The sequence below is a fragment of the Talpa europaea genome, assembly GCF_964194135.1.
Source record: "Talpa europaea genome assembly, chromosome: 13".
Classification (NCBI taxonomy): domain Eukaryota; kingdom Metazoa; phylum Chordata; class Mammalia; order Eulipotyphla; family Talpidae; genus Talpa; species Talpa europaea.
In genome coordinates, this window is record NC_140080.1 from 99587118 (window position 1) to 99699546 (window position 112429).

Below are 112429 nucleotides of genomic sequence, written 5' to 3' on the forward strand. Positions count from 1 at the left end.
CCCATTCCCGTCGGGGGGCGCCCTGTCTGCAGTCCTTGTGGAAGTTCTGCCCGAGTCTCAGGTCAGCTTGGACAGCGAGCCCACAGCCCCCCGCGGCCAGGTCACGACCCGAGGCCCTTCCAGAGCGCGGGGTGAGTGACCGCAGCTGCCTGAGGCCGGGGGCCAGGGCCACAAGGTGGAGTGGCCGCCCCTGCGCACCCGGCGTGGACATGGGCGACCAGGGCGCCTGGTCCATCCTGGCGCGGGCCCAGACTCCCCGAGGGCGTCCAGCGCCGCTCGCTCGAGCCTGCCCCCGGGCGTCCGGGGCTCCTCCCCGTGTTCATTCCAGAAGCCTGGAGCCCAGGGGGGCAGCGGCGGGCAAGCGGACGGACCCGGCCAGGCCCCGCGCCGAGGGCAGCCTCTGCGCAGTGTCAGACACGGAGCACTTCTGCTTAGTTTTTCTCCTGGCAGCCTCGGCGGCCGCAGGAACAGCTCTCATCACGATCTAAATTTACCCCAAGGACTACGCGCGTCCTCCCACAGCCGCAGCTGATGGCGCACAGGAGCAGCGACGCCCGCCCGCGGGCGGGATTCGGGGCTGCTGGGCTGGGGGCGTCTCGGGGGGCACCTCGGGCTTGCCTCGGGCCAGGCGGGACTCAGTGCCCCTCCCCGGCAGGTCCTTGGGGGGGCGGTCAGGGCTGTGCGCGGGGCAGGGACACGGCCCGTCATGTCCCTTTGGTCCTTCCTCCTCTTCTCTTGCGGTTTGCGGGTTCAGGAGCGGGGCTGAGCTGCTGTCGGTGCAGCCGGAGGTGTGGGGGCCGTGGGGGGCATGGGGGTTGGAGGAAGAGCACGACCCTCTGGTCCCTGGGCCTCCGGCGCCCCTGGCCACGGCAGGCCTGGCAGGGCGACTTCCCAGGGCTGGACATGAGTCTGCAGGCGCTTGTGCTGACCAGGGGGCCAGCCAGGTTTCACCCCAAAACGGCACGGCCGCCTCCCGCGTGCTGACAAAGCATGGCCCGCGGTGCGGGGCCGGCTGGGGGTGGGGGCCTGCCCAGGCCTCCCCGGGGACCTGCCGCTGCGCAGTCGCCCGCTGGGAGCTGGAGGCGGTTGGGGAATGAGCGCCCCTGAGCGTGTGTGTGGGGCTGGATCCCCGAGGACATGCAAGGCCCACTCCTCACACGCCCGTGATTTCACAGGGTTTGGGGCCTGGCGCCCCCTCTCGTCTGCCCTGAGCCCGCCCAGTCAGACTTCTCCGGAGCACGTCTTGCTTTGAGCCCCCACCCGGCCCCCACCCTGCGTTCACGGAGGGTCCCTGGCTCAGCCTGAAGGAGATTCCCGGCTGTAGAAAGGCCTGCGGGGATCCTCAGGGAAGCGCGAGTCAAGACTGGGCTGGAGAGGAGTCAGGCCCCAGAGTCCTGCAGGGGGGCCCGGAGGGGCCCACCCTGCCTGCGCCCACGCCGGCCTGCGCCTGTCTCCCGTGCCCCTGTCTCCTGTGCAGCCTGGTGCACAGAGCCGGCTCGGGTGTGTGTACGCGTGTGCGTGTGCGTGTGCGTGTGCAAGACAGCGGGACCGTCTGGCAACGCCGGGAGCTGCAGGCCCTCCTCCCCTCCCTGCCGCGTGGCTGGACCCCCAGGCCCTGCCGCCGCTGGTGGAATCAGACTCTTGCTCTGGGGCGCGAAGTCAGTGGCTGCGGGCTGTGTGCAAACTCTCGGGGCGTGAGGCGGCGTTGTCACCAGGGGAGCCAGCCCCTTCGCCAGAAACCAAGTCCTGGGGGTGAGCCGCACACGCCCTCCAGCGCGGCCGCCTGCTCGGAGCTCACCCGTCGGGCCGCACACCCGTCTCCACCTGGCGGTCCGCAGCAGCAGCGCATCCTGCCCTGCTGAGCCGTGAGCGCCACCCCCAGGCTGCGCCAGCACCCCCAAGCGCCCGTCCCCCAAGCACCCACTCGCCCCGCGCGGACACGGGGGACGGCGCTCGCAAGCCCCTGGCTCGTGGCTAGGAAGCCCTCACTGCTGCGCTGGCGTCAGAAACCGCACACCGGCCTCATCTGAGTTTCGCCTGCCTAGGGGAGCCCGGGCGGGGCACCCCCAGGACACAGCACGGGCCAAGCGTTCCCAGCCGGGCGGAGCCGCCACTCTGGGGCTGCGCGGATGCCCTCGCCCCGCGGAGAGAAGCGGCCCTGCCGTGAAGACGGGGCTTGAACAACACCGCTGTGCTGCAAAGAGTGGGCTTGGAGATGGACTTGGACTCTCACTGCTTAGAAAGCGAGAGGTAGGATCACGGCCGCACGGCCCGGCGCCCCCGCCCAGCCCCAGCCCAGCCCGCCCAGCCCCGGCCCAGCCCTGCCCCGGCACAGCCCTGCCCCGGCACAGCCCAGCCCCAGCCCAGCCCCAGCCCAGCCCCAGCCCAGCCCGCCCAGCCCCGGCCCAGCCCTGCCCCGGCACAGCCCAGCCCCAGCCCAGCCCCAGCCCAGCCCCAGCCCAGCCCCAGCCCAGCCCCAGCCCGGCCCAGCCCGGCCCAGCCCCAGCCCAGCCCCAGCCCGGCCCCAGCCCAGCCCCAGCCCGGCCCAGCCCGGCCCCAGCCCAGCCCCAGCCCCAGCCCCAGCCCCAGCCCGGCCCCAGCCCAGCCCCAGCCCAGCCCAGCCCCAGCCCAGCCCTGCCCCGGCCCAGCCCTGCCCCGGCACAGCCCAGCCCCAGCCCAGCCCCAGCCCAGCCCCAGCCCAGCCCCAGCCCAGCCCCAGCCCGGCCCAGCCCGGCCCAGCCCCAGCCCAGCCCCAGCCCGGCCCCAGCCCGGCCCCAGCCCAGCCCCAGCCCAGCCCAGCCCCAGCCCAGCCCTGCCCCGGCCCAGCCCAGCCCCAGCCCAGCCCCAGCCCAGCCCCAGCCCAGCCCCAGCCCGGCCCAGCCCCAGCCCAGCCCCAGCCCGGCCCCAGCCCAGCCCCAGCCCCAGCCCAGCCCCAGCCCAGCCCAGCCCCAGCCCAGCCCCAGCCCCAGCCCCAGCCCCAGCCCCAGCCCGGCCCCAGCCCAGCCCCAGCCCAGCCCAGCCCCAGCCCCAGCCCAGCCCCAGCCCAGCCCAGCCCCCGCCCGCGAGGCTTCCTGTCATTTTCTCCCTTTGATTTTCTGTCCTGAAACATGCCACAGAGAATGAAAGACAACAAAGAGCGCGGTCGCCCTGACACCTGTCTAGATTGGCTAAAACCAGCCTCACGGCGCCCCGGGCGACCCCGACATCGCTGCTGACCCACCCTGCGGCGCTGGGGAGACTCCTGTGGGGGTGGCGCGGGCAGTCTACCGTCTGGAAGGGGCCGCTCCGGCCGCGGGACGCGCTCATCCCTGCTGTTAAGAAAAACCTCTGCCCAGAGCCCCCCGCGTGAGTGTGGAGACAACGCACCCCAGGGAAGCGCTGGCGGGGGCGTCGCGCCTGGGCCCTCGGGCGAGGCCGGTGGACTGTGGGCGCCTTGGCCAGGGCCCGAGGCCCCCCCACGCCGCTCCTGGCTTCAGAACGGGCTCCTGCATCACCGCCTCGCGCTCGCGTCCTGTTCTCCCGGCTGTGAAGCTGTGAACCAGGACAAGGGCGGTTCCCGCAGCGAGAGCTCGTGTTTCAAAGTTGGCCGCCGCCCTGGCGCTGTTTCGCTCCCCTGGGCACGGCGCTGTGGCCGTGTGTGCGGCCGGGTCGCCTCGGCTGCTGGCTCCGGCCTGGCTTGCGGGGTGAGCTGCCCCCCTCCGTCGCCCAGCCAGGGACAGCGCTGTCCAGCTCCCCGAGAGGCGACTCAGCTCAGGGTCCACCCGCTGGGGAGGCCAGCGGGCCCGCCGGAAAGTAACGCGATAAAGGAGCCCAGCGGTCTGCTGCGGTCAGTGGGGTCGCGCGGGGCTGCTGTCCCCGGCCGGGGCACACCTGTCTGCAGGGGGTACCCCCGCTGCCCACGTGCTCTCACAGGCGCCTGGGAGAGGAGCCCTGCACAACAAGAGCACAGCCCCCAGCGCCTCCCAGCACATGCCCCCCCGGCCCCCGGCCCCCAGAGCCTGGACCCCCCAGCGGCGGGCCTCCGCTTGCTCATCTCCATCTTTTCATGCTGTCAGTCTCTCCTCCCGGGAGCCAGCTGCGAACATGTGAGGCAGGTCTCCGAGGGACGCTGGCACGCAGTCCCGGAGCCGTTCTGCGCCCCCCGCCCGGGCTGGCTGGAGCGGGGACAGGGGCGGGGCGGGGCGGGGCGGGGGTGGGGGTGCCAGAGCTGGCCGGGCCTGGAGGCCGGGCTGCCCCCGCCCCCGGGGCTCATTCCCACGGTTCAGCGGGCAGCATCAAAGGGGATCTGCGTTTATTCCAGGCGATTTCTCCTTTTGTTTTCCTTAATTCAGGAGTATTAATATTCTTTAATGAGGAATTTTTATTTTAAGATGTTGGGGGGAGGGAGCATCACCCTATGTACACGGAGCACCTGTGAATGGCCCTGCAGAGTGTTCGCAAAGCCAGTGGCCGCCGTGGTGGCAGCGGAGAGGCCGCAGGCCCTGGGCAGGTGCCAGGCGGCACCTCGGGCTCCCTGCCCCACATGGCTGGTACCCCAGTGCGGGCGTCTGAGCTGCCCGGAGAGGGTTGGGGAGAAGCCGGGCTGGGGGTGCGGTGCTGTGATGGGGGTGGGGTGGCTGCACTGGGGTGCCCTCTGGGCCCAGCCTGCCGCCTGACTGCCCCACTTAGACCCCTGAGGAGGTGCCATCACCACACCCCTTTTTCCCATGAAGAACAGAGCAGAAGCCTAAAACTGGCTCAGCTGAGAGGCAGCCAGGAAGGGGGATGAACCCCACAAGGGCTGGCCCCGGGGCCCTGTCAGCATCAGCAATCGTCCCGCCGCTGGTGCACGTCTGAAAATCCAGCGTAGCTCGGTGGTGGGTGTCCTGGCTGCGGCTCAACGTTGTTGCCCAAAACTTGCAGGAGAAGAGCCGGTGTCAGAGCCAGGGGCGGGCCTGGCGCAAGGGCCACGTGGCCGACGCCCAGTGCGCCCACAGCAGCACCGGCCTCTCCCCGGAACACGTGTTGCCTCGAGCATGAAGGACAGAGTCCACCCGGGAGCGGCCTCTCCTGTCACAGAGAGCACCGGGCATGGTGGGCGAGGCCTCGGGCCCGGACCCTGGACTCTGGACCGCGAGCTCCTGGGGCTGCAGCCACGCAGCCCGTGCGGCAGGGAGGCGCCTGCAGTCAGCCGGGAGGAGGCACCAGCAGCCGCCAGCTCGGGGCCACCCGACGCCTTCCCGGTTCGCGTCCACGGAGGGGTGAGACATCTGGAGCCCGTGGACTTCGCGTTTCTGGCCCGAGAAGTCTGAAAGGACACGCCAAAGCGTCCAGGCTCGGGAACGCAGGCCAGGAGGGACGCTCCCGCCTCTGACATCAGGACAGCCGGGCGCGGCTCTGCGTCCTCCACACGGTCCGCGCGTGGCCGGCCTTGCCCGAGCGCCTGCCCCGGCCTCGCCCGCCCCCTGCGCCAGCCCTCAGCCTGCGGCTGCCCAGTCAACGCTGACCTCGGAGCCCGCACCCCGCGGCAGCGGGACTCGCTCTTCCCGGTGTGTGTAGACCAGGCGCCAAGGCGCTCGGCCGGGCACCCGCAGGCTCCCCCGTGGGGGCCGCGCCCCGCGAGCTAGTGCTGGAGATTTTCCTCACCCTCAGGGAAGCCCGGCGGTGGCGGTCCCGGCCCCGGGCCCCGCAGATGAGCTGGCTCTGGGCTCCCGGGAGCCCGGGCCGGCCCCGGGCCGAGAGAGACACCCCGCGGCCTGCCCCAGAGGCCCGGCCCCGCAGCTGAGCTGGCCCGGGTGAGGGGGCGCCCCGGAGCCGCACCCCGACAGGACCGGCCGCGGCCCCACCCGGAGCCGCCACCAGGGCCCCGCGGCCGGCGCGCTGGGCTCGTCCCGCACCGGCTCGCCCCACGGGCCCGGCCCGGCCCGGCCTCCTCGAGGACACCCCGCGCCCCGCGCGGAGACGCCCCGCTTTTGAAAGAAAAGTCACGAGAAGCGCCATCTGCGCCGGAGGCCGGCGCGACGGGTGCCCGCGGGCGAGCGCCCCGCGCGCCCGCGAACCCGCCTCCCCGTACCCCAAAGCTGCGCCCCCACCCCAAGCCCCTCCACGGCCCCGCCCCCGCGGCCCCGCCCCCGCGGCCACGCCCCTCCGAGGCCACGCCCTGCGACCACGCCCCTCTGACCCACCCCTTCGCAGCCCCGCCCCTCCGAGGCCACGCCCTGCGGTCACGCCCCTGGCCCGCCCCCTTCGCAGCCCCGCCCTTCTGAAGCCCCGCCCATGGCCCGCCCCCTTTGCGGCCCCGCCCCCTCCCTGCTGGGCACCCGCCGCTGACCGCGCCTGCTCCGGCCTGGCGGGCTCCGGAGCCCCCGCCGCCCCCCACCCGCCTGCGGCCCCCGGGCGCGGGGGGGGGGTCCTCCTTTCTTCCAGGAGACCGGGCGGCCGCGGGTCTTCCTCGGGCGCGTCCCCGCGAGGGGCCGGCCGGGCCGGGCCTGCCCTCCGAGACTGCGGGGCCTGCCCCTGCGCCCTGACCGCGGCCCCGGGGCCCGGCCCGGCACTAGCCCTGCGGCCGGGGGACGCAGGAGGGGCACCCGTGCCCGAGCAGGCGGCAGGGGCGGCCTCCGTCCAGCGGGCAGCCCTGCAGGCGCCACCGTGCAGGGCCTCGTGCTGGGGCCGGTCTGGGCCCGGAGACCTGTGCAGCTGGTCTGCCTGGCAGGTGCTGAAGTGACCTGGTCACTTCCCCCACGCTCCTGGCCACCACCCACATGTGGGTGTCCCCACCGTGCCCCAGGGGACTCCGCCACCTTGGCCAGATGGCAGATCCCGAGACAGCCCTGTGACTGTGCCACCCTGGGCACCTACAGGATCGCCACGTCCCTGCATGTCCCGCGGGGCTGCTGACCCACACACTGCCTGTGCCCCCAGGGCCGCCCGTGGGCCTCCCGGCTGTGGGACCCGCAGCGGGCTCAGCCTCAGCCCCAGCCCTCCTCCGTCGTCTGGAGCTGGTCCTGCCACGCGGGGCCTGATGATATCCGCATCCAGCCACAGACCGACTGCTGCCCCGGGCAGCCGGCAGGCGGCTCAGGCTGTTGGTGAGCACAGATGTGGACAGGCGCAGGTTGGTGGCAGAGAACACGGACACGCGAGGAGGAGCCGTGGTGCTTAAGGGGGCCACAGCATAGTGGAGGTGCCTGGGGACGGGGCGTGGAGACAAAAGCTCACACTCAGGGGCCTCCCTGGTGGCGCAGCAGTTGAGCACTGGGCTGCGAAGCTGCCTGCAGCCTCTGCAGCACCGGTTCGATCCCCGGCCGCCGGGCGAGGGTCCCACATGGCGCGCAGACCTCTCCTGCAGCCCGCTGCTCCCCTCAGCAGTGTACTTCGTCAGTCTGCCTGTTCTGTTCCCCGCTCTGGCTCTGGTGAATCCTCTCACCTCCTGCGCATCTGGCCTGTACCCCGGTTCTTGTATAAATAAATAAAATAAATCTTTAAAAAAAAAAAAAGCCCACACTCAGTAAACCGGACCCCTTCCCATCAGTGGGGAGTGCGCGATTCTGGGGAACACCAGGGCAGCTCGCGGGCGGGTGGCTCCAGGGCAAACACTGCAGGCAGCGTCACCTTGTGCAAGCTGAGGCTGGGGGGGGGGGCGGTAAACAGCCCACTTTAGAAATGGGAGGGGTGGACTCCACCCCCACCCCCAGGTGGTGCAGACAAAGGAGACTTCAGGGGGCTGCTTCTCTTCCCACAGTCAAGCTTCTGGCATCAGGGCCCATAGCGCTGTCTGGAGGCCCTGGGGCCTGGTCCATAGGCCGGGGACACAGCCTAGGGGTTCCAGAGCCAAGCCTGGGGAGGTGCAGCAAGGATGGGGAACTCGGCTCACCCTTCCCTCAGCCGCCCTTGAACTCGGCACCAGAGTGGCTGCCGGTCTCTCGCCCGCGGCTCCCACAGGGCAGTGGGGAGGGCCTGGAACCGAGCCCGCGGCAGGAGCGCACCAGCTGCAGCCGCACCAGGGAGCTGTTTTTCAAGCTCTTGAGCTTTCTGGGGGTATTTCCACATGCCCACAACAGGCACACCCCACACTTTTGCGACGTATGTTCTTGGTTTATAATTATGAAACATCATTATTTAATGTGAGACCATCGCGGGACATATTGATTAAAAACCTGGTTACGTTTTTCTGCTTTTCCGGTCACTTGGCCTGGAGAGCCTGCGCCTCCGCTGTCGGCGTGTCTGTCTGGGGAGTGAGATGTGACGCCCTCGCCCGTCTTTTGGTCCAGAGCAGGCACTCAGATTCCAGAAGCCTGCCATCTGGGGGAGGCACTTGCTGTCTAACAGCCTCCCAGCACCCCCAGCATCCTCTCAAGGACAGTTCCAGGACAGCGAGCTGCGCAGGCGGCGGCAAGAGGGAAGGAACACGAAGGCCACTCAGAGACCGTCTTCCCAGACTCACCCTTTGTGGCAGCTTTTACAGAAACTCGCAAATCCGTATTACAATAGCAGTCAGCAAAAGTTTTGCTCATGGGCCCCCTAAAGGAAGTCTGGAGTGGGTGTGGGCCCTCTCTCGCGTGCGCATCGCAGCCAAACTCTGCCCCTCAGGTGGATGCAGCTGAAACGAGGGAGGCCGCTAGCAGGGCCCGGCGCATGCACTTAGTGACAGGGCCACGGCACCCTCCCCCGTGGGGCCAGGGCTCTGCTCCGCTGTCCGCTGCACATTTAAAATACGTGAAGCAGCTCTTCTTTACTGCTGGGAAGCTTTAAAAAACTTTCTTTTTTAAAGAATGTTTCTGAAACTCGTGCAGATCTGCAGTGAATCCATGTCCACATTTTTATTCACATTATTGAGAAGATAACGAGGCGCCGTCATGAACAAGCCGCTAAGATTGCACCAAAGAGAACTCAGGGCTCAGGTGTTTACAGGTGCTTGATGGGGCTGGCAGGGTAAGAGAGCTGCATGGTCCTGCCCTTTGTCCGCATGAAGGAGATGCAGCGGAACCCTGGGTGCCGTGGGGCCGCTTTCTGAGACAGGTCCCATCCACAAACCAGGCCCCGTAAGAGAGCGACAATGGCCAGTGCTGACAGATCAATCGTAGCAGCGCGCTGAAGAGCAGTCTTGCCAGTGTGGTTTTTCTCTCCGAGTATGATTGTACAGGATACTTTTGACCTTGGTTGACCCACAGTCACTGAAACCATGGAAACCAAACCACGACGAGGGAGGGCCGCTGGGTAACAGGACCAGTGAGCATCCTCGTGGACAATAAACCCAGCCCTCGGTGCCACATTTCCTGACTGGGGAGCATCCGCATCCCGGCCTGCACGGTCCTAAAGCCAACGGGTGGCAACGCTGACCAGACACTTTTAACGGACAGCAGCAAACCCTCCTGCAGCCCCTCTGCGCCAGGTGATGACGGCACAGCTTATCCCAGGCTGGACACCTTCCGTCTCTGGCGTTCTCAGGCCTCCCCACACCTCGGCCAACAGCCCCTCACTTAGATTCCTCTCAGCTCCGTGGCTCGAGCACGCCACTTTGCTCTGTGGAGTCCTGAGAGAACGCAGACTCCACCCAGACACGTTCCAAGTCACAGTCGGCAGATGGCAGGGGGCTCCCTACCCAGCTAGACTACCCGCGGGGCAGGCACCATGGCTCAGTTCTAGTCGTGCCCCTATCACACCTGCCACGCACCGGGGCACAGGTGTGGCATGAAGCATCTTGAGAGGCGGTGGCAGGCCTGGGTTCAGGGCTGAAGGTGGCCGAGGAGCAACCTTGCTAGACAGGGCAGGGCAAGGAGAAGAGGCAGGGCTGGGGCACAGGGTGGGGGGAAGCCTCTCCCCTTCCCACATAAAGTATCTCCGCAAATGCAAGTTCCAAGAGTTGTGAAGCAGCCCAGTGCTGAGAGTTAAAATCAACAATGAAATTTTTTTTCACTTACACAATCAGAAGTGTGAAAGAAAGCAGGCAGAAATGAAATGAGACCAATGGGTTGGTGGGGGGGAAGAGACAAGAACTCTTTGAAATAAAAAGCACACTGGTTGAAGCCCATAAACCATCCGCAACAACACACAGTCCGAGAGCAGACCCAGTAGGGGTCTGCAGGGAGCTGGCACGTAGTCTCGTGCCAGGAAGGCCAGGGTGTGGCGAAGGAGTCAGCTCTCCAGAGGAAGAAGACGCGCCTCTAGGGCTTTGGAGCTGGGGGTGGCCCCACTGATATTCAGGCACAGGTGACAGTGTGTGTCGGGGGACAGCTAGCCATTGGGGGCCATCCCGAAAGGATGGCTGGGGGGCAGGGGACCAGCCTGGAGCAAGCGCAGGGCACCCTAGGAGTCCAGACTGGGCCTCCCACAAGCCCCTGGGGACGCCAGGAAGATGCCCACCTTCTGGGGTGCCCTGCAAGGCAGACGCTGTGGATGCTGCCGGGCCCTCCTTATTGTGGACCTTGGAATCTAAAACCCAGTCACTTAACATGACTAGTTTGGAAAGCTGACCATGTGGGCATGAAGAAAACCTCACATCCACTAAGTGGAAACAGTCCATACCACATTCCTCAGTGGTAACATAAGCTGACAACACAACAGCCGATTTCAGTGCTCTGGACACTTAACTGTTAGTCTACTCTTCGCAGGCAACTCACAGGAGTCGTGGAATCTGGGGGGCTGGGGGGTGCCGTTAGGGTAGGGCCTGCCGAGCCGTCTGCAGTGGGAGTAGGCGATGGGATTTACAACTCCAGAACTTTGAGGCAGGTGAGGAGGGAGAACGGCTGGGCCTAGAGCTCCTCACCCGGGCTGAGGGGGGTGGCCAGGGCAGGTGTCTGCACCCCGCACAGGTGCCTGCACCCCACACAGGTGTCTCCCGCCCCGCACAGGTGCCCGTGCCCCACACAGGTGTCTCCCGCCGTGCACAGGCGCTTGCAACCCGCACAGGTGCCCCAGCCCCTGACAGGTGTCTCCCGCCCCGCACAGGGGTCCCCGCCCCGCACAGGGGCCCACGCCCGGAGAGGCGTCCGGCCCGGGGCCGGCGCAGCGGAAGCGCGGGGCGGGGCGCACCCGGCGGCCTCGCTCCCCGCCGGCACGCGCGGGCCGGACTCGCCCACCTCGCGGACACGCCCCGCCAGGAGGCCGCGGAGGCGGGACTGCGCACGCGCGTCGCGGGAAGCGGGGGTGGCAGCCAGCGGCCGCGGAGCCGCCGGGTGCGCACTGCGCCTGCGCCGGGCCGGCCGGCCGCCCCGCCTCCCACGGCCCGGCGCAGGCGCACGCGCGCCCCGCTCCGCGTCGGCCTCCTGACCTCGCCGGCCGCCCCGCCTCCCTCGCGTGATGCCGCGGGCCCCGCCCCCTCGCGCCGTGACGCCATCGGGCCCCGACGCGGGGGCGGGACGGGCGCGGCGGCGCCTCGGCGGCTGGGGTGCGCGGCGCGGCCGGCCGGACCATGGCGGACCAGATCCCTCTGTGCCCGGTGCGCGGCGCGGCCGACCGGAGACGCGCGGCCTACTACAGCGCGGCGGGGCCGGGGGCCCAGCGGCCCGGCAGGTAACGACGGGCGCCCTTGCCGCGCCCGGCCAGGTGCGGGCGGCCAGGTGCGGGCGGCCAGGTGCGGGCGGCCAGGTACGGGAGGCCAGGTGCGGGCGGCCAGGCGCGGGCGGCCAGGTACGGGAGGCCAGGTGCGGGCGGCCAGGTGCGGGCGGCCAGGTGCGGGCGGCCAGGTGCGGGCGGCCAGGTGAGGGCGGCCAGGCGAGGGCGGCCAGGTGCGGGCGGCCAGGTGCGGGCGGCCAGGTGAGGGCGGCCAGGCGAGGGCGGCCAGGTACGGGCGGCCAGGTGCTGGCGGCCAGGCGAGGGCGGCCAGGCGAGGGCGGCCAGGTACGGGAGGCCAGGTGCGGGCGGCCAGGTGCGGGCGGCCAGGTACGGGAGGCCAGGTGCGGGCGGCCAGGCGAGGGCGGCCAGGCGAGGGCGGCCAGGTACGGGCGGCCAGGTACGGGAGGCCAGGTGCGGGCGGCCAGGCGAGGGCGGCCAGGCGAGGGCGGCCAGGTACGGGAGGCCAGGTGCGGGCGGCCAGGTGCGGGCGGCCAGGCGCGGGCGGCCAGGCGCGGGAGGCCAGGTGCGGGCGGCCAGGCGAGGGCGGCCAGGCGAGGGCGGCCAGGCGAGGGCGGCCAGGCGAGGGCGGCCAGACGCGGGCGGCCAGGTACGGGCGGCCAGGTGCGGGCGGCCAGGTGCGGGCGGCCAGGCGAGGGCGGCCAGGCGAGGGCGGCCAGGTACGGGAGGCCAGGTGCGGGCGGCCAGGCGAGGGCGGCCAGACGCGGGCGGCCAGGTGCGGGCGGCCAGGTGCGGGCGGCCAGGTGCGGGCGGCCAGGTGCGCGAGGCCGGGCGTGTGGGGGGTCGGCAGCAGCCTGGGTGGAGGGGCGCCCTTGCCGGCCAGGCGCGGAGCGGGGAGCGAGCGCCCACGGGCGCTGCCTGGGCCGGGAGTGCCCGCTGCTGGCGGGGCGGGGCGGGGCGGGGCCCCTGGCGCGGGTGAGCGGCCCTCGCCTGCCGGGACGCCCCGCCTGCCCCACCTGGAGGCCGCTGCAGGTCTTCGGAGACAGGGCGGCCAGAGAAGCTCACGGAGGCCGAGCCCTGGAGGTTCTTATCCGAGGGGGCCAGAGCCAGCCCGGAGTGCAGAGGGGACCCCGACTGCAGCGCCCGCCGCAGCACCCCAGCCCCTGGACTTTGGAAAGTCTGGCCGGGCTGCGGGAGGGCCCCGAGGCCCGTCCGCCTGGAAGCCTCGGCTCCCAAATCAGGGGCGATGTTTTTCCTCACGAGACTCGAGGCCCACAGAGCGCCCTGACCCTGTTCCAGGGTGTGATGGACGCCCCGAGTGCGCCTCCCAGCAACCGCTCCGTCAGCCTCTGAGGGGTGACTCCAGCAGCTCGCGGTCGGGGGCAGCCACCTGCCGCCGCCGGTTGTGGCCACACTTTGCGTTCACAGCCCTTGCTGCGTGCACCTGGGGGCCGGGTCGTTTGCTGTGACGCTTGGGGTCCTTGTTCCTGGCTGGATTCTCTGACTGCTCCACGTTCCTCTGTCTCTGGTACTTTCCTCTGAGCTTTATTAGATACCAGCGTGGCTGCTCCTGCTTTTTGTGGACTTCTCTGGCATGGTGTCCTTTTCACCCGTGGGGCGAGTGCCCTCTGGGGTCAGGTTTCCGCTCGACACTGCGCCGGCCTGTCTCGTGTGTGTGCACTGGCTTGGAGGTGCTTATGGACACGAGGGAGTGGGAGTGTGCCCTTTGTTACTCGTTTTCTCTTTCAGTTCCCATTACTGTTTCTCTTGCCTTCCTTTGGATCATGTAAAAGCTTTTTTGGTATCTCTGCGGTGCTTTGGAACGCAGCGCTTCGTGTGGTCTTGCAGCGTTAGCTCTGAGAATTACACGGTACGCGGCGTGGTGTGTTGGGCTAGTACTTTAGCACCGGGGAGTGAAGCGGCGCCCTTACCCACGCCCCAACCCCCACTCCAGCCACCACGCTCCTGACTGTCATCCTTGAGTATCAGATGGTACTGTACTCGTTAAGTCATCAACTGTGACTTATAAAGCTCGTACTTATGAGGATAGCATTTGTATGTGCCTCATAATTTCACTCTTCTGTGTTATCTCCTTCCTGATGATACAGGTGTCTCTACCCCCAGCCCACTTCTGATTTCCATTCTTCTTTTTTTTTTTTTAAGATTTTTATTTATTTATGCAAGAACCTGGGTACAGGCCAGATGTGCAGGAGAGTGAGAGGACTCACCAGAGACAGAGCGGGGAACAGAACAGGCAGACTGATTGAAATCCACTGCTGAGGGAGCAGCGGGGAGACAGGAGAGGTCTGCCTCGCCATAGGGGATTCTCCCTGGCCGGCTGGGAATCGAACCAGCGCTGCAGAGGCTGCAGACAGCTCCACAGGGCAGCGCTCAACCCGCTGCGCCCCCAGGGAAGGCCCTGGTTTCCTTCTTTAGAAGAACTTCCTAAAGCTAATCTTTACGTTTCTTTCATCTCAGAACGTCTTTATTTCTCCTGCATTCCTGCTTTGTTGGGTATAGGATTCCTGGTTGACAATTCATCTGTTAGCATTTGAAGACACAGTTCCACTTCCTTCCAGCTTTTATGGTGTGTAATTAGGGGTCTGCTGTCATTCAGGGCCGTTCTTTATCTTTCAGATGTTTAGTTATGAGTTATGATGTCGCTTTTGGTTCAGGGTCTTTAGTATTCACTAAGCTTCTTGAATCCGTTGGCTTTGTTTCTCAAAATTTGGGAAATTTTTAACCATTACTTTTTCTCATTCTGGGGCTGTGTTGATGAAAATTTTGGCACTTTTCATCGTTTCCTTTGACTCTTTTCCTGTATTAGTTTGTGTTCAGATTGTGGCAATTTTATTGACTTGTTCTCAAATTCCCTAATTCTGTCCTCTTCATTCTACTGTTGATCCCACCCAGTGGTTTTATTTCTATTATATTTTTCAACTTTTTGATCTCTGTTGGTTTCACGGGAGTTTGTAGTTGATTTTTGAAGCATTTGTATCCTGTCTGTCTGCTTAAAACGGTCGTCATATTCCCAGGGAGTTAGTCTTACTTAGTCTTAGTTTTGGTGTCAATTAATTGCCCTTCTTAAACTTTTTTTTTTTTTCTTTTTTAATACAAGCACCGGGCACAGTCAGAAGCGCGGGAGGGTGAGAGAATCCACCAGAGCGGGGAGCAGAGCAGGCAGACTGACGAAGTACACTGCTGAGGGGAGCAGCGGGCGGCAGGAGAGGTCTGTCGCGCCATGAGGGACCCTCACCGGCGGCCGGGGATTGAACCGGCGCTGCAGAGGCTGCGGGCAGCTTCGCAGCCCAGCGCTCCACTGCTGCGCCACCAGGGGAGGCCCAATTAATTATCTTTCCTAACTCACGTTGTTTGTGTTCTGGTTCTTGGTAAGGGGGATGGTTTTTAATTGTATCCTGGTCATTCGTCTGTTATGTCAGAAGAATGTGGGTCCTATGTGTACCTTTTATTTTAGCAGGTGTTTTCTTGTTTGGATTTAGCACATGGATCCTGGCCTGCATCAGTGAGCGGTGGTTCCAATGGCAGTTTGATTTTTGGGGTCTTCATGCTGTGATATTTGGTCTGCTCGGTTTATGTGGTGCTGCTGGGGTTCTTACTTGCCTCTGTGCTGCTGAGGGGAGGAAAGGGTTTCCTTAGCCTGGTTCTCTTGGTAAGACATGGAAGTGTCAGCCTGTGCGAAGGAAGTGGCTTCTCCGACTGCAGTGGCCGAGGTATCACTCCTTGTGTGTGCCCTGGCCACCCGGGGCTGAAGAGGCGCCTCAGGGACCTGGGCCAAGAGGCTTTCGGAGGCTGCCTCCCTTTGCTGTCATCCGGTCGCTGTGGCCGCCGGGGCGGTGGGGGGAGCCGGCCTTGCAGGGGAGGAAAGCCCCGCTTCCTGAGCCCCTTGGCTGGCTCCTGCTGTGTCTTCAAGGCTGGCTGTGGGGGTTGGGGGGAGGAGCCAGGAGAAATGGAACTTGGCTGGGTGTTGTGCTTCTGAATTGTTTTTTGAAGCTTGGCTATGTTTTTATCACGTCAGCGAATACATAGAGCTTCAGGTAGCAGCAGAGGCTCGCGGTGAGCTGCTTCGGTGCCCGTGCACCCACTCACGCTTCCTCACCCGCCTCGCGTCCCGGAGGCGTTTCCGTGGGCTCTGCTCGCTGTCCCTCCCGCCGTTTGCGACTCTCCACGGTGCAGCTTCTCTCGGCTCCCCCAGCTGCTCTGCTTTCGACGTCTTCCCTCAGCTCAGCCGCAGCCTGGGGAGGGCGGGATTGGATGCCCTTGACATCTGTCCTCGGCGCTTCCTTCTCTTCAGGCGTCGGAGCCCACGGGTAGAGCAGCGGGCACCGGGCACGGGCAGGTTTCCCCCCGACCCCTGGCCTCCCGAGGTGAACTGGAAATGTTGCCTTTTCCTTGCCATGACGCGCCGTAGGCTGGTGTTGCTGCTCCGCCTCTGCTTTGGTGGGATTTTCCAGTGAGGCCGTCCGGGTGTGGAGATTTCTTTTTTGGGTGTTTTAATTTACACAGTCAGTGTCTTCAGTGTTGCTGCGCTACCCCGGTGCTCTGCTCACCTGGGCGAGCTGTGATGGCTTCTGCTCTTGGAGGACTTGGCCCGGTGAAGACAAGTTGGCGCGTGCGCCGTCGCCTGCGCGGCCCGGTGCTGAGGTCTGGGCCTTCGCTCCTGGCCGGGCGGTCGGGTGAGCTCTGGTCTTGTCCAAGACCCCCCTGTGCTTAATCCTCGGAGCTTTCTGTTTCGGGTGCACTCATCTCTGCTCTTTATTTTTTCCTTTCTTCCGTTTGCTTTGGTGTATTTCTCTCTTGTTCTTGTTTCCTAGGTGGTAACGTAGGTTGGAGATGGGACATTTTCCCTCTTTTTTAAAGAAGGGTTTCGTGCTGTGCGTCTCTCTCTCGGCATTGATTTATCTGGGACCCGTCTGCTTTGGTAGTTTGTTTCTTTTGAGACTTCTTTGACTCACGGATTGTTTAGAATTGTGTTTGGAAGATTTACTCTTCGTTACTGATTTGTGCTGTGATTCTTTTGTGATTGCTGTGACTTCAGTTATTTTAAATTTGGTGCGGTTTGTTTTAGGGCCAAGGATCCAGCCTTTGTCGGTGAGATTCTCTGGGCCCTGAAAGGAAAGTGCATCTGTTGCCGCTGTTGCGCGGTGTCCTGAAATGGCGATTGAACCCCGTTCACGTCTTCTGTCCGTGTGGACTTGCCGTCTGATGTTCTGTCGCTTGTTTAGATCACGTGTGGAAGCCTCTGACTGTAATTGTGGTTTTGTCTATTTCTTTTAGTTTTATCATTTTTTTGCTGCATGTTTCACAAGTCTGTTGCTGGGCGCACATCTGCTTGGGACGGCTCCGTGTTCTTGAGGGCTAACACCTTTACCACTGCGTGACTGAATTTCCCTGTCTGTCTCTCGTCATTTTTTGCTTTGAGGTTTCTCTGACATCACTGCAGCCTCTCCTTTCCATCAGTGTTTGCCTGGCATGTCATTTTCCCTCCCTTTTATTCTGAACCTGCTTTCATTTGAAGTGAGTTTCTTGTAGTCACATATGGTTGGTTTGGTTTTTTTGTTTTTTGTTTTTTTTTTTTTGGTGGGACCCTCGCCGGCGGCCGGGGATCGAACCGGCGCTGCAGAGGCTGCGGGCAGCCTCTCAGCCCAGCGCTCAACCGCTGCGCCACCAGGGGAGGCCCAGGTTGGTTTGTATTTTTTATCCACTCTGCCAGTCATTGTCTTATGATGGATGCATTTAGAACATTCACGTTCAATATAATGATTTAAAAGTTAGGGTAGGGGTTCCATTTGCCATTTTACTTTTTGTTTTCTGTTTTTGGTTTTTTTTTTTATTTCTCTAGGGTTTTTTTCCTGCCTTGTGGGTTACTTGGACATTTTTTAGAATTCAGCTTGCTTTGGGCGTTTTTCAGTGTATCTTGTGTAGATTTTATTAGCGGTAGTGCCAGTTGTTACACTACAGATGCGCAGCTCCTCACAGTATACTGCTAGTGCTCCTTTTTTTTTTTTTTTAAGATTTGTTTATTTATTTATACAAGTAAATACAGGCCAGAGGCGCGGGAGGGTGAGAGGATTCGCCAGAGACAAAGTGGGGAACAGAACAAGCAGAATGACTGAAATCCACTGCTGAGGGGAGCAGCGGGCGAGACAGGAGAGGTCTGCCGCGCCGTGTGGGTAGCTCCCTGGCGGGGCTTGAACTCGTGCTGCAGAGGCTGCGGACAGCTCCACCGCGCTGAGGCCTAGCCCCGCGCCCCAGAGAGGCCCTACTGGTTTTGCTCTCTTGTCACTTTGAGTGACGTGTGGAGTCCTCGCCTCTTTAGACCTCTTCTCCTTCGATAACTGTCCCGTGGACCTGCTCCCGCGCAGTCAGGGCCAGTGTGGCCATGGGCAGCCCTGAAAGCTTCGCTGTCTCGGGGGCGAGTTGTGGTGCACCCGGCGGTGGTGGGGGGCGGGTGAGCCTGTTGTGCTGCTGGTGTTTTTGCTCCTTCTGTTGGTCCAGTTTCCTGACATGCCCTAGTTCCTTTTTCTAATTCTGTGCTAAGAATTCCTGCCTCTTGGTTTCGAGCAGATCCGCCGGAGCAAGTCGCCTCTTGCCGCCCCGGCTTCTGTCAGGAAACAGGTCGTCGCCCCGGGACACCTGTCTGTCTGGTCTTCTGTGGGCCGCTTGTTTGGGGCCTTGGCCCAGATTTCTTGGAGTTTATACGGTGGGGGGACCCGCTTGGTCTCCGGGATGTATGGGTTATGCCCCTTGACAAGGCAGAACGTTTCAGCCGCCGTTGGGCACCTTTGAGTGGTTTCATCTCGGTGCGCAGCAGCGACTGGGAGGCTCCCCCGTGGCCCGCGGGCCTGGCCGCCCCCCCCCCCACCCCACCCCCGCCGCTGCCGGCTCAGCGTTTCCGGCTCTGCTGCTCCCGTTTTCGGTCTTGAAGTTTCCAGTTGTTCTCGTCATTTCAGTTATTTTTCATTTGCTCAGGCGTGTGCGTGCTTGTCTGTGGAAACGCGTCCGTGATGGCTGTCGCAGAGCCCAGGTCGGAGGAGCCCCCGTCCGTGCCGTCCTGGCCCAGGCGTCCGCTCGCTCCTTCGGCTCTTTCCCTCGGAGAGTCCCCGGGTCTTGGGCTCATGAGTGTCTTTCCCTGTGCTCTGGACACTTGGGGATGTTCCGAACAAGCGCGGAACCTTGAAGTCTTCCGCTGTGCGGGCCGCCTGGTACCACCTCGGGGGACGCCGCGCTGCTGTTGGAGGCGGCGCGCTGTTCCTGCCGGGAGAGGCTCCCGCTGGGCTCTGCCGACTTGGCCTTGGCTGGGACAGGGAGGGGTGGCCTCTCCCCACCTGGCATGTAGTGCTGTCACCCGGGGAGGGGGCTTAGGGTTCCTGTTTCTCGCACGTCCTCCTGCGACACTGGTGGGGTGGGCTCCTTGTGGGCCCTGCAGTGACTCCTGGGATGAAGGTCTCCCCTGCTCCCCGACACCAGGGGAAGGCACCCCTCAGCTGGGAGTGTGGCAGTCTGGGCTCCCATCATAATTGCTCTGGTGTGGGGTGGGGGTGCTGTGCATTTTTTAAGATTGGGTGGACTAGCGGGTGGTGTCTAAAGTTTTTAGTCCTGTGCTTGGCTGAAGAGACCTGGATGTTTCTGGCCTGCCCCCATGGACGTTCCTGGTTGCTGACTGGCGCTCAGTATGGGGTCCAGGAGGCGTCTGGGACTCAGCGCTGCACGGCTGAGGGGCCTGAGGCCTCCTGCTCTGCCCTCCGCTCTCTGTTCTCCAGCAGAATCTCCGGGGTTTCAGCTGTGCTTCAGGGGTACGGGGCACCTCTGACTTGGTCTGCGGCTGGGAGGGCTGATTTATCTTTGCTCTTTTTTTCTCTTTACTCTTTATTTTAAATTCCCCTTTATTTTTCATCCATTTACAGCATTTTTTGGATATGTAGTTCATACCACACAAATCTTTTTTTGATCTGCCATACAAGTCTGCTGTTGAAAGTGTAAGATCCAGGGCTCCCCTGGTGGCGCAGGGGTTAAAGACAGCACTGTGAGGCAGTCCACAGCCTCTGCAGCATGAGTTCCATCCCCAGCCGGCCAGGGAGCTACCCACATGGCGTGGCAGACCTCTCCTGCCTTCCCGCTGCTCCCCTCAGCAGTGGATTTCAGTGGATTCGCCTGTTCTGCTCCCCACTCTCTCTCTGGTGAATCCTCTCACCCCCCCACACACCTCTGGCCTGTTCCCCAGTTCTTGTATTAATTTTTTTAGAAAAAGAAAAGAAAAGAAAGTGTAAGATTCAGTACCTGAGTGTGTTCCCAGAACAGCACCCAGGGACCGAGTGAGAACACACTCGTCACCCCAGCCCCCTCCCGCGCCCGCTTCTGTGGGCCTTCAAAGACGTGACCGCGGACCGGCCGGTCGGCCTGTGGCCCTGCAGGACTCCGGGCTGCTGTGAGTTGGTCTCGCAGCCGCTGCTGAGGGTCTTGCGGGGACAGCGCGTGTCTTGAGTGCTGGCTTTTGCCTTGCTCATACACACTTTTCTCCAAATCTTAAAAATTTTGCGATTATAGTGATGAGCTAATAAATGCTGGTTAGAGGGTGAAACTTTCCTTCGCTATGACAGCTACGATTTTCAAGCTCTTCGAAAGTGCAGATGGTTCAGCGCTGGCCAGGCTGCCCAGGACTGCTTGGACTAGTCTTAAGGTCTGTAAGAATTCCCTGGAGGAGGGCCTGGCTCTCGCGAGTCTGTGACGTTCCTACGCCTGCCGGATCGGGAATGTTTCACGTCATTCTGTACAGCGGCAGGGGCAGCTGCAAGAGGCCGCGGGTCTGGCTGCCGGGCCGCGGGTCTTCATTCCGTGGCTGGCGTCTGCGCACGATTCAGCCTCTGCGGCTCAGCCTCCGGAGCTCGCCTCAGGCCGCGCGGCGCAGGGCGGCGTCTGTCCCGGGGTCTCCCCGCGCACTGGGGGGGGGGGCTCTGGCCACCGCCTGGTCCACCGGGGACCCCCTGAGCGCCGGGGCTGCCGACTGGCTCTTGCCCCTGTGTGGCTACCGCTGGCTCCCCACTCTGCGCCTCCCGGTGGGGGGCCCTGGCTCCCCTGCGTTGACTCTTCCCTCGAGCGCGTGGCGCCTCTCTCTCCTCCGCGGTGCCCGCAGGCCGGAGGCGACCTTTCATTTTCCCAAAGTAGGTTTAAGCCTGAGGCCTGTTTTCACGTGATTCTCCTCTAAGGTCAGTTCACTTCAAGAATGTTTCTCGTGGAAAGGGAAGCAGTGGAGCCGTTAGAGCCTTCAGGTCCGGACGGAGCCGGAGCTGGTTACTGGACCAACCTGCTGCCGCCTCGCGCCGGCCTCTCGGGTGTGCGGCCGGCCCCGTCCCCGGGCGGCGGGCTGAGGCTTCCGCAGCCTCCTTTCTGTCGTCTTTGTTCGCGTTGTTGTTACTCGTTTTAAAAATATGTTTCCAGAATTATACTTAATTGCTGGAAACGTTGATTTTTCTTGAGTGACAAACCAATTAAGTGTGTATGACACCAGGCAACAAAGACACTTAAGATTCTCTGCTTGTCCTGTCTCTGGAAAAATCCATTATTCATCATCTTATTGTTTTTAAATAGTGAGGTAAAATTTTCAATACAATAGGAAAATTGCTTTGGAATGGAATGAATTGCTTGCCAGTTCAGAGGCCCTTTCTGAAGTCGCGGCCGGGGAGCGGGCTGCTCACCGTCATTATCCTGCAGACTCTGCTCCCCCAGCACCGCGCTTGACGGGCTTGTGACTTGCTAAGATGCAGCACAATCGCCGAGAGAACGTAATGAAAGAGAGTAAAAATCCCGCTTTCTGCTATATTATATTTCAGCGGTTTTTGAATTTCAATCACATTCTGTATAAATATTCATTTTCTGGTTGGCTGTCTTAAGAGGCGTAATCTTACACAGAGAAGTAAGGAAAAAGGAATTTTTATCAGGAAAAATACTCTGCTTTAGGTTGGTTATTTTATAGATCGTGTCATTTTTTTTTTGTCTAGACCAACGGTCATGACAAGTGCTGATTGCTGGGCTGTTCTGTGTGATGGCGATAGTGATGGCAACTATTTGTAGAAGGTTCTACAAAGAGGCTAAAATGAGTGTCCTTTGATCTGGTGGAGCAGGTGGCTCGAAATAGAGGTGGGTTCAGCACCACCGCCCCCCCCCCGCCCCCTCACCTGTATTTTCTTTTAATATTTATTTTCCTTTATGCACACAAGAGCTGGGGTGCAGGCCAGAGGTGCGGGCTTGAGAGGACTCCCCAGAGACAGAGTGGGGAACAGGTGAGCCACTGAAATCCACTGCTGAGGGGGCAGCAGGGAGACAGGAGAGGTCTGCTGCGCCCTGTAGGTAGCTCCCTGGCTGGGGATCGAACTCAGGCCTTGGTGGCTGCCAGTAGCCTCATAGTGCTGAGACCCAACCCCTGTGCTGCCAGGGAGGCCCCTTGTCACGTGTCTTTTCTCCTGTCAGTTGCTGAGAGGAGTCAAGGCCTCCCGGTGCCCTTGTGCTTCCGTCTGCGGCTGGATCCGGGCAGCCGTTGGCGCTGGTCGGGTGGGACTCGCGGCGTGGCCCTCTCCTCCTGCCTCGGAGGAGGAGGCAGCGGCTTGTTTGCCTGCGGGCTGTGCTCTCCCTGCTCTCCCTGCCTCGAGGCACGGCCTTGCTTCCTCTGCACACTCAGCTTCCCAGCTCTGCCTCCGGGCTTTGCATGTCATATGCCCATGACATTACATTTAATTAGTTGTCATTATTTTTATTTCTTCTAGAGGGGTTTTTTGCCCTCTAGGTGACAAGTGCTGATGTCTGGAGCCCTCTTGGCTGGCCCGGCTGGGGTGTTGGGGCCCCACTGGCACCTGGGGCTGGGGCCCCACCCCGCCTGCCCAGAGAATCCCCGAGGCCCCGCTCTGTGGGCTGCCCAGCCCTGTCCACCGGGTACCCCTGCCATGCGCCTGGGCCCTGCCGCACGCGCTGTGCAGGCCCTGGCACTGCTCTCTCCTCACCCCCGAGCTCTGGCTTCCGGCTGGTGACCTTTTCACACCCTGGGACTGGGCATGTGTAGCGTCTTCTGAGCAGACCGGCGGTGCCAACCGGGTTCCCATCTGCGCATCCAGAGGACCCTTTTGCCACCCTGGAGCCCTGGGCCGACGGCCCTTCGCTGTCAGGGCTCCCCACGCGGCCTCCCCCGCCTCGTCCCTCCCCACAGCCCGGCCGCAGGGTCAGCCCGGCGCTACCGCGCTGTCACCGGCTCTGCTCCCGGCTGACGGCCGCGCGCTGGGCGTCTCCTGCGGCCTCCTGTCCCGGGTCGGAGCCGCCTCTGTCAGTGACTTAGTCTCTCAGCAGCTCTGGGACGGTCTTACCCACTGTTGCTTGAAATATTTTTCTGTCCTAATCCGCTTTTCTAGGATCCCAGGGTTGTGAACGTCAGACCTTTGCTTCGAGTCTCTTCTGTTCCTTTCTGTAATATTCACCCGTGTCTCACGGGGTGTGGTCCTGCTGGCTGCTCTCAGCCACCCGCTGTCTGTTTCATGACGCGATTATCACTTGTCGAGGGTCTTCCTTGCTCTCGAGCCCGGCTCTATCCCCGTCTGCGCGTGGACGAGCTTGGGGCACACCCATGAGGCCTCGGGGATTATCTCGTGGCCTCTGGGTCTCACCAGCCTCCTGCAGATGCTGCGTGTGCTTGGTCATGGCACCCCTGAACTGGCAGGTTGGGGCCGCAGGCTCCCTCAGCCCCGTGCGGGCGGCGCATCCAGGCCCAGCCTGCTCCCGGCTTTGTTCTCTGCACCCGCGTCCCCGGCTCAGAGCCCCGTCTGAGCTGCAGCTGCCGGGTGCTCGCGGCCTGCGCAGCACGTTGGGAACGAGGCGCAGCCACACCAGGGCAGGGGGAGGGGAGCTGGGCGGTTCTGCCCACCCTGCAGCAGACCCTGCGTGCCCATCTCCACTGCGTGTGATTCTGACTGGTGGGTGGGAAGCTGGTGGAACGTCTCCCCCTTCCGCCAGCGTGTCACACGCGGTGTCGGGGTGACCGGGAAGCCCACTGCTCTGCTCCTGCTGCGGGTCGTGATGTTCTCGAGGGGGCGGCGGGCGGGCGGACCGTGGTGCTGACCTTCCCGTCAGGAAGGAGCTGCGGGGAGGCCCCGCAGAGCATCGCCGGTTCCGCCTGCGGAGCAGCTGCCGGCGGGGCGGGTCGCGGGATGGCTAGCTCGAGGCCGTGAGGAGGGCGCCCCACGGCCGTGTGACAGCGCCTACTTGGCGCCGGGCCCTCGCAGTGCCGCGCACGGCTTCCTGCCTCAGCCTCCTCTTCTTGCCGCCACAGGTTCCGGCTCGAAGAGGAGTCAGCCCACTTGGATGAAATGCCGCTCATGATGTCTGAAGAAGGCTTCGAGAACGACGAGAGTGACTATCACACGCTGCCACGGGCGAGGGTCGCCCACAGGAGACGCGGCCTGGAGTGGCTCGTCTGTGGGGGCTGGAGGTCCCTCTGTGCCAGGTTCGTCACCGCCCCCGAGTGCGCCATGTGTGATCCGGGAGCTCAGCTTCGGGGGGGGGGGGGTGACTCTGATGGCGTGGAGCAGGCCGAACCGCAAGATGCGGCTGGCAGACGCCACCCGAGACGCTACGCGGCCATTTGATGTTTGGAAGCGGAGAAAATATGCGATTTGCCATCAGTGCGTGAGAGAGCTTGTTCTGGCCGCTCCGAGCTCCCGTGCCCGGCGCCGCGGCAGCCCCGGGCGGCGGCCGTGTCAGGTCTGATGGCAGCACCGGCCCTGGGAAGAGGCACCGCCAAGTGAGTGGGGCCCCGAGCGGGAGGAGGCCCCTGCGAGTGGTAGGCGTGAGCTGACGGCCTACAGGTGGGTCTCCTCACCTTGATGGGGCGCCCGGGGGGTCCCTCGTGTCGGGGGCGCTGCACTTCTGCCAGCCGCCGGCCCAGGACCCAGGATGCGGCCGCAGCACCGACCCTGCCTTGAGGGAGCGCATCAGATTCTCGCGCTCCTGGGGCAGCCCCTTGTCTTGTTGCCCGGGGCCACATGCTCCTGCCCGCCAGGAAGGGGGTGACCGTGGAGTGCAGGTGTCTGGTGTCCTGCGCGCTCCCTTTGGGAGTTTGCAGCGAGGCTTTCTTTTAAGAATTATTCCCTTAGTGTAAGATTTTAATTTTTATTTCTTTATGCACACAAGGACCGGGGCGCAGGCCAGAGGTGGGGGTGAGAGGACTCCCCAGAGACAGAGTGGGGCGCAGAGAGTCATTGCTGTGGGGTGCAGCGGGGATACTGGAGAGGCCTGCGGCGCCCTGTGGGCTGCTCCCTGGCCGGTGTCACACTAAGGCCGCTTTGCTGTGGAGGCCCTCGAGGAGGTGCTGAGACTCAGCCCCTAGGCTGCCAGCGAGGCTGCCCCAGAGAGATGTTTTTATAACTGATTTGATTTCTGGGTCAGCTTGTGAGGGGGTCCAGCAGCATGGGGTGGGCTTGGGCTCCCGAGAAGTCCCTCAGGGGTGGACATCAGAGGCTGGGAGCCGAGGCGGAGAAGCTTCCTGCCTCCAGCCCCTGTCGGCCTGAGCTAAGGCGCTCTCGTCTCTCGTGTACAGAGCCTTTCATAGGAAGAGGGGACTCGTGGTCAGCGACTCGGCAGTTGGAGAATTGTGATACAGATTTAATAACTGTTTTGAAAGTATTTTCTAGTTTATTTCTTTTTTTTAAATTTATTTATTTTTATACAAGAGCTGGGGTACAGGCCAGAGGTGGGAGAGGGTGAGCGGATTCCCCGGAGACAGAGCGGGGAGCAGGACAGGCAGATCCACTGAAACCCACTGCTGAGGGGAGCAGCGGGCGAGACAGGAGGGGTCTGCTGCGCCGTGTGAGTCAGCTCCCTGGCCAGGGATCGAACTTGTACTGCAGAGGCTGCGGACAGCTTCACAGCGCTGCACTCAACCGGCTGCGCCACCAGGGAGGCCCAGTATTTTCTAGTTTAAATAGCTTTTCTGGAGTGTTCTTTGGGGCACGTAGTCAATGCTAGAATTAGTTTTTTAGCAGATTGTTTTTGCTTTTGTGTCCGTTGCGTTTCGTGCTTTTCAAGGAATTTATCTTTTCAGTTTTTAATTACAATTTTATTGATTTACGGTGACTTCCCATAGTTTTTGCTGTTAGAGGACGGTAGGTTTGGTTCGCTGTGGGAAGTGTGGACGGACTCCAGGAGCAGCTCGCCGCCCGGCCGAGTCCCGGTGCCAGCGTGGTCGCCCCATCCTTAGCCCCACCCTGCTCTCTGCCTGCCTCTTGGCAACTGTTGTTTTTTTTTTTTTGCAGTCTAAGAATTATTTTTGTTGTGATTTGTTAGTTCGTTTGCTTCCGTTTTCTCGCGTTTTCGGCATAACTGCCGCAGGCGGCGTGTTCTTGCACCAGGTGCGACTCACCTCTGCCCCAGCCTGTCCTGTTGCCGGGCACCGCCTGCCAGGCATCCGGGTGGCTGCTGGGGGGCACCTGGCCGGCTGCTGTGAACAGGGTCTGGGAAGTAAAGATGCTCTGTCCAGGTTCACGGACTGTGGCCCCCACACATCCTTGAAAAGCTGCTGGTCTTCAGCTTCCCCAGGAGCAGGCCTGTCTGCACTGCCGGGGCGGGGCTCGGTGGCCGGGGCGGGGCGGGGGATCTGTTTGTGGGCGGGGGCGGGGCGCTGAGGCAGAGGTGTTCAGCGTGCGCAGAGGCGCTACCTGGGAAAGCTCTTGGTTATTTTCTTCCACAGACGTCACTTTGGTTCTCCTCACTCGTCATTATTTGCAGCATATTTTACTCGCATTACTTTGCCCTCAAAAGTTGCCCATAATTTTTTACCCGTCTGCTCTGCGCCTCCCTGAGGCCGCCGCATGCTCGCCCATGGTAAGCGTTCTCGTTCCTTCGGGCGCTCATGCCCGTGACTCCCTTTCTGCCTGCACGTCCGTCGGCGGTTCCAGTGGCGCCCCGGCCCGTCTCTGAGCCTCACGCCTGCGCTTCCTGGCGTGGTGGCCGGTCTGTGGTGGGTGGAAGCCCCCGGGCTGCCACCCTCCGTTTCCCTGGGCGCGCAGCAGCGGAAAGTCTGGTCGAGGTCTACACAGGCTTAGAGAGAAAATATTAATAAACTGTTGGACATTTGTGCTTTCGGCCTCGGTGTAAGTTTAGGGTTCACTGAGTGTGAGGCGGGGCCCACGTGGGGCGTGGTGCTGCTGGTGGGAGCCTCGCCCACGGAGGAGGTATGGACTTGGCGTGGACGCTGGCCCTGGCATGACCCTGGCCCTCATGTCCCCGACGGCGGCCGGGCAGCAGCGCGCACAGTGCAGGCGGTCACAGGGCGCGCCCCGGCCTTCCCTACCGGAGAGGTCCTGAGCGCAGCCCAGGCTGGGCAGGCATTCCCAGGGGCACCGACACCCACGCTCGGCCTGGGGCCTGACAGGGCCTGGGTACAGGGCTTGCCCAGGGAGGTCAGAGGCAGCGTGAAGGTGGTGCCCACAGGAGCCACGTCTGGATCTCCATGTCGGCTCCTTCTCAGACAGCCATCACCGCAGGCTCACGCTCACTCCTGAGCTTGCTTTGCCCCGTGAAGTCCGGGTTCCTGCCTTCCGCCCCGACTTGCTGTCCTGGCCGCGACTACGGTAAGAAGGAGAAATTGAACAGCTTCCCTTAATAAGCCGTCCTGCGTCTTTCTACTTTGGAAATTTGAATTGACCGAATTTTTCACCCTGAGGTTTATAAATTCATGATAACGTTATCTCTAATAGACCTAAACTGTATGCCTTTTAATCATTTTCTTTCTTTTTTTTTTTTTTAAAGATTTATTTATTTATTTATTTATTTATACAAGCACTGGGCACAGTCAGAAGCGCGGGAGGGTGAGAGAATTCACCAGAGCCAGAGCGGGGAGCAGAGCAGGCAGAGGGACCGAAGGACACTGCTGAGGGGAGCAGCGGGCGGCAGGAGAGGTCTGCGCGCCATGTGGGACCCTCCTCCGGTGGCCGGGGAGCAGCCGGGGATTGAACCGGCGCCGCAGAGGCCGCGGGCAGCTTCGCAACCCAGCGCTCAACCGCTGCACCACCGGGGAGGCCCGCCTTTTAATCATTTTCTGAAGTATTTTAAGTAAAGCTGTCCCTCTGGAAACTATCCAGAAATGATGGTTTGGATGTCAAGGAAGGGGACGTGCTAGAGCTGGCGATGTTGGCACCAAGCTAGACTCAGGATTCAGAGCCTCACTGCGTGGACGGGGCAGCTGCGTGGAGTGTGGTCGGGCCTTTCCTGCCTCCGCTGTGGCCCTTGCCGGTGTCCTTTCAGCGTAGTGAGCTGAGCCATAGTCTTAATTCTGGTTTTGCTGTGACTGGAAATGTCACCTTTTGGAGAGAAAAGGTAGGGCCTGGACTCCCTGGAGTCTCCGAGCCTCCACCGCTGGCCAAATCGGGTGCCAGAGAGCCTCGGGGCCTCACTGAGCGGCGTGGAAAGTCGCCGCTAGTGGGGGCGGCTAGTGGGGGCCCAGCTGAGGTGTGTGGGTTTCACTTGCCAGGAAGAGCCCCTCCGCGGGGCTGTGATTCCCGATGTCCTGGGCCTCACTGCACGCACACGTCTCATTCAAATCTAGCTGACGGACCTGTTTTAAGAAAACCCCAACAAATTAGCATTGGGTGTGTTACTGGGTGTCTGACAAATGTGGATGTGAACAGCTTTTTCTCTGAATTCTAGAACTATTTAAAAGCCTTTTTAGAAAGCGCGTGCAATGTGTACATTTTGTTTCATGCAGTTGCTGTGATTGGCTGATGCATATTTGTCAAAGGAAAAGGGAACTGAAGGCTCGCACGGTGTGGCTGGGATGTCCCGAGAAGTGTGAAGAAAAGCATCCCGGGAATTCTATAAAAAACCAAAAGTACAACGTATTCACCTTCATCCCCGGGGTAAGACTCCGTTCCTGGGGCCGGGCTGGCCGGGAGGGTGTTGGCTTCGTTCCTGTTTTTGTGTTTCTGAATTTTCACCCATGTTGACCGTGTCGCATCCTTTTGCTTTCGGGCCATCGTGTTCCAGGCTGTTGTCAGCAGTCCACGTGCACATCCGCGTCCGCATAGCTCGGTCGAGGACGACGACCGTGTCACTGCTGCCTGCAGCGCTCGATAAACATATTCATGTCCACATTATAGAAAGAAATAAAGCTAACTAAGATGATCAGAAGCCAAGCCGTAAGTCACGACCCGCTAGAAAGGTGGCGGGGAAGTTGAAGGTCGTGTCTGCAGCAGTCAGGGAATGTCATGATGGAAGGGCGAGAACTGTTTGCACAGGCGTGGCATCTGGAAGCGTTTCCAGAGCTCTCCTCTCCTCCCGTACACGTTTCAGGCCTTGACACGTCGTCACGTAATCTTTAATTAGGTGTTAAGCTAAATTTAGCACTGAAATTAAATATGACTTTTGTTGCTAGCGATCGTCCTGGCTTAGATGAGATGACAAAGCCAAGCCTGCGTGTATTTAGAATAGTTGAGCCATTTTTGGGCTCTGTGGCTTGTTCCCTCTTCTTCTAGACAGATCTGTCTCTAAAGGCAAAAGCAAGAAGGTACACATTATGTTTCTGCATGAAGATTTTGACCTGCTGCCGGGATTAGCGCACGCATGCTTTTTTACAAGAAAACCCTGACGTGTGAAACAAGGGCCGCTCTGCTCCAGTGTTTTGAGTGACATCAGCGCGATGCCACCCTGGCGCTGCTTCTGCCGCCGTCCCCCGCGGGGCGGCGAGCACCGGCTCTCGCGCAGGCACCATCCCTGAAACCCCAAACCCCGGGCTCTGCGATTCAAGCACAGATCTTGTGTCAGGACAATAAAACGTAAGCCGTCCTTAGGCAGATAAATATTCTCATCTTTATTGAATGAAGCTCCTGTTTTCCTCTCAGGTTTGAATTATTAAACGCGCTCAGATTGGCTCAGCACTGTGCATTTTCCTGAAGGTCGCCGGTGCATTAGGCAGACGGGAAAGTATTGATTCAGTGTCTGAGGCCGGCAGTGCTGCTCAGCTCTGCCCCAAGCAGCCCGCACCGCCTGCCCACACCGCGGAGCCCTCAACATACCTGTTGGTGTGTCTCTGCAACTATCACCCCCTGGATGAATTTTTTCTTAGATTGTCTCTTAAATTAGTCTTTTCATCTAAAACGTAGTATTTTAGAAACATTTGGTAATTGCACAGTAGGAATTCTATGCCATTTTTAGCACGAATGGCAATTTCTGAATTGCTAATAGATATAATTTATGCTAACTGAGATTTTAAAGAAATCACTGAGGAAAAAGAGAGCTTTCTCTCCTGCTGAGATTAATTTATGAAATGATTCAAAACATTTTTAGACAGCAATTGAACATGATTATGAATATAAACGTGTTATCAATGTAACCGATTTTTCAGTCACACACATAATGTATGATGATGCAGATAACTTTATTATCCACTCTCTAAGTCAACAATAAGTACTTAACCCATTGCTCTGCTCTTGTTAAAATTTCCATACCTTCAGTTGCATAAAAAAAAAGCATCAAGGAGATTTTCATTTGCAAGTTTGTAAGTTCCCCTCTCGTTGTAGCGTGCTGCAGACTTACTCTCGTCTACAAACATGAGTATTGTTCCGTTTTGGTTTTCAGTTTAAAAATCTAATCATTTGTTTGTAAATTGAAGTCTATAATATGCTAGATCTTGGGCTTTCTTCTATAAAAGTGATTTTATTTGAATTAAAAATCAAAAACAAAGCCTGCAGGATTTACATTCCTGTAATTTTAATGATTGATGGTATTTATATTTAAAAATATCGTTGAAGATCAGTTATCCAGAGATTAGTAATACATAGCTGTCTGTCTTCCTGAAAATTGGTCTAACATGTACAAATTTGTATAATGTGTCCCTTTTTTTCCTACTCTGAGGGGATGAAATAATTTCAGGAGGTTAGGAAAGCGTGACTGGCTTACTCTATGCCATTTCAAAAATACATGGTTGCGACCCCTTTTCCATCGTCAGGCTCCCTGGGGTGTCGTCAGACGCGCCTTGGGCGTGTGTGCCTGCCCCATGCTGACGTGGGCAGCTTTTGCTGCCTCATTTTTTTGACTTACAGAGGATGTGTGTGGCGAATCCAGGAAATCGCACTCAAATCAAAAGCTTTTAGAGGATACTTTTAACATAATTGAAAGTTCTAATTCCCTTTTTAAAAAAATTCTTTCAAATATAATTTGGGGGTGCCTTGGCCGGTCCCTGTGCGGTTCAGTGTTTGGAGAGCCGGTGTCAGAACCATTACGTTTTGTGTGACTCAGAGGACGGCCTCATCACTGGTGGAAGTGTAGTTTCCGTGCTGATTTTGATGACCTAATTGAAGTATTAAAGATTTTCCTTGGAGAAATGTGTTAATTTTTTCTTTTCCTTTGTAGGTTTTGTATGAACAGTTCAAGTTTTTCTTGAACCTCTATTTTCTGGTAGTCTCCTGCTCACAGTTTGTGCCAGCATTGAAAATAGGCTATCTCTACACCTACTGGGCTCCTCTGGTAAAAGAAAAGATTTTTAAAATTAAGTTAAATTAATTATTAAGTATTTATATTATAGTTTTAAGAGTTGAGATAAACTGGTAGAATTTTAAAAACAAGATACTGTCACTGTGTATCATGGAATGTACAAGATTTACAGAGTGCCAGGAGGTCTTTGCTGCTGCAGAGACCAGCCTGTACCTCATGGGTGCCGCGGCCTCCAAAGCCTTCACTGCTGGACCTGCTCTGGGCTCTCCGGACGGCCCGTGGTCCCAGCAGGCCCTCCCCGTGGCCAGTGGTCAGGCCCCACAGCCCCTCAGGGCCGTCCAGGCCATCTGGACTTAGCGTGTGAACATTTGGAAAAGCAAATGGTGCTCGAATGTTTCTCCTCTGAGCCTAGGCCGTGCGGGTGGTTTGGGGCTGCTTGTGGGCGGCTCCGGCGGCTTTCTCCCTTCGCCTGGAGAAGCGCACCACGTCCCTCTTGGCCTGCAGGCTCTGGGCAGCCTTGCCGGTGTGGGCCCCCAGAAGCCCGCAGCAGGGCGTCCCTCTGCAAGAGCGGGCCTGGGCGTGCGCACGAGGTGGGCTTGTCTCCACGTGGGGTGGCCTTGAGCAAACGCAAGTGATCCTGAATGTGACACGGTGCCAGGCGAGCCCCGGGGGCAGGGGGTGGACAGCTATGCTGGGCGGGGCGCTGACCTGGCCTCCACCAGCAGGAGAGCTGGCGATGGGGTTCGGGGAGCTTAAAGCAGACTCAGCATCTTTATTGGAAGAATTTACCCTCAGGAAATGGTGACTGGGCTCAGACACCCGTGTCTGTCCCTGATGACCAGTCATTTGTGCTTTAGCAGGGGCCCGGGTGACAGGCAGTGTGCAGCGAAGCCCGAAGGGCTCGTGTTCCGTGCACGCAGATAGGGTTCGGATACGTGGAGAATGATGCACTGTGTCACCAGTCTTCATTCGCATCCGCCGCCTCTGTGCCGCACTGGCTCCTGGCGGGACAGCCCTCCCCGAAAGGGTTTCTGTCCTGGCGGAGAGAGTGTGGCAGTGGAGCCATGAGGCCAGGTGCCGGCCATAAAGCCCTGAAGACTGAAGACAGGATGAGGGGTAGAGAAGGAGGGGTGGTTTCCAGAGGAAGCCTTTCTGAGGGGCTGGTGTGAGCCTCACCTGAGTGACCGGGGAGGCGGGTGGGCAGGTGCTGCCCAGGGCCAAGAGTGGCAGGTTGGGGAGCCACGGGAGCAGAGGGCCTGGGCTGCAGCGGCTTGGCCTTGGTGGAGCGCAGGGGGTTGGAGGTGCCTGCGTGTTGCAGGTGGACTGCGCTGGAAGGGCTGGGGCCCCGGGGTGCGGGAGAAGGCCACACGGGGGCCTGGGGCTTGGTCGAAATGTAAACCTTTCACTTGTGCATTTATTATGTTTTGTAGTGTTTCATCATTACATTTTGTCTTTTTCCTTTGTTTCCATTAATTTTATGTTTTAAAGCTAATATAAATTGAGGGTGGAAGTAATACGAAATAATAAAAGAATTTTCCCATTTTTGTTAAAGTCTGGTTTTCTCAAGTGCCTTCTTTTATTTTTGTAACAGGGATTTGTCTTGGCTGTTACTATCACCAGGGAAGCGATTGATGAATTCCGGCGCTTTCGGCGAGATAAAGAAGTGAACTCACAGCTCTACAGCAAGCTCACAGTGAGAGGTCAGCAGCCCCCCAGGCTCATAGTGAGAGGTCAGCAGCCCCCCAGGCTCATAGTGAGAGGTCAGCGCCCCCCCCAGGCGCACAGCGAGAGGTCAGCGGCCCCCCAGGCTCACAGCAAGAGGTCAGCGCCCCCCCAGGCTCACAGCGAGAGGTCAGCGGGCCCCCCAGGCACACAGCGAGAGGTCAGCGGCCCCCAGACTCACAGCAAGAGGTCAGCGCCCCCCCCAGGCTCACAGCGAGAGGTCAGCGGGCCCCCCAGGCACACAGCGAGAGGTCAGCGGCCCCCAGACTCACAGCGAGAGGTCAGCGCCCCCCCAGGCTCACAGCGAGAGGTCAGCGCCCCCCCAGGCTCACAGCGAGAGGTCAGCGGGCCCCCCAGGCACACAGCGAGAGGTCAGCGGCCCCCAGACTCACAGCAAGAGGTCAGCGCCCCCCCAGGCTCACAGCGAGAGGTCAGCGGGCCCCCCAGACTCACAGCGAGAGGTCAGCGCCCCCCCAGACTCACAGCGAGAGGTCAGCGCCCCCCCAGGCTCACAGCGAGAGGTCAGCGCCCCCACAGGCTCACAGCAAGAGGTCAGCGCCCCCCCAGGCTCACAGCGAGAGGTCAGCGGCCCCCAGACTCACAGCAAGAGGTCAGCGGCCCCCAGACTCACAGCAAGAGGTCAGCGCCCCCCCCCAGGCTCACAGCGAGAGGTCAGCGGGCCCCCCAGGATCACAGCGAGAGGTCAGCGGCCCCCAGACTCACAGCAAGAGGTCAGCGGCCCCCAGGCTCACAACGAGAGGTCAGCGGGCCCCCCAGGCTCACAGCGAGAGGTCAGCGGCCCCCAGGCTCACAGCGAGAGGTCAGCGGGCCCCCCAGGATCACAGCGAGAGGTCAGCGGCCCCCAGGCTCACAGCGAGAGGTCAGCGGGCCCCCCAGGCACACAGCGAGAGGTCAGCGGCCCCCAGACTCACAGCGAGAGGTCAGCGCCCCCCCAGGCTCACAGCGAGAGGTCAGCGCCCCCCCAGACTCACAGCGAGAGGTCAGCGGCCCCCAGGCTCACAGCGAGAGGTCAGCGGGCCCCCCAGGCTCACAGCGAGAGGTCAGCGGCCCCCAGGCTCACAGCGAGAGGTCAGCGGGCCCCCCAGGATCACAGCGAGAGGTCAGCGGCCCCCCAGGATCACAGCGAGAGGTCAGCGGCCCCCCAGGCTCACAGCGAGAGGTCAGTGGCCCCCAGGCTCACAGCGAGAGGTCAGCGGGCCCCCCAGGCTCACAACGAGAGGTCAGCGGGCCCCCCAGGCTCACAGCGAGAGGTCAGCGGCCCCCAGGCTCACAGCGAGAGGTCAGCGGCCCCCAGGCTCACAGCGAGAGGTCAGCGGGCCCCCCAGGCTCACAGCGAGAGGTCAGCGGCCCCCAGGCTCACAGCGAGAGGTCAGCGGGCCCCCCAGGATCACAGCGAGAGGTCAGCGGCCCCCCAGGATCACAGCGAGAGGTCAGCGGCCCCCCAGGCTCACAGCGAGAGGTCAGTGGCCCCCAGGCTCACAGCGAGAGGTCAGCGGGCCCCCCAGGCTCACAACGAGAGGTCAGCGGGCCCCCCAGGCTCACAGCGAGAGGTCAGCGGCCCCCAGGCTCACAACGAGAGGTCAGCGGGCCCCCCAGGATCACAGCGAGAGGTCAGCGGCCCCCCAGGATCACAGCGAGAGGTCAGCGGCCCCCCAGGCTCACAGCGAGAGGTCAGCGGCCCTCCAGGCTCACAGCGAGAGGTCAGCGGGCGTCGCCTGCGTGCATGGCTGTGACCGCCGGCTGAGGGCTGTGAGAGCCTTAGGTTTATGTTACTGGCAACTGAGAATTTGTCTTTTTAAAAAAATCGTCCATCGCTGGTACCGTGAGAAATGGCCTCTCCCCGTGGGGGCAGCTTCTGTGTGCTGAGTGCCCGTGGGTCTCCCCCCAGAAGAGGCACTGAGGCACCCGCTGGCCCTGCACCCAGCGCCTGGCCTCTGTGGCTCGCCAGTTCACCCTGACGTGGAGTGCGCCGGCCAGGCTGCAGTGACTGTGGAGTGCGAGATGCGGGTCTGCCAGTGTCTGCCACCTGCGCCCCTCCTCGCCCCAACGCGGCGTGGGCTCCCGTGGGCGGACACGCTGGAAACGCTGTCTCGAGTGTTCTTTTGAGGAAAAGCCACTTCCAGATCACTGCGCTGATCTCTGGACGAGGCTTTGCTCGGGACCAACCGCTGTCCTGATGAGCACTGTAGCCAGCACCGGCCTGGTGTCCTGCTCGCTCTTTCCTTCGGAGCCGCTGTTCTAGCAGAATCCTCCACACTTGCTGCTGCTCCTCCCCCTTCCCGTAGGAGCTTCCTGCTGCTATTTGCCTGACTCTCGAGTGGGTGGCAGGGACAGGGGACAGAGATTGGCCTGCTTGTTGGCAGCTTTTGCAAAAACTCCTGATTCGACGGGGCGCTGAGTCACTGCTCCACCTTGGGCCCCACGTCGGTGTCACGCACCTACGCTGCTGCCGAGAGGCGTGCAACCCCAGTGCTGGGTGGCGATCATCCCTTGGCCATGTGACACCCAGTGCCTCAGGTGTCCACAGTGCCCTCTGTAGTCAGGGCATTCTGTGGTCTCGTGAGATTCCAGCCCAGGCCAGTCCTGGATTATGTTGTATTTTTTTGAATTTTTATTTATTTATGTACAGAAGACCTGGGGTGCAGGCCAGAGAACTCCCCAGAGATAGAGTGGGAAGCAGAGCAGAGCAGGCGAATCCACTGAGACACACTGCTGAGGGGGGAGCAGGGAGACAGGAGAGGTCTAGGGCACCATGTGGGTCACTCCCTGGCTGGGGATGGAACTCAGGCTGCATTGGTAATAGCCTGAGACTGACCCCAGGCCAGCAGGGAGGCCCTCGACTGTGCTTTTAAAGATTCTGCTTGTTCAATGCCAGGGCCTTGCAGACAGGGCCGGGTCAGGCAAGAACACGCACCCCATTGGCCCTCTGTGGCCACACCGAGGTGGGTAGGCGTGCTCAGGGTGTATCCAGGAGGGCTACAGTGTGTGCTCAGCCCCCGCTGCTGCCACCCCCATCACCAGTATTTCTCTTGGGTCGTCCTCGGGTGCCCTGTGAGCGCAGCCTCTGCGCCGGTCGGGGACTTGCCCTTCTTGCCGCGTCGGCGGAGCAAGGGCTGGACACGCTTATTTCTGGTCAGTGGGACGGCATTTCCCCTGCGCCGCGTGGCCGTGCCTTGGGGTGCAAGACCTCAGAGCCTGACTGTTCTATGCTCGGCGCGGAGGGATGATGGAGAAAATGCCGGTTTACCACACTGAGGAGTCATGTTGCGTTGCTACACTTGGAACCTCAGTGTGGGCTTAGTCCTGACCTGTCTCCCTGGAGCTCCGGGCGAGAGTGGCTCTGCCTGCGGCTTACATCCTCTGGGCAGGTGTGTGCCGTCAGTGCCGCACGCAGCGATGTGAGGTTCTGGCAGCTCCGTCTTCCTTGGCCACGGAGGGGCACGGGCTCAGTTGGGTGGCGCAGGTCCCCCAGGGTGCGCTGGCACGTCCCCGGTGCCTCCTTTGCTGGGGTGTTTGACGGCCTCCTTGGGAGCTGGCTGGGAGGTGATTCCTTCTAGTGACTGTCTCTTGAAGGAAATTTATTTTAAACGTCTAAGCCTAGCTTGTTTTTGAAGTTACCAGACTCGGTCAGGTAGAGTGTAACGAGCGCGTCTCCCCGAGCTGATTGTGCATCTTTTGTCTTTAAGGTAAAGTGCGAGTTCAGAGCTCAGACATCCAGGTCGGAGACCTCATCATAGTGGAAAAGGTTCGTACGTTTCCATCTACTTTCGACCTGCACGCGCCCGTGCGCACGCTGGCCCGATGCGGGGAACTGCTGATCTGACGGAATTTGAGATGTTTTGTTTTAAGTCCCTTTCGTAAGGTTTGATGTCGTGGAAGAAAAATTTGGATTTTTGTATATTCTATTTTGCTAACGTACAGTGCATGTAGGTGACGTCGCCTCTGTCTGATGCAAGGTCTGTAACTGCTTCATGCTGCATCATCAGACTCGTCTCATCGGCCAGAGGGCGTGGGAGTGGGCGCCTGCAGGCCGCTGAGCGCTCCGTCCAGAGCTGCCTTCACAGGCCGTCGAGCACGGTCAGCAGGTGTTCCTGGGGCTCAGACATGCAAGAAGGGGAGAGACAGGAGTGAAGGGGCAGTGGAAAGAAATCGTGTGGGCCCTGCAGGAGAGGCTGCTGCGGGCTGGAGCCTGCCACAGCTGCCTCCTGGGGGCCCTGCCTGAAGGTGGCTCAGCGGGTCGCCGCTCCTCGATGGGTGTGAGAAGAACCCAACCGTGGGGGAGGCTGGGGCAACGAGCCCGAGGCCTCCTGGGTGTTGCCCGCTGGGCCTCTCAGTACCTGAGACGGTGGCCCTCGGGGGCCCTGCCCGGCGGAGTCTCTGCGCGGGGTTGGCACGGGAGCGACTGCACCCATCTCAGCTTTGTGTCCAGTCGTCTGGCTGCAGAGCTGCCAATTGGACCCAATTGCTCTTGGGGTGGTCTCTGTCTCTGCCCTGCGGGGTGCACCTGCACCCCTCTGTGCACGTCTGCGCGTGTCAGTGGGGACACTGACCAGGGAGGGGCACGTGGTGCACGTGCATGTCTGCCGTGTGCTGTGAGCACGCGCCAGTTCTCCTCCCTGCCCGGGAGCCTGGAAGCTTGGCGAGGCCTCCTGGCTCAGCCCTCGGGGCCTTCATGCCCTGCCTCCGCTGCAGTGGGGCTGACGCCAGGCTCACAGCTGGGCTGTTGTGGGCGTAAGGCCTCCCTCCCCCACACACGGGCTCCCCGCAGGCCGTCCTAACACACAGCCTCGCGCCCCACACCAACCCTCTTGGTTCCTGCTTCAGAAACCAACACATTTGTTCTTTTTTATAGCTGGGTTGAAAGATCATTTATAATAAGCACTTTAAGCAATGTAACGGGTGAGTCTACCACGTTGGAGGATAAGTGATTATCAGGCTTTTCTGCCCTCCCGCCATCAGGATTGATGATGATTATCAGGCTTTTCTGCGGTCCTGCTTGCATGCCTGATGGCGGGCCCCTAGCGTGGGGAGTGGGCATGCCTAAGTGAGCGCACCTGCGCTGAGACTGGGCTCTTTAGGCGCCTTATAAGTCCTGGCGAACCAGAATCAGAGAAACCACCAGACGAGAGCAGCACCAGCAGAGCAGCAGAGGCCACGAGAGATGCCGGAGAGCCCAGAAAGAGTGAAGACTCGCCAGGGGCAGGCCTCCCGGCCCCCCGACACCCGTGCCTGCCACATACCTGGTAAAAGCTGAATAAAAGCTACCAAGGGCTCCAGGACTCTCCTTTACAGGTCTGCTTGGGTTGTAGAAATCTGCCCTGTACCCTTCCCGCCACTACACATGTGTTTCTTGACCCGGACGAGCACTGCCGGGCTGTGAGGGGTCGGGGCCGCAGGCCAGGGCAGGCACTAGGAGCAGGAGAAAGATACTTGAGGGACCCAGCAGGGACAGTCACAAAATGTGGGCTCACGGCTCCCGGGTGTCGGCGATCCCCTCAGACGGAGACAGCAAGCGGATGAGGAAGGAGCCGGGCAGGGGAGGGTGGACCCAGCTGCAAGCTGTTCTAGGCAGGCCACGTGGAAGGAGCCGGGGGCTGGAGACGATTCGCCACGTAACCATAGTCGGGAAGGGGGTCTTGATCGACACCCCTGAAGTGCCATTCAGAGCGAAGTCGCCACCGGAAACTGAGGGGGGTTACATCACGGCAGCAGGCTCCTTCGCCAGGCCTGGTGCCCCAGAGTCTGACCCGCACATGGCCACGACGACCCAACATCGGAGTCCAGGGTGCAAGCCGAGCAGCACAGAGAGGCCTCGTTACAGCAGCAAAGGCTTCACGTCAGCAGTCAGATTCCTCCTGCAGGGGACTGGACAGGAGGAGCAGCGTGAAGCAAGGCACGCAGGGACAGCAAAGAGCGAAGCCACTGCCCTGGGGATAGGGACTCAGACACACAATAATCAGTAAATTGATGCGCCCCAGCATGAGTGCTGGAAAGGCCGGCGTGGTCCCCAAGCTCAGCGTGGACGGCGGCTCCACTGGTGACCCCAGGGCTGCTGCCACGGAGGACGCGGGGCTCAGCAGCATGGACCACGGCTGACAGTGCGCCATCAGCTCAGGCGTCCAAGAGCCAGTTACGGAGCTGAGCTCGTCATCAGAGCCCCCCGAGGTCCAGGTGTTTCCACCGAAGAATTCCCAGAAACCTTTAAAGAGAACAGCGTCATTTCACATGGAAGCTCCTGGGAACTAGTTGAGGATGGACCCCTCCCCAGCGCGGGTGGGGAGCCCAGGGTTATCCTTACACGGACCCCAGAAAGACACTGCAGCAAAGGAAAGCTGAAACCTCGAGAAGGCGTTCCAGGTGGCGTCAGTGATACAGCGAGCGGCCCGCGGCACAACCAAAGGAGGTCTTGGCGTGGCTGCTGCCCAGCGCTGTCGTGGCGCCCCGCACACGCCGTGACGCGTGTTCCGGCAGCCCTGCGTCTGGTGGGGCCCATGCGCCAAGCTGCAGCAGCCGCTGCAGCGTGTCTGTGACGTGCATGGGGGTGTGACCTGGTTTGCAGGCACCCCAGCAGCGCGCACTGTGTCTAGACCGCAGGCCGGGTGGATGTGGCTGTGCAAGCTGAAAAACGGTGGCTCAGGATTCTGAAATTAACCAACGTCAGTGAGCTAAAGAAAAACCACTTGACGGGCCTCCCTGGTGGTGCAAGGGATTAAGTCTTAGCACTATGATGCTGTCCCAGCCTCTGCATCAGGAGTTCGATCTCTAGCCAGGGAGTGACCCACAGGGTGCAGCAGACCTCTCCTGTCTCCCGGCTGCTCCCCTCAGCAGTGGATTTCAGTCAACCCGCCTGTTCTGTTCCCCACTCAGTCTCTGGTGAATCCTCTCACCCCCCCCCCCCCGCACCTCTGGTCTGTACCCCAGCTCTTGTATGCATAAATAAATATTTTTTAAAAATAAAGAAAAAGCGGGCCTCCCCGGTGGCGCAGCGGTTGAGCGCTGGGTTGGGAAGCTGCCCGCGGCCTCTGCGGCGCCGGTTCGATCCCCGGCTGCTCCCCGGACACCGGAGGAGGGTCCCGCATGGCGCGCAGACCTCTCCTGCCGCCCGCTGCTCCCCTCAGCAGTGTCCTTCGGTCCTTCTGCCTGCTCTGCTCCCCGCGCTGGCTCTGGTGAATTCTCTCACCCTCCCGCGCTTCTGACTGTACCCAGTGCTTGTATAAACAAAACAAACAAACCAGCAAACAAATAAATAAAGCATGCCTCTATAAAAAAAAAAAAAATTAAAAAAAAAAATAATAAAGAAAAAGCACGTGATCATAGATGAATCGGGGAGCATGGTCCTGAGTCAGCACCCACTCGTGATGAAGACGCAGCAGGCCGTCCCAGCGCCGGGCCCTGACGTGACGTTGATCAGGGAGCATCTGTAAAAAGGCGCCAGCTTGGATAATGCCTGGTGCAGAGCCTGACCACTGTCCTTCCCGCCAGCCAGGGGCCGGCTAGGGCGCTGCGCAGCCAGCCCTTCGTCCCCCTGGCACTGCTAGTCTCAGGAAAGCAGAGAAAGAAGAGAAGGGACCGGGAAGGAAGAAACACAGATGTGTCTGCTGGACGTAGTAGAGACACGGGGAGGGATCACAAGGCAGCGAGTTCCAGCTCAGACACCAGACCACCCCCGGATGTTGGGCCCATGGCCAGCCGGCGTGCAGGCCCCGCCATGGGGTTGCCCAGGAAAACAGCCTCAGGTGTGTCGAAAGTAGCAGTGTGTTCTTGAAGGTGATGAGATACCTCGGTAGAAACACACCATCTTGGATTGGAGCAAACCACAGTTTATCCAAAACTGAGCTCTAGGTTTGATATAATTACTATCAAAATCTCAGCACGGTTCATTTTTTGTTGTTGTTGTTAAAGACAAAAATCAGCTCATTTTAAAACTGATTTGGAAAGGCACAGGCCCTAAAATGGCTAAAACAATCCTGACAGGAGGACTAAAGTGAGAAGAATCGCCCCTCCTGCTGCTGTGGGGCTGCGTGGCCGTGTCGCAGGCCGCTGGCGGGAGGGAGGCGCGGGCGGGCCCAGGTGCGCAAGGTTCTGGACGGTGGCGCAGCGCAGGTGCAGCGGAGGGAGGACAGCAGAGTCCAGCCTCGGGGAAGATAGAACCGTAGTGCGAATGTCTCTCTTTATGTAAACACTAAATCAACATGCATCATGCGTGTGAATATAAAACTGAGCCTTTCAGGGGGAAAAAGGAGAAATATTCAGAATATAGGGTAGGGAAATAGTTGTTAGAACTCACACCAAAAGCACAATGCATAAGAAAAAGAAGGAATTGCATCTCATCAGAATGGAACAGTTGTTCTTTGTGGGGGAAAAAATGTGATGTGATGAATAGAAGCTGTAGACCGGGGGCTGTGCGTGCGCCCGCGGCTGGTGCCTGGAGAGTGGCAAGTCAGCCAGCAGGCCAGAGGCGTGGGGAGGCGTCCCTGAGGGGCCCCTGGGAACAGGCTCCTGGAGGCGGAGCCCTTGCGCTCCGCCCGCAGGAGATGCAGCCGACACAGATGTTGCCACGCGTGGCCGAGGGCCGTGGTGAAAAATGGTGTGAAGCCAAGTCAGCGACGTGGGGAAAGATGCTTGCACGCTCATCTGGGCAGGAGACATGACCGTGGACGGCACTGATCATCCAAGCCCTGTGGCAGTTCCGTGGCCTTAGGTGCCCGCGCCAGGCAGACTGTGCACAGGCAACCCTCTCTTGTTTCTGATAGTTCCAAATCCGAACAGTTGAATCCCAGGGGCGATGGCCAGAGACCGTGCAGCCCCCAGGCGGGAGCCGGTCAGGAGCCTCACCCTCGAGTTGCTCAGTGTCAGAGAGGACAAGCTGGTGCTTGCCTGGAAGGATCAAGGTCATCTGAGCACCCTAAAAAAAAAAAAAAAAAGATAAGGAATGAAATGTAGTGGTCTGGAAATAAAATTAAGAAAATAATTCCATTTGTAATAGATTCAAAAATAGTAAAATACATGAATTGCCATGAATAAAGTTAAAAGAAGCACAAGACATGCACTTTCAAAGTGACGAAGCACCTTGGAGACGTGGCGGGAGACGTGGCCAGGGCAGGACGTCGCTCCTCGGGGATTAGAAGTGCCAGGTGAAGTGGGTTCGTCTCTTCCCTGGCGCGGACCTGGAGCTGCGGGTCCCTCCACGCGCTGGCTTCGCGCCGCCGCCACCCAGCAGCCCCTGGCGTTCGTGCGGACACTCGAGGGCCACGGGGGCCACAGAAGGTTTTAAGCAGATGCGCGTTGCACCCCTCCATTTCCAGGCCTCCCGCACAACTGCTGTCATCAAGAGCGTGGAATCAGTCGAGTGTGAGTGTGGAAACGGCCTTGTGTAAACGTTGGTTGACTTTCTACAAGAAGGGCTGGGGTGTCTCAGCAGGTGCTTATTTGGGCCCCGATGCTCTGTAGGAGGCCCTTCCCCCTTTGTGTGCAGTGTTCGGCCTTCCTTCTGCTGGCCCAAAGTAGGCCTCTGTTCACCCACAGCCGGCAGCTTTGTGGGCGGCTCTATTTGCCCCCCCGGATGACGCCTGTCCTTCGGGCCGTCCTGCACACGTGTGTGTGTGTGTGTGTGTGTGTGTGTGTGTGTGTGTGTGTGTGGACACGACGCAGTCTGGCGTGCGCCTGCTGCGCTGGAGCACGTGCCGCCACGGGCCTGCAGAGATGCCCTGAGCTGCCGCTGGTCAGCGGGGCAGGGGGCCAGCGCAGCCCATCCTCGCACGGGGCCGCTGCGGGTCAGCACGAGTCCAGCCTGGCCGGGCCTCCCCTCCCCGCACGCGAGCTTGCTCTTGGGGCGGGAGGGAGGAGCCGGCTGAGATCTCTGCTGCGGTTGTCCGGCGTCTCCTCGTCCTCGCTGGTCTCCGGCCTCTGTTCTGGGAGAGTCCTGCTTCCTCCGCAGACGTCTTTTTCTTCCTGGTGTCCTTGGTTGAATAGAAATTCTTGGTTTTAATGAAATCAACTTCATTCACCTTTCCTTTTTAGTTCTTGTTGGTTTTTCCCCCTTTTTGGTGGCGGGAAGGGTCTGATTTGAGAAATCCTTCTCTCAACGTTGTGAAAATACTGTATGGTTTGTGTTTTAGGGATTTTATTGTTTTGACTTTGACATTTGGGAGTGTCACTCATTTGGGGTGAATTTTTGCATTTTGACCCAAGTGGAGGTCAGGTGTTCTGCCCCTCGCCCCCGGGGAGATCAGGCTCAGCGCACAGCCCGCCCCTCCACACCGCTGGCCCGGCCTCTGGGGCCCCCTGGGCCCGCCCGAGCTTCCGTGTCCGCGGCGCCGCCTCGGCTCAGTCGGTCTCAGTATTTGCTTTTGTAATGTGGGTGACGTGGCGTCCCCGTTCTTCCTGGCCGGGGCGTCGCCCTGTGACTGTGAGGGGCGCCTGGTCAGCACCCCCGAGCAGGTGTGACGGTCTGGAGCGGGCCTGCGCGGGTATCACGGTCAGTGCGTGGGCACACGCGTCCTCGCAGGCCTGTGCGCTCCCTGAGTGTGAGCTGTCTCTCTGCGTAGGCTTCGTTTCATTTTCTCGGTAACAGTTTCGCTTCTTGTCCAGAGGTCTCACTAATCTCATGTTAGTATAAATATATGTATTTAAATTTTTTATTTGTAATTATAAGATATTTATATTCTATATTACATATAAAATATGAACTGTAACTAAATTAATAAACAAAGTGTATTTATAATTACAGCTGTAAAATACATTTTATTTTATATTATAAATATACACATAAATATTAAAATTATATTAATTTTTTCATATTGTTGAAATGGGTATATCTTGAAAGAGATCTGCTTTCCTGCTGTTGATATGTCTGTTTTCTGTGTCATTAATTTTTTTTAAAGATGTATTTATGCATACAAGAACTGGGGTGTGAGCCGGGGCGGGGTAAGGGTGGGGGGCAGTTGTGTGTGAGAGGACTCCCCAGAGACAGAGCGGGGAGCAGAACAGGTGGATCCACTGAAACGCACTGCTGAGGGGAGCAGCGGGGAGACAGGAGAGGTCCGCGGCGCCCTGTGGGGAGCTCCAGAGGCTGCGGACAGCTTCATAGTGCTGAGACTTAACCCCTGTGCCCCCTGGGAGGCCCCTTCTGTGTCATTAATTTTTGCTTTTATATTTGCTTTCGTTTTCCCGCTTGCTTGGGGTTCCTCGATGTTTCTTTTCCCTGCTTTCAAATGGATGGCTGTTTAGTTCTTCGTCTATCTTGAGCATTCTTCTTCTGTTGTATTTATTTCATTGTGTTTCCCCCTTCACCCTCCTGCCTGTGGCTGTGCTCCACACTTCGGTGAGTCAGGTCTTTCTCGCCATCCACTGGGGCAGTCCCGAGTGCCCGTGGCGCTGGCCCGGGCCCCGTGCAGCCTGGCCCTGCTCCTCTCCGCCCGGCGGGCCCATGCGGCCGCAGCTTCCGTGTGTCCCGCTGCGGCTGGCCGGCCGCCGGCCCGGGTCTCCGCCCCCGTAGCCAGCTCTTCGCTGAGATTGCAAAAAACAGGAAGAGCTCATGAAAGTACGTGTCGTTATTCCTACTAGAACTAGACACGTTTTCCTCTCGCTAGGGGCAGCTTTCCCAGTGGCCAGAAATATTGATAATAACATTTAAATAATGGTGTGAAAAGTGACTTGCGAGAGTTTTTCTGTGCCAGCCACTGCCTTTGAGTTTATGCCTTTTCTGCTTTATAAACATTACTTCCTTCAATTACGGGGCTTTGTTTGCTCATTCATTCGTTTTACTCGCCAATTCTTGAGAGTTTTGTTTATCTTCTGTTCTGTGCTCGGCGGCAGGGAACAGCTCGCAGGCTAAGGTCTTTAGTCTCGTCTGGAGAACGTGCTGTTTGACAAGGTACAATGAGGCCACAGAAATGTTAGTATTGAGCCGTTTTCAGGAACGGGCAGTTATCAAGTCAGCACTAAAAGCCATTTACATGGTTCATTAATAGGGTAAACATTAATTTTCCGCATAAATTTTAAAGATTAATTTGGCATATCATTTTATTTTGGTTGGTTGTTTCTTCTATCTGTTTCTGCTTTGGAATGCAATTGTGTTCATTTATAGATCTGCATACAGATCGTTAATGTTTAATATTCTTTGCAGAATCAAAGAATTCCATCGGACATGGTGTTCCTTAGGACTTCAGAAAAAGCAGGTATTTGTATTTTTATTTACATTCTGAGGTGCTTTGGCCATTTAATTTTCATTTTGGAAGGTAAAAATTAAATTTGTTCATATAAAAATTTCTCTTTGAATGATAATATATCTAGTTCATTAATTTCTAAATCACATTTAACTGTTAATATTTAAAATGATTTTATTGCATATGCTTGGTTAAAGTGCCGGTGTGTCAGTAGCTGGATGATGCGCTGTGGCTTGGCTGCTGTGGGGCCTCACGTCAGCCCGGCAGACGCGCTTACGCGCAGTCGGACCCGCGCTGGGTGCCGCTCAGACCCAGGCCTGCGCAGGGCATGGGGCCGGAGCGGTTTGCTGGGCCGGTAGAACGGGCCTCACTGGAAGCCGGGGCGCCCCCGCGGAACTGAGTGGGAAGCGGGGGAAGGTGGCGAGGCTGCGGCGTCTGCACGCGGGCAAAGGTCTGCGGGTCAGGAAACCTCACGGCCTGGCTGCCCAGTTGGATTACGCGACCGCAAGGCCTCCCAGCGGCGGGGTGTCCGGCGACGTCCTCGGCGCATCCTGCCTCACGTTCCTGACCGTCCACCAGACAAGCTGTTCTGTGGGAAACTCGGCGTATCCCTCTTTCGTAGGAAGCGCAGCATATTTTTATTGCTTTTGAAGAGCTGCACAATACATCTGTTATTTACAGAAGTATGAAAACTAAAAAGACTGAATTTCAGAGCTGTTGAGCTGATTTTCCCCATTTATAAACGGCATTTTTTCAAAGGGACGTTCTGAGTCATGAGGAAGAAGAAGAACGTTCTTTCACCAGCTTGATTACGGTCACCACCCCCCGCAGCGAGGCTGCCGTTCCCGGCTCCCCTCGCCTCGCGGTCAGCGGCGTCTTGCTCCGTTCCAGGTTGTTTGGTGGGGCACCCTGTCTTCACAGCTGGCCGGGAAGGGAGCGCGACTTTTCCAGCCTGTTCTCTGTCTCCTAGGAGACGTGACTGCCCGTTTCCTCTCCGGGGAGAGGGCCAGACTCTCCCCTCAGTGCGGGCAGCACGCGGCTCAATGTCCTCCTCCCTGGAAGGGGCGGTAGGGATGGCTCGGGGCTCTCCTGTCCACCACCAGGCGGCCAGCGCGCCCGCCATGTCACAGGGCTTGGCCTCCGCAACCGCCCGCGGTCGCCCTGTGGCGGCCCCGCGGCCTCCGGTCTGCTCGCCGCCGCCAGCACCTTCTGAGCCCACGGCCGGTCTTTCCTCCTCAGGAGGACGAGGCGGGGAGTAGCCCTCCTCCAGGATTTCTGAGCAGGCTGAAGAGCTGTTACTGATTGTTGAAATCTGGGGAAGAAGCCGCTCCGCAGCCAGCTGCGCCTGGACTTCTCTTGGAGCTGTTTGTTACCCGCTTAGTTGCTGGTTCGCCCTCACGGTTTCATTCGGATGGTCCGTTTCTCCGTTCAGGTTTGGTTGTCTTCGTGTCTTTTTAGCCATTTGTCTGGGTTATCTGATTTGTTGGTACATAATTTTCTGTACTTCTTATTTCCTTCTATTTCTACGATGTTGGTGGGATGTCCCCTTGCTGCTGATTTCAGTAATTGGACTGTTACCGCCTCTTTTCTGCTTTGGATTCAATTTTTTAAATTTTTTTGTAGTTTCTTGTGCTGGGGGTCGGTTACTAATTTGAGATCTCTCCTGGCATAGCTGCGTGTAGCTGAGCATGTCCCTGTAAGTCCTGCTTCTGCTGTGTCGCAGAAGTTTTGATAATTGTTTTTTGGTTTTGCCTCTCAGAAGTATTTCCTGTGTTCCCTTCGGTGGCTTCTGTGACCCGCTGTGTGTCGGTAACAGCGTGCGACTGCCAGTATTTTTGCATTTCCCAGATTTCTTTATTTCTGGTTTCTAATTTCATTCCATTATGTTTGGAGAACATATTTTGTATGATGTCAGGCCTTTCATGTTTATCCAGATTTGTCTTGTGTGGCATAGTCTGCAGAACGATCCATGAGAAAGATCTCTGTCCTGCTGCTGTTGGGTGGGGTGTTCTGGTCACCTGCTGGCGCTGGTTGGCCTGTGACAAGGTTCAGGTCGTCCACCGGTGTCTCCTCTCTGCCGGGCCTGCTGCCCCGTCCCACCAGCGTGGCAGCTCCCGCCCTGCCGCCACTTAGAGGACCGTGGGTCTCACACACGTCACTTTAATACTGTAGTTTGGAGGTCGTTGCTATCTTTGAGAATTTTAAGAATTAGGACCTTGTTCCCCAGAAAAACGTGCGCACTGTATGGACTGTTTCTCGTGTTCCTGGAAGGTGCCTCGGGAGTCTGAATTTAATTAGCACCTGACTGTAGTTTGTCTGACCTGTTAGATTCTGCAGTTTTACTTTTCCGTCAAATGTAGATGGTGCAAAAACTCACCAATCACGGGTGTGCGGACAGCACACAGCACGCAGCTCCCTGCTGCTTTTCTTCCTCACACCCTGCAGCTTCCCTGTGCTGACAGCCGCGTCCTGGCTGTTTTCCATCAGGTTTTTGTAGCTTTGGAAATTCCATGTTTGACCTAAGAAGTTAAGTTTTTTCAGTACCTCTTTTTCAAGCATCCGTGTGTGTAGATTTTTGTGTGTATATGCTAACATTCTTAATATTGCTGTATCACCTTTCCGTTTTCTTGTTTATTATCGAGAAAACGCGTAATACGTTGTCATAACAACACCTCGAGACCTCAGCAGCGCGGCCCTGCGCGGCGCGTATTGACTGGGTATTAATACAGGGCACCCGGCCGGCTGTCAGCTGATTGTTTAGAATGTAAATGAAGCTCTTGATGGATCTGGTGACTGATGGCTTAAATTCCAATTAATCAATTGCTTCATCAGTTTCTTAATTCAGATCAAATATCTCCTGAATGCACACAATTCTTTTAGTGGTATTAAGAGAAATTAATGCTTTAGAACTAATTTTCATCAATCTCTTATACATGCCAATATCTTTTTCACTTGTCTCCTAAGTGATGACATTGTTGTTTAAGTGTTTGGGACACGTGACAATAGCTCAGCTGTCGCTTGGGAGCAGGGCGAGGGCTAGGTAATGGCACTGTACTCACCCACACTCTCTCCCGGCGCTGTTCATCTTGCCACCTGCTTAAAAGTTTCATGCAGTGTCATTAAGTCATATAAATGATTTAGAAATCAAGTTTAATGGCAGACGACCTGGCATCACACATGCAGAGTCAGTGTCTGTCTTCCTCCTGTTGGCAGGTGCTGGGGCCCGTCTCCCGTGGCCCCGGGCCTGGGGCAGCCACGGGCCTGCTAGTGTCCGCGGGCCGCTCGCCGCGCTTGCCGTGTGCTGCGGCTCTTGATCTGGTTGTCACTAGACCTGTCCTTTCCTGTCAACTCTTGTCAATTATACGAAGTAAAATCAAGTGTTCGTAAGGCGGCTGTAATGGGATATGAGCAGAGCAATCTAATGATTCATTGTTGCTGCCCCGAATCACGCCCGCTGGGGCTCCTTGCTCCCCACATCACTCCCGCCGGGGCTCGCTGTGGGTTACTGGGCAGGCCGCGCCTTTCTTCTGCCCTGCGCTCCGTTCTCCCAGTGCCGTCAGGCGCTGCCCGCTCTGAGGCAAGCAGCGTGGCGTGTGCTTGGCCCTCAGAGGCCGCAGCAGAGGAGCCCACAGCCAGCACATCGAGTTGCTTGGCTCCGTGTTGGAACACGTGGCCACAGCCGTGTCGAAGGGCTGGGCTGTAAAGCGGTGCGCGGCGCGGGTTTCCTCGCGTGCCTTCCTAGTCGGGGCCAGTTTGTCCGAAGTGTCCTTCTTAGAGATCCCTTGACAGTGCCTGGCACAGCCTGTCGACGTGACTGGGCGTGCTTCTCAAAGCGCGTGGCGTCAGGGGACGGGATCGTGGTCTGTCTGGGTAGCAGGTGGTGGAAAGTCTTTCCGGCGCTGTCAGCCTCCTTGTGTCCTGGAAGAGACCTGGCGGCTGGCGCTGCTCCACCCCAGGGCACAGCCAGGCAGTGGCCCGGCCGGGCCAGAGGGTGCGTGCCACTCGGGTAGGTGCCGGGCAGACAGCGTGTGGCTGGGAGAGGGGAGCTGGGGACGCGTGTCAGCTGAAGGGCGGTGGCGCTGACACGGCCGCTCTCCTTAAGGAAGGGCGCAAAGGCGTGCTGCGGCGCGTCAGCTCTGTGCGCACCCATCCTTACGTGCCCCGGGCCCTCATCCTGATTGAGGAATACCTGGCTGCACGGGGGTGCTGGAGAATGTCCTTCGCAGGCAGGCTCGAGCAGATTTTCCCCCAGCCGCACACAATTCCCCGCTCTGCACCTGAACACCCGTGACAAGGTGCCGCCCCGTGACGAGGCACTTCAGGGAGTGAGTCCCGAGGAGGCCCCAACCCCTTCCGCCCGCCCAGCTCACACCAGCCTTCACCAGGCCCCGGCCCCGGCCCCTTCCTGGCGGTGGTGCTCCCTGCTCCGGGGGCGTTGCGGTGTCTGCCTCCGCTCAGGGGTGCCCGTATGCTGCAGCCCCACCCGCCCCCACCGTGAGACCACATCTCCAGATTACCAGGTATCCCCGGGGGCAGCATCATGGCTCTGATGTTCTCAGAGCCCTTCTATCTCCAGAGCCATCCTGCAGCTCCTGGCCGTGGGGCTGAGCTGCATGTGCAGGCAGCCTGCCTGGGCCGGCAGCTGGGGGTCAGGCCCATCCCTGCAGCTGGGGTGGGGGGGTGGGGGGCTCTGTTGCCCGAGGCTGGTGGGTTTGGCTGGCGCCCAGGACCTCCATCCTAGGCCAGATAAGAGCCTGCCTGTTTCCTTGTCAGGGGGGCAGAAGTCCCTGGCCCACCTTGCCCCGTCCAGCCAGCTGCAGGGCAGGGTGACACTCGAAGGACCTGCCCATCCTGTCCCAGCACGGCCCAGGGCTCTGTCTGGGAGCCGGACGAAGGGCTTTGCCTCTTCCTCTGTGGACGTGCCGGAAGCTCCTGTCCGAACGTGGAAGTGGGTGGCCTGCATTTGGGGGGGGCACAACTGCCCTGCTTTGCACATCAGTCAGAACCAGAACCAGGAGCACCTCTGCCCAGCGGGGCCCATGAGCTCACACCCACATGTGCGTGCGCCAGGCCTCTGCTCGCGGGGCCGCACAGACCCGCTGGCAGGGCCCACTGGCCCACCCAGGGCCTCAGTGTCAGTCCTGGACTCACTGTTCCTCCCGGGGCATTTCTGTGACATGGAGTTTAAAAACAATACCCTGCCCGCCCCTCTGGTCTGGAAAGGCCGCACTTAACGCCCAAGGCCGTGGCCCCGGAAGCGGGCAGAGAACCTCCCAGCTGCCCAGGCCTGGCCAGGCCTTCCGAACTGAGAGCAGCCTCGGCTGCATGCTCCGTGCCGGGCGCTGGCGGTCCGGGGGCAGCGCTCGAGGGCCCAGGCCTGTGTCTGGCTCCAGGGGCCTGTAGGGCAGGGTCTCCAGGATCCCAGCAAGCCTCAGCAGGCCGTGGTGCTGGCCAGCAGGGCAGCAGGCGGGTGAGTCCTGTTGCCCCGCTGTGGCTGCCCGGAATCGCTCCCTGAGGACTCTCTGAGACGCCCCTGCCCTGGGGCTGGTAGCGCCTGGATCGCAGTGTCCTCAGTGGCTGCGCGTCCTCATCTCTGTCTGTCACTGGCTTCGTGAGGATTGTAAGACGCAAATGGGTCTCAAGGACTCTGAGCACTGGCCCCTGCTTCGTGGGGGCGGCGAGGCCCGCCCAGCACACCCGGGGCCTAAGCTGGCTGCCAGGCTGCTCGGACGTGTGGTGTGAGTGCGCGCCTCCGCCCCCACACACACGTGCACATGCAGGTGCCCCTGCGCCCGCCGCCCTGGGTCTCTGCGTTGCTCCCTGCGTGCCAGACCAGCGCCAGGCACAGGGGCCTGAGCGTCCCCGCCTCGCTGCTCCTCCTGGGGCCGGCGCTGAGGCTCCGTCGTGGCGGCCAAGGCCGATGTACTGTGACTGCAGATTCTCGGGCGTCAGGCTTGGGGTGTGAGCAAGGCGGGCCCCCGCTTCTTGCTGGGCCTGTACCCCACGGTGGCTTGCCTGGCCTTTTTCTAGAAGGTTGTTGGTTACGTGCGGACAAGCTCACTTTGTCACCTTCAAAATGAGAATGGGGGTGGAAGCGGCCATGGAGCTTCGGCGTGACGCGCTGTCCAGCGGTGGCCTGGGCGCAGGGACACCGCAGACGCCCGTGAGGCCGACGCTGTCTGCAGGCGTGCTGGGGCCTGCTCTGGGGCCTCTTGGTGTGTATGTCCGTCCCCTCGGGATGGTGGTGTGGGGACTCTGGGTGCCTGGGCTCGGGATCAACAGTGATGGGTTTTCTGCTCCCCTCCCAGGTTCCTGCTTTATTCGGACGGATCAGCTCGACGGCGAGACAGACTGGAAGCTGAAGGTGGCGGTGAGCTGCACGCAGAGACTGCCGGCCCTGGGGGTGAGCGCCCGCCTGGTGGGGGGCTCCTGGGCCAGTTGTCCTCGAGTCACAGGTGGCTGCCGGGCGGGGGTGACTTCTGTGTGTCTTGCCCCGCTCCCGTGGTTCTGCGTATTCCTCTCGGTGCACCGCGTGGCTTTTCTTCTTTTCACTCCTTTTTCCAGTCTTTCTACGTTACTTTTATTTTTAAACGTGCTCGGCTATCTTTAAAATGCAAGATTTTTGCTAAGGATTTCCTCCCCTCTGGGTGCTCAGACGCTGCTGCGGGAACGGTCTAGCCTGGCCTGGGGCTGACCCGCCACCCCGCTCCCCCGTCGGCGGTGGCCTGTCTGAGAAAGGCTGGCCCGCGAGACTCTAAGCCGAGAGGAGAGAGCTGCCCTCAGGCCTTGCGCTCTGCTCTGGCACCCGCCTCCACAACGGCGTCCACACCCCTGCAGGCCCCCGGCAGCCCCGCCCCCCTCTCGCCCGGCGTGGGTTGGCGCCAGAGCTGGGCCAGCGCTGGCCGGGTCCCCAGAGGGCGGGGCCCTAGCCTTGGGGGGTGGCCATCGGGTATTTGTTTCTTAAATAGTTTACAAACTCACCCTGAAGCCCTCTGGCCCGGGAGTTTATTTTGTGGGAAAGGAATTTTGGATTGTGATTCTTAAATAGAGTTAATCAATTTTCTGTTCCCCGGAAATAATGCGTTTTTCAAGGAGTCTCTGCACTTTGTGTCAGTGCCAGGACCACGGTGTCAGATGCGTGACTTCCCTTCTTCTTTCTCTTTTCCCCTCGCGAGTCTCCCTCGGGCCATGCTGGAGACCTGGCTTTGGTGTCACTGGTCATCCGATTGTCTGTGCTCTGTGCTCCGATTCTCTTCTGGGCAGTTTCCTCCATCCAGCTTAATTCGCTTGTTCTTAATCTTTTCTTTCCCGTCTCAGAGGGCTCGGCTGGCCTGGGCAGTCTGTCCCCTGCTGCAGGCCTCTGGAGCCACGCCCTGCCTGCGCCCGCGGCGTCCACGTGGGGCTCGCGTGGCGCTGGTGCTGCTGCTCGGCCCTGGTTGGGTGGAGACACCTCGCTTCTGTGTCAGACAGTGGGGACTTTCCTGAAACTTTGAGTCATGGATCCTGTTAGTTCCCTCCCCGGGCGCAGCCGGTGCCTGGCGCAGCCCCTCTGGGCGGCCGCAGTGCTCGGGGGTCCAGCGGTGAGAGCTGTCACCTCCCTGGCGGCTTGTCCCTTTCTGCCGTCGGTTGTCAGATGTCTGCCCCAGACCTGCGTCCCCGCCAGGCGGCCCGTGGGTGTGTGTTGAGTCTGTGCCCGGCCCACACAGCCTGCCCGGCCGGCTCTGCTGTGCCCTGGCACGTGCGGACCCCACATGCTGACTGCCTGGGCCCGCAGACACTCTGGGGCTGAGCACCCTGACATCGTGTGGGTCCGGCCGTGGCGCCAGCGCCTCTCTCGGCGTCTCTGGCGTGGCCGTGGGGGCGCCGCCTTGTCAGTCAGTGTAAGGATGCTTTGTCCTCCCGATTAGGTAGAGACGCGAGTTCCAAAACGCTCAGTTACGCAACTCATGTTGATTTTCAGACTTGATGGTCGACACGCTTTCGCAGTGTCTGTCCCAGCGTTGGGCTGACGCACTTCCTGGTAAACAGCATCTGTATTTTGCATGACCATCAAGCCAGAAGGCAGCGTGTCCTGAGGGAGGGACGGCCACTCCTCACGCGACACCAGTTTAAGCATGTGGCTTCGCATCCCCGGCGCGTCACAGGCAGAACCTTTCTTCCCGGAAGCAGCAGCTGTGGCCCCTTGTGGCCCTGTCCGCCGCCCGCACGCCCGGCCCCCGTGGGCCGTCAGGCGAGTGTGTGCCCCTCGTGCCCACGGTCAGTGACCCTGAGAGCGTTCCCTAGGCTTGGGGACACCCCCCCCCAAGAGAACAGCCCCCACTTTGTGGCCTCACTCCCGGGGCTCTCTGCGGCCGCCACCCCCACCCCCGCCCCCCCAGCCTGGCTACCGGGCGCCCTCGGCTCGAGTTTCTGGCTGTGCGACCAGGCAAGTGTATTAACAACAATGAGGTCACAGTAATTTTCAATAAATCATGACTCGCTGATTTATTTCAAAAGATCCATATAGCAGTAAACAATACCATTTACATTTAATTAGTTTTATTGAACAAAAGGCAATTTTATTTGTAATGAACCACATGTTATGATTAAGGATGTATTTTAATGACCTTTAAGTAATGCGAACAAATGTTGCCCTTGACCTAGTAGCAGAGGCTTTCCTGCATTATTGGAGACTTGAGAATGATTTTTAAATTATCATGAAGAGCTTCGAATGACATTCTCATTATTGTGCCATTATTCAGCCGTTTGATGTCTCACAGACGAGATGGAGCGCTGCCCCGCGCGGGTGCCGGCTGCTGCGGCCTCTCCTCCCCCGGCAGGCAGCCTGGCCCGTCTCCACGCCCAGAAATCGCCACGGGCCTTGGGACACCGGAGCTGGGTGCTCCCCAGGCCATGGCGCTCGGCCAGGGGCTGCCATTCCGGCGTCTCTGCCCCTGGGGACGGGGTCTGCAGCTGAAAGCCGACATCCACCCCCACGTGGGGTTCGTGCCCTCGGGTGGCTCCCACCCCCCGCTGTGCCCTGGCGTGTTTGCAGATGCCCCTGGAGGGCGTGAGTGGGCCTGGACCGCCCCGTCTGAGGCCCGCTGGCCCCTGCATGCTCTGCTCAGCCCGGGGCCGACGCGCCTGCGCCCCAGATCGCCACGCTGCTCTCCACAGGGCCATTTTGGTGACCCTCTGACAGTCCGGTCATGCCCCTCCCGGGACGTCCGAGGCCCCTTCCTGCTGGAGTGGGCTCTGTGCTCGCGCTGGTGCCCCGCGGGAGAGGCGCAGCTCTTCTCTCTGGGCAACAGGGACAGGGTCCTGGGCCTCACAGGGCAGCTGGCGCCCTCGAGCGCCGCCTCTGGGTGATGCCCCGGCCTGCCCCCGAGAAGGCGCTGCAGGCCCCTACGACCGGCCCCACCCTGGGCTCCATGCAGGAGCCCAGCGCCCAGGCTGGCCAGAGCCGGGTGGGGCGTGTCTTGGGGGCCAGCCCCCTGCGACGCTTGGGTCTTGCCATGCAAGGAGTTGGGCAGAGTGGACCCCGTTTCCGCAGGGCCTCCCGGTGCAAGTGCTGGGGTGATGGTGCCGAGCGGAGACATCTCCGTTTTTGGAGAGATCCCTTATTTCACACTGTTCTTCAGAAAATTGCAAACAACTGTAAAATCCGTTCCTCGCAGATTCTAGAGCATCTGTGAAGTGTGATGCTGGAGACCCGCGACGCGGAGGAGCCGCACAGCGGGCGCGGGCCTGGGGATGGGCTCCCGCCCGGACTGCGCGCTGCCCGCAGAGGGTGTTTCTTGACGGGGCGGGCGGGCCATCCGCACCTGCGGCCCTGCAGGAGGCCTGTGCCCGGCTTTCCCGGGAGGGGGGTCCTGGGACGCGGAGGAGACGCGACAGGAGGGCACAGACATAAACCGAAGACCCGCGTCCAGACAAACAAGGTGTCTGAGGAGCAGAAGAGAGTCACTCACATCTCTAGTGTTTGGAGACACCTGAGAGGGAGTCACGGCCACATGCACGCAGCAGCTGCTGGGGAGGCCGGGAAAGTAGGGGTCAGGGACGCAGAGGGCAGGGACGGCGCTCTGCTGGGAACCAGGCCAGAGCTGGAGACGGTCCCCCGACCCAGGGCCATCCCCGCCCAGCCTCCCCCCATCCCCGCCTGTTCTCCCCATCTCGGCCCTCTCCAGTCATCAGGCGTCGCTCAGGTCCAGCCTCACTTTCAGGGTACCTGGATGTACGCAGAGGTCAGCTGCCTCTCCGCGGGCTTCTCAGCTCCGCATCTCTGCCATGTTGCAGCGGCTGCCGGCAGCGACAGCGAGTACTGCCAGGGACCTCCTGGTGTCACGTGGGGCCTGAGACCGGGTCGGGCACGCCGCCCCCCACCCCCCTACGTGCGCCTGCGCTTCTCAGCATGCGGTGTAGCCACCATGTTGGAGACGGTTTTAACGCTTTGTATTTTAAAGAAATAAAATGAGAAAACAGGATTTTTGTTTCTTTGGTATTTACTGTGACGCTTGCTGTCCTTCCTGAAGACTGGAGTTCCCACCAGGGATCATTTCCCTTCACCTAAAGAATGTCCTTAGCATTTGTTCTCTGCTGGCAGGGAGTTGCTTTCCTTTATCTGAAAATATATTCCACCTGTTTTCTTAAAGGATATTTTTACTGAATATTGAATTCCAGGTTGACAGTTTGCACAGCACGTGAAGTGTTTTGTTCCACTGTCTTCTGCTTCCATTATTTATCATGAGGGGTCAGCATTATTTTGACAGTTTTTTCTTTATGTCATATCTGTTTTCTGGGTATTTTAGAGATTTTTTTCTCCATCTTTGATTTTTTTTTTCTTCTACTCATCTGACTTTGATATTTACAGTTTTTTTTCACCTGTCTTGGGGTTTTCTGGACTTCTGAATCTGTACATGAATGGCCGTCAACAAATCTGCCATATTTCTAGTCATTTTTTTAAATAGTGTTTCTTTCCCATCTCTCTGCTGACCTCCGAGGAATCCGATTACAAGTGTTGGACCTCTTGATTGTATCCCCGTGACACTGCCTCCAAGTTCACTTTCAAAATCTGTTTTCTCTGTGTGCCCCAGATTTCCTTCTCCCTTGACAGTCTTCTGTTTTATGGCCTCTTCTGTCATCTCCAGTCTCCTGTTAATCAGCCCATCTGTTGAATTTATTTCAGATGTTGGGGGGTTTTTTAATTCTAAAATTTCTGTTTGGTTTTCTTAAATATAGTTTCTCTTTCTGTGCTGTGATTTCCTATTTGCTTATTCTTCATTGGAGTGTTTTTCTTTAAGTCTTTGAGACTTGCAATAACTGCCCTGAAATTCTCTCAGTTCTGATGTCTGTTCCTCTCAATATTAGTCTTTATTGATGGAATTCTCTCTTGATTGCAGATTTTGTATTCCTGTTTCTTCCTATGTCCATAAATGTGAGTGAGTGGTGTGTTCATTATTAACGATACATGCATGGTAGCGACTCTGGATTTAGAGATGTTCTTCTGAAGGGTAGTGTTGTGTCGTTGCATCGTTTTAACTGGTGCTTAGCTTGACTGAAGTCAGAGTTACACTGTCGCTCCTGCGGTGGGAGAAACTAAGCTCTTGATTCCATCCTGTTGAGCTGCACTGCTTAAAATCTGCCCAGTGCGCATAAGGGTCAGCATGAGTTCAGGACCCACCAGAAACTGCCTTTTCTCTCGCTCTCCAGCTGTCTCCTCTGGCTCTCAAGGGATTCCGCGCCCAGCTCACTCAAGACCTTTGGTTTCTTTCTGTCTGTACATCTATGATTTGCTATCTGAGTTTTAGCAGTCCTGATAAAACATTTTTTATATAAACACCATATGGCAAACTGTTTGGCGGCATCCTCGAGGTTTGAGGGTTTCCTGGACACTTGAGATGCAGGGGGCCTTCCACGCGTGGTCACGACGGTGCACTCTCAGCGTGAGGGCTTGCCTGTGAGTGGGCAGAGGCAGGCGGCGTGTCCCAGCCCCTGGGAGCACCGGGAGGAGGCCTAGCCGCCCTGACACGGGCCAGAGACTCGCCCTCCTCGGGCCGGAGGCCTCCCTGCTGTTTCCTGGGCCCAGGCAGCTTTTCCCCCTGCTCTAGGCGGGAGTCTGGCGTGTCCTCTTCTGGGAGCAGTTGCATGTCTCTTCATTCCGCTGTCAGGCACAGCGTGTCAAACGCCGTTCGCACTCTGCTTGGAGGCAGAGTCTGTCTTGAGTCTGGACCCAGCCTTCCCACGCACCCACTGCCTCCGCGGTGCCTGCTCCGCGCCGTGCCGGTGAGCAGGTGTGGAGGCCTGCGGGAGGGCAGGGCCGGCGCACGTCCTGGACTCAGGACCAGGGCACTGCGCCCCTGACTCTCCACGGCAGGCTCCGGCGTCCTCTCAGCTCGTGACATGTCTCCCCTCTAGTAAAGACATGGTTAAACTTATTTGTTACATCTGTTCGGCTTTCTGGAAGCTGGTTGAAAATTCTTTAATTTTTTTTTTTTTCTTTTATAGAGGCATGTTTTGTTTTTTGTTTTTTTTTAATTTATTTACTTGTTTGTTCGTTTTTCGTTTATACAAGCACTGGGTACAGTCAGAAGCGCGGGAGGGTGAGGGAATTCACCAGAGCCAGAGCGGGGAGCAGAGCAGGCAGAAGGACCGAAGGACACTGCTGAGGGGAGCAGCGGGCGGCAGGAGAGGTCTGCGCGCCATGCGGGACCCTCCTCCGGTGGCCGGGGAGCAGCCGGGGATCGAACCGGCGCTGCAGAGGCTGCGGGCAGCTTCGCAACCCAGCGCTCAACCGCTGCGCCACCGGGGAGGCCCTGGTTGAAAATTCTTAAAAATCAACTGCAATATCAGGAAGTAACACTTTTAAAACGTCACCTTACAGAGCTCCCGTCCGTGGCTACAACTCACCCAGTGCCCCCAGGTCCACGTGAATCAAATTGAAGGATGCCGGGCTCGTTCCGCGCAGCCCAGATGTGGCCACTCCCTGACCTTCCCTGGGAGGCTTGCGCCCTGCGTCATGCCCGGCGCTTCCTGTCCACGCGCTGAGTGTTGTTTCCACGTTAGACAAGCGCTGGTGGCCGCGGGGTCAGGCTGCCACGTGGGCCGCCAGCCAGAGCCTCGCGCAGGCAGCGCCTTGCACATCTGGACAGACTCAGGGCTTTTTGTCGCTGTGGGTTCTTTGTGATCTCCTGGCAGAACAGGGGTGCTCCATTGAAAAAGCGGGATTTGTCATAAACGCATTTACGTAACGCAGCTGCTGTTATTTTAATAAAGTTACGTCGCGTTTTAGGGCGGAGGAAGACCTCTGCCCTCACCCGCCCCGCACAGCGCTCTCGCCGGGCTTCCTGGCCCCATGCCGCCTCGTGAGCGTGGGCGCTGGGAGCTGCGTGCTCGCGGTGTGGGGAGGCGGTCGGCACAGCCACAGCGCCTGGGCAGCTGCTGGGGCGCACCGCATCCCAAGTCGTCTTCGCCATGTAGGGGGCTGGCACATCACATAAGTCCCACGAAGGCTTGTTGCTCCTAGCCCCTGGGCCTGCTCTCGCGCGTCCTCAGATGGCCTGGACAGCCTGCCGGTGGCCTGGCCTGGGCACACCCATGGGCAGCAGCCTGCAGGCCCCCGCTGACAGCCACCCTCCACTGCGGGCAGGTCTCCTCCGGGGTCGGGTCCGAGTTGGCGCACGGTGGGGAGTTGGCGGCACTTCGGAGGATGACCTTTCTTTCACTGGAGTTTGTTATTTGCCAGTTGACATTGACTAGTAATCGAAAATTCTCTTGGTTTGAACATGGCTCACTCCAGTGTTCTGTGTTCCAGGACCTCTTTTCTATCAGCGCCTATGTTTATGCCCAGAAGCCACAACTGGATATCCATAGCTTCGAAGGCACGTTTACCAGGGTAAGCTCAATCTTTTGTTAAATACAAATATATTCATTGTGTATATGTTAAAAATAGCAAACTTTATTTTGAAAGAGTAATTAAGGCATCATTTGAGTAATTAAGGCATCATTTGGAAGCGCGTCTGCGGGAGCACAGCAGGTGCGGAGCCCGCCACTACGGCGTGACACCCAGGACGTCAGCGAGCTGGCCCAGGCCGGGGGCGGCCCCGCCTCGTCTGTCTGTCTCCCGAGGGTGCGTGGGCTTGCATAGGGCACTCCCAGCCTCACCGCGGAGGCCAGGCCCAGCCCCGGGCCCTCATCAGAGATCTGGAGGAGCAAGCGTCTCCTCTGTTCCCACGCATGGTCCTCATGAGGCGCCCCCTGCGTGCACCACCCTGGCCACCTCACCCTGTGACCCTGGAGGGCGCTCGGCCGAGCCGAGCCCTTGGAGTCTGTGCTGGCTCTTTGTGTCAGGGTTGCCTTGCTTCTCCTGCTGAGCGCGGGGGCGTGCGGGCGAGGCCAGTGAGCAGCGCGGCCTGGGGTGGCCGGTGCGTGTGGCCTGTCACATTGGCGTGGGAGGGCACCGGGCTGGTCCTGATGGTCTTGTCAGAAGAAGGAGAAGCCGTTGTGGGCTCAGCTAGCGAGGACATCGTGATGGTGATCGCAGGAGTCTGCCGCTTCCTGGTCCCTGCAGGCCACGACAGCCACCTCAGTGGTCTGTGCTGCGCAGCCTCACACCTGGAGGCCAGCGGGGCGAGCACCGGGCCCAGCTCCCCAACCGGGGGCAGCCAGGAGGGCGGTGGCGGTGGTCCTCACAGCTGGACCCTCGTTCTTGGCTCTCCCGGGGTGAAAGTTGATGAGGCGCACCTGGTGGGGAGCCGCGCTCCCGGGGCTGGCGCTGCAGCGTTCTGGAAGGAAGCCTAGTAGTGACTTGGCCCTGCTGGTGCAGGCGCCGCGGCCCTGGCTGACCAGGAGGAAGGATCAGTGTGGCCTCCTCCTCGGCCTGTGGAGGGCCTCCCACCGATGGCCCCCGGGGGCAGGCGGCTTGGCCATGGTGTCTCCACGGAGGGCGGCTCCTCTGCCCATCCTTGGGCCGGGACCTACGACCTGTCGGGGCAGCGGCTGCAGAGATGAAGTGAGAAGTGGGCTCAGGGCTGCAGAGCCTGAGGTCCGCGTGCGGCCTTCAGAGCCCCGGATTCCACCACTCCTGCCTCTGCTGCCGGCGGCCGGGCCCTCGGGTGTCTTTCCGCACTGCGGAACGCGTGTGTTTTCATTGTCTTTGATAAGGTGGAAATTGTCTACACTTGTCACAGCTCCTTCCCGTAGCGAGTGCTTGGTGAACATTCGATGTTTCTCGTTCCTTGTTTTGGTCTGACGTGTGTCGTCTGGCACCAGCGTTTCCACGGCTGCGCTCCCTGACTGCGGGGGCATCTGCTCCCGTCCTGCCCCTCCCGTCTGCTGCGTCTTTAAATCTAAGCCGAACCTCGGTATCGTGTGTCTCGAGCAACTTTGCCAGTCTTTGTCTTTAGCTGGCGATTTTAAGCCGTTCACAGTAACCGTCAGCTCTGATCAGGAGGTGCTTCCTTCTGTCGTTCTGCTCCGCTCCACGTGCCTGTGCAGCCTGTGAGCCGCCGTCTCCGGCGTCCCTGGCTTCTGCTGTGCCTACTTGCGCTTTGCTAGTGAATGTTTAAATTCTTTCCTCATTTCTTGGTGTGTATGTTTCATAGCTATTTGTGCGTGTGTGGTTGACGTGGGGCTTACTTGCCACATCCTGAAGTTATAACGCTCTAGTCTGAATTTCCTCCAGTTTCAGTCCAGTAACGTGGACCAGCGGCTCTTCTCCAGCCCCGCGCCCGCCCTTGTAGTCGTAGACAGCCGGGAGCTGCGTTTCTGCATCCTCTGTGCCTTAAGACGCAAACTGGTGGTTCTTTTAAGTGCATGAACCACTTAAATGTACGCAGAAAACAGGGTTTGGAGCTGCAAACCAAATTTAAAACGATACCACATTTTAGAGCAACGACATGAATTTCTGTCACGACGTGTCCTCGTCTTCGGTCACGCGGGCGCCCCTGGGCTCTGAGCCTCGCGGCTGGCCTGCGGCTCCTGTTTCTCTCGGCGACGTCTTGACTTCTCTTTTTTTTGAGGGATACTTCTGCCGGATGCAGGTTTGGAGGGGCCGGTCTTCTCCCCGCTGCCCGCCGCCGCCCTCGGGTGTGGCGAGGCTGAGGGCCCTTCCCCGGGGTGAATGCTTCTCTCTCCTGGGAGACTCCTGAGACGCGCCTCTGCCGGGTCTGCGCCGCGGCCTGCCTGTCGTCGCGTCTGGGGCCGCCGCCCGCCTGCTCGCCGCCGCCCAGCTCCGCGTCTGGGGCGTTCACCCCTCGTTCCCACGGCCTCGGGCCTCGCTCCTGCTCCTCGGCTTTGCTCTCTCGGACGCGGTTGTTTCTGTCACTTCGACTCCGGTCCTCTGGGCTTCCTGCCTGCGCGAGGCCCCTCTGCGGGCGCCAGCGGGCTGGTCCCCCCCCCCTCCCCCCCCCCCCCCCCCCCCGCTCTGGGGTCCTCTGCCCCTGCGCCGGGCTCCTGCTCTGCAGCGGAGTCTGCCTTGTCCACAGGCCTCTTGTTCGGGGCCTTCCCCGCATCCTCCGAGCACCTGTGAGGTTTTGCCGTCAAGTCTTTGGCCACCCCGCTGCCGGGCTTTCTTCCTGACTGCGGGAGTGGGTCGTGTTCTTCTGGCTCCTCGTCGCCCTCTGACTTGTCGTCGAGCACCAGACGTTTAAGTAAAATAATTTGCTAAGTCTCCTCTTCCCTTGGGGTCTGCTAGGTTTGGTCCTTTGATGCGCTCTTTGCTCTTCTGCCTCCTGCAGCCTGTGTCTGTGCTGAAGCCCCGCTGCGGGCTGAGCCGGGTCTTCTCGGTCTCTCCTGGGCCCCGGCCCACGTGATCACGACGCCCTCGTCTCTGATGCTAGAGGTGGCAGTGCAGCCCCCCCGCCCCCTGGATCTGGGGGACAGGCTCCCTCTTGCCTGCAGCCCAGGAGCTCCCCCAGGATCCGGTGCGCCGCTGCTGCCCTGCACGGGGTGGGCCAGGCCGCTCCTGAGGGGGAGCAGAGCTGGCCCCCAGGGCAGGGTTCCCCGGGGAAGCAGGGCCCTGGGGTGCAGACTAGCCCGGCGGGCAGGCAGGTGGGCGGGGTCCGGGGAGGGCCCTGGCGACCCCGCTGCCGCATCCCCAGGCTCCTGCTCGCTGTCTGCAGCGTCCCTTCCCGCCCTCTGCCTCTCACTGCCCCCAGCTGGCCCCCTGCCAGGCGCGTTCCTGCCACTGTGGGCACCTTCAGTACACGTGATCAGAGCTGCTCATTTGCCCGGTTTTTCTCTGTCTCCCTGAACAGGAGGACAGCGACCCGCCCGTGCACGAGTCTCTCGGCGTCGAGAACACACTCTGGGCAAGCACCGTGGTCGCCTCAGGTGAGGACTGGGCCCTGCTCCGGGCGGGCTCCCTCGGGGACGCTCTGTGTGCCCACAGCCTCGGGTCCAGCCACACAGGCCCCTGCCATGTCAGCATGACCCCTGGCGCCCAGTGGCTTCTGGGAGAGGACAAGCAGGCGCCGCGGGGAGGCAGACGTATGGCCCAGGTCTCCTTTCCTCATGCTGGGTGACATGACCGACGTCGTCCCCGGCACACGGCTACGCGCCTTCTTCATGGGGGAGCAGAATCCATCCAGAGGTTCCTCTTCCTCGTGGGCTGCTCTCCCAGAGACGGCGCCAGGGCGGACTCCCGCGCGTCCCGCGCCTGCCCTGTCCCTCCTGGACTACAGGGCCTTGATGGCCGCGCCAGCCGCCTGCCCCTTCCTGCCGGGAGAGCTCAGAGCCAGCAGGACGGCAGGAGCGGTGGGTGGCTCTGCGGGCCCCGCCCCGAGGCGGTCGTTTCTGTGACATCCTGCATCGCTGGCTCTTGTCATTCGTGTCAACACTGGTGACTGGCCTTTATTTCAAAGCCTCCCCGAGGCCGCAGCCCTGCCGTCTGAGGCCCCGAAGCGCTGCGCTGTGGAGCGTGAGTGGCCGCGGGTTTCCAGGACTGGCCGAGGAGTCTTGTCTCTCTCCAGACGGATGCCGAGTCAGTCTGCCCACGCCCGTGGCCGGAGCCCGGTCTCCAGCAGCTGTGGGCGGGCGCCCCGCGCGTTGTCCCTCGCCGGCGGCCCTCATCGGCCGCGCAGGGCAGGGCAGGGGCCGGGCTGACGGGTCTCGCCGTTCCGTCTCCCCCACGACCTTTGACCTTGGCCCCACCTACCCGGGGCCGGGCTCCTCGTCGAACCCGCGCACTGGTTAGTGCCGCCCTCTGTCCGGGAGGGCAAGTTGTCCGCGTGCCTCTCCGACCGACTCTGGTCACTCAGGCGGTCCAGGGCGCGGCGGACTCCAGAGGCACCTCTCCCGTGGCGAGCCCGGTGGCGCGGGGGCCTGGCCTGTGGCCCGCGAGGGGGCACTCCTGCTCGCCCCCCGGAAGTGTCGCGGGGACGTCCGCGGGGTCAGATCCGAGCAGGACGTCCGCAGGGTCTCTGGATCCTAGGACGGTGGAGCTTTCTAGCCAGATTAATTTTTGAGCCTTCTCTGAGACGCTGTTGTTCTGCTAATATTAAAAGTAAATTATTGTTTCAGTTTCTCTTGCTCTGTTTCTGCTCGTGTAACAGTAGTGTCTGATCTGCTTTCATCAGACTTAATTGGCAAAATTGGAAAAAATTACCGCTCAGGTCAGACGTAGCATTTGCTGCGCCGACAGGATGTGCGGCTGTGGGAAGCGCCACCATGCTGTCAGCGGCACGTGTCTTCCTGTGTCCCCGGGGCAGGCGTGACGTCGGGAAGGCGGCAGCGCAGAGCAGAGGGGCTGGAGCTCGAGCAGCCTCTCCCTGAGCACCCTGGGGGGCGGCTGTCCCCACCCCGGCCCCCACGGGTCCTGACGGGCCCAGTTGCGCCCAGTTGCCCCCAGTTTGCCGCAGGGTGGCCTAGGCCACGTCCAGCTCTGCAGGGCCTGAGTTTCGGGCACGTGCGGGAAGCTTCGTCTTCCTTCCTGTGCCCCTGCCGCCCCAGACACCGGCCAGCGGGATTGAAGTGGGCGTGGCTGCAGCTCTGGAAAGGCCCGCCTGGCCTTGGGCCCACTCTGGAGAGGGACGACCAGGAGCCTTGCGGCCTGGGGTGCCCCTGATGCTTCATTATATTTTTACGTCAAGTTGGACAGACCAAGAAATGATCGTTTCTTCCTGGCTGCGCTGTCAGGAGTCTAAAGAGATGAGTCGCGTCCAAATTTAAAATCTCGTGGGTCTCGACGGTGCCCGTCTCAGTGTGGCCTGTCAGCAGGCCCCGTGCCCCGGCTCCGGGTGAGGAGCCCCGCGCGGCCCAGCGGGCGTGCAAGACGCCTCCAGACAGCCGCGGGCTGGGCCATGGCGCCGTCGCGTCTCCATGAGACGCACGTGGACGTGTGGCTGCGTCTTCTCGTGCGGCGTGGTCCTGAGGAAGCCGTGCGACGGTCTCCACGGGTGTCTCAGAAGTGGAGGTTAAACTTTGTTGGACTGACCAACGAAGTGTGATGTCAGATGAATTTATGTGACACTAACTTGTATAATACGCTGTCATCAAAGTAATGCAAAGTGTTATCTGCTTGCCTTTGAAGTATCTCTTTAAGGACCACTTTCGTGTTTTGCAGGTACTGTAATAGGTGTTGTCATTTATACTGGAAAAGAGACTCGAAGTGTAATGAACACATCCAATCCCAAAAACAAGGTAGGCTAGACGGGGGGCTGGCTGCCTTGACTCCTCCCCCCCGCAGGACGGTGTGGCCTGAGCGGCCGGGCGCGGCCCCGTGCGTCACAGCAGCAAATCCTCGGGGCGTGGGGTACGGCGCCCAGTGCTGGACGACAGCAGCCTGAAGTTCTTTTTTTTTTTTTTTTTTTAAGGATCTATTTATTTATGCACACAAGAGCTGGGGTGCAGGCCAGTGGTGTGGGGGCGGGGGGTGAGAGGATTCAGCAGAGACAGAGCAGGGAGCAGAACAGGTGGATCCACTGAGACACCTGCTGAGGGGAGCAGTGGGGGACAGGCGAGGTCTGCTGCGCCCTGTGGTCACCTCCCTGGCCGGGGATGGACTCGTGCTGCAGAGGCTGCGGACAGCTTCATGGTGCTGTGCTAAACCCCTCGCACCACCAGGGAGGCCCCAGCCTGGAAATTCTTTTCCCGATTAACCCGGGGTTCGTACGTCTCTTACATTTTCGTTGTTGCACATGTAACTTGTCCCTAATATGACGGTCGATTGTGGGTCTGTTCAATATATTTATCTTGCAATCTGCCCTCTTCATCTTGCTGGTTCAGTTTTAAAATAAAGGTGTCGGCGCTAACCGTTTACAGTATTTGATTTGATAGCGTTGTGCTGCCAAACGCCTTTCACATAGGAGGTTTGTTTTAGGTAAAGCGTATTGAAAAGCCGACTCGAGCTGTAAGGACCGCTTGCTTGCGTTCCCGAGTGCAGCGTGTTCCTGTTCTGTTTCTGCGGTTGGTCTCTATGCACTCGACGTGCGCGGCAGGTCACAGCGGGGGCAGTGTGCCCGTGGAAGCTGCCTCTGGCGAATCGTCCCCGCTGCGCTGAGGGCCGGCCGGGGCTCCTGGGCGCGGACTCGCCTCACCACTCTGGGTGCTGCTGCGACGGAGGGTGGGCCGGCCGGGCACGCGGGCCTGCCTGGGGGGAGCTTCTGGGAAACTTGGTCTTTTGCAGGGAATTTCACCATAAAACAATGGGAGTGAAATAGTTCTGTGAGGTTTTTTTTAGGATGAGTTTTTTTTTTTTTAGCTGAGTGCCGTCACAAAAGCTAGCGGGGAGACGTAGCTGTCGGGACTTGGGCGACTGCGGCCACGCGTGCCAAGCAGCGTCCTGTCCCCACGCCCTGTCCCCGCGGCCCCCGCATCAGGGCGGCCTCCACTCGAGCCGCGGGGCTCCCAGGGGACACGTGCGCTGGCAGTGGGTGGACAGAGCCGCACGCGTGTCCGTGTGTTCTGGGAAGCATGTGGCGCCGGCGGCAGGCCAGGCTTAGTGCGCAGGCGGTCGCAGGGCCTTGTCCCGACTCGCTGCGCTTCACGCGTCTGCTGGCGTCTGAGGAGCGTCCGCGGTGGTGCACACCCGCCCATCACGACTCCTCCCAGGGCTCCCTGCCACTGTCCTTGCGGCTCCCTCGCGTGCGTCCCCCGGGCGCCATCCCGGGCCCACAGCTATGCGCGCTGCCCCAGGCTGGCTGCAGTTGGGCCGGCGCGTCCCAAGCAGAGGCCCTGTCTGCTGCCATCGTGCCAAGTGCATGCGGTGTGAAGGGGCGCTCGCTCCCAGCCCCCCGTTGCAGGCGCCCCCCCACCGCTGGCGTTGCCCACTCAGTGTGCCCCCCTTTCCCCTCCCCTCCCCCTCAAGTGTCCCAGGACGGCTACCCCAGAGTCTGCCCTCACTCCTGGGCGGCCCCGGGGCCCATCGCTCTGGCCACGCCTTCCTGGGGTTCCTGCCACGTCCAGAGGCGCTGCCTTCCCACCAGGGCACAGCAGGGGCAGCTCCACAAGGCCACGTGGGAGGGCAACCCCTCGAGACCGGCTTGGTGTGCAGCTCCCACCTCGCTGGCGGCATCGAATCTGAGTGTTAAATGCCAGTTTATGGGATAAGGCCGGGGGTGCCCCAGCCACGACGGTGGAAACCCACGGGATTCACCACGGGAAGTGCCGGAGCCTGCTGACTGGAAAGACTCTGAACTTGCCCCATGGAGGGGGCGACGGGTCACTGCTCCCCGCTGTGGACACCGCTGTCCGCGGCTGCCTCGCGCTCCTGTCCCGCGCGAACAGACGCTTCGGGTTTCAGGGCGGCGAGTGGGAACAAAAGTGACCTTCGATCAAAAAAAGTCAGAGCTCCTTCTCGCACGTCTGCGTGCCCAGCGAGGCCAGCCTGTCCCATCGCCTCTGAGCTGCCCAGTGCGTGGGGACGCACCCTGGGCTCAGGCCACATGGGCACGCCTGTCCCCGCCCCCCGGGGGCCTTCCCGAAAGGCGCTTCCGCGGCTCCTGTGGGCGCTGCCTGCCCGAGGCCGCGACCAGCGCGGCCCGCAGCCCTGCCACGCCCAAGGGAGCAGAGGTGCCGTGGCCCTGCCTGAGCTGGGCAGAGCTGAGGTCGACACCAGGCAGCAGGGCACTGGCACCGCCAAGGACCGGCCACCGCCCGAGCTCTCACCCGCGCTTGGCTCTAGGGCGCTTGGCTCGGAGAGCAGCAGTGCGTTTATCTAACACGCCAGGGAGACAGGGTCAGTGAGGCCGGTTCCCTCACCCCAGGCAGTGTCCAGTGTTGTGAAGTAAGCAAAAGGCTCCGAGACAGCGTCTCCCACCACGGAGGGCCCGGGGCACGCAGCAGCCAGACCTCCGGGGGAGCCGCCAAGACGCCCCGCGCAGCACCGACGAGGGCCCAGGGCAGCCGCCCCGCGCAGCCCAGCGAGGCCCGCCGGCCTCCCCCCACGGGGACGGCAGCAGAACCGCTCGGTTCCGGCCCTCGGCCATCCGCACAGCCTCCGACTTGATTCTCCTCTGCGGTGGCTACCGGAGGCCTCTCCGCGTCCTGTGGATCCCACAGCCTCTGGGAGGACACACGGTGGGGCGGGAGTGGCCACCGCCACCATCGCTGGATCCCCGAGAACGCTGGGCCCAGGGCTGCCCCTGCCGCAGCCTCCCTGCCCGCCCGTGCTGTGTCCGCACCTCCTGGGGCTCCCTCGTCCCTGACCCTCCAGGGGCGCCCCTGTGGCAGCTGCTGGCCTCGGCCCAGGCGCAAAGCGCTTCTGCCTAGTGAGTGCCGCTCCTTCCAGCCTGCGGACGGGCGACAGGCTGTTTGTGAAATGGCCGAAAGCTCCTGGGCCAGAAGCAGCGCCGCTGGAGGAAAGGATGGAGGAGAGTTGCTGAGGTCGCGGACTAGACGCAGGAAGCTGCCGTTTGAGACGGTCCCGGGGCGGGTTGACTGGGGTCCGGCCTAGCGGCATCTGGGCGCACGAGCACCCCGCACCCTTGTCCCCCACTCATGAGCCCCCCACGGGGCTGCAGGGGAGCCGAGCCGCCCCTCCCCACGCCGGCCGCTGTCCTGCGCCTCAGCAGACGGTTCGGAGAACGCAGCTGCTCGCTCCGCTCCGCCCCCTTCCTCTCTTTAGATTGGCCAGTTCTGCTTCTCCTCTTCGTTTTGACCATTTTGTTCTTCTCTAAGTGCCTTTCAAAGGAATCTTCGGACAGAACAGTGAGGAGAAAAGCAGGGCCGCCCCACCCGAAGCCACTGCTTCTCCGTGGCCTTGCCCACACCGCCCGCAGGCCCTTGTGGAGCCGTGGCCCAGACCCGCCCAGCTGCGCCCGAGCACTGCCCGCTGCACCACGCCAGAGGGGACCCTCGGGGCCAGGCTCCTGTGGGGTGCTCCTTGTGACCCCGCAGCCCAGCTCTGCACCAGCAAGTCGGGGCTGGAGCTGCAGCCAGCGGGGCAGAAGCCCCGTCGGCTCTTCCACCGTGGCCTTGAGGGGGGTCCTGAAGTCTCACCTGATAACCTTCCCGGTGAGAACACGCAGCCAGCGGCCACGCAGGGGCCCTCGGGCCTTGTCCCTGCACGCGGGCTGAGGACGGGCCGTCTGCTCCGTCAGAAGAACAATCATAGGCAAGAGCACACCTTGGAGCCCGCGGCAGGGCTGGCGTGCCCGCGGGGCGAGGCCCATAGTGTGAGGTTTTTGTGTTAAAACTTTGAACAAACCAAAAGTTCTGTTACTAAGCAATCACTTTATAATAATATTTGGTGAAAGTTTAAATTATACGGAGTGCAACTTGCATAATGGACTGCTTTATAAAACCTAGCTTGAGACATATTTAATAAGATGATACTTGATTACATTTAAGAGGGAAAAAATTCCCGCAGAAGGTTAAGAAAAATCGATTGTGACAGGTTGCCATTTTCACGCCATTCATAATAATAAGTTGCTCAGAGCAGGAGCATCAAGGCTGAGATGATAATACAAATTGCCTCAGGCAGTTATTGTCCCCGGGGCATATTGATTTGTGTTTCTAATAAAAAGATGCTTTCAGACGTCTCGCTGACAGACAGACGGGGGAGGCGCCATTATGTGCATTAGCGCGGCAGAGCCGCGGCCGCGCAGACAATGGGGCCGGGCCCGGCGGTGGCCGCGCAGGTGGGAGCGCCAGGGCCGTGTGGGGCTCGCCTCCGTGTCTGCACACAGGACATGCGTCTCGCTCACGCGAAGGCGCCGCGGCAGAGCAGCCGTTCTCGTCCTGCCGCGGCCCCTCCGTCTTTTCAGTGGCTGCTGCGTGGGCACCGAAGAGTTTCAGGTTTCAAGACTTGTTTAAAACTGTGCGGTGCTCCTCACGGGAGAGCCGGCCCTGGGCGCCGGCGCCACAGCCCCCGCGGGTGGAGGCTCGCTCTGCGTGGCCCGCTAATTTCATCATGTTTTTTTTCTAAATTTGTTTTCTAACATTGTCATTCATTTTTGTCCAGTCAAGGGATTCTCCCTCAGGCGAGGCCCTGGCGCTCCCCCCCACCCGCCCACAGACCACCGTGTTTCAGAGCCCACAGGAGACGGCTGAGGAGAGGGGCGAGGCCCCTCGGCCGCCCCAGCACCCCCAGTAGAAGCCGTGTGAGCCCAGACACACCTGCAGCTCCGGGACGCGGGAAGGCCAGACGCTCAGTGGGACGAGGCGGTCCTGGTGATGGCGCCCCTTGGAGCCGGGGCTGGCCTGGGCCGGGTCAGCGCCCTGACAGGGCAGGGCTCCTGTGTCTGCGCTTGGCGGGCACGTGAGGGAGGACTCTGGCGGCTTGTCGCGTCGTGAGAGAGAGAACCCTGGTCGTGAGCCGGTTCTGAGCCAGACTCTTCACGTCAGACTCCTGACAGAACAGCGCCAGCAGCAAACACCCAGGAGTGGCCACAGCGCCCGCAGGTGGCAGGTGGGCAGCAGGGAACCCCGGGGCCCTCGGGCTTTTCCAGGCCTTCGGCGATCTCCCTGCACCTAGTGTTGAGAGGCCTCGTAGCCCCGGCGGGTCTCGCTCTTTCCGGGCTCTCAGGCGTCTCTCCTGGGCCCGCCGCTGGCCCTGCTCTGCTGCGGCCTCTGTCCTCAGCTGCCGCCTTACATGCTCCGTCTCCTGGCTTGGGGGCCCTTGCGCCCCACACCACACCTAGGCGCTGCCATCGGCCACGTGTGGCCCTCAGGTGTCACTCCTCGATGCTCACAAGCGGTGCAGGAAGATCCTTACAAGCCTGAAAAGGCCCCCGAGGGCTCCAGGACTCCTTGTGCCCATCTGCCCGGGCCTGCTGGCGCCGTGCCCGGGTCATCGCCCTGTCAGCTGGGGATCGTCTTTCCAAAGCCTTGAAGCTCCGTCGTGCCAGCGTGAGCTTCCCCTCCACTGAGCTGCTAGCGGCCTGGCCCTCTGCAGCAGTCACCACGCCCGGTGGCAGCCTGGCTTTGAACCCGCACCTCGTGCCTTCAGAACCAGCGCTCTGAGGGGCCCTGGAGCAGAAAGACGCCCTCTGGGCTCCCCTGGAGTCAGCCCAAGCACACGGGCCTCGCGCCCTGGCCCCCTTCTCACTGCAGTGCGAGTGGGCACGCTGCCGCTGCGTTTCTCAGCAGCGCTTCCAAGAGGCAGGCGGGGTTTTGAAGGAACTGGGACATCTCCATGAGGGTGGTGGCCGCCGCCGCGACCGGACCCTCCCGCCACACAGCGGCAGTGGACGGTGGCTGCATGTTTGCTGCTTGGTGCTCAGCGATGGGGCCGCGACACCGGGGCGCGGTGCTCTGGTGGGGCCTGCGCCGCTGGCCTCTGCGGCCATTACCCCACGACCTTGACCGTGTCCTGCGGGAGGCGCTGGGGGGTGGGCGTGGCCCAGGGGCATGCGCCCGCTGCTGAGGTGCCACCTGGGGCGTGGGTGAGCACACCGGAGCCTGGGCAGGGCCTGACTGCAGAAGAGGCAGCAGAAGCGCGGACACCAGAGGGAGCCCGAGAGGAGGCTCCTGAGGGGCCAGGGCGCCGCTGCCTGCCCAGCCCCGGCCGCGCCCTGGGTCCCTGAGAGCAGCACAGTCGGTCAGACCCGCCTTCCCGCCGGGCCTGTGCCGCCCACGCAGTGACCTGGCCCGGGCTCCTACGGGGGGCGGGGGGCTGTTCGTTACCCCAGGCTGGCCCGTGGGCCCCGCGGGGGGAGGGGGGCGCAGAGCCCCAGGCCAGGGCCGGCTCTAGCCGCGGGACGGGACGCCGCTCGTGTGGGACACAATTTAGAGAAGGATTTATTTTGTTTTGGTTGGATATTTAGTCATTCAAGCAACAATTTTGTTAACTTAAAGTCAATAGTTTGTTTTTTTATTACAATTACAAAAATGTTCCATAGCCTTGAGATACAGGCACGGTCTGGAGTGCACGATGTAGAGAGCAGAATTCTCCTAATGGATCGATTTAAGATGTTTTTAATTCCAAACAATATAAAGAAAAATGACTACTCCCGAGGCTTAATTTCGGGCTGAGACGATGCGTTGGCCCCGTTCTTCAGCTCAGCACGGCCTGGCCGCCTGGTGGCCAGTCGGCTCCGGCGTGGCGCTGGGTCAGGGACGTCAGGTCAGCCTCAGCCCAGACACACCCTCACCAGGGCTCTCCGGGCAGAGAATCCGCAGTTTCAGTGTAATCCCTGGTGCTGACTGACCGGAGCCAGCGATGGCGTGAGTGCTCGGCCGTGAGAGGGGCCGCTGCTCGGTTCCACGTAACCCCGGACGCCGCAGGGCGCCTGTGGGGGGCGGGGGGGGGGCGGGTCTGCCCGCTTCTCCCAGAGCCAGCAGCACGCTGGAGGAGAGGGGCTCAGAGCTGGACCCACCGCGCGTGCAGCTCACCTGAGGGGCCGTTCTGTGTGGCCCGGCGGCCAGTTTTGCCCGAGCCGCTGGTGGCTGAGGACACACGCCAGGCCCCGCTCACGGCCTGCAGGGTGACCTGGGCCAGCGCTTCAGGCAGGTTCCCGCAGAGCCGGACCTGGCCGTCCAGAAAGCCTTTTGCTGCGCAGCCGAGTCTGCTGGGGTTGAAGAGGCTGATGCGCACGTGCCGGGGGCAGGCGGCAAGGTAGCCGGGCGGGGCGTGGCAGCGTGGGCCCGCAGCTGGGGTGTTCTAGGCGGGTGGCTTCTGAGATGCTTGGCCAAGCCCAGACGTCACCCGCCCTGTCCCGCTCCCCGTGAATCTGCCAGCGGAGCCGGCCGTGGGCCTGGCCCGGCCGTGGCCCCGAGCCCATCTTGGCGCCTCCCTTGCCCTCTGGGGCCTGGGGAGTGTGTGGGATGGGGTGCCCAAGCTCCTGGCCGGGAGGGCCTGTGGGGCCTCAGTGGGGTGTCCTGCGCAGCAGCGGGGCCTCGCCTGCAGCCCGTGGGCTTGGGTGGGAAAGTCAGTAGGAAACAAGTCCAGGCGGCCCCCGGTCAGGGGGGACACGTGCGTGTCATCAGGTGTGTCCTCACCGGGGCTGTCTGCCCGCGCCTCTCAGGCAGGCCCAGGTGTGCCCAGATGTGCCCAGATGTGCTGGCCTCCTCAGAGCCAGAGAGATCCAGGGAGGTGCCGGCCGCCCCGACCCCCTGTCTCCAGCTCCGGGTGGGTCTGCATCTGGGACTGAAGCCCAGAGAGCTATTTAAGGACGCGCCCAAGTAAACGCTGGCACGTCTGGCAGACCCGCTGGGGCACCGACAGGCGCTCACGCACAGGCACCCACCACGCACCCACGGGCGCTCGTGTGCATGGGCACCCACCGGGCACCCACTGGCGCTCGTGTGCACAGGCACCCAGAGGCGCTCATGTGCAGGCACCCACCCACCGGGGCACCCAGAGGCGCGCGCCGGTCTCCCGCGGCCGAGCTGGCAGGAGCAGGCGTGCTGAGCTCCTGGAGCCTCGCGGCGGTGACAGGAAGATGGGATGGTGTGTTGCAGCGCCTTAAAATAGTCTTGTAAGAATTAATTCGTTTGAATTCTAGTCATTATGGTGCCATTTGCCACCATTACGGCATCCTTATTTTGAAAGGAAATTGAAGAAAAATGAGCTTACCTGCAGTGTGTCATTGTTTAAGAGGAATCTGATGACCAGGGCTCCGTTCACGCGTTTCACTTCAGTTTCTTTCATCATTAATATTTTCCTCGTAGGATCTTCCGCGGGAGCACGCCTCCGAGCGCGCGGCCTTCGTGGCCAAGGGCGGTTTGCCGTCCATTAAATACCCGCCCTCGGAGCTGCTGGAGGGCAGTCGCCAGAAGCGGGGTCTCCGACACCTGGGGCTCCCTCCCCACGGCCCGACCCGGGGGCAGCTGGGGGCAGAGGCCGGCGGGCGCCCCTCCCGCTCCGGCCCGGCCCTGGCGTCCGTGGGCTGTTTGCGCCCCCTCCGCTCCGCTGTCCTCTTCCTTCCCCAGCGGAGTGAGTTTCATCATGTTTGAATAGAAAACATTTTTATAAATGTCTATAATAAAATCTTCTTTCTAAAGAAGAAAAATTTGGGAAAACAAGGCTTGGCCCGGCTGTAGGCCCCGAGCATTTCGCAGGTGTGTGTGGCTAAGGGCAGGGCAGCAGCCGCGTCTTGCCGGGCGGTGGGGGGTGGCCGGGGAGGCCCAGCCGAGGGGGGCAGCGGGGCCGGCAGGGGTGTGGGCCCCGCCACTGGAGAGTGGGGTCCTGTGGGGAGCTGGCCTCGGGAGGGCGGGCGGGCGGGCGGGCAGCGGCCCGGCACGGTGCGAGGAACGAGCCGAGCCTCTGTCTTGTTCGTCCCAAGCCCGGGGCCTGCGGTCCCACACGGATTGCAGAGGAGGCCCATGGGGCCGGCTTGCAGCCCGGGGATGCTCGGCGCTCACACAGGCTTCACCGCGAGCGTGGTGGGCTCCAGGCCCGCTAGCCTGCCCCTCACCTCGGGCCGTGGGAAGGGCCCTTTCTGCTCAGCCAGGCTCCGTGGGGGGCAGCTGCCCGCGCAGGCCAGGGCCAGGGCCTCCGTGCCGGGGTGGGAACGGCGGGACGCCCAGCGCAGGTGGGGCCCTCGGGCCCTCCACACGGCGCAGGTGGGCGCCGGAGAGACGCGGGCGCAACTATGGCCTCTCGGCAGAAGCTCTTAAAGTGAGCTTGCGTCTTGATGCCGGGGTGTGCGATGGGCCTGTTGAGGTTAGCACTTGCGAAAGCCAAGTGTTTTGTCTGCTTTATGATTTGTTTGAATGGTTCTCGTGCTTAGTAGACTATTTAGGCTGGCAAGATTGCTTCCAGAAGGTTTTACAGAGACTTCTTTATCCTCTTTTGTAAGCCGATAAGCTTTAGTCAGGGCACTAGCCTATAGCACCGCGTTATATTAATGTATTTTACTTGTAATTTAGAGAACAAGAAGAATACCCCGATTTGAAGGCTAAACTGTCCCCTGTGGCACTGGCACAGCTGATAATCGCGAACTCGAAAGATGTGTATATCAAATAGTTTACAAAATGAAGCCAGCTGTGTTTCCCTACATACTGTGGCTTCCTGACATGCATCATTAAACCTTATTAGCTACTTCCTTTTACAAAGATTCTTGTAGTCTTGAACATTGCATATTAACATTTTCTGCCCCTCCAACTGGAAATTATTTGCTTTATTGTAGAGTGTCAACTTGCTCTAGTTTCTGATGCGTTCTAATTGGTACTTTAGAGTATAATCATCGTGAGATACCACGCCATGCATTTCTTTATTTGGAAATTAATACAGACCTTTTCACTTTATCTGTCAATCTGGGCAACTTTTCACACAATTCCCAACTCTTGGGATTGCTTACAAGCCATTAAGTATGAAATGGTTCATAAAATGTCTTTGAAGACAAAGTAACACAAAATTTTTAGGTGGTTTAAAATAGTTACATTTTGCCAAGATACCAGTAATAAACCTTCTAAATAGACAGTTTTAATAATAAAAGGGCAATTAAGCCAGATGAAAAGTTTATTTAACCATATTATGCTTATCATTTGAAATTTTCAGCAGATCTGGTAGATTCCATTTTTCTTAACAAAACAAACCATGAGTTTTGGAGATCAGCGTGGAGTCGGAGGGAGAGGTGCCCCGCCCGACTCCCGGTGCCCCTCCCTCTGCCCTCCTGCCCTTCCTGAGCGCCGGCTGCTGGCCTGCGGGCCACTCAGGCCAGCAGCGCCTGTGCCCACGGGCAGCTGCTCACTTTTCTCAGGATGTCTGCTGCAGGTGTTTCGCGGCAGGCCAGCTCACGGTGTCACGTGTCTTGAGCCCGGCTGCACGCAGGCGGCCTGCGCTTGATCGCCGGGGCCCTGTGTTCAGCCACGTGGAGACCACGGCTCTGCGCCACGGGACCGGGAGTCTGCTGACCGCTCTTGGCTTAAAAGCGCTTCCGAGTGGCGTCATGGAGCGAGGTGCAGGCACCTGGCCGCCGGCCCGGAGAAATGCCCACGCGTTGACACGAGCAGCCACGCCTGCCGAGAGGACGCGTCACCGGCCACGCCACAGCCTTTGTGTCCTGGCAGCCCCTGCACACGGTGCTGGGAGCTGCTGCTGAGACCGGGGGCACCCGAGCCGCCTGCCGGCGAGTCCTCAACTGCTTCCCTCCTGGAGTGCGTCTGTTCAAGCCCCGCGCCGGCCGCTGCCCAGCGTAGGCAGAGCTGGGAGAAGTGTCTGACCGCACGGGAGACTCACCGCGCGCGAGGAACACCCTAGGGCTGGAAATCAGTGTCGGTCACTTGGCTTCCTACCAAAATTGAACCCTTTTCCAAAATGGGAAATAACTACGCAGCGCAAAGGTCTTGCCCTTCCCCGGCCTCCAGCTGCGCTTGTCTGCGCCGACCTGCCCCGCGTGGCCACCGCGCCACGCCATCTTGGGCCAGCGGTCCGAGCCCTCCAGCACAGCTCATACCCTGGGCACTGGGGACCGTCCAGTGATCTCTGGGCCGAGCGGTGTCAGAGGGTGCGAGGCAGCAGCGCGGGGCCTCCCGGACTCCTGGACACGTGGCGGCCGACCAAGGGCTAGTGCTGCCCCTGAAGCGCCCAGTCACTCTGCACAGTGATGGTTCTACACACCCAGGCGTGTGTTTAGGGCGTCGCTGCGTCTTGCGTGCACACATCTGCAGATATTTAAAATCAGGGGCCTCCGCGCCCACGAGGAAATAGGGCTGCGCCGGCGGGGGACCGGGGCGCAGGGCCCCGCAGGCCCGGGAGGCCAGTCTCACTGAGGCTGGTCAGATTTGCAAGCTCCCCGCCAACGCCCTTCTTGTCAACCACCAGTGAGTGCCACTTAGAGCCACCACTGGGGAAGTGCTCCCAGGGCAGAATCCCTGGGAGGCCGGGCACTTGGAAGTGCTCCCCTGGCGCAAGTGTCCCCCGCCTGAGGCTGCGGGACTGTGCCTGCCGGGACAGATACCAAAGCAAACCCCCCCCCCCTTAATTGGCTCAAAGCGAGGCCCAGATGCCCTCCCCCAAATCCATATGTGAGTGAGGTTGGGGTTTCTGGGGTCAGCGGAGAGCTTCGGGGGCGGGCAGTCACTTTAGGCTGGCGGTGGCCGCCCAGGACGGACAGCCGCCCGTGCCGGTGGACAGGAGCAGGCGAGCCAGCGGGCGCGGTGCTTGGGCCCTCCGGGGCTCGGGCTGTGCTGCTGCCTGACTGTGTCCATGTCGTATTTTTTAATTCCTTAAGAGTGTAGAGTTTCAACCGGGAAATCTCCCCTTTAATCAAGCGGGGAGAGTCTGGAGGGCGCCTGGGGCTCCGCGGGACGAGCAAGCAGAGGATGCTCCTTTGTCCAAGGGCACAGCCCGGCGCGGGCCCTGCGTCCCCAGAAACTGCCAGACTGGGGCGAAGCGGCAAGCTCGGGCGCCCTCTGCTGGCCACGCGCGGGAGCTGCTGGAGCTGCGGCCCGAGCCGCGGGGCGGGGGGCGGGGGGGCGGGTGCGCCCCGGCTGTGCAACGTGGTCTCCTGCCGGCAGGGAGCTGTGTGGACGCCTGTGGAGGCAGATCGGAGACCCTGAGTGTCAGGATGTGCCGGGCTTGGGACTGTCCGGGCTGGGTTTTCATTTGTGTGTGTGGAGCGCCACGCGTGTTTCCCAGTAGCTTTGCACGGGGCCTCGTCTCCGGGCGCCCCTCTCGAGCCCTGGCTGCTGTGCGCTCCGTGCCAGGTGGCCGCAGTGAGCCCCTGGGGTGACAGGGTGGGCAGTCACTGCCCCTCCCAGCTGCCCCCACGTCTCCGTGCACTCGCAGGTGCGTGTGCATGTGAGCACGCGTGTGTGCACGCCCGGCAGTGTGCAGTTTTCTGGCATTTTGACGTCACGCCCGGCTGTGGAGGGACGGCCTTGGCAGGAAGTGCTGCAGCCAGTCCTGAACCTCCTGTGACGCCACCGCCCGGGTGCAGCCCATCCCACACTCCCGGTCACGTGGGTCACGTGTGTGTGTGGCAGCGGCTCTGGCCACCGGCCCAGCTGACCTAGCCACCGGCCAGCACGCCTGGCCCCAGCCGGGCCAGCCCAGCCCAGCCCAGCGGCGGTGGGTGCGCAGGTGACCAGCTTGCCCCGGAGGAGGCTCTGGGCCACTGCTTCTCTGCTGGACACAAGCTGACCACGCGTTGGTTTGAATGTGTGAGGTGCCAGGAGCAGCCGCCAGCAGGGGAGCCCGCGGGGAGCCCTGGAGGCTGGGTGTGGGCAGGGGCTGGGTGCTCGATGTGGGCCGGGGGATACTCCTCCAGACTTCAGGACGGCCCTGGTGTCCCGCGGGTTCGGGTGTAAAGGTTAAGGTGACGCGCTGTAACGGAAAGGTGGGCGCAGGGCTCTGGAAGGACGGAGAGAAGCCCCCTTGCCCCCCAGGTCCCCAGGTGAGACACGACGGCCCCACACAGGCGCCATCCCGCTGAGCACAGAGACCAGCCGCAGAGGGGGGACACGGCGGCCTCGCATGGCCGTCCAGAGGCGGAAGGTGCTCGAGGCTTAGACGCAGGGGCCAGTGTCAGCGGCGGGACGTTGAGACGCAGATGAGCTTGAGAAGCTTCTGCTGGAAGCGGCGAGTAAGGGCCGCGTGGGAGCGGGCTCCTGTCGCAGGCTCCCTGCGCCGATGCTGTGCCCCAGTCTGGGCCCTGCAGGAGGAGGCGCCGCGCCGTCCAGAGCAGGGAGCTGCTGACCCCGGCCCCGACGCGCCCGCTGCACACCGCGCCCGCTGGCTCCAGGGACCGGCAGCCTCGGCCCGGAGGTTTTCTCTTTTCCGACGATGCTGTGTTTACAGGGCAAATACGGGGCAGACCGAAGTGCTGCCTCACTGTCTGCGAGAGAGACGCGGCGGCGCTCTGACGGCTGCGTGCTGCGCGCCCAACAGGGCGGCGTGAGTGTGCACAGCCGGCAGCCGTCCCGATCCTCGCGAGTACACGCCCCGGGCCGTGCTGGCGCCGGCTTCTTGTGCAGTCAGTTCATTGCCGATAGGACCGAAGTTTCTCCACAGCGGACGTCTCCCCGCCTCGGCTTCTCGGGGCCCAGGGTGGGCGGGAGGCGCTCGGTGCAGACGGATCGGCCGCGTGAGCGCAGATAAGGTGGGCGCCCGTTCGTCCGCGGGCTCATTAGAAACCTGACCGATCTCTCCCTGATGAAGAGGGGGTGCCGTGCTTCCCCTTATTGTTGGAATAAACCATTATTTTACTGAGAACCATTAGCTATTTAAAACTTGGTACATAAATTAAAGAGGCGCTAAATGGATTTGTGATCGCTGCCATTAGCGGCGTTTTAGATTATACAGGCAATTACCGTGTTCCCTCTGCTAGAACAGCCCTGCGCGGCCGCGGCGCCCGCGCCTCCCCTCCGAGAGCCACATTTTCAGAGGCGTGTTTAATTCTGTTATCACACTTGTTTCAAATAAAGCAAATATTATGACAAGCAGAAGAAAATTTGCTTTACTAATATAGGAAATTACAATAAATGTTGAAGATTATTTCCTAGTGTACATAATTTACTTTTTCTCGTACAGTCATCATTCCTTCCAGTGAGTCACAACACACCTCCGGGCGCCGAGTCCCCGCGGCCGCGCAGAGTGTGTCTGCTGCGCTCGGGCCCAGGACGGCCTTTCAAGGCAGATTCCCGTCAGGACGCAACTTACCGCTTTCCTCGTGGAATCGGTGGCTTTATAATGAGCTGGTTTTCCTGCTCATTGGCTTTGAAGAGTCCAGATTGCGTTTTAGATGATAGAGGAAACTTCAGGGGCGCTTCAGAGAACTGAGCAGAAAATGGAACTGAAAGTGGACTTTGCAGAAGTACGTGTTGCAGCGTAACTTGTCGCTGTTCTACGGGATGAAACATGACTGCACGGCGTCCTGTGAAGGGCCACGCGGGGAAATGTGGGGGCGGCGGTCAGGGCCTGGGCGCCGAGGGTCCCCCGCTGCCGCGCGCCAGGCCTTCCCCCCGCCCCCGCTGCCGGGCAGGCATCGAGCCCCGTGATCCCCAGGGCGGCCCGCGGGGTCCCCTCCGGGGCGCGGGCCGCAGCGGGGCGGGTACACCCGGCGGTGGTGCATTTGTCGAGACAGTGATTCTTTATTTTATTACAAAAAAAGACCAACTCTGGAAGGCGAGATTAAATCATTCCTTTCACTTTTTAATGGGATTTGGATGAATAGAGTAAAATATGCACCCCGCATTCACTGATAGCATCTTTAGGGGGAGGTAATTGAGTCTTTTTTCCCTGACTGAATGAGTAATGGCTTCATCTGACCCTCAGCGAGGCCTGAAACTTCGCCGCCTTTGTCACTGCGCGAGGCCCGGGCTTTGAAACATGCTCTACTTCCCTGGCTTAATTTTTCTTCATTTTAATCCAAAAACCTATTTTTCTCAATAATTCAAGCATAAACTATGGAGTAGTTGAAGTGGCGGAAATTGCAAGGTATTTGTCCTCCTGTGCCGCTTTCTAAATGGAGTTGATAAATCAGGCCGGGCCTTCAGCTGCCGCTTCTCAGGGGACGACAGCCCTGCTGGAAGCTTCCAGAACCCTCCGCCAGCGCCGTCTCAGCCCCCAGCGGCCCCGATGGCGCCGTGTCCTCCTGCGCGGGTCGGTGTCCCCAGAGGGTGCGAATGTCCACGCAGCCGACGCGACCTCCGCTCGGGGGGCGCGGGACGAGCTTCTGGTCGACCTGAGTCTCAGGTTTTCCGTGTTATCGGCGAGCCGAGTGGCTCCCAGACTCGGAAACCGGGGTCACAGCCCCACTCGCTGCGTCGGCGCGTCGCGATCATCTTCAAAGTCCGCGCCGGATTCAGGAGGGGTCGGGCGGACTCGCGGCCAGGGGGGCGGGGGCCGGGGCGGAGGGGCGCCGCGCGGCTCCCTGAGGCCCCCGAAGCCCTGTGCAGGCGCAGACACCGGGCTCTGCTTGCTGGCCGGGGCTGCCCCCCCTCCTGGCCCTCGGGCCCTCCGCAGAGCCCAGGCGCACCCTGTGCTCAGCCCTTGGCGCTCCAGATGCCAGGCGGCGCGGCGAAAGGGCCCGCCCTGGAGCGCCATCCTCGCCAGCCCGCCCGCCCCGCGCTGGCGGGCGCTTGCTGGTGGCCGCGGGGCGTGACTGAGCGCGGCCTGGCTGGGGAGCCACGGGTGTGTACAGGGGACGCCGCATGTGGGCTCCAGCTCATGTGGCTCTTCCCGGAGATGGGAGCTCCTTTTGGGGCGTGCGGGCAGGGCAGAGGTGGGCCCTCCTAGCAGAAGCGAACCCTGAGGGGCCCTTGGCCGAGGACCAGCTGCCCCCTGCCCGCCCTCCCCCGGCCCTGGCCTGGGAGCTGCCTGCGTGGGCCAGAGGAGGCCCCTGGGCGCCATGGACTCGCGGTCCACAGCGCCGCCCAGTCTCCAGGACGCTTCTCGGGAGCCAGGGAGCCAGGTCGCGCGTCCTGCCCTGTCCTGGTGGCCCAGGGGGACTCCCTGCCCAGCGGCCCTGGCGCGCGCGCGTGCACTTGTACACTCGCACCCGGCCGGTGCTCTGCCTCAGCCTCGCCTCCTCCTTCCAGGTGGGGCTGCTGGACCTCGAGCTCAACCAGCTGACCAAAGCGCTGTTTCTGGCGCTCGTGGCTCTGTCGGCCGTGATGGTGACCTTGCAAGGCTTCGTGGGGCCCTGGTACCGCAACCTGTTCCGGTTCCTCCTCCTCTTCTCCTACATCATCCCCATAAGGTAGGTCGCAGGTCCTCTGCGGCCCCAGGCAGGGTCCCTTCCAGCGTTGGCTTTGCCCTGGCCTCCCGCCGTGAGAGGCCCAGCTGGGGGGGGCCCACGGAGGGAAGGAGAGCAGTGCCCGCGGAGCGGGAGCGGCCCTGGCAGCCTGAGAACCCTCGGTGGGGAGCTCTGGGCCAGAGGCTCTGTGAGGACACAGGAGGCGCTTCCTTCCTCAGCCAGCGGCCATGTCTGCCGGGAGGCAGCGGGCTCTGGGGACCCGCCTGTGGCTGGTGGGCCTCACGCCTGCCCCCCGCACCCGTGCGGGGCCTCACACCCACGTGTCTGAGTCTTAACACGCATCTGACACACGTGTGGAGTCGGGTGAAACACCCAGCGGGTGGCCTTTGCGCGCAGCCATGGAACCCGAGGCGGATGCACGCTGACCACGAGGGCTGTTTCAGGGAAGACGCATGTGGAGCCAACACCTGAGCCCTTGCTAGAGCCTTCCGCAGAGGATATGCTTACAGATCTCCCCGGGGCACGTGACTGGAGTTTCCATGTGAGTGAGAAATGAAGCAGAACCCGCACGGGCGCAGGGGGTCAGAGGACGCCCCTCACCACCAGGAGTGGGGTCCAGCGGCCTGGACGCTGCGGTGCCGGCGCGGCCCCGGGGCCCGCGCGGGCCTGGGCTGGGCCGCTCTCCCTGGGGCTCTCTCCAGCCGTGGCGGGAGCTCACGCCCCAGGTGTGCAGGAGTGTCTCCCCCCTCCGCGCGCTCTCGTTCTCTGGTAACAGCTAAGAGACACGACGAGCTTTGCTTTTGCACATTAACGGGGGAAAGTATTACAGTTAGGAAGGTGAAAGTTACGAGAACTTTAAGCTGAAACTAATTTTTATTTTTATTTCAATTATATATAAATAAATTGGAAGATACCTCATGCGCACAAAGCACTTCTGTAGTCTCACCAGCTGTTGGTAAATGCTGAACAGCTTTCAGGCGCGCACGGAGACTTCTGCCCGAGCGCGCCCCTCGTTAAGAGGCTGTTTATGGAGGTCGCAGGCAGAGGGCCTAGCGCCCCGTTGTCCACTGTGGGCCAGGACGGCCGGGCGGGATCCGGCAGCAGGACCGCAGGAGGGGCCGCCGGTGCTCACAGCAGGAGCCGCTGAGCCAGACCATCATGCGTGACGTGCTGTCACACAAGCTTGTTTTCCCTTGCGCGGTTTCCATGAAATGTGGGCTTCAGGGCCTTTTAGCATTTGCTGAATATGATTTTGAATTGCATAAAGGGTAAGCTCTTAAAATACTTATTTTAGTTTTGCAAAGTTCACAGTCCTGGACTGGGAAGCAAAGACTGTTTGGGGTTTTTGTTTTTTTTTTCCCCCCTCTGCTAACCTGACCTGTTATTTTAAATGGTTTTTTTTTTTTTTTTGGCTTTAATAAGGTTAGATTGTCTTGGAGAAATTTCTCTTTACAGAATAAAATGTTGTGAATTATTAGTTACAGTTGACTTGTTCTCTTAAGGAAAATACTGCAGGATTCAGTTCTTTTGAGGCTCTAAATGGCCGCCATCCTCGCACCGGCAGCAGCTGCCCAGATGTTTTCCAGCGGCCTGGCCTGGCAGCTCCTGGTCTTTGGCCGCTCCTCTTCCTGGGTGCCATCCGCAGCCCGGGGCTGCTGCCCCACAGCCCAGGAGACCATCCTTCGGGCTGGCCCAGACCGTGGCGGCAAAGCTGCAGCTTTTTTTTTTTTTTTTTTTAAGATTTATTTATTTATTTCTACAAGCACTGGGCACAGTCAGAAGCGCGAGAGGGCGAGAGAATTCACCAGAGCCAGAGCGGGGAGCAGAACAGGCAGAAGGACCGAAGGACACTGCTGAGGGGAGCAGCGGGCGGCAGGAGAGGTCTGCGCGCCATGGGGGACCCTCGCCGGCGGCCAGGGATGGACCCAGTGCTGCAGAGGCTGCGGGCAGCTTCGCAGCCCAGTGCTCAACTGCTGCGCCACTAGGGGAGGCCCACCAAAGCTGCAGCTTTAATCCAGAAAAATCAGAGTCCTGGTGTCACAGGCAGCATGGTGCGCACCTGGGGTTGGATGTGTGCAGGCCAGGCCCCCAAGACTATGCACAGGGTGGCCCCCCAACAGTGCGCAGGGCGGGCCCCCCAGACAGCGTGCAGGCTGAGGCATCACGGAGAAGGAGCCTAAGACACCCCTGGCCTCGGCCGGCCCCATGGCCACAGCACAGGCAGCCCCGGTCCTTGGTTCCGCTCCGGCACCGCCCGCCGGCCAGCTGGGCCTGGCCCACTTTGCTTGTGCAGCTGCAGGCCGGCCCCACTCCCCACGGCCTGGAGAGCCTTTTGGGGCTCCGTGACAGCGGGTGCCAGGCCTTCCCTCAGCGCCCCGCGATCCTTGGGCCCGTGGCCTCGGGCCCGTGTCTTCCTTCACAGATCTCAGTTCCTATGAAGTTCCTCACGGGTTGAATAGCGTCTGGGTTTTAGAATTCTGTAAAATCCCAACATTGCTAGAAAGTAACTTAAATATAGGGCTAGTTTGTCAGCTTAGTGTCTGAAATCTAGGATTTTTAACAATAGAGCAAATCGCCATCCTGCTGCTTGGTGGGGACGCAGCGTGGCCCGCAGCACCTTGCCCCCACTGCCCACCGCACCCCAGGGGGTCTGCCCCTCTGTCCCCATCCCAGGGGACCCCAGCTCCCGTCTCTCCGGAACTGCTGCTCCTGCGGCCCCGGGTGCTCGAGGCCACCAGGCGCCCGCGCTTCTTGCCTGTCGCCGCTGGATCTTCACCCAGGGGACCCTTCTTCCCCGGACTCCGGGCAGCCCTCGGGAGGCGGGCGGGTTCAGACAAGGAGGCGCCTCTGTGGCGTGATGGCGTTTGGGCTCCTTATGTGCAAAATTGGGGAGAAACAATCTGGAAAGTTGAGTCCCAGAGAAACGTGCACGCACGAAGGTGCTGGGGTGTGGGCGAGGGGACAGCCGCAGGGCCTGGGCTCTGGGGGTGCGTGACCTTGGCCGTGGGCACGCGGCCTCCTGCTGCAGCCCAGCCCTCCCAGGGCACCCCCACCCCCCGGCCGGCCAGTGACTCGCTGGGTCACGGCGCACGTCCTGGTGGGGTCCCGGGCTGCCGCAAGGCTGGGCTGTGGGGCCCCGGGCCCTCGTGAGGACGCGTCATCCGTGCGTCGTGCGGCTCCAGGCTGCAGGCTCCTCCCGCCCCTCCTGACTCAGCCTCGCCTTGTCTGAAAACAGGTTTTTCCGAAAGAATTTGTCGCTACCCAGTTCTTCAAGAACACCCCAGTTCACACAGCTGGGGGTGCAGCTGCTCCCGGTCCCGCCCCGACCTCATCCTGCCCCTGCTGTGTGTCCTGCCGGCCCGGGGCGAGACGGGGCGGCCTCTCCGGGACAGGCCCTGGCTGCAGCGCCCGCCTGCCGCCCGTCAGTGTGGTCCCGGGCCCCGGACGCGCTGAGCATTAGCCCCGGCCCCCTGCCAGGCCCGGCTGCCGCCCCCCGCCCCGCAGAACCCTGAGGCGCGGCTCGGCCCGCCCCGGCCACATCTCCCAGGGTGACGTCAGCACGGCCTGTTTCATGGGAAGGTGACGCGCGTGCGCGCGTGCTGTGTCCTCACGCGTGCTGTTCTGTCGCAGCTTGCGCGTGAACCTGGACATGGGCAAAGCGGCCTACGGCTGGATGATCATGAGAGACGGGGCCATCCCGGGCACGGTCGTGCGCACCAGCACCATCCCCGAGGAGCTGGGCCGCCTGGTCTACCTGCTGACCGACAAGACAGGTACTGCCCCCACCCCGGGCAGGGGCGCCGCCTCGCAGACCCCGCCACGGCCTCCTGACGCACTTTCAGCCCGACACCCAGTGGCCCTGCGGGGGCAGAGTGGCCGACCCGCGCGTGGAGGGGCTTGTGAGCTCTTAGCCACGGTCGCAGTGAAGACGCTGGCGGGAGGGGGTGCAGCCCGCCGCCGCCTTCCTTTTCCTCAGCCGCAGAGCTCCTGCCCGGCACAGCCTCGCCGTGCAAGGGCGGGACCCGGTGTGCAGTCACAGCCCGTCTGGGGCCTGAAATCTTTTTTCTTGACTGATTCAGTTTATTATATTCCTAGTAATTTTTAGTGAATTAGATTTATCGTTTCTCTAACATAAGCAAAATGTGACAAGTAAAAGTCGATGTTATTTTTATTATTTTTTTTAAAGATTTATTTATTTATTTACACAAGCACTGGGCACAGTCAGAAGCGCGGGAGGGTGAGAGAATCCAGCAGAGCCAGAGCGGGGAGCAGAGCAGGCAGAAGGACCGAAGGACACTGCTGAGGGGAGCAGTGGGCGGCGGGAGAGGTCTGCGCGCCATGGGGGACCCTCGCCGGCGGCCAGGGATGGACCCGGTGCTGCAGAGGCCGCGGGCAGCTCCGCAACCCAGCGCTCAACCGCTGCGCCACCAGGGTATTTTTAATGGAATGTCGGAAAACCCCGCCACACCCAGAAGAGGGAGAGGTGCTCGTGGCGCTGGGCTTGGCTTTCTTCCCCGGGGCGGTTTTCACGGACCCCGCCGCCGAACAGCAGGAGCAGCAGGGGACGTGAGACAAACAGGCCACGTGTCCGCAGACGTAACAGCTGGCCCGGGAAGACAGCTGCTGACAGCCAGCCGGCGGCAAGTGGCCCTCACGGCCTCCCCCCGCTGTCGCGGGGCTTTGGCAGCGCCAGGTGGACGTGAGCACTGAGGGGTCTGGAGGGAGACACAGCAGAGGATGCAGCGGCCCACCGAGGCTGGAGTAAACGGGGAGCAGGCCAAGGCCCTGCCGCCCCCCCCCCCGGGGTGCGCTCCTGGTCATGCTCCCGATCACCGCTGGCACCGCTGGTGGGCGTCCCTGGGGGCGAGAGGTGACCGCAGGAGGTCAGGCCCGGGCAGCAGGCAGTTCCAGAGAGCAGCCGAGACCCTGGGGCCTTCCCTGGCTGGGGGCTAGAGGCCGGGTCTGCACAGGGCCTCTCAGTGCTGCCCAGCCCGCTGCTGCGTGAGTCAGCCCAGGTCAGAATGGCCTGTGCTGACCGGCGGGGGAGGGCATGCTGGGAGGCAGGTCCCGACGGGGCGGAGGCGCCCCGGGAGCAGCGCGCTGGGCGTGCGGGCAGCGTCCCCAGAGCTGTCAGGAGAACCACCCCGCCTGGGCCAGGAGCGAGGACGCCCTGGTCTGGGGGCACAGGCCCGCTGCCGGGACAGGAGGCCCGCTGCCCGCTCCCAGCCCCTCCTGGCTCCAGGCTCAGTCTCGGTGTCCTTGTCTCATTCCACGAGCTTTTCTGGGAAGAGCTGGATTAGCTTGATGGAGAAGCCAGGGCGAGGATGCCAGAGTCCGCGCGAGTCCCAAGGGGCCGCTGCAGCCGGAGCAGCGGGGGGAGACCAAGCAGAGTGGCTCTGGCGGCACTGCCGTGAGGCGGGAAGTCCCCGGCCCCCGGGAACCAGCCACCCCCGCCGCCCACACCAGGGAACACGACGGCCCCGAAGCACGTGCCCGAGGGGCACGCGGCTGCTCAGAGACCCCACAGAGCCCCCGGAGAGTCCAGAACTGCTAGCGTCGTCACACGTGGAGACTCGCTGTCACAGCTGAGTCCCATTTCTTTACACCAGCAACAACTGGGATATTAAACTCCAGACGTGTGAATTAAAAGAGCAACAAAAAGATAAAGTGAGTAAAGCGAAATCCCAACCACAGAGGTCCCGGCTGCAGGTCGTCGGGGCTTGGGCCTTGGAAGCCCCGCGCTCCCGGACACGCGTCCTCCTCCTCCTCACGCCTGTGGCCGCCGAGACCGTGGGCCGGGCCCAAGCTGCCCGCTGGCCAGACTGTTGGCGGGAGGCTGCCGGCAGTGACTTTTGGCCTCCCCAGTCGGGGCAGCGTCCCTCCCCTGGCCAGGACGGGGCACCTGCGGGATGGACGATGACACGGCCGCCAGCAGGAGCCGATGGTGCCTGGGGGCGGCCAGGAAGACACCTCCTGTCTGTCCGCACAGAGACGAGGGGTGAGATGACCCTCTGTAGCGTTTCGAGGGAAACCCACGGTGACACTGTCGCAAGAAGAGGGGGCAGAGACAGGTGCGCCTGCGTGACAGCTGACGGGCTGGGGTGTTGAGGTGGGGAGTCAAAGGAGGGAGGGAGGGAGACAGAACAGGAGCAGGCGGGCAGCACCAGGCGGACAGCGTGAGGCAGGCAGCGCGCGGCGGGCAGCACCAGGCGGACAGCGATCTGCACATTCCCGCCCTGGCGGCCGCTCCCTGCAGAGGGGACGCCGCCGGCTGCGGGCACGGCTGCTGTCACGGGAGGAAATCGCAGCTTCTCTGCGTCACTGATGCGCCAGGCGGGCAACACCTGCCCACACGTGCAGCTTTGAACTCAATACGGCAGTTGTGACCTCGCGGTCAGCACAGAGGTCCTGGCCCTACTGAGGACCGCCTGCGCCGGCGTCCAGAAACCCACTCGCGCCTCGCGGCGGGGGAGCATAGGACCCGGCGCCGGGGAGACGAGACTGTGCTTTCAGGCAGCGTGTGGGCCTGAGAGCAGCTGCCAGGGCTCTCCAGACGTGGGGGACGGCGGTAATGGCAGGACGTGCCCCGGCCAGGCAGCTCCCCTCAGGGTCCAGTGCAGGGAGAATACCCCAAACCTGGCGACACGAGTGGCCTGCTCGGGAACGGCTTCCGAAAGCAAAGTAGTGGAGGAAGACGCCCTGACCGTAAGAACAGCAGTCGGCGACGACGGAAGCGGAGCGGGATGGGCCCCGCGCCCGAGTCAGCCGGGCCGCAGCCTTCGCCAGCAGGACGACGCCCGGGAGTCGTGGCCGGGGCGGCGTCGCTGGAGGAGGTCGGGCCCCGGGTGTGCGTGACGGGCGCAGAATCCCAGCTGCCACGGGGCAGCCAAGAGCCTCCTGACTCCAGCCGAAGTACAATTCCTAGAAGGTCTCCTCCTCCCACAAGGCTTCCTTCTGCGATTCACGCGGAGCTGCTCAGGAAGGAGCCGCGAGCGCGTCTCACCGCAGCCCGTCTCCAAAACCAGCCAGGGGGCAGCTGAGCCCGCGGCCACGGCGCTTGGGGCCCAGGAGACACAGGGGGTGCTGGGGCCGGGGCCATGTGTACCTGGAAGCGGCTGGCACAGCTCAGGGCCTGTGACCGGGAGACTCCACGCATGAGCTCGGTACACGGGGCCTGGGCCTGTCAGGAAAGTGCTTTTACGCGCGCTCCTGGGCGTGGGAGAGGGCGGGCCATCCCGGAGGGCAGCACACCAGAGGGCGCTCCGGGATGAGGCCCTCCAGGGGCGCCCAGCTCACCAAAGGCAGAGCAGAGGCCTGGCAGGTGGAGTCCCTGTCCTGGCTAGTGGGGCTTGTTCCAGAACACCAGGCCGGCGTGGATCCCAGTGGGCCCAGAGGCTGGCGCAGAGCCCAGAGGCCAGCAGACGCTGAGTGCTGGACCGGCCACGCCGAGAGCCAGAGCTAGGCGAGCCTGGGCAGCCCGCGCTGGCCCCTCACACACTGTCCCCCGCAGGCACCCTCACCCGGAACGAGATGGTGTTCAAGCGGCTGCACCTGGGCACCGTGTCCTACGGTGCGGACACCATGGACGAGATCCAGAGCCACATCCTACACTCCTGCGCACAGGTGAGCTGGCCACGCCAGGCCCCAGCCCCAGGCTCACGCGAGCAACATCTTGGGGCCGTCACACGGCACAAGCCACTCGCCGGGCCTTCCTCGCGCCAGCCAGGGCTGGGCACGGGCGTCGCCCTGTCCCCTGGCCCAGGTGGCACTGCCCGCGTTAGGAGCCCCTGACCGTGGGCAGCACCCCCCCAGTTCTCTCACCAGACTGCTCTGAAGTGAGGCTCACACGGCGCCTGCTGCGCCTGGAGCGTTTGCCGTGTGCGAAACGAGGCTCCGTCCATCTTTTTGGACGTGACCCAACCTCCTCCTGTCCCGGGGCCTTGGGCAGCTGCGGCGGCCACAGGGTTCTTGCTTTCCTAAGCACCCAAGCCTCGCGGGTATGGCCCTTCCCGGGCCCCCTGGACAGCGAGGCCTGGACCCTCCTGACGTCTGACGTCCAGGCCCCACCTCAGACTCAGCCACAAGCGGGCCTGCAGCCACGCGGAGCAGGCCGTGATTGCGGCTCACTGGGCAGTGCAGGGAGGTGGCGCTGCGGGGCTGTGGAGAGGGATGCTGGGCACCCGCTGGGGTCGGAGCCGGGCGCGGTGCCACAGCAGCGGAGGCGTCCCCAGCGCCGGCCGGCCGGCTTCCTCCTGGCGCCACTGCGGCCCCTGGCCTGCCGGCCCTGCCCCGGGAGGGACTGTGGCACGAATGATCCTGAACGCTTCTCGGGGCTCAGCTTCCCGCGGTCGGATCCAGCCGCATCTCGGGAAAAGCGATGCAGGGGTGTGCGCCTCCTCGCCGCCCTCCACTCCGCAGAGGTCACAGTGAACCGCGGCTGAGGCCGGGCCGGGCTCCAGGACCCAGGACGGTGGGGGTCAGGCCGGCCCTTCGTCCATGAAAGCGTCACCAGAGCCCAGCTGCGCTCCTGCGCTGGCCGCCAGCCCAAGACTTGCGAGGGGGCACCCGGCGCCTGCCCAGGGGCCGCGTCCAGTGTCCCGAGCGCCTGCTGAGAGGGTGCGTCCTGTGTTCAGGCGCAGGCCCCGGCCGGCGGGAGCAGCGCCGGCCCCACGCCCCCGAGGAAGGCCGCGTCCTCGGCTCCCAGAGTCAGGAAGAGCGTCAGCAGCCGTGTGCAGGAGGCGGTGAAGGCCATCGCGCTGTGCCACAACGTCACCCCGGTGTACGAGGCCCAGGCCGGCGGCGCCGGGGAGGTGGAGCGCGCGGAGGCGGACCAGGACTTCAGCGACGAGAACCGCACCTACCAGGCCTCCAGCCCCGACGAGGTGAGCGGCCCCTCCACGCCCCAGGCCAGGGGCGCCCGGTGGGAGGGGTGGGGGGTGGGGAGGGCGCGCCGGCTGGGATGCAGGGGCCGCCACGTCTCCTGTTCCCGTACCCAGGGGTTGCCAGGTTTACCCGCGAAGTTCTGGTGACTGAGGCCAGAGTTAGATTCCACGTACCTGCTTAAAAAGACACTTAGGATTTATTAAGATTTTTTTTAATTTTGGAAATCGGCAGCACTTGGCTCCAACCCGCCGTCTCTGGTCCATGGCGGGTAACTCGCAGGTGAGCTCGGGAGCCGCCTCCCCAGCCTGGCCCCGGGCGCCGCCGCCGCTGAGGTCCCAATTAACTGCAGAAACTCAGGCCAGGCCTGGCGCAGCAGGCGCCTCCCGTGACTGGCCCTAAGGAGTGCCTCCTCGGGCCGCAGCCCGACCTGACGTCTGAAGAGAGGCGCGCGCTCCCTCTGGCTCGTCAGGCAGAGCCTGGGGGACAGCCGGCTCGCACTGCAGGTGGGGCGTGGAGACTGGCAGACGCCTCCCCCTCCTGCAGGGGCCGGGCCGTTGCCCATGTGCCCGCTGGCCGCAGCCACAGCCGGGCGCCAGCAGCAGAGCCGGCTCCGCCCGCAGCTCTGCCCACGACTGCCTTCGGGCACCTTTGCTGGCCCGTGTCCTCCACTAACTCCTAAGAGAAGGGGCAACTCGCCGGCCCGCAGTTTCTGGACAGCGCAGGAGGCCCGCTCGTGTGGCTGCCGCGATGGGCACGAGGCCCTGGGGAGACAGTCAGCCCGGGAAGCCAGAGTCGGCTCACTCCCTCGGCTCCCGCAGAAAGGGGCCCGGCGTCGGCTAAGCCGGCGCGTGGGGGCAAATTCCAGGGTTTCCGCAGCAGCGTCCTGCTGGCGCGCCTGGACTGGCCGGCCAGCCAGCAGTGTGGGCTTCATCTGCTGCTGCCCCCACAAGCCCTCTGTGAGCGCAGCCCGACACCTGGGCTCGTGGCCGGGCGCACACCCAGCAGGCGTCGGGTGAGGAGGCCACCTCCCACCCCCAGGGCCGGAGCGCGTGTGCCCCGGGGCGCGGCACCCTGTGCAGCCCGAGGGAGGGCGCGCCAGCCTCGCCCTTCACCAAGCGCCCGCAGGAGCCTCCCGCCCAGGGCCAGCGGTGCTCGGGATCGGCCCGGGGTGGGGGGGCTCCCGCCACGAAGCGGCTCTGTCCAACGATGACCCGCTGGGGCCAGGCCGGGGTCTGGGGTGGGGCGGCTGTGTCTGCGGGGGAGGGGCCTGGGTCTGTCTGTTCTTGGGTGCAGCCAGTGCCAGGGTGGGGTGTTTCCTGGGGGCTGCTGAGAGCCCCCCAGCAGCGCCCGGAGCTTCCAGCAGAGCCTGCGGCCAGGCAGGTGGGAGAGGCCTGGACGGAGCCCCGGCCCCGGGCTGCATTGTGCAGGGGCGCGGGGCAGCCGCCCGGCCGCTTGCAGGCAGTTTATTATTTTATGTATTTTTTAGAAAATGTAATTATCGTAAATACTATTCATCAATTTTTTTACTCTAAAAGTCGTGCTTCCGGTGCGCGTGTTTTAGTCGCGTGATCACACGCGCCGCCTCCGCGTGTCTGAGCTGAGCCGGCGCCGCGTCCCCTGGGCGCCAGCCTGTTCCCCGCGGGGGGGCGGGGGGGATCGGGGGCGGGGGGCGCCCCGCGGGGGGGGGCCGGGCCGTCCCCCGCCGACCTGGCTGCGCGCCCGCAGGTGGCCCTGGTGCGGTGGACGGAGAGCGTGGGCCTCACCCTGGTGCGCCGCGACCTCACGTCCATGCAGCTGAGGACGCCGGGCGGCCAGATCCTGACCTACTGCGTGCTGCAGCTGTTCCCCTTCACGTCCGAGAGCAAGCGCATGGGGGTGATCGTGCGGGTACGCGCCCCCCCCCGCCCCGGGCCACGCCCCCCGCCCCGGGCCACGCCTCTGCCCGAGGCCCCGCCCAGGCCCCGCCCCTGCCCGGGCCGCACCCCTGCCCAAGGCCCCGCCCCGCCCCAGGCCCCGCCCCACGCCCAGGCCACGCCCACGCCCAGGCCCCTCCCCCCAGGCGCGCGGAGCGGCGGGGTGGGGCGCAGGGGCGGGGCGGGGCGGGGCCCCCAGCGTCCCGTCCCGGCCCCTCGCCCGGTCCCGGGTCGGCCGCGGCCCCTGCGCGCCTCACCGCCCGCCCGCCCGCGCCGCCCGCAGGACGAGGCCAGCGGGGAGATCGCGCTGTACATGAAGGGCGCGGACGCCGCCATGGCCCCCCTCGTGCAGTACAACGACTGGCTGGAGGAGGAGGTGGGCGCCGGGGGGCGCCGGGGGGCGCGGGCCGGGGGCGCGGGCCGGGGGGCCGTCCGCGGAGCGCGAGCCCCGGGGCCGCGTGGACGGATCCGCCACAACACGGGGCCGGGCTCAGCCCGCAGCCTGCGTCCGCCCCGGGCCCTCGGGTTCCACCAGGGACGGGCGTGAGTCAGGCTCCTGCGGCCCAGCGAGATGCCGTCGCCATGATGTGCAATCAGTTATAAAATACTCGTTTAATTTATTTAGCTTTATGAGGTCAAATCAGTAAGTGTCTCCCAGCAGCAGCCCGTGCCACAGCGTCCCGCCGGCACGGCCGCGGCGGCCCCGGGGCGCGGGCTCCTCGCGTGGGCGCCCGGGGTCGGGGAGCCGGGCCACGTGGGCGCCTGGGGGTCGGGAGCCGGGCCGCGTGGGCGCCCGGGGGTCGGGGAGCCGGGCCGCGTGGGCGCCTGGGGGTCGGGAGCCGGGCCCGCGTGGGCGCCTGGGGGTCGGGGAGCCAGGCCCGCGTGGGCACCTGGGGGTGGGGAGCCGGGCCCGCGTGGGCGCCTGGCGGTCGGGAGCCAGGCCGCGTGGGCACCGTGGCTGCAGCGGCTCCTGGTTCCAGTGGGTTCTGGGCTGTGAACTTGTGTCCTGCAAGCGTGAAGCAGCTCCCACGCTTCGCTCTCCGTGGAGGGCGGCAGGGCGGCAGCCTGGCCTGCGGGTGCGCCCGGGCGGGGGCCCCTGCCAGCGAGGCGCGGCCGCCCACCTCCCAGCTCCGGCGCAGGCGGCCCTTGGTCCCCAGCGAGACCCAGGACACAGCACCAGGGTGCAGGAGCCGCCGCCAGCGCTCGCCGCTGTTTCTGCCGCCTTTGGCCTTCGAGTTTAGCCGCAGAGTCGGGCCCAGCAACGGGCTGGAGGGAAACCTGGATCGTCTGCTGACTCGCAGCTGCCGCGGGCCTGCGGCCGGGCCTGAGCAGAGCGGGCACGCCCAGAGGAGCCCCCCAGAAGCGCTGCTGCCCCCCGGGGCCGGCGTCCTTTCTTCTGACTGCCAGCACCTGCCCGGCCCGTGAGGGGGCGCTGGTGCTGCACCCCCCACTCGCTGGGTTTTGATTTTCCTCGGTCGGGCCGCGCCTCCCTGTGTCGTGTCTGCAATGGCGTGGAGCATGGCCTTGGCGGGTGCTCCCGGCTGCCCCTGGGTGGGTCCTGCCTCTGCGGCGCCCACCCCACCCCCAGCCTGGCGCAGCTCTGACTTACTGCACAGCCCCGGCACAGGCTGTCCATGCGGGAGCCTGGTGCTTCGGCATAGTGAGCCCACGGACGCGTTGCACTTTGCCACCTGCAAGGCCAGTGGCGGCAGAGGGAGGCCTGTGAGTGCCTGCCCGCTGCCACCTGTGCTGCCTGCCCTCTGGGGTCCTCACCGAGCCGCACCCCAGCTGCCTGCCCACACGCATCTGCTCTGTGGTCAGGGGTTGCGTTGGGGAGGCAGCTCCCCACCCTGAGCTGGTGGGGCTGCTGCAGGGCTGTGCACAGCCATGCCAACGGGCAGGTGGGGGTGACCCCTGACAGCATCAGTCCCAGCCCCGAGGGCGGCGCGGCTAGGCTGGTGGTCAGCAGGGCAGCTAGTGACTGGCCTCTCCTTTCCAGTGTGGGAACATGGCCCGCGAAGGCCTGCGCACCCTGGTAGTAGCCAAAAGGGCGCTCACGGAGGAGCAGTACCAGGACTTTGAGGTGGGCGCGCCCCTCCCCGCAGCCAAGTGCCCGCTGACCAGCCGGTGCATCCCCAGGCTTCTTGCCCGGGAGTAGCGCCAGAGCCAGGCCCTCAGCCGTCATCTCTGTCCGCAGAGCCGGTACAGCCAGGCCAAGCTGAGCCTCCACGACAGGGCCATCAAGGTGGCCGCAGTGGTGGAGAGCCTGGAGAGGGAGATGGAGCTGCTGTGCCTGACGGGCGTGGAGGACCAGCTGCAGGCAGACGTGAGGCCCACGCTGGAGATGCTGCGCAATGCCGGCATCAAGGTGGGCCGGCGTGGGGGCCAGGGGAGGGGCTGGGCGTCGTGGGGGGCAGGCATGGTGCTGGGCAGCGGGGTGGGGGAGGACCCAGCTGTCTGGTGGCCAGGGGTGAGGGCAAGGGAGGGGACGCCGCCCGCCCGCCCTCAGGGCCTGCTTCCAGAGGGTGCCAGCAGGTGCGAGTGAAGCCGCAGCCTCCATCTCCTGTCCAGGCCTGCGGCCCTCTGCCACCGACCAACGACTGCTGACCCTCGTGCCAGCCAAGCACAGGCGGCGTCTGGTGCTCGGGCCATGAGGTCGGCTCCTGCGCCCGAATACAGGCGCTCACAGCAGGGCCCCCCTGCGGCTCTGCCTCCCGGAGGGCACCTGGTGTCTCTGCAGCACCACCCACCCGCCTTGGGCCGGGGAGCCGTGGGTCCATGCTCTGGGGCTGCTCGCGGCTGGAGAGGGGCGACCCGGGGCTGTGGGGCATCTGTGTCGGCGGTTGTGAGGGTCGCGGCGTGGACGGTGACCGACCCTGGCGCAGGGAGACGCTCACTGGCTCAAACGGCCCCCAGATATGGATGCTGACCGGGGACAAGCTGGAGACGGCCACCTGCATCGCCAAGAGCTCCCACCTGGTGTCCAGGACGCAGGACATCCACGTCTTCAGGCCGGTGAGCTGGACCCTCGTGGCCGGGTGCCCAGACCCCGGTTCTCCCAACGCGCGCGCGCGGTGACGGGCAGGAGGAAGCACCTGCCTCCAGAGAGCCGTGCGGCCTTCTCTGCCCGTTGGCCACACGGGCGCGGGGTGACCGGGAAGCCAGGTCTGCATCGCGGCGTTGAAGGAAAGCCCTGAATTTGGACGCGTTTTTGTCCTAAAAGCAATTATTTATCAGCAGCTCGATAGGTATTTTAAATCGCCTGCAGTCACTTCCTGCTCCGTTTATGAAAGTGCATATTGAGAAAAGTCGCGTTTTTGTTGTCACGTAACGAATGGGCCCCAGATGCTCCTTTTGAAAAACAAGCTCTGAATGCAGGGTCAGGGTCAGCGGAGAGTTTTTAATCAACTAACCGTTTTCGGATTGAATATTCTTCCTTAATGAGCTCAAGGAAAATGAAGAGAAGCGATCTGAGTTGATGGGTTTACCGTCATGGCCACACGTAATCCAGGTGAAAGGGAACAGCCTGGGGGCCGCGGGCAGGGCAGGCCCGCGGCCCGGGGCGTCTGCCGGCTGGCTGGTGGGGCTCGCACCCCGGAGAGCTACTGGAATATGATTCACACGTTACGTCGTTTGTTTTGAACCATCAGAATCGCAAAGTAGGCCCGCGGGCGACTATTTACGTGGTCAGTCTTTGTTGACTCTCCAGCATTAGGGGGCCACAAATTGAAATGTGCACGAGAAAACCCCCCAGTGTGACGATGCGTCGAGGTTAATTTGACCACATGAGCTTCTGATTGTTTCAGTCCCGTGATAGGTCATTTCTTTTATGCCCCACGAAACCTCAGAAAGAACGTCCAAGCCGGAGCGCTGGCGTCTGAAATGACTTCGTTCTGGAAACTGCTCTTCCAAGGCGCCGTCACAGGGCAGGGAGAGGGGCGCCCCAGGACCCCCAAACCTGCCCCTCTATGTAGGTTCTGCCATCTGCTGCATCAAGACAAACGTGCAGACCTTGAATGAAAAGGAACCTGAGCACAATCAGTGTGCGACACAGAGAAGGCAGGGACTGGGGTTTCCAGCCAAGCACCCGGAGTCACCCGTCCCCTCGTGGGTGAAAGTCCAGCCCAACAGGGTCAGCCTGGAGCAAGGCCCGAAGGCGGCCACAGTCCAAAGCCTCCCCCCCCCCCCCCCGCAGGGACCCAGGGACCTCCCGACAAGTCCGGGAGGAAAAGAACAAAATCAAAAGATAAACGCCGCCGCTGTCCCCTCCCCACGGGCGCCCCCATGTCTTTTCCGGCCGTTCAGGACCAAGAAGCCAGCGCAGCCTCTTCACGCGTCTCTGCCCCGCGGGGCTCCAGGCCCCTCTCCCCTTCTCCCTGCTCAGCTCCACCCTCCCGTGGGTGGGGCAGGGAACCCGGAACCTCCCCTTTTCCTGGGGACCCCGTTACGGTAGGACGTGTCCCCGCCCATCCGGGTCACATGGCTTGAGCCAATGGGGTGAGTGGAGACGGGCAGGGACGCAGGCTCTGGTCTCCCACCGCCCTGGAGACGAGCACCGCAGGGAAGCATGGGGCAGACCTGCCCCCTCAACTTGTCCTTAGCCCCGCCCCACGGCAGCTCGCACCAAGGGGTGCCCGCCTGCTGCTCCTGTTGGCTCCCGGCTTGGCGGGCAGGAGCCTTCAGGGCAGTTCCCCGAATCTACTCGCCGCCCCAGGCACCTGCCCGTGTGCCTGGGCTATAGGGACCCCAGGGCAGCTGCTTCCCACCGTCCCACCCCCAGGTGGCCAGCCGGGCCGAGGCCCACCTGGAGCTGAATGCCTTCCGCAGGCGGCACGACTGTGCCCTGGTCGTCTCTGGAGACTCGCTGGAGGTGAGGCTCGTGGGGGCTCGCCGGGGGCTGGGCGCTCCTCACACGCGCGGGTGCTACCCCCACGTCCCCCCTTGCCGTCACGAAGGGGCTGTCCTTCCCACTGGGGACGCGGGGCCGGCGCCTGGCAGAGGTCAGGCGGGGCGTCTGCCCTGTCACCGCGTTGTCAGGAGCACCGGGCGCAGCTGGACCCCAGCGACTCTGTGGCCAAGCGGCGAATCTGACGCCTGCGGCAGGGCCTTGGCCGGACCTCATGGGAGCGCCACTTGCTGGGGTCCCGCTGGGTCTCCTGGTGCTGACCTTGCGGGCCAGGCCTCCTTCCTAGGCCGGCGCACTCCTGCCAAGCGGCCCTGAGCACAGCCACGGTGCGGGGGCAGCGGGCGAGGCTGGGGATGGCCGAGCGGCCTCTGCCCCCCTCTGGCGCTCTGGCGGCCTCTGGGCGCGCGTGGCGTGGGTGCGCCCAGCTGCAAGGAAGGTGCCCGCAGCCTGGTCCGTCCGTCTGCACGGCGAGGGGGCCCACCGCCCGCCCCGACAGCCTCGGGCTCCCGGTCTCCCACAGGAGCAGTGCCGGGAGGCTGCTGAGCGCTTTTCACAGCCCCGGGCGGCTGGTGGCCCTGAGGGAGAAGACTGGCCCTCCCCTGAGCGCCCACTGGCTCCCAGCCCCCCTGCAGATGGACCCCAGCCCCCGCCCCCGGCGGCTCCCAGCCTGAGTGGTTTCCGCGTGTGCGTGCCTGGCCCCCCCAGCACTGCATGTGGCCACTTGTGTGCCGCGCAGCCGCAGGCTGGCGCCCGCCCCACCTGCTCTGCACCCCTAGACGGCCCCCCAGGAGGGGCTCCACGGCTGGGAAGAGGCCAAAAGGCTGTAACAGGTCGTGAGCCTGGGGCACCCGGCGGCCTGGCCTCCAGGCTGAGCCGCGCCCCGCCCCGCCCCCCGGCCCCCAGGTGTGCCTGCGCTACTACGAGCTGGAGTTCGTGGAGCTGGCCTGCCAGTGCCCGGCCGTGGTGTGCTGCCGCTGCTCGCCCACGCAGAAGGCCCGCATCGCCAGGCTGCTGCAGCAGCACACGCGGAAGCGCACCTGCGCCATCGGTGAGGCCCCCCACGCCCGCGTCCCAGCGCCGGCGGTCAGGGGCGGCAGGTCGCCCCTGCAGCCCTGCCCCGCTAGCCGCCTTCTGTGCCCCCAGGTGACGGGGGCAACGACGTGAGCATGATCCAGGCCGCCGACTGCGGCATCGGCATCGAGGGCAAGGTGGGCGTCCGCGACCCACCCCCCCGCCGCCCGCACCGCCCGTCGGCGCCCTCCCCGCACTGGGCACGCCGGCGGGCCGGCCGGCCGGGTCTGACAGCCGCTCTCCGCCGCAGGAGGGGAAGCAGGCCTCCCTGGCCGCCGACTTCTCCATCACCCAGTTCCGGCACATCGGCCGGCTGCTCATGGTGCACGGGCGCAGCAGCTACAAGCGCTCAGCCGCGCTCGGCCAGTTCGTCATGCACCGGGGCCTGATCATCTCCACCATGCAGGTGGGCGGGGCGGGGGGCGGGGGGCGGGGGGCGGGGGCGCGGCGGGCCGGGGCTCTGACCTGCCTCTCCGCCCAGGCCGTGTTCTCGTCTGTCTTCTACTTCGCGTCTGTGCCGCTGTACCAGGGCTTCCTCATGGTCGGGTAGGTGCTCCCGGTGGGCTCGCGGTGCTGGGCGGGTGGCAGGGGCTGGCACCCACCTTGACCGCAACCCCCACGCTGACCCGCGCCCTCCCAGCAGAGCCTGTGGCAGGTGGGGCTGTGGCACCTGCGCCTCCCGTGTGCACACACAGGGCTGTGGGAAGCCATGGCCAAGTCACCTCAGGAGCCGTTGCCCCCGGAGTCTCAAGGGGCCCTGTGGCGCAGTGTGGTGGGGACAGGGTAGGCGCGTGGGGGGGCCGCCCACCACCCCAGCTTCCGGGCAGCAGGTATTCAGCCCCAGACCTCCCAGGAGCCGCTCTGGCCAGCTGGGCACCTGCCGTCACAGTGGGGCCAGGACAGACCCAGGTCTCCCTGGTCCTCAGCCCGGCTGAGGGGTTCTGGGGTGCCCAGGGGCCACAGTGGGCTGCGTGGGGAGCAGGGGCCCAGCATGGGGCTGGGCCTGGCCCGGAAGGAGGACGAGGTGTCCTGCCCGAGGCCTCGCGTCCTCACCAGGTCCCCCAGGCGGGGGGCTCTGTGATGGGCTGGAGGCGGGCGCCTCAGCTGGGCCTGGGTCAGAGCGGCTGGCAGCGGTGAGATGGGCTGCGCTCTGGCCAGCGGCTCCCACTGGGGGCCCGGAGCCCAGGGCCCTGGGTCAGGTCCCGCTGCCCAGGGAGTCTGCTGTCCCCGCTGTGTCTGAGAAACGGGCCACGGTGTGCTGGAGCCGCCGCCTGCCGGCCGGGCCTGCTCTTGGGGACCATTGGCGCCTGTGTTTGCTCCGTCAGCTTTGGAACCTCGAGCCACTGCCCTCCCGGGTTGCCGGCTGACCTGCCTGTCCTCTCCCGGCAGCTACGCGACCCTCTACACCATGTTCCCAGTCTTCTCCCTGGTGCTGGACCAGGATGTGAAGCCCGAGATGGCCATGCTGTACCCCGAGCTCTACAAGGACCTCACCAAGGTGCGTGGGGCGCTGGGCAGCCCCCGCGCACTGCCCTCCAGGACAGCTCTGGCTGCGGTTCCTCCTGGCCCGCCCGCCCCGCCCGCCCCAGAGGCTTCAGGGCCCGCCCCCGCCCCGGCCGGCAGGGTGGCCGTGGGCAGCAGGTCTGTCGGGCCTGTTCACAGTGGCTCCTGTCCTGCGTCCACGGCCGGCTCGCATGTCCCAAGTAGCGCCGCTTAGTCCGACACGCCTCGCCCTTTATGAATGGGGGTGCCCGGCGCCCCCACCTCCTCTCCATGAGGCTGGAGACTGTGGCAGGCAGCGGGCATCTGCACTGCTGACCGCGCTCTGGTAGCCGCGGACACAGCCGCTCAGCCCCGAGGGCCACGGGCGATCACGTCCACGCGGCCCTGTCGCCCCCGCCAGCCTGCATTGGACGGGTCACCCTGAGTCCCCGAGTCGGTAGCGCTCGGCCGGCCGGGGCCCCACAGGCTGCGCCATGGGCAGTGCCAGGCGCCACCCGCCCCCCGTCCTGAGCACGAATCCGCGGACACAGCCTGTGAGGCGGTCTCGGCCACAGTGCCGAGCGCACGCCCCGGGTGGGGGGCCGCAGGTGGCATGCCGGCCGCTGGCCCCGGGCAGGTACGCGCCAGCACCCCTGCTGGGGGTCCTCTTCCCCTGGCGGCCGGCGCCTCTAGAGATGCTGGTGTCCCGAGCTCAGGGGCCTGGGTCGCCCGCACCCTCCTACACGGGCTCCTACGCAGTGGACCCTGCGGCCAGCCGGCGTCCTCCAGCACCGGAGGGTCTGGCCAGTCCTTCCCCTGTGACCCGGCGGGAAGCCAGGCCGGGGCCCAGGAGGAGGCTCACTGCCCAGGGCCCTCCGGTTAGCCGTGTCGGGAGCTTTGTCCACGCAGCCCAGGCCCCGCCTCCGCTCGGGGCCCCTCCTTTCGGGAGACCCCCGAGGGCCATCGCCTGGACCATCTGTTCCCGAGAAACGGGAGTGAAGGGAAGGGACCCCCCCGCCCCCAGAAGGCCTGCAGCCTGCCCGCACCCTGGGCCGTGGGAGGAGCTGGCCTGGAGCCAGGGCTGCCCCTGGGCCGCAGGCAGCACAGGCCTGAGGCTGGGTCTTGGGGGGCCACCGGCCTGCGCTGTCCTCCGCCGGCTGAGCTCCCCTTCCCCCACCCACAGGGGAGGTCCTTGTCCTTTAAGACCTTCCTCATCTGGGTCCTGATCAGCATCTACCAAGGTGAGGAGCCGCTGGTGGTGGCATCCCCCGCTGACCCCCCCCTCGCAGCCTGCACCCCCGGCCCCGCGGCTGCCCCCGGCACAGGCCCTGGCCACTGGCGTTGCTCCAGGCCGTCTGGGGAGTGCCCGTCCTGGCGCCCCACAGCACATCCTCCTGAGCAAGGGTGGGGCCGCGGGCCGGGCGCCGGCTCCCGGGTGTCCGCGTGCTGGGTCTCCTGGTCCTTCGCAGCCCGGGGCGTCCGTCGGCGAGGGAAGCAGGGGTCCCTGCCTGCGAGGTGCGGGGTCCCCGCGTCCCCTGCGCCATCGCGAGCCGCTCCCCGCTGTGCCGCAGGCGGCATTCTCATGTGCGGGGCGCTGCTGCTGTTCGAGGCCGAGTTCGTGCACGTGGTGGCCATCTCGTTCACCGCGCTGGTGCTCACGGAGCTGCTGATGGTGGCGCTGACCGTCAGGACCTGGCACTGGCTGATGGTGGTGGCCGAGGGCCTCAGCCTGGGCTGCTACGTGGCCTCGCTTGCCTTTCTGAACGAGTACTTCGGTGAGTGCCTCGGGCTGCCCGACCTCGCTGCTGACACCTCCCTCCACCGCGGGCTCCCTGGGGCCGCTCGGGAAGCCCCGCGGCCCAACGCCAGCTTCCGCGGAGAGGCAGCTCCTCGCGATCACCCCCAGAACCGAGACCGCGACTGTCTTGGCGCTTGCGGAGCAGCGGGGTTGCTCTGGCTACCCCCGCAGCCTCCCGGGCCTGCCTTCTACCCAGGTCCAGCCGCCCGGTCCAGCCGCCACGCCCCTTCCCAGGAGACCGTGTGCCCACGGCGGCCGTGCGCGGCCTGGACGTGCCGAGACGGGAGCCCGAGCTTGTCAGCACCGCCGCCCTCGGACGAGGCACCACCGCAGGGTCCGGCCAGCCGCTCGGCCCCCGGCACGGGCCTGCTGAGAGCCGCCCGCCCCGCAGTGACGGCCCACGTGGCCAGGAGGGCCCGTGGCCTGGAGCCTGGCTGGGTGTGCAGGGACCCCACGAGGCTGGGGTCCCCGCCTCTGATCCTGTCTCTGTGCTTCCTTCGCAGACGTCGCCTTCATCACCACCACGCCCTTCCTGTGGAAGGTGTCGGCCATCACCGTGGTCAGCTGCCTCCCCCTCTACATCCTCAAGCACTTGAAGCGCAAGCTGTCCCCACCCAGCTACTCCAAGCTCACCACCTAGGCCGCCCCGGCCTCCGGTCTCTCCCCCCAGGTTCCTGATCAGGAAGGGGCTGCAGCCCCAACTTGGCTTTTTTATTGTATTTCAAAGTTTAATTTCCACGTCAAAATCCACTTGAGTTTCGTCTTGTCGCTGCAGAGCGCCCTCTCGTCTGGTTTCCTGGAGATGGGTGTGGAAGCGTCCGGTCCACGGTGCCCACCGGTGCCCTCTGCCCGGGCCCCGGGGTGGCCTCACTGCCCTCCCCGGGCTGCGGCTGCCGGCTCCGACCCACTTGCCAGAGCCTCCTCTGCCCCGGCCTGGGGGCCGCCGGCGGGTCTGCAGCCACTGCCTGGTGAGCAGCTGGCGTGGGGTGCCACCCCTCCCGGTCACCAGGCAGTGAGCTGGCACCTGCGGGCTCCTTCCCGGCACCCGTGGCTCCTTGGCACCCGCCACTTACGTGAGGCTGGGCAGTGCCGGGGGCCAGGCATGGGGCCCCTACCCACCAGGGGTAGGTCCTGGTGTCCTGTCCCCCTGGGGCTCCAGGCAGCGGGGCCCTAAACCCACCCAGGCGTCTGGGCCGGCGTTGCCCTCCTAGAGTCAGCCGCCCCCGCCCCCTTGCCATGCGCCACCCAGCCGCTGACCGTCGATGACCAGCAAGGCCCCCCCCGCTGACCAGCAGGGACCCTCTCTGCTTGGGGCAGCGCCTCAGACGCACCACGGCGTCGTGGGTGGACTCGGTCGTGCGTCTCACCCAGAGGAGGCCGGGCCGGGCCGTGGCTTCCCCCCGAGACGGAGCCTCCCCACCTGCCCGAGCGGGTCGATCCAGAGATGGGCGGGCAGGCTGAGGGTGCCGCGGGGCGTCCGGCTGCGGGGAGACGGGTGCGGGTGGAGGGACAGCGGAGGGGGCTGTGGGCGGGCGGGTGGGTCCGCGGTGGGAGCCGAGTGAAGAGCCGGGGAGCCCGCGAGCGGGTGAAGGCGCGGGCCGGGAAGCCGAGCCTCGGGCCGGGAGGGGACGCGGCACGAGCCGAGCGCCGAGGGGGCACCGTGGCCGAAATGCAGGCCCAGCGGCGAGGACGGCCCAGGTGCGCCCCGCACGGCCGCCGACAGGACCAAGGCGTGGCACTGGCCGCGGGGGGCCGGGACGCTAAGCAGCTGCGTCTCGAGGGTGGACGAAAGCCCAGGAGTCGCCGTCTGCCGGCCACCGAGTTGCTGTGAAAACGTCGGAATTTGGGACGTACAGTCACGGGGGGCCTGGAGGGACGGGAGAGCAGGGAGGCCTGGAGTCCCCGAGCGTCCACGTTGGGCAGCTTGGACATGGAGGGCGGGGCGGGGCAGGCCCAGCGCGAGGGGCCAGGAGGCCGCGGGGAAACCGCCAGGTGGAGATGAACAGCAGGATTTAATGATAATAAAGAGCAAGATTAAAACATCACTGGGAAGAGAAGCAGCCGCTCGCCTGCCCTGGGGGCTGGTCATGGCACCTGGGGCCAGAGGACCCCAGAGAGGGCGCCCCACAGCGCACCCCCAGGGGCAGCAACCAGCACCCTTGGCCCCGGGTGCTGCGCCGCGTGGGGGGCGCCTGCCTGTCCAGCCCGGCTGCGGCAGCCACAGCCCCTGGGTGGTGCGGGCCATGGAGCCCACCTGCCCCGCCTGGCCGACGACCTGGGCGCTGCTGTCCAGGGTCAGGACTGCGGGGGGAGGAGGCGCCCCAGGCCCGTCCCCCGGTTGGCGCGGGTCCCTGAGTGCCAGGGGCTGACTCCAAGGGCTGGGCCCGAACCATGCCACTTGGGGCGCCCAGAGGCTTGGAATGGTTCTCGGCCATGACCCCGGAGCATGTCCGCCGGTCAGGCCACGGTGACACCCCCAGGAGCCTCCCAGGGCAACTGAGGCAGCAGGACAGGCCTGAGTCCGCGGCTTGGGCCAGAAGGCCCTTCCCAGCTCACCTGGCCCCTGCAGAGCCCCCAGCAGGGACACGGTCTCGGCCAGCTCCCCCAGCTGGGCCCTGCGCTGGGCGGCAGAGCCAGGGAGGCCTGGCATGTACCCCCTCCCCCGCCCGCTGTCCGAGGCCCTTGTCCTGGGGCGATCTGGGTCCTCAGAGAGGCTGGAGGTCCCACGAGCCCTGCCCCTCGCTCCCGGCCCGGGCCTGCTGGTCCCTGCAGTCGAGAAAGCTCTTCCAGCCCCCGTCCTGCTCGTGGGGCCACGGGTAGGGAGTTTGGGGTCGTGTGTGCACGTTTGAGGGCGACTGCTGGGTTGGGCCTTCCCTGCACCGAGGGGTGGCCCAGGCGGCCCCGGCTGCCCGCTGGCCGCGGCGGTGTAGTTCCAGGGGACGCCAGAAGGTGGCGCTAGAGGCCAAGGAATGCTGTGCGGGAGCTGGCGCCCGCACCCCTCCCGGCCTGCTAGCGAGGGGGCTCCCCGCCTGCCCTGGGCCAGACCTCACCAGGGCCCGCGGAGGAGCCGGGGCCACCCTGTCCACCTGCCCCTGCTCAGGGCGGCCAGCACTCCCCTACCCGGACACCAGGCCGGAGGAGAACCGGGCTCGTGGCCTGCGCCGCGTCCAGGAAGGCGCTGGGCCCTGGGCCCGTCAGCTGCAGGGCAGGGGCCACAGAGCAGGTGCAGGCCCTGAGCAGAGGGAAGGCCGGCCCAGCCCCGAGCCGCCCGGCACCTCCTTGCTCCCAGCCCAGCCCTGTGCCCGCGAAGCTCCAGCTCGGCACGGCCCCAGGGCCCGTGCCCTGGCTGCGGGCAGTGACCGGCCAGGCTGCAGACCAAGCCCCGGCCGGGGTTCCGGGCATCCTGCCTGGCCGAGTGGCCCAGGGCTCCCACCTGCGCTGCTCCCAGGGGTCCGTGCCGAGCTCCCTCCCAGGCGGCCCGGCGGCCCCGTGCCCAGCGCAGGCCAAGAGCCAAGAGGGGTCAGAGCCTGGTGCCGGGCCTGGAGGGCGGCTCAGCGGCCGCGGGGGTCTGTGGAGCTCCTGGGCGCCCGCGGCCCTGTCCACGCGGCCCCGCCGCCTCTGGCCATCTGCGACTCAGTTTCTCGCCGCGACTCTGGGGGGGCCGCTCTGCTGGGAGTGGGGCGCGGCGACCCGGACGGTTCCCAGCTGTCTCCAGGGCTCCACAGAGCTCGCCACCCGCCCCAGGGAGGCGGACGGGTCATCGCCTTCCGATCATGCGTCGGCCTCCCACGTCCCCGGCGGGCCCTTCATCGTCTGCGTTTCTCCGCTTTCCCCTAAAAAGCCCGTCGGTGCTCCTTGGACGTGTGGGCTCACCGCCCGCCGTGGGGACGCGAGGGGCTGCCCCCGGTGCCCTAACTGAAGCGACTGCTGCTAACCGCCGGCAGGGCCAGCCGGCGGGGCCGCCAAGCCCCCCAAACAACGGGCCTGCTCTGCTCCCTCCACGCCAGGCCTGCGAGGAAGGGCGGGGCGCCCAGGGCCCAGCTGGAGGGGGCGGGGGCACCTGGAGGCAGGCCGCTCAGGGCCACCCCCGCCAGCAGGGCTGTGACAGGCCTGGAGGGCAGGGCGGTGGGGTCAGGGCTCACCGGCAGGGCCCAGCCCCAGCCCCTCCTCCTGGGCCCCGGCCAGTCTTGCTGGGTCTGGCCCAGGTCCCCGGCACTGGGGCTGGCTCCGGGAGGCAGGGAGGGCTCGGCCCCGCGGGGACGACCGCTGCAGACGTGCTGCTGTCAGGCAGCCCCGGACCCCAGCAGCGCCCGACGGCGAGCGCAAGGCAGATAGTGCCACGTGGCTCGGTCTGGTGCCCAGAGAGCGGGCGTGCGTGTGGAGCCGGCTCGGAGCAGGCCCGACCGCAGCGCGCGGGAGGCCGGGGGTGGGGGGGGCCGGGCAGGCCAGGGAGTGGGAGGCGGGAGCGGAGCTGCTGGGGGGCAGGCCCTCTGGCCGAGTCCTTGCTCGCCAGGCGCCGGAGGGCTGATCCGCAAAGCACACAAAGAACTTATACAACCCACCAATAAAAAAACAAACAAGCTCATTAAAAAACGGGCAGAAGAGCGAAATAGACACTTGTCCAAGCCGCCGCAGATGGCCACGGGGCACGCGAGAAGGGGCGCGTCCGCGCCTATGCGCAGGGAAACCGGCCCAAACCGCAGGGAGGGCCCCCTCGCACCTGGGTGGCTGTCTTCCAGCGGGCAAGAAGCGACTGGCGCGGGGCCTCTGGCGCGGGGGGGCGGGCGGACAGGCCGCGCGGGGCGCCCTCCGGAGCGAGCCCATCCGGGCCCTCGGCTCCCGCCGGTGTCACCGGGACACGCGGAGCGCCGACTGCCGGCCACCCCCAGCGGCCCGGCCACCCCCAGCGGGCAGCGCGTGGGCGCGGGCGGCGCCGGGCCAAGGCGGGAGGGCGCGCGGGACTCCGCTCCTCCGAGGCGCGCACGGAAGGCAAACGGGAGCGGAATCCAGCAAAAATCTGCTTTTGGCCTCCAGGGCCAGTGAGGAGCGGTCTTAGCGCAGTGGACACCGCTGGGCGCTCACTGCTCCAGGGCCGCGTGGACACGATCCCCAGGGCGTGGCGGGGGGGAGGGGCGGGAAGGGAGGCGGTGCCGGTGGGTCCTGGCGCCCCGGCTGGGGTGGACATCCACGGGCTCCCAGACTTGGCCCTTCGCTGAGCTGCGTCTGCAGCCTTGGAGTTGACTAAAGTTACTTCAAAGTAAACAGTCAAAAAATAAAAAACATCGAAAGGAAAAGCACAAGCACAGGAGCCGCCTGGGGCTGGGACACGTGGGCCCCGCTGGCCCCCGGGACACGGGCTCTAGGGCCCCCTCCAGCCCCGGGAGGCGTCGCGCTGGCCAGACCGTGGTCCTGCGTCAGAGCCTCTGCCCGCGGCCGCCAGGGTCCAGTGCAGCATCCCCACCGGCCGCGCCCCGGCCGCGCAGGCCCTGCGGGGGACAGCTGCCGCAGGGTGGGGTGCGGTGGCCGTGCGGGGCCTCCATGAGGCCTGAGGGCGGAGGCTGTGCCGGCCTTCGCTGCGGCTTGGCCCCGTCTCTGCTGGGCCGTGGGCGCCAAGCCTAGGCCAGCACTGGGCAGCAGGGTGGGGGCTTCTGTCTCTGCCCCGCCCTCGGCCTCTGTTCTGACCCTTGGGGTCAGTTCCCTCATCTGCAAAATGGCCGTGCACCTGCCCAGCCCCGCTGGGCTCTTGGGCACCGCGTTGTCCACCTCCTCGCTTTCCTTCCCTCCTGTGGACCGTTGAGCCAAAGAGCCCGCTGTGACCTGGGCCAGCTCGGCGCCCACCAACGGCTCCTGCCCCTGCTTCAAATCCCTGGTTGGCGCGGGGCCTGGGGGGGATGGGCTGTGTCCAGGAGGCTTGACCTGTGCCCACATCCAGGCAGGGAGGCCCCGGCGACTTTGCTGGGGGGCACCCGCTGGGGTCTCAGTAGCAACCTGGGGTGGCAGAGCTGGGAGGAGGTAGATGTGGGCGGCCATCAGCTGCATGCCCGGTGGGACCTGTGGCCCCTTTGATCCCAACGGCCCCCTGGCTGGCCCGGGCCCTGAGAAGACCGTGCAGTAAGGGGTCAGTAGGTGGCCAACCCATCTATCCCCCCAAGCGGGGAGGGGCAGATGTCAGACCAACTGGGGGGCCTCGGGCAGGGCCCAGCCTGGCCAGCCCTCCAGCCAGAGGCCGGCAGCGCCCGGGCCCCGCCGCCGGCTGCCGTGCCAAGCCCCGCGCGGCGCAGGCGTGGCCGTGGGCAGGTCCTCCGCGGGCGTGCGCCCCAAGGAGCCGAGGCAGCACCTCCAGGGGCACCTGCCCGTCCAGGCCGGGGGTCGGCGCCACAGCCCAGCCACGCCGGCGGACACGGCCTTGGGGGGCGTCCTCGCAGGGCCAGCCCAGGGGAGGGGCCGGGCCAGGCCAGACCCGCTGCCTCTGAGGCCCCAGCGGACTCGAGACCGAGCGCAGGCGGGTGGGCAGTGGGCGGTGGGCGCGGGGTGGGCGCGGGGCAGGGCGGGGCGGGGCGGGGCGGGGCGGGCGCCGGGTGGGCGCCGGGTGGGCGCCGGGTGGGCGCGGGGCGGGCCGCTCGCAGCCCCTGTCCTCGGGGTCTGGGATTCGCCTTTTAGCTCAAAGCGGCCTCTCGGGCCTCACCCCCGGCTCGGCGGCAGCCGGCTCGGCCCCCGCCCGGGAAGGAGGCGCGGGGTGCGCGCTGCGCTGGGCCTCGCCGGGCAGGGCTGACCCGCACCCGCGCCCCGCCGCCGCCCGCCCGCGAGAGGCCAGTGGGGCCCCCGGAACAGGCGCGCTGACCCCGCGCCCGCGGTGTAAGTGAATCAGAAGCACATGGATTAAATTTCCCTTGAAATTCACTCCGGTTTAAAAATTAATGGAAAAAGTGCCTGGCAAGACTTGTTTAGAGCTTTATTGAACCAAAAACACGTTAAAAATAGTTGGGGAGGCTCGGCGAGCCCCGGCGGGTCCCCCTGTGCCCGGGCGAGGCTGGGGCCGCTGCGCCCGCGGGAGGGGGGCGCCCCAGAGTCCCCGCGGAGGGAGGCGCCCGCCGGGGTCCCGGAGCCGCCGGAGCCGCCGGAGCCGCCGGGGAGGCCCAGCCAGGTGCCCGGAGGCCGAGGCTGACCCAAGGGACGCCCTTCGAGACGCTGGAGGCCCAAGAGCCGCGCACGGAGGCCCCGGAGCAAGCCCCCGCCGCCTGCCCCCTCGGCCCCCCGGGCCTGCTCCGCCACATCTGTCTGCGGCCTCCTTGGCTCCTGCGTGACCAGGACCCTGCGGCTGGCGGGCCAGGTGCGAGCTGGCACAGGAGGGCAGGCGGGGGTCCTGGCAGGTGGGCCCGGCCTCCAGACCCCGTGGCAGGGCGGGCAGCCCAGGCCCGCGCGGGTGCCCAGCCCAGAGCTCCCTGGTGAAGCCACCGCTGAGACCTGCGGCCGAGGCCCCTGGGGGGGACGAGGACCAGCAGGCCGAGTCTGCAAGGAATAAAAGCCACTTGGCACCTGAGGGGCTGCAGGGCCCCAGCAGCCAGTGCCCACCACGGGGACGGTGGGCCCAGGCCCCCTCGGGTATCCTCCTGGGAGGCTGTGGCCGCTCCAGGGGCCCTGGTGGACAGAGCAGCGCCACCGGAGGCTCCACTGGGCACCCAGCACCTGCCGCCCGGGGACATTATGGAAACAGAAGTTGGGCACGGGGGCACGGCAGGGGCTGGTCAGGCCAGGCCCCTGGCACAGACCCCGGCTGCAGCTGCTAGACAGGTGGAATGAGCCCAGAGCGGGTGGGCGCCCCGAATGCCCAGGCTGGCGAGGCTGCGGAGAAGTGGCGCCAAGACACGCAGGATCCGGGAGCTGCCTGCGGGGCGTCGGAGGTCAGGGGCGGCTCCCGGGCCCGGCACCTGTGGGCACGCGCCTGGAGGAAACTGGCTTCAGGCGTGGGGCACCCGGGCACACCTGGGGGCGTCGCCTGGAGGGACCCCGCACAGAGCGAGAGTGGGGGAGAGGGGGGCTGCGGGAAGAGGCCCGGAGCCCAAGGCGGCAGGTTGCACCCCGCTCAGCGGCGGCGGGAGAGGCAGCCTGAAGACGGGCCCGCGGAGGACAGACCTCCCCTGCCGCCCGCTGCTCCCCTCAGCAGTGTCCTTCGTCCGTCTGCCTGCTCTGCTCCCCGCTCTGGCTCCGGTGGATCCTCTCACCCTCCCGCGCTTCTGGCCTGTACCCCGATTCTTGTATAAATAAATAAATCTTAAAAAAGAAAAAAAGAAAGGTCTCAAATGAAGGCTCTCATCTTTCACCTAGAAGAAATAAATTAACTAAGACAGCAAAAATCAAACACAAAGCAGAATAACAATAAAGAAAATTCAATTAATGAAAAAGCTTGCTTTTCGCCCCAGAACGGGGAGAAAACGGGGGACACGTGTCCCGAGACCCAGGCCCCGAGGCGTCGGGCCTGGAGCGGCGCCGGGGTCCCAGCTGCAGGCGCGGGCGGTGACGGGTCGCAGCGGCCGGGCTGAGAGCGCCGCGGCGGGAACAACCGCTAAGGAAATGCCGTCTGAAATTCAAAAAAATCTTCAAAAAAGTTGAACCGTGACCCTGTTACCTTAAAACAGAGCCTGAAGGGAGACAGAGAATCAGGGGGTGCAGGCCCTCCCACGTGGGGGCGCCGCTGAGCTCAGAGAGGGCCGTCCCTGGCCAGGGCCAGGAGGACGGAGGCCTCACCACGCAGGGCCGCGGCCAGGGGCAGCGGGAGGCCCGCACGCCCGGGGTGGCCAGATGGGCCCAGTGAGGAGACACCGCACGCCAAGCCCAGCTGAGGCCCTGTGGGCGCTGGGCTGGCCAGGGAGGGGCGCTCCCACCGCCAGCAGTGCCCGCGGCCAGGGAGCGGGCAGAGGCCAGCAAGGGCGCGTGACCGGCCCCTGCGGGCGGGAACCTGGCCCCGGGGGCAGAGGGTAAGGGACGGCAGACGCCGGGCCGGGCCTGCACCAGGGGAGCAGTGCTGGATGCTGCCGAGGTGGTGCCGGTGAGGGCGGCCGAGGCTGGTGCCCGGGCGGGTCATGCCTTTCGCAGGGTGGGGGGGGCAGGACAGGGGCCCTGAGCCGGCCCCACTGCCCCTCGTACCCGGGGAGCGAGCCGGGGCTGCGCAGGCGAGCGGCCAGAAAGCCCCCTCCTTCCCCAGCCGCCTGGCGGGAGGTTTCCTTTGCGCCTCACAGGGCCTCAGGGTTCAGGTTCACGCGTAAAGCCCTGGAGGCTGGTGGCAAGAAGCGGGCGCCTGGCTTGGCAGGGCCGGACCCGCACTCTGAGGCCTCCTCGCGGGGAGCTCCAAGCGCCCGCTGAGCTCCGGTGGCCGCGCCAAGCCTCCCGCGGGCGCACAGGGGTTGGTGGCGGGGCCTGCAGGGGGCCGGCCAGCCGGGGACAGCGGCCCGGCCTCAGCCCCGCCGCCCCTGCAGCTGCCCGCGCCCGCTGCCCGCTGCCCGCCAGCCCGGCCCGAGGGCGCGTCCCAGCGGCGGGTCTCGGCGCCGGGCCGGTGGCCGCGTCTCCAGAAACACGGGGCGCCGGCGGGCACCCCGCGCCGCAGAGAGCGGCCGTGGCGCTAAAGGGGTCCCAGCGGCGGGCGGCGAGGGGTGCGCTGGCCCCAATAATCCACAGACAACAGCGGCCTAAAAATAGGCTTGTTTTCTATCCTCAGCTCCTTTTAACCTCGTTAGTCATCCCCGGCTCCCAAAATAAAACCCGACGTCGCCCCGGGTAGCCCGTAAACACCCGCCCGAGCGCGGCGAGCGCGGCCCGCGGGGGGCGGCCGGCCCGGTGGTGGCCACGCAGCGGCCCGGGCTGACCGGCGGGCACTGGCCGCGCCTCCGAGCCGGGCGCCTGGCGCGCGGCCACCGTGGCCCCGGCAACGGCATTAAACACGGGGCAACAGACGGTGCCGTCACCGGCGGGAGGCGGAGCAGACAGGAAGGGCCGCGGGGAGGGAACGGGGTGACCAGAGAGGGGGTCGCAGCGGCAGCGCCGCCCCCCGCCCCCGGCCCCGCCCCCCGGCCCTCGCCCCCGGCCCCCGGCCCCCCGGCGCACACCCCTGCCCCCGGCACCCCCCGGCCCCCGGCCCTCAAGGCCCCCCCAGGCCCCGCGCGCTCCGGGTCGGGTCGGGGAGCGCCGGACGCGCGCGAAGACGCGGGGTGGGGGGCGCGAGCTGGGGGGCCCGGGTTTTAACGCGACCCCCCGACCTCCCTTCGCCCAACCCCGGACCGCGCCGTCGCCACCCCCGTTCCTGGCGCCCCCGGGGGCGCCCCCGACGCTGCTGCGCCCGGAGGGGCGGCGGGACCGGAAACCCCGGGCGGAGACACCGGGCACCGGTCGGGACACCCGGACTCACGGCGGGGGGGGGGGGGGGGGGGCTGGCGCCCCCTGGCGGCCGCGGCCTCCCTCGCACGACGAGCAGCCCACCCCCCCCACCCCCCACCCCCCACCCCCCGCCCCGGACATCCCTCGGGGTCCCCCCAACCGTGGCGTCCTCACGGGCTCCCCGCCCCAGCCTCTGGCCTCTCTTGGGGTCCCCCGCTCTCAGCATACTGCCGGGACCCCCGCCCCCCAGCCCAGGGGTCCCTCGCGGGGTCCCCGTCTGCGCCCGGCGCCCGGAGCCCCCGCCAGACCGGCCCAGGCAGCGCCCCTGGAGCGGGTCCGGCGCCCCCGGCCGGGCGCCCCTCGCCGCGCGGCGGGAGCGGGGCCGGGGCGGGAGAGGGGGCGCCGCGGGGGGGGCGTTCGGACGCGGGCGGCGCGCCCGGCCCCCCGGAGGCGCCCCCGCGGGCACCCGCGGCCCCGGGCCGGGCGACGCGCCTTTGGCTCTGGGGTTCCTGCGCGCACACGCGGAGCCGCGCAGGACACTCGCGGCCCCCGCGCCCCCCGCGCCCCGCGCCCCGCGCCCCGGAGCCCCGCGCCCCGGAGCCCCGCGGCGCGCGTGCCAGGCCCGGGCGGGGGCGCGGGGGGCCGGCGCGGCCGCAGCGACAGGCCCCGGGCCGGGCGTGCGCGACGAGGGCGCCGCCGGCCGCGCAATCTGGGAGTGATTTAGCGGGACGGAGTTTCCTCCCCGGCCGCCAGTGGAAGCGCGAGTCCAAATTTCCACCGCGGGGGAAGCCTGCGCCTCCGCATAATGACTTCAGCATGCGGCCCCCGCCCCCCGCCCCCGCCCCCCCGCGGGCTCCCGGGGACCCCGGCCGGCCCCGCCCCGGCCCGCGCGCCCCGCGCGCCCCGGCCCGGCGCCCCGGCGCCCCGCGCGCCCCAAGGCCCGGAGCGGCGGGCGGCGCGGGGAGGGGCGGCGGGTCCCCGGGGCCCGCGCGGCCGGGGGGCGGGGGCGTGATGTCACGCGGGGAGGGGGCCGGCGGCGGGCGCGGGCGCGGGCGCGGGCGCGGGGGGCGGGGGGCGGGGGAGGTGTTTTCCAGCTTTAAAAGGGCGGGCGGCCGCGGCGGCTGCGT

The 112429-nt window shown here is 63.3% G+C and overlaps 1 protein-coding gene across 1 annotated transcript; it reads left to right on the top strand.

Moving 5' to 3' along the window:
* Positions 1-11389: 11389 nt before the first annotated feature.
* Positions 11390-101574, top strand: ATP9B (ATPase phospholipid transporting 9B (putative); the record flags this gene model as incomplete). The annotated part of the gene is made up of 29 exons (XM_084252723.1): positions 11390-11490; positions 23819-23992; positions 28250-28400; positions 30892-31005; positions 32564-32672; positions 36402-36460; positions 44843-44894; positions 51191-51285; positions 58672-58752; positions 62114-62189; positions 64420-64496; positions 80724-80884; positions 84512-84654; positions 88392-88504; positions 89515-89763; positions 91490-91651; positions 91961-92053; positions 93677-93760; positions 93875-94045; positions 94594-94692; positions 96458-96547; positions 97487-97631; positions 97727-97791; positions 97905-98060; positions 98136-98200; positions 99044-99152; positions 100320-100377; positions 100708-100911; positions 101438-101574. The coding sequence occupies 29 exons, from the start codon at positions 11390-11392 to the stop codon at positions 101572-101574; spliced, it is 3393 nt and encodes a 1130-aa protein (XP_084108849.1).
* Between the last annotated feature and the right edge of the window lie 10855 nt (positions 101575-112429).